Raw genomic sequence first — 144,179 nt, forward strand, 5'->3', positions numbered from 1 at the left:
CAAATCCCAACCCTCAGCAACCTGCAGTCACTATGTCCCCATTAGCTCCTGTTAACGCCGCAGCTCCAAACATTATCACACCTAGATGCTAATGTTATGACTATGATTATAATTATGTGTTCCTGGTTATTGAAACACTAACACACAGACCGAAGCTGGAGACCTCATTCCATTTCCCTCCCTGCCGTGAAACAAATCAAAAACTAGTTACGCCGACGTCTCTGAATGCCATCCCTGCTATCTCACCGCAACATTAATATCAACTATCAATAGGAATGGGCCGGGAAAGCCTCTACTGGGGCCCACTTCTAAGCTGGAGTCAATTAGTGGGGAGGACGACCTCTTCAGATCTACAATTATTATCCTCTCAGTAAAAACCCTCTGGTTGATGCTAGTCCGCTCTAATAGCATTGCTGCGCTGCTAAGTAGAACTAATTCACATCTGTAATGTGTGAATGTGTGTGCACATGTTGTAAAGCCCTTCCTTCAGTCGCTCGCCTGGGATTTGCATCAGAGAGCATACACTGAGATAAAACGCCGTGTTTTCACAGATTGTGTTTCACCTGTTGAAAGGATTTCTTGACATGTTTCAATATCGTAAATTGCAATTCTAATTGCGTTGCAATTTGCTCTGCTGCTGCGGCCTGAATAATAGCTTAGCGTTGACAAATAGATGTCAGCGATCGGTCATTTGCCGAACACCATTTTTTTGTTGTTTTTTTTATAATAGAGATGTAAAGAAAAACATGGGACCAGAATGTCAATAGAGTCTCTTGCCCTGGGAGAAATTCTGCTGCCGCTCTTATTGGCAGAATCGTGGACCTACAGAAGCTTTATTTACTGGTGTATTAACTGTATCCTTCATTTCCATATCTCAATATTGTTTTGTATTTTGGTCCTTGATCCTACGCACATTTGACCATTTGCTCAACTTTCCAAAACAAAAAAATACCAGAGCAAAAGTGAAAGTAATTGATTGAACAATGTGTTTTTATTCTGTTTCAACATAGGCTGCAATTATTAGCATGTCACACATCTGTCTACAGGTGTATATGTGGGGAATTAAGACTCTGCCCAGGTATTTTCCAGTTCAGTGTCAGACACCACGAGGAATGTGTCCAAGGTTTTCATTTCTGCTTCCACACAGATAGTGGAAACTCGATCAATACATAGACTTTGAAATGTGAGTCTGACAATGGTATCGGAGTGCAATGCTAAATTGGTGGAACATTTTTTAAAAGACCCCTTCAGCAAAGAGTCAGTCAGGAAAGTCAGAGAGTGAGCCGGAGACTTAATAACCTAGGTATCTTCAGCTGATAAAATCTACCCCAAGTTGCAGAATCAAACTGTGCTTTCTGCCTGCTTCTGTCTGACTGAGCTTAACAAAAGGTCAATAGAAAGTATCCAGATCACTGTTATTTTTCCCCATAACCACGTCCAGTCACTGTTAATTCCCTCTTTCAGTATCTCCTCTCACCTCCTCTGTCCATCCGTGACCTCACATCTTGTTCCTTTCCCTCTTTGATCTCACACCGACAGGTCTTCACTGCTGAGCTCTCCTTTATTTTGTTAACAGTAATTGGAGAGGCATGATGTCAGTAAAATGCAGCTGGAGTCCATTTGTAATAGAGATGCAAATCTGATTTCCTTTGGTACAGGGTGCTCTTGGCATCAAAGTTGTCTCTTTTTAATCTTTTCCAAATAGTCAATGACTACAAGCTTGACTGTGGGATTTCTTTTTAGAGAAGCAAAGATGGTTCAGTGGGCCAGAGTTCATCAGTTCAACCCAATGAACCATTACAGGTTAACGTGTCAAAGCTTCTTCTCTCAGTTTATTTGTTCTCAGATCATTCCTCCGTACTTTACGGGAGCAAAGTTGAGTTTTTATGCAGTTTAACTTTTAAATGTTAAGTGGTTGTGAAGGGAGGCTTCAATTTTTTCCTCATCTCATTAAATCCCCCCTCAGACTTCAGGCTTTGCTATGAAGCACAAATTGCAAGCTGTAGCATCTGACATGGAAAACAAACAATTAAAAAAAACATCTCCGAAACCTATCCCTCCCCCCTCCGCATTCTCAATCTTCTCTTCACCTTCAGCTTTCTAATAAACAGTCTTAAGTTGACATTCAGTTTTTTCCCCGGGGCAAAACACTTGTGCTGGGGCTGTCTGCTTCCTAATTGTAATAATAATTGTGGTTCCGCCTAATCTCAGCCGGGGCTGTGACCCCGGCCCGCTGTGAGCGGATTTGAGATAATGAAATAATTGCCCCAAATGCTTTTTTTTCCCAAGCAGCCGCTGAAACCTGAACCCTCAGAACGAAGAAGCATCAGCATTCATTCTGTCTCTATCGGCGGCATTTTCCACTTTAATTGAAATTTAGATTGTTGTTGACCCCCTGGGTGAGGTTTGGTGGACCTCTGAAGAGAGGCAGGATAGCATGCAACTCTAATGTGGTGGGCTGTCCAGAGAATGCCATCTATCCATCATTGTATGTGTGTGAGAGTGTGTGTTCATGCTTTCATAAAAAGATGTCAGATCATCTATCTTGCATTTCTGCATATATATGTTGCATGTGTTGGTTAACACACACAAACACACAGAGAACATGTATTTTATTTGTCTCAGTAGCCGGCTTGATGACACCATGCATGCATCATTTATCATGCAGGAGGCTGGTCCAGGCTCTGATGCGAGTACATCTGAAGATAATTTCTGACTCATTTGTAAATGTCCTACATGGCAGTGCAGCGCAGACTGTTCAGGACAATGCATGTTTATATAATAATAATTAAGCCTTTATTAGTCCCACAATGTGGAAATTACAATTTTCTTCATTTGACCCATCCCGGAGGAGCAGTGGGCTGCGCCCGGGGGGTTAGGTGTCTCGCTCAGGGACACCTCGGCTAGTTGGCTTATATGTGCTTCTCCACTCTTGCTCAACAGGACGTGAGGGATATCAGTGGAGCTGTATGAAAGAGCACCAACGGTTATCCTGCTATTTATACAATTACTCCAACAGCCTCCATTTCAGTTCAGCCTCGGCACTGTTTATCTGCCTCACTAAATAATGAGTGGAAAAGTGGAAAAAATGCCTCTGGCTATAAATGTATCAAATTATCTACAATTCACCATATCTCTCTTTTAGCAGCTAGTTTGAGCAGCTAAAGATTTCTAGTCAGTTATCACAGTATGTATGCATCATTTAATAGGAATGCTTAAAGGATATCAGCAGTAGGAAATAGACATTATAGGCTGTTAGCAAACAACACCCAGATCGTAGAAAGTGAATCCAAGTAATGGCTGATGGATAATAACATTACAATATCATATAAAGTAATGCTTTTTAGGAATTGTAGACTATATGTTTGTTATTCTGTGGTAAATTAAATGGTAAACTAAATCTTATTAAATCATCTACCATGGTTACATGTGTTATCATGTATTCACTTGATAGGCTCCTATTCGGCACATAATGGAGGTTTGCATGGGCAAAGTGGCATTTTTGGCGCAAACAGAATACTTCTCGCAGGATTCTGATAGTATTTTGGTGACTTGCCATAAACTTGACTGCACTGACAAAGGAGAAGAGATATTTCATCGAACATTCCAGTTTAATTTTGTTGAATAGTACTCTACTGAGGGGGTAAGGTGTATTGTAAGAAATGGTGAGTGTGTATTGATACTCTATTACAATATCTTTATTTAAGATTTATGGGCCTTATCTTTTATGGGCGTATTTGGTTACAGTTTTGTGCTGCATTACACAATGACATAGCCTAGAGTTACTATACAAAACTGCATCATTAACGGTAAGGTTGCTGAGATTTATCAGCCACCAATTGTCATCTGCCAATATTTGTTGTTTGATCGGGGTCTCTATAAAGACAGATAAAGAAAAAAGAAAAAACATGCAAGACAATTTCTCTATGTGGCGCTAAAATGACATTCCCAATCCGGCAGTTCTACTTGGTGTCTGAAAAAGACATCTCTCAATTTTGCGGCGTTCACTCCAAAGATATTTCTCGTGTCAAAAAAAAAGCAAATGATGTAGACACCTCAAACGTCAAGAAATGTTTTCAAAGCTTGCTAGCACTGAGGCAGAGAGGCAGAGAGGCAGAGAGACAGCGGGGACCGTTTAGCAACTCCATAGTCACTCAATCAGCTGTATGTAACAGAAACACTGCAACAACAACAAACCTACAGCAGAGACAGCAAGTAACCAAAAGAAATATCAACAAAAATGATGGAATTCATATGCCTTGATCACCAGCCGCTGTTCACTGAAAGAGACGAAAAGACGTTTCAGACAACTCCCGTCCTACTAGGATCCACGCTACACTCTGTCAGGGCGTAAATATTTCACTGTATGCCTGTCGCAGTTATACCAAACAGTGTATACACATATCCACAGCCTTATGAAGGACAACATCACATCGATCACAAGTGACATTTGGAGTTAAAGTGTCCATGTTGAGCTTAACTATTAATCAAAGCTTTAAACTACAAAACGTTCCCATTTATCTACTGGGAAACACCATGTTTACATCACGGTTGGTTACATTACATGGAAGCTCAGATTTCACTGTGGGAATCACTGAAACATGACGCCATAGGAGAGTTCCTCAGAATCTGACCCATTACGGAGGGACTTGTGTAATAAGGAAATGACTCCAATGGCTGGGTTTGGATCAATATTTCTAGAGAAACGAGTAAATGTATTTATCTTGTTCTCCCTCACTGAAACACACAAACAAACAAACATGCATTCAGTGCTCAGGCCCATTGTACTAGAATTGTATTTATTAAAGCCATGATACAACAGCATGAATAATTGTTGCGATAAGTCTACTGCAGGGCCACAGTGACCACAACCTCAGGACTCATTGAGTGTGAATTATTCAGGCCACAGAGAGATGGGACTGTGGGATTGAACATGCCGCTCAGGCATAATAGGTGTTAAGATAACGTACTCTAGGATTCATATATTCAATATGATTGTTTATATTAGATTTGATATCTTCATTACCTGACCAATGAGACAATCTGCCCTATTTCTTTTAATAGCAGTAGAGTTATTAAAGGCTATAGGGGAGCATATACTTAAAACTAGGAACATGACTTGAGTATTAATAGCAAGTCAGAAGGGTGAAAAAAAGGTCATGGGTTTATTTAAGTGTGTTTATTTTTGAGTAAGTCTTCATCCACAGTGCCTTAGCAAAGTATTACCAAATAGCCATTTGCGTTGTTTAAAAAAAGAGGACAAAGAGGAACCGTTTTTCTAAAACTTCACAAAACACACCCTGCCTTGGGAGTTCTGTGCTGAATGGCATTTACATCCTGGTTCTTACACTTTTCATCACACTAATTAAACTGACTGGGGAACAAAAGCCAACGTAGCCCATCCAGTTTCCTTAATTGCTTTTGACGCAATGCACAGATCATCATAGATAAGATCTACAGTCAGTGTTAGAATTAGTACAATTTTTAATTAGCCTCTATTATAGAAGTAATTTTCATGAAGGCAATAAGAGAGAGACAGGGACATTCTGTGACCACTGAAAGCACTCAAGTGAAGGAACGACCTGATAAAACGCAATTACTTTATTACCACGCTCAACAACATTGCAACAGTACAACAGTGAGGTTAAAGCGAATATCCTGTAGATGCTCCATTATTACAGTGACCAATCATGGTCATTGTGCAGGCTAAATTATATCAAATTACCATTTTAAAAGCCCTGGCCAACGTTCATGAACTCCAATCTAATCTAACAACTTGTTTCATTTGCGACTTAAATTTTTACTTTTAGCAAACACCCGCACTACATGTTATGTTTTAAGATTGAAAGTGCGTTGGTGGAAACAGCAGCTTGACAAAACATCTGAACACCGAATGAAAAACAGCCACAGCGTGGTCTGAGAAGGGGTCAAAGGTCAGCGACCAGGAGTCAATGAAGGGTCAGATATAAATCAAGGAGGCCATGCACACCAAAAAAGAGAGACCTTCCTTTTAGAGAAAGTAAGAATCGTTGTGGTTTCGTTACCTTAGGATGAGCCGGTTAGATTTACAAACACAGCGGATCCTCTTCTAGGATCCCTCCGCCATTTTTATACAGTAGCCCGGAAGGGACAAACCAAGCTATGGCTCCAGATAGGAGCATTCAAATTTTCGTGTCAGCCAGAGTAGTTTTCCTACACGCTTGGCACACGGAGAAGTTTCATGTTGTTGCAATCTTCACCTGTAGATGTTGCCGCATCCTACACACTGCACATTTAAGAGCCTTTTACCTATTTTCTGAGTTGTATAGACCAAACGGTTAGCTCTGATGCGGTACTGTAGCGTTAGCTGTTGTCAACTTCATTGCTCCAGTTATGGTTTACTTAATGTCAAGACTTAAAAAGTCAAACAGTGGGGCAATTTAAAAAAATTAGGTCAAGCTTAAGACGCTAGTTCGTTTAAAAAGAAAAAGAAACGTGACATTTTGGGGTCGAAGTGTTTTCATTTAACAACAATCATTTTTATTTCAATGTAAATGAAGGCGATCTTTTGTTAAACTACTGATGTCTGATTTATAATAAAAACCTGTTGCTTTGACAGTAAAGTCTCACTTAATAACTAACATAAATATCATCTGAACACATTTAGACCCATGTTCCAATACACTGTTTGTAATCCACTTTCTTGACATCACTGAGAGCTTAATACCAAACAGACGAGAAATAGGGAAATAAGTCGGCTGGATAATCATCTCATAAATTTGGGAGGTCAAAGTTCCTGTGTGCGGTGGGATTAGAAGAGAGATTATATCAGATCCGAATCTGAGATGCCTTCAGTCATCAAACAAGAAGTAAGGCCTGAGGCTTTCACTCGCAGTCCAAGATGAATTAATCTAGTTGAGTGTGTCCACTGAGAAATACATCTCACGTTGAGTGCAAATTTATGTTTCATATTTGGAATAAGCTTTGCCTGAGAATTTTAATCCAAAACGTTTCAGCGTGCGTTCCTGAGAGGTTTGGAAATGAGATTCTGCTGTCGTGTATAATCCACTTCTATAATGACTTCCCTGTAAAAGGGATAGATAGTCTGAGCCCACAGGGGTTTGCTAAGTAACTATGTCAGAGAGCCACAGCTACTCACCGCTAACACAGGCGCTTACTATAAATACACACTGTCGGCTGAGCAGCACATTTCCACAGCTCTGGTTCATACTGTAAATAAACATCTTTCTGTGTCCTCGCTGTACAGGTGACAACACTGAGGTGCAGCCATCTTACAGTGGAGCCTCTATGACGGTGCACTTTGTGGAAGTTTAATGTTTTCCCCCACAAAAGGGCCATCTGTGGTACACTGTCGCAGTTTTATCATGCCTGCCACTGAATCATTGATAATAAAAGTTCCATTATAAAGTCAGAAATCAATTCATAAAGCTGTGCCAAGAGGTGAACAAGTTGAGAGTTTGAAAGGGCAGGAGGGTAAATTTCTTTTGAAGCCAGTATATTAGCGTTGATATCGTCATGTCGAGTCCCTTTTTAACAAGCTTTATCAAGTGAAGTTAACGAGAGCCATCAGAGCGAAGATCCTCATTAATGTCCTCTTCATATTTCATCCAGAGCAAAGCACCAGGTGATTTGTCATAAAAACAGCACATTCTACAGCCCACATGTCAAATCAGGAATACAAAGCAACAATGTGACTGGATGCAAGCTACCTATACTTGAAAAAACTAGAAAACTACCATCTATAAAAGAAGAAAATGTATAAACAAAATATTCCTTATATCTAAATATCAGATTCAAGATTCCAAAAAGATGAACAATCTGTCTGTTTTTTTTTTTACTTAATTTACATTTTATGAAACTGAAATATTGTTTTATATATTACTTTATTTGTTCTGAAACCACAGCAAAACCAGACAGTGGTTTGTACTATTTCTGCCAAAAACTAAAATTACTATTTTCAAAACATGTCTGTCTTTAGATTCTACAAAATCATGGAGGGAGGCATCCAAAAGCAAAATGATGAGCACTGGCATCAATACAGCTATCAGTAATTTCCTAAGGAAATATGCATCCCCACCAGCTGGGCATCTAACAATATGAGGGAAAATACAATCCACTTTTTCCCTCTCCTTTAGTGTGTTATATATATTTTTGTACATGTAAAGGGTCCATAGAGTGTAAAACCTGAAGTCCAGGCCTAAAAGGAGTTACCTTCCCCCTCAGAAGCTCCTGAAACGGCTCCATTGAATTCTCTCCTTCACTTCCGTAACTTTATGAGGTCATAATGTTACGGAAGTGACGTAAAACTCCTTCCGGCTAGTTTGGCCCGCCCTCAAACAACAAAAGAGAGAGACGGAGCCGAAGCTCCGGAGGAAGAGTTTTTTGAAATGTGAAACGTTGACCAATCACAACAGAGCGGGCTAGCTGACCAATCAGAGCAGACTTTGCTTTCTGGAAGGAGGACAAGCGCTACAACAGAGCGTTTCAGAGAGAGGGTGAGAAGAGGTGCTGCAGGACAGCCAGGATGAGAAAAACAAAGCAGATTATGAGCATTAACGCATGTTAACATGTTGTAACTGTAACTTGATATAAAAATATGCACCCTGAAAATAGCATTATAGGGCCTGGTTAAACATGTAGATCATTTATTTACACTAGCTTCAACAAACGGCAATTAGTGTAGCAACAGTGTAGCAGTATACATTAAATATGAAGAATAGTAGAGAAAGCAGACACATGAACCCATGGGTTATAAATAATATCCAATGCTTATCTGTATATAAAGTATGAGGAGAAAATGTGGTTGTGACAATTAATCTTAAATGGAAAAAGACAACCTATGGATTTCACAATAAGGCCAATATTACAGGGAAACAAAATGTCTAATATGAGCAAGACATTCCTTTAGCCATATTGCCTCTGCTAATGCACAAATAATAACACACCAAACACAAAAAGTTTGGGAAGAAACAAACTGTAATGTCACATTGCAAAATCACATTTAGATAACCAAACATGCAAGCACCATACAGTAATGCGCATGTCAACAACGACCAAAACAAAATGAGCTCAGCCTCAGCAATAACATCTCACAGGTATGCAAATACCAATTAGTGAACAAAGATGGTCTGAATAGCCAGATAGCATTACTTAAAACCAGAATCTATCAGTAAAGTAACGCAATGTCACCGCATTCAACAGCAACATGAAAACAACATCAACGATCTCATATTGTAAAGCAAACAAGCCCCATAAACAGAGAAGAAACACACAAGCAACAAACACTTAGCTTGTTGAAGTGAAGCTTGAAGTTCGTATTTGTGACTAGCAGCTTATTGAATGACGTTAAGGACACCAGCAGCACGTTATCTTACCGTTAGAATGCAAAATAGCTCGTGAAGTTATGTTTCATATTAACAGCTCCGTTAAAGTGTTCAGCAGCAGCAGCAGGCCTGACAGTGTTCATAATACATACACAGGGCTACTGCAAGGGATGAGTTGGATTTGAGTATTCCCAAGTCCCTTGTGTCATGTGTCAGGGGGAGCCCACGTTGAGTAGTTAGAGCAGTGGGCAGGCTGGCTTCATCTTTATGTTTTTTGGGGTTTTTATCATTTCAATTATATATATTTGTTTGTATTTTTATTTGTATTTGCATGTATTTAATTTCAAGTACTCTACTTAAGTACAATTTTGAGATACTTGTAGGCTACTTTAGTAGTTTTGAGTATTTCCATTTTACATTTTATACTCCCACACCACTACATTTCAGAAGGAAGTATTATGCGTTGTACTCTATATATTATTATTATTAATATATATTAACAGTTACTTCTAATTACTAACACAAAACATAGGCAAATCAACAAATTAATTAGGGTGTATTATGTATTATTATTAAAGGTTAAGATAAGTCGTGATTAGCAAAAATGTATTAAAATTGTGCAATATGCATGAATGATAATAAATCCAATAATATGATATCAAATTTAAAATGGGACATTCTGCATAATAACTGCTTTTACTTTAGGTACTTTAGGTAACTTATGTACAATTTTGAATGCATGACTTTACTTTTAAAGTCCTACTTGTATTTCTACACTGTGGTATTACAGTTTTACTTCAGTAAAAGAGCCTAATACTTCTCCCACCGCTGGTGTTTATTTGTTTACTCAAAATTTTGAAAATAGCGTCCAGTTGCAAACAGCTGTCATAAATCTTCTTTCCCAGTTTCACACCCCACATAACCATTCAAGTGTTTGTTGACGTGATCTGCTGTCTGTAAGTTGACCTATTGGAGACTCAATAGACCGTATACCTTACATATATAGAGAGAGCCTAAAGGCCTTGAGTAAGCTGTGTGTGTGTGTGTGACCAGCGAACTGAAGCCGAACACAAACCCACATGCACAAACACACTATGACACCCATGAGTCATACTGACAGCACATCCATGCACATCACACAGAAATACTCACACACATACACGGGAACAAGTATGTTCAAGCCACTGACCATACATCCTGTAAGCACAACACCGTGCGGCTGTACCCTTCATTGCCCTAAGTCAGTTCCTTTGCAATCAGACAGAACAGCATACATAACATGCACTCTGCTTTACGAGGCCACAGCCCACATCTCCTCAGTAAAGAGCCATTTACATCCGGTTGACTGCTTCATGGAGCTCCCTGTCTTTCCCACAGTCATTTGTCTCATACTGCCTGCTGTCATCTTACTTTAACCTCCACGTCCTCGCTTTGGCATATTCCTTAGAGACATAATCCATGCTGGAGTCTACTTATGAGAGTAAAATGTTTATGTTTGACGTTAAAAATCTAGATGTCTAATAAAGGCCCTCAGATCTTATCTCTAATTGCCTGAGATTTGCGGACATTTCTGCTGAGTAAGGCAAAGAAAATTGTCTCTGGTAACAAATAAAGGATACATCATGGCTGTAGCACCAAAATAGAGTCCAGAGCAAGCCCCTCGTATTATCTTCACATCGATGCTTCAGACAAAGCAAAAGGCAAGCAAATGAGATGGAGTGCCAGCGGGTAGCCATGCAGCCGGCCTCTCTGGACTGTTTGAAATGCGTAACACTTCCTGAGCCTGAGTTTCCACTCACTAAAAATAATCACCAAAGAGGGAAAAAAGGGGAAAATGTCTGGGTGAGTGTTGATATAGCAGATTTGTTGCTGAGGTCTTCAGAAAATGGTAGTGTTCAACATGGGGAGATTGTGTCCCATGTCTCCTGCTGATAAAACTGTATCACTGTCAGGGGAAGCTGTGAAATCAGTGCAGGAAAAAATAAAGTCATATTTTTGCTCTTCTGATGTTCTCACGCTCACTTCTGTTAAGGTCAAAATGCAGACTCCTAGCAGTCAAAAGTTGCAGCGCAAGGGGTACTCCACCAACATGAAGTTCAGTCTACTCATCATGACTAGTGCTGATGACTCAGCAAAAACAGTTGTATATTGTCTTCCGTGGTTCTGGAGGGAGCTTTCCACAAGTCATGAGGGTGATCTTAGCCTAGGTTCAAACATTGGGAATAAGAGAAGAAACTGAAAAGAAGAACTGCTTGTGCACTTGTTTCACGGCTTCATGTTCAGTGGTGGCATATCAGTCAGGTGTGCAGAATTGTTATAAAGTACTTCCAGGTACTGAACTATGACTAAGCGATGAAAACGTGCAAAAACTCCCCACAATTTGAAAGTAAAATGTGTATCTAAAGAGGCATTTGAAGCCCTTAATTCCTGAATGACGGTATTCTATTTCAGAGGAAGTGATTTCTCGCTAATAATCTTTTGTTTCACCTTGTTTCACAAACAGAGTGTTGGCAATGAGGCAACAAACAGGACCAACTGTTTGGCTCCATTGCATTGCACCAGCTGTAAAATGAAACAGAGCTACATGTCTGCCATTGTATTTGGGCAGTAAAGAGGCAGCGTTCTTTTTATGGGTTTGAAAAATAACAATAGGGTTTCTTTTACTTTTACAGGTAATGGTTGGTTTATGCATAGTAATGGCCTCTCTAGCCTCTCCATTTTGAAATGTCATACATCTCTGGTGGATATCAGTCAAATATAAAGCTCTTTTGCTCCCGCTCTGGAATCTGGCCATTCAAAAAAATTGAAAACAGTTCATAATGTCTGGGTCAAGAAACTGGCAGAAAATCTATTGGATAGAGACAGGGGAGAGGACAAAGGTGGTGATGCAGAAAGTGAGATTTTGAAGTTTTCTGGCAAATAGCTGTTGAGTCTCACTTCTTTGAATTAGAACGGAATGGAGGAAGTTTTCAAGCCCAATTCTTCTTAATCTACAAGGAGACAGGTATCGACTGCTCCTCCATAGACTGAAAAACACAAACAGCGCGAGAAGAGAGCCTCCAGATAAACAAAGACGTCTCAGCAAAGATTATTCCTCCACAATCAGAACGTATTATTTATGGTTCGCCATGGATCCAGTCTCCAGAGCTCATAACTGCTTCTTGTGAAAGAGACAGCAAAGGGGCATTGCATTCTGCAGCTGACCAATCAATGCTGTGATTAATGGAGCTAATTTTACCTGGACACCACGGATCATTACTTCCTGCTCTCCATCTCCCCCTTCCTCCTGTCTATATGGAAGTCAGCGTGGATAATGTGTTTGCTTCATTAATGAGAGTCCCGCAGAGGGGCAGAGGACGGTGGAGGGTAAAGCCGCGGACGACAAGTCCTCTGGGACTAAAGCCTGGCACCAGAGATGCTATCTGTAGCAGCCGCTGAAGCAGCTCTCGCAGTCGTGACCTTCTCCAGAGCACCCGCCGCTGACAACGTGTTGACTTGAGATGGTATCCTGCATACCTGTCTCATAACAATATTTCATTAGAGGATGGAGAGTTTGAGCCTCTGAAAAAGTTGTTTTGATTATTTTTTTTACCATAACAAGAATGAAATTGAATGAGAAACGTTTAATCAAATGTAGATAATTAACAGCTTTATCTCAGAAAAGAACCACTGAGTGGTAACAATAGTTTGTAATTGATTGGTTGTTTTGGTTTCTATTTTTAACAAACAACAAAAAGATCCATTGTTGTAAAAATATACTTTTTCACAACAATGGATCTTTTTGGTCCTTGATTTCAGATAGAAGTAGAAAAAAGCAGGCTCCTCATTTCTTTCAAGTGGACTTGGATTTTTTAGTTAGCAGATTTTAGCGGCTGTAGCTAGCTAGATACCGTTAATGCCCCATACATGTGTGATATTGTAGGTAGTAAGCTAGTTAGCTTGACATGCTATCGTTTGGAAGCACATTGTTTAATCTATTCCTTAAATTTTTACTTGTGTTTTTGATTTAAGAAAGGCAAAAACAAAACAAAAAAGATCCTCCATTCCCTTTATAGACGGGGCCGGATCCCCATGCACACCACTTAAACCTGACAGGTTTGCTGGTTATGGTTGCTATAGAAAATAGCCTGATTGGGGCGTATTGGATGGCCATTTAGCAGTAAAATATGCATGACACTGCAAAGCACATACAGCAGCAGTCATGATACAACCTCAATGTGTGTGTTTTTTTATGTCTTTAAGTTATTTTATGTTTTTTTGCCTTGTGAAACCCTTAACACAAAATGCATTGTGGTTAAGATAAGGTCATGGATGTTTTTCCTGTGGCCTTGCAATGTTGACATTTTTGGACATTTTCATCCGACAGCAACAATAGGTAAAGCATCTCTTGTTGACCTTAACCTTGAGCTCAGTTTCAGGGTCGTATGTGTGATGCCCTTTTCTGTGAATTTAAGTTGCACAAAAGGCCACCTGAGACCATTGTTTGAAATACGACTGAAAACACGGAACCTCCTGAGGCTGCTTTCCTCAGGACGACCCCTACTAAATATGAACTTGTGACCCGTGTAGGAGAAGAGAGAAAAAAGAAGCCCACAGGGGCTTGTACAATAGATGTGTGAGGCTGACCACATGAGTCAGCTGCGCTCTGTGACTCCATTAACTGTTGAAGTACTAGTGTCCCTTCATGAGGAGTATAGTACTATATTTTTTTCCTTTGCCTTAAATCACTATTTAAAGTGTAAATTTTACAAAAACACATGCTTTTACTGTATCTGCAAATGTATAAAGCCATGCAGATAGTATTGTTGTTATTTGGTAATGTTGTGAGGTATCTATCTCTAAGATTTAAGTCCCCACTTCAATACAATAAAGGTAAAAGGACATTTCTTTAAGGTGAATTATAAAATTAACAAGTTTAAAACTGCAAAGCAAGATTTGCACTGTGTACGAAATGCACTTCAGGGAATGCATTCTTTAAAAAATATAACTGCCTGACTGATATGAGTGTCATGTCCTTCTTAAATGAAATGTCTCGTTATTGTAATATTTATCATAGTTGTGTTGGTAGTAAGCAGAAGTTAAGAGTAGTAGTGCAATCCTCAAAGTGGGGAAGCCTTTATAAGGGAAATCAGTATCAGTATGTAGTGCAGCAGATGGCCCTCGACTCTTAGCCTGAATCTATATTACCTTAATCTACATAGTAAGATAATGCCTGCAGCTCAAAGCTCATCAGCTTGATTGTAGGTCTGTGCCATATTGTGCCCTCGTTACCATTAAACCCAATGCTTACAGGGGGGGGATAGCAAATGGACGCTATGGGGAGCAAGTGAAGTACAGGAAATAACTATTTCTTTACTTCATTTATGTCTGTTCTTCGTTAAGTCCTCCTTTCCTTTGTGTCTCAATCCATCAGCCCCGTACCACTGAAGTTAATGATGTGAACATAGGACACAAAGCAGCAGTACCGGAGACAGCTGGAGAATCAGAAACTAGAAAGCTCTCAGTCAAAACATGATGGGAAATCTTAACAAAATGTCAGCAAATATAAAAAGAATAATCTAAGACTGCTAGAAACACTTTCAACAAAAGCCTAGTACGTCTCATTTGAGTGTCTGGAATGTACAATGTGCCCTGGCTATGTTTTCATTTGCATGCAGGTTTTATTCCAAGCAGATTTCAGGGAGAAGGTGCACAGCGGAAAAACCATTTGGAACCAATGATGGGAATGATAGAAATTGGAAACAGATTACGAGGCCGTCTGGTCCGAGCAGCTTGGTCAAAGCCAGCAGACACAGAAGTGGGTATTTCTTTGTAGATGCAGGGCCTGGTGTATTGCAGCAGAGAGGTGTCATTGATTCTTACATTCTGTGTTAGAAATCGTAGTTTTTCATCCTCCATCTGAATTCTCCCGTCCTTACAGAGGTGGTTTAATGCTGCGGAAATATGAAGATGGTCTATTCTGTTGTATGAGGGGGAAAGGCTCTCTGCATTTGAATGGACCTGAGGGAGATTGGAATATGCCTTTCATCTGTAACACTCCACATAGTGACAGTAACTATTCTATTTCTCTGCCAAAAAAAGAAAGAAAAAATCATGGCCAGACCAGTTCACCTCTTTGAAGGAATGATAGAGGATCTCCGAATAAAGGGGGGAGAAATGACATGATAGGCTGTCATATGATCAAGCTGTGAATATAAAAAATTGGAAAGATAAGTTGTCAAAAAATGTTGATCCCAGGTATGTCTTTTGAATATGCAAATAGATAAATTCAAGAAAAGTGTTAAAAGCCTGGCGTTTTTTGATTATCAGTAACTTTTTCATTGGGAGCTTGGCTGTATTCCTGCAGGAAATGGGATGACCATGTATGTGTGAACACGGGCATGAACAAGACAATGATGCATGGCAATATCTTTTCAAATGTATTTATTGATGAACAGACCTGAGCTTCCAAAGGTGGAAGCAGAAGGATGATACAGAGAGACATGGAAAGTCAGTGGAAAAAATGGTATAAAAATAATTGACGCCTCCCCAAGCATGATGACATGACTGGACAGATCAATTGACTGTGTGCTAAACCCTGTCCTCCATAGTTGTTGTGCCTGTCAAGCTTTTAGTTCTCGCCAACCCAAATACAATTCATAAAGATAACAGTGGCAGGTTTTCTTCTCAAAAATCATAGTAAATTTTGAATCAAGGATTGTTGTAGATTTCAGACGGCATTTCATTTCTGTCCAGCAGCTGTCCATTTTGCCCGCTGAAATGACAACTATCGCGAGCAGATTTGATCAGCTAGCTAGCTCAGCTCAGTTTAGCTCCATGAAATGGTTGAAAAAATTAATAATTGCTCTTGTATTGCAGTGTAAACCTAGTAAGTAGTATTCTAAGTATTATACAAAAATTGTAATGTCAGATTTATTTTATTCTAACACAACCGTGTTTAGCTACTTAGCTAACATATGAATGAATATGGATATGGAATATGGATGATTCACTGATTGCTGCTGCGAAAGACTGTAGCCTCCAAGTTACATATGTTGTAACCTTTTTTTATCTGGGCCAAAGCAGCAGCTTGACCCCTGCTGACCTTCAGAAAGCTCCTTTCAGCTGCTTCACTGTACTTCGCTTATAACCAGCACTAGGATATGTGTTCCTAAAGAGGGGCCATTAAGCAGTGCACCGTAAGGACCCGGGCTAAATGAAAATGTATTACTTCAGTTGCCGTTGTAATCACTCAAGTTTTGAGCCAATGACAGCAGGAACCTGAAGGAGGAGGAGGGCTGACAAAAATAGCACCGTAAAAAAACAGCCCTGGCCAGTGTCGGTCAGTTTAGCACCAATATTTTAGCCTTGCCGCCGCAAAAGAGGCTCCAGTTGTGAGGTCAACATGCTTGCAAAAAAACACACACACACACACACACACACACACACACACACACACACACACACACACACACACACACACACACACACACACACACACACACACACACACACACACACACACACACACACACACACACACACACACACACACACACAGGACAAAGATGCAGAAAGAGATTAACTCATGGAAGCCAGCCGGACAGAGACCGAGACATCAATACACAGAGGCTAGCAAAGCATTATGGGGGTTGTAGGCAAACTTCATACTTCTTTAACACCCACAACTGCACTTTGCTCAGGTCACACTAACACATGTAGACAAACAAAAGTAAAAGAAAGAGTGCTGAGTGACTTTTTAACACTAAACTGCTTGTATCACTGCTATAGGACTAGTACATACAGTCTACACACACCAATAGGCACATGGACACACACTCTGTATTTACAGGGATGGCGAGAGAATAGACAAAGAGTAAGAACCTCAGGAAAAAGCCCCAGTCTAAACATAGCTGGGCATATAATGCCTTTGTCCAAAAGCAAGGAGGCAATTTCACCACTGAACAGTCCAGTGATGAGAACCGATGACGTTTTATCCCTAAGAGTGTAATTTCATCACACACACACTCACACAAACACCCACACACACACAGATTTAGAAACCCCAGTCGGTAAACTGGCTTGACCTCACCTTCTTTGTTGTAACTAACTGTATTTCGAATGTGTCCCAGCAAAGCTAGAGTAAACGGTAGCAGGCCGTAGACGGCTCCTGTTTCACATTCAAACCGCCATAAATGCCAACGCTGCACCGTTGGGATCGTACATCTAAAGCATTGATTTATATCATGCCACCCAAAAATACAGCCGCACACAAAAGGACTGCTGAGCTCCCAGGCCCTGATCAACACACAGGTTTTTTTTCTGAATTAAATGCTACGTTTTAGTTTTCTTTCCTGTGCCTGACTGGGTTTATTTCTGGAGTTCAGAGTTCAATGTAGTTTGAGCCAATATCCTTGTGCACTGTAGGTGGGCCCTCAGTCTGCTTGCACAACACGGTTGCTTAAAACCCAACTGAAATCAGATTTATTCATCCCATTTTGTAATCAAAAACAGTATCAGCAAGTTTTTTGAAATATCAGCCTGCTGGAGAGGGGTGTCCTTGTCTGTTTGATTGACAGTAGCTGGCAGACTGAGCTCCTGCAGGGGACCGAAGACACCAAAGTTGCGCTGTAGCCTACATGTCATGGGCATACAGCAGTGTTGTTAGTGGTGTTGAAGAGTAAGGACCACACACACATTAATCTAGACCAGTGGTTCTCAACCTTTTTTCAGTGATGTACCCCCTGTGAAATACTTTTTTAGCCAAGTACCCCCTAACCAGCGCAAAGCATTTGTTGGTTGAAAAAAAGATGGAATACACAGCGCTGTGCCATCAGTGTCTGATTTATTAAACTGTCAACACTGACGATTGCATTGTTGCATTAAATTCAGTTTATGAACTTACACTTATATTTTATTGAATATTTATTAAATAACAATTTTTAAAGGATTTCTGAATGGATGCTAATTTTAAATATATATTTTTTTAAATCTCACGTACCCCCTGGAGTGCCTTCACATACCCCCAGGGGTACACGTACCCCCATTTGAGAACCACTGATCTAGACCATGGTGGCTGTTTACAGGTACGTTTACGTGCTGTTTAACATAATACAGCTAAAATGCTAATTAGCTATCTAGCCTACAAAATGAAGTAAGCAGTGGATTCCAGTGAATATTTTTTGATGGCTGATTCAACAAGCTACGGTGAAAGTTAGACTAGAAAAAGACTTTAGCAGGAAAGTTATGTGGTGGTTGTAAAAGAAACTACATTGTAAAGTGTATTGAGAAATGCTAGCGGCGTCCATAGGATGGCAACCTCGGTCTGTTGGTTGGTACCAGATTGGTACACTACTTTAGAGATTGAAATATCTCAACAACTATTGGATGATTGCCATCAAATTTTGTACAGCTGTAACCATGGTGACCAGACAATAAATCCAAATAACTTTGGTGATCAACTGACTTTAACTCTTGAGGCATCATCAGTTAAAATAAGTAGTCTCAGCTGTACTTTGTATTAAGTGCCAATTAGCAAATATTAGCAGGTTAACATGCTAAATAAAATGGTGAACATGGTAAACATTACACCTATTAAACATCGGTACGTCAGCATCGTCATTGTGAGCATGTTAGCATGCTGATGTTAGCATTTAGCTTAAAGCTCTGCTGCACCTTAGTACAGCATCACAGAGCTGCTATCAAGGCATTGCACTCACATAAGATATTTGCTTTTTTTCAGATTATTTTGTGGTGTCCACTTACATGGATCTTTAATAGATGTTTTTGGTATCTTCCAGCAAATCATCATCAGATTAACGGGTTGGTACTCATGAGTGCTTGACAGATCACTGGGTGTTCAAGTTCCCTCTTCTCTCAAAGTTTCAAACTAAACCAACAGAGCATCACTCTCAAATCAGATGTGGAGGAGAACACATATGTACAGTAAACAAAGACCCACACTGAACACACATACTCAACATACAAGTTAAAAGATGAGCAGAGAGGTTGAAGGCAGCTCTTAATCATATATTGATCAATTTATTCATTCTGTCAGGACACGTTTCCCCGTTGTCCCAAAGTCTTACACAAAGAAGTCATTGTGAGATGTCCAATTTGTTTTGACCAGAAAACAGGAAAGAAAGAAAAACCAGTATGTGATCATGAAAACAGACACACATTCAAAGACTGCTCGCCGTCACAGCGGAGACACTTCATGTTTGCTAACTCGTTTACTGAAGCCAATTTGATTTGCCAATTATCCATCAGATCTCTAGAAGATTTCCCAAATGTACCACTTGAATCTTTTAACGTTTTTTCTTATATTTAATTGTACCTGGAAGTAAGGGGACAGGGGGTTGGGGTACACTTAAAATGTACAAAAATAAATGCAGATAGTATTTTCAAGAGAAATCTTCCTCCTCAGCTTTTGAGGGGTTCCAAAGCCATGTTGAGCAGAACCGGTTGGATGTACAGTAAATGCTTGCATGCACGTTGACACAGGCACTGATTGACTTGGTGTCTCACTTTGTGGGTCCTCAGTCAGGAGACAAGAGCATTCTGGGAACTGTAAGCTCTCTCAAACAAGGCAGTCAACAGGATTCTTTTTAAGAAATGGTCTGTCCATTCACAAATAACCATTCAGAGTGACCATTTTGGATGCACACTTCTTCTAACTGAGGGGAATATGGGCCGAGGACAAAAAAAGAACATCAGCAAATCCAATAACAAGCTTTCAAGCTCATGATTAGACAGATTTCTGTTGTATGGAAATGATAAAAGTAACAGTACAAATATTTTAACACACAAAAATAGTGGCTTTACTCCAGAACCGTCCTACATCTTTTTTACGATATAATACATTACTCTCAATACAGGCTGACCCTACTGTATATTCTGTCCATTATGGCTCAGCAAGCCAGTGCTGAGAACTCTGGGTAACGTAATAAAAACCATGAAATACCAATAACAAACAACAAATAGAAACAAAAGCGGTATACCAATTAAAAAAAGAAAACAACAACTCCAAGAACAGCAAAACCAAGCACAAGTAGTATGATCTATAATTAAGGCGAGTTAAAATATTGCAGAATAATTTGGCCCCTGTGTCTCAAACAGACTGCCACAACAGTCAGTTGCTCCCCGACTCTTAATCGCTGCAAGGATCCAGAGAGGGGAAGAAAGGATTGAACTGAAATGACAAAAAAAAAAAAAAAAAAGAATGTAATCCTCTTTGGAGAGAAATTGATTTTATTTGGTTTCATTTGGTCTCTTCCTCAGGAGCGTGTTAAAGGGAACGGTGAGGATCTCCTTACTCAAAAAATGAAAAATAAAATAATTCAAATTTAAAAAAATTAAAAATGACAGAACAAGGATTGAAGATTGGTAATGTGATTAACTCATGTTTATCTGAGACTGTTCATCTTTTGAGCGCGGTATGAAGCGAGGGGGCACCGAGATCAGAAAATAGAAAACTATTGTTTTAATCAACAACCTGATATGACAGATGACAATGCAGTGCCCCGTGTAAGTCCTCCTTCTGATTAAGAGCAGTCTGGCGAAGAAATAAAAGCGGGATGGGGATGGGAAGTCAAGTTTCTGAGATACAAAGTGATACTGATCCTCCTGGTTTTTTTTTAACTGGGACTGACATATCAGGCAAAGACCCCCCACAAGGTGTCCCTCTGCTCCCCCCGTTTGTTAAAAAGGCTGAGGGTTAGCGGAGTCAACTTGAAGTCCTGGGGTCACCGACAGGCTGTCTGGTTGGTTCTGAGGGTCTGAACGAAGGTATCAGATCACCCAAGAGGAGGACACGTGGCTGTGTGTTTCCACTGAAGATGTCCAAAGTCCACTGTCCTCCTCTGTGAAAGGTGGGGGGCTGTCATCCTGTTCGCTCCCTCTCCCCACCTTCTCATCCTCTACCTCGACGTTTCAGACCCATTCCTGCATGGAGCGTTTGCAGTACAGTATGTGGCGCGGCGTGCCCTTCCTCTTGAACTGCACCACAGTGTAGACCAGCACCATCAGGCACAGCGCGAGCACGCACGGGATGACGATGGCGATGGCCTTCACCGTGTTCGCCTCGTTGTCCAGCTCGATCACCACGTCCGAGTTGCCGTCATCGACCGGCAGTCGGGCCGGGTCGATGGGCGTCAGGTCGCAGCCCATGAAGTCCTTGAGGATGGACCGCGGGTAGCCCGGCTCCACGCGCAGGAACTGGTTGTTGAACTTCCAGTACTCCTTACCCTTGTAGAAGTAGGTGAAACCTGAGGGGAAGGAAACAAAGACAAAACAGAAACCTGTGAGTACATTCTCAGATGGATTTAATTTAATTCCAGGCTGAGAAGCAGCAGGTCACACTTCTAAATCACTGCTGCAAGTTGGACCACAGGAGGTCAGCAAAACAAGACTTTCAGGAATTGTTTATAGCTGCTCTTTAAAAACTCAGTTAATATAATTAGAGTCAAAATGAGCCAAAGGGGTAATCGGACAACAAGCCATCACTCACTATTTAAAATAAACTGGTTAAAACAATTAAACTTCACTTCAAGTGATTGTAAGGTCACCAGCTGCAAGTGTCTTATTTGGAGAATACATAAATATCTAAGCGATCCAGTTTATATTTGTCAGTACAAGTGTTAGATTTACAGTTTAATAGCAATCTATTACAAGTTAATGTCCTGCTTACTGTACAAAACCACACTAAAGCAAGAGTGCACTAGCCTTGTTGGCAAAAATGTACTTTATGTATCAAAAGTAAATGTACCAGTAGCAAATTGGCCCTTTTAAGACTGTGACGTTATAATATTCTACAATAATTACTGATCCAGCAAAATCTAATATATCTAATCGTATCTACTGTATATTAAGTTGGCCAGTGTAATCTATGACAATGCATCCTATTGTATGAGACAATCATGTGTTTTCTGTGTAAAATCCTCATGTGTAAATGTAGTGAATACAATACTTCCTTGTGAAATGTAGTATAAAGTATTAGACAATAGAACCTCAAAATTGTAAATGTACTTCAAATTACATTTCACCACTCATCTTAGTGTCAGTGCCATTTTGGTTTGTTTGAATGCCAAAATACAATTTAATTATTTCTAATGAACACCTTAAAACATATTAAAAATAACTTGCACTGACAAGCAGTGTTTGTGTGTTAAAGGTTGTTAATACGTTATGTCTGCCAAGTATAGCATAGTTCAGCTCAATGTCAATTTAGAGAGAGAGCGCTTACTGTCTAATTAAGATACGGAACAAACTCTGCCTTTTTTATCATCAGAAAAACAAAACTGATTGAACTGAAACAAAGTGACAATAACCTGCCAGTGCGGTAAAACAAGCGCTCATCAAACAATTGAGTCTACTGCTCTGCTGATGAGCCATTGTTTCCGTTTCAGCTCTATTGTTCAGCTGAGATGTCTCAGACTGTCCCCTCAGGACTAATTATATCTGGTCATAAAAGAGTAAACACACCCAACCAGGAGCTCACAGCTAATATCACACAACAGCACAACAAATGTCATCTGTTGTGGCGCTTTTTCAAATCACAAGAGCGTCGTTTTTTTACGGGAATGTCACAATTCACAAGTCTACCTACACTGTGTTCATTTTTTTATGCCCTCCCCTTGAGGTGAAAAAAAAAAACCCCACTTTCATCCGGTTTGTGTGGAGAGCATTGAAAATGGTGACAGAAGCTAAAACATATTTTTCAAAACACATACCCGCAAACATTTTGACAAGAAATAAATTGTAATGTAACATTATTCAAGTTTGAAAAAAGGCATGAAAAGCAGTGAAATGACGTTTGAGAGGCTTGATATGACAACTTTTCCTGTGCCTTAATTTGAAACTGCTATATGTTTAAAAAAGTGTCTTTTTGGGTTGACACCAAACCTCCCTCGCACATGCAAGTCACTGTCCCTGAAGTGCTTGTTTGGGAAATATATTCTGTGTAAAACTGAGCGTGACAGCCTGGCTGATTTCTCAAGCTCTCCTCTTCCTTAACACTTTGTTTCTCGCAGTTTATTATTCATGCACACTCTTCTCTGGGAAAATAGGGGAGGAAATGCTCGGAATTAGAAGTCAGATGACGAGATGCTGGCTATCGGGTCATTGTGTGTCAAATCAGAGAGGTTTTTGTTTACATTTTGGATTTCCTTTAAACTTTATTCATATCCTTTAGAAATACAACCCCTGGAGCCATGGAAGTTGGTTGTGGCACAGGCAAAATGTTGTACAACTGACTTGTCCAAATGACTAAAAGGCCTCACATTTTATTCAAGTTAAAATGAAGGCAACATGGAAGGAACTTGTTACACACAAATTCCCCTCATATAGACTCTTTATTAAATAACTTTTCATGGTTATAAGATCGAGTCCACATTGCCTTTTTGGGCATTTACAAAAGGCAACAATATGCAATCTTGGTTTGTTATACTTGGTGCAATTTAAGCCCAAACTATGGACACATGCATATGCATATACACTGGGGGACTGATGTTTGGACGAACATGGCAACATTTTACAGGGGCAAAAGAACATGCAGTTATCTAAATTCAGCAAAATGTACAGAATGTTTTTCTTTTTTTTTTATATCAAATAGTACTAACTAATGTTTTTTGTTTAAAATAAAAGATTTTTGAGTGTTTATAGATTGTAACTATTAAAACCAAGTTCATCTGCAATTTTCATCAAATACATTTTTTGTATAAAAACAAAAGTTTCATAGCTGCAAACCCTGTTCAAATTCCTATCTCTGTAATATATATATTATATATATTGGTGACTAGCTGACCATGTGCTTATATAAAGGACATTTTACAATCAATTACAATCACAGTGTTCATTTTGGGAAAACCACTTTCTTGGCTTTCTTGCCAAGAGAATATCGAGTTTAGCTTAGCCAAATAATTAGCTTAGCATAATGATTTGGAACAGGGGGAAATCAGGTTTGTTGTTTACTGTTTACCCCTTCACCCAGTCTTTATGCTGAAGCACAATTCTACAATATGTCGTTTAACTCCTTTAAAAGAAACATACACTGGTCTTCCTTTTATACACTGGTCTTCCTTTTATACACTGGTCTTTCTTTTATACATTGGTCTTTCTTTTATACATTGGTCTTTCTTTTATACACTGGTCTTTCTTTTATGTTCCAAGTTCAAGCTTGGTTCTCAAAACTAGACCAGGTTCAGTCTGAGCAACATGTGGTTTTTGTAGTCAATGAAACACAAGCCAGTCTACACACACACACTTCACCATTTCTCCACCAAACTCTCATTTAGAGTTCAGCTGAAATTTCTGATTAGCTAAGATAAAAAATGTGATGGGATTTTTTCTTTCCAATGTGGCAGCAGCCTCTGCCACACTTCCCTCCTGCACTGAACACAAGTGAAGTGAAAAAGAACTCACTTAGCGACCGAGGGATCCAGATGAAGCAAGAGAGCTTGATTAGTAAGAGAGAGGAGGGAGGAGGAGAGGTGAGACAGCCTGAACTATTGTGGGTTAGAGCCAGGTCAGCATGGCCCCGGGGCCCCTACTCTGAAACGTGTTGCCCCACACACACTATCATCATCATCATCAGCAGCAGCAGACTCAATTATGCCTGGTTATATGGGTCAATGTTAGGAGCGTGCCACTTGACACAGTGTCTGCAAACCGCTAGCCCGCCAAATAAACCCGGGCCGACACATACACCAGCAGGAATACATGTAAAGCACGCAAACACCCATCATCCCCTTGGATATCAAACTACCCTTCATGCTCCAGTTGATGCTCGCTCCACCTTCCTTTGCAGGCGGACACGCCCGGCTACAGATCTGGCATCGGATTCGCGGAACAGATGGCCGCAGCGTTCAGCACCACCTGCCCTGCTTTTTCCAACCCAGGCCATGCCAAGACCAGGCCCAAACCCGCTCGGTAATATACGTCCAATGGGGAAAGCTGATTCCCCTCTTCACACCATCTGACTGGCCTATGGGTGAGCTCTTTGAGAGCTAAAAATCCCGCCCCACCCCTCCACCATTGGCGAGGGCCAACTGGCTTAAACCGGAATGAGCGCCCAGCGGTGGTCTTGTTCTCTCTGCTTTCCACAATCCTGCTCCAACTGGGTCTTGTGGCACACTGAGCAGGATGGACTGATTGTGGAACATTCTGCTGGTGAAACAATTCAAAACTGACCTCTTTTCATCTTCATTCGCCGCACACAAACGCTCTAACCGTCTGTTTCCCCCTGATATTGCATGTATGGAAGCGTGCCACCCACTGAGACTCGATATAATAACTGGGGCAAATTTCAATCAATGCAACCCTGGTTTACCTCCCACACAGTGTGTGCCAGTGACCGGCTAAAATCAATGCTGCCTGGCATAGAAGAGCGCTGTTGTTGCCAAATCAGAATATCGGGCAGGACAACGCGTACCGTTGGCTTTGTCGACGAAGGCCCCCTGTGGCGAATCAGGCACACCTCTCCACACTGTGACGGGCTTGGGATAGCCTGGGTCCATGGTTCTCATTTCCTCGTTGTAACGCCAGTACCTAAACAGGAACAAAGGATGAGCCGCGGGAAGACAAAGCAGGAACTGACAACTGATGGTATTTTGTCTCATATCTCTTTTCTTAACACAAGGACTGCACCAACCTGACTTTTTCAGTCCTGAACCGAGACCTGGCCTTTGGGTATTGTCTGATACTGAGTACATATCCCATACTGGTGCTTTATTACTGCGCTGTATGGAAGTGACTGGGATCGTTCTTTTATGTTTTAGGCAACATCAAGCTTCAATTAAACTTTGCTTTTCTAACTAAGTAATAACTAAATGTTATAAATAAATACATAGATAAACATTTATTGGATAGCTATTATTCCAAACATAAACAGGACTTAAAATTCCAGTATATTATGTATATAGCATGTACACATAGAATTGATTGAATAGATCTGCCCCAATCTAACCGATATCCGATCCAGCTGTTTCAGTATTGCCGTGATATCAGCTATCAGTATCGGTGCATCTTTGCCTTTATACCACGTCAGCCCAATCTTTTTTCAATCTGTCTCTTACAATTCCTCCACCATTGTGGAAGTGGAACACAAAAGTGTCAATCATATCCAGCGACCAGTCATATTAGACCTCCATTACCATCATTGAAACACCAAATGTGCGAATATCTCCACTAGAGTTGCTGTTTCTATGGACTTACAGCTGCTATATTTCTGAATTCTTGAAGATTTGTAAAGGTCCCTCATCATTTGTGAAAAACGGTGCTCTTCCTCCATTTGCACCCACCTGTCCCCTTTAAAGAAGTAGGTCTTGGCCACATCCTCCCACCACACGGCGGTCTCGATGCTCTGGGCCGGCATGCCGTGGCCGAACTGGGCGATGTCCTTGGGGTATCCAGCCTGCAACACGGTGTCCTTAAACACCCAGAACTGTTTCCCTGCACATCAAGAAAAGAGAGGGAGAAACAAATTAGAGGAGGAAGGACAAGTAGAAGCTGGGATTACCCTCCAGGAGCAGCAGACGAGAAGGGCAGATTCACAAGGACAGATACAAGCCTTGTAACGAATGGCAGGCGATAACCTGTTGTCCTGAATTACTGTATTTGATGTTGATGTTTCCCTAATTTAAAGTAGGACACAGACATGGTGACAAGTTCTCCTTGCCCTTGCTTAGAGGTACTCTGGAAACTTTTCAGGGCTGGCAAACGAACTTGGCTGAGATAAAAAGGAAACAGCAACTACTCTTGTGGGAAAATTGGCACCTTAAGAGTGACATTAAAACCTTTTTTTTTTTTTTTTTTTTTTTTTTTTAAAGTTTCCAAGCCCAAAGGAGCCAAACAAATACCTGAACTTTAGGATATTTTTGGAAGGACTGTAATAATGATGTAAAAAATAAAACATGTATTTTTGCATCATATAACATGAGTTGTGAGTTTTTTTCTGTTTGTCTGTCTTTCTCTTTAAACCCTTACTCCGTGCAGTAAGTAGGTTGAACAGCACGTTTTTGACACCGTTTGACCCCAGGAAGTTCTTTTCTACGTCACTGATGGAGTTGTGGGGCGTACCAGGAGGAAGTGAGCAGGGGTGGAAGTGGAAGAGCAGCGTGTTGCAAGAGAGAGAGAGAGAGAGAGAGAAAAAAAAAGGTGGAGTGACAAAGGCAGAAAGGGGAAAACTAAGTATATAAAATATTATGCTTATCATTATCATTCTTTGCCAAAACGTGTCAAACACTGTTTTTTTTATTCTTCTTTTATCATACCTCTTTCAGACAGTTACATTTTATGTACCATTAGAATGAGATCCACTGCTGTCAAAATTCAATGTTTTATTGGAGTTTGGATGGAAACCAAACAGAGAAAACATGATGAAGCTGAAAAGGGAAGGGATGGTGTGTACATCTATGTTTTTGTGTAACCAACTTTTTTCAGAATAACGTTTAATATTACATCTTACTCTGTTTGAACTGTCCATAAACCTGAAAGACTATGAGGGGACTTTTGCAAGGTCAGCTTTAAGACGACCTGGGCAATTTCCTTCAACAAATACAGGAAATGGGTGTGAAATAAAGCAGACATGATCCCTCAACTCAGTCTCTTGTTTCATAAAGGCTGCACATCTGACATTTGGCCTTCAAGAAGTGGTCACACTATGAGGCTGAGGTGAAGATTTATAGAGGGAGAGGTAGGACTGAGCGCTGGCTGAATCAGACCTGTAGTGGCCTCTTCTGTGGAAAGGAAATTCCTGTCATTTCACCTCTTTCTCTTACAGCGCTCCACTCATTGTGGGTCACACTTCCTCTGGCCCCGGACACACGCACACACACACACACACACACACACACACACACACACACACACACACACACACACACACACACACACACACACACACACACACACACACACACACACACACACACACACACACACACACAGACGACACCACACCCTGAGTCTCCCATTCCCAAAAAGAATGAGTTCAACTTGATTCACAAAAAAACTACAACAAAAATCGCTTCTCTGTCTATCCTACATTTAATGGGATTCTTCTTTCTTTTAGTTTTTTTTATTATTAAATTGGTGTCAACTTGCATATCCGTCCACATAGAAGTCTTGCTTCTTCTTCAGAGCAGTGAGGGCTGCTTTGATGTAGTGGCAGCTCCGGCATCTGCTTCAGTGTAATGACTAATCCCCCGCTTGCCCTCAACACTGTATGAAGAGTGTTATATAGGATGAAGATTTTTTTCCAAAAGAGACCCCTCCTCTTTATGCGGGCCACACACTAACACGTAACGTACAGCCAAATGATTCACACGTGTTAGTGTAAACTGAAATGATTATGCACAATTCATACGCACACACACCAGAAGGCCCGACGTGACACTGAGGAGAAATTGCCTGAGTTTTCTGTAATTTGGTGTATATGACCTAAATCTTTGTTCTACATTCAGAAATGTTTTCTTTTTAAATATTTTTTTTGAGCATCCTGTTTGAAACGGAACAGTTGGGCTTGAATGTATCAAACGCAAGCAATGTGTTTAAAAATGTGTAATAGTAAAGTCACCTAATCACGAGTTCCCTTCACATACTTGGACCTTCATGACACAGTTTATAAAAATTCCTGGCCTGACAAATTAAAAAAATGTTCTCCACACGCTATGGGGCTGGGAAGTTAATAAAGTCAGCTGCAGGCTGAGGTTTTCAAGCGTTAGCATTAGCTGACCCTTGCTAGCTCCAGCTGATCAAATTCTGCTCGCTTCCGTCAAAAGGATTCACAGTCCTCACCTAGAAGACGCCCATTGTTTTAAAAATGACTTTTTAAAATCAATCCAGTATTTTGAGTGGTGAATCAACGACTGTTATACTAAACTGAATGTGTGACTGGCCAAAATGAAAAGCTTGACAGATGACCCAACAGTGACCGTCACCATCACTGCCCTCTGGAGGTCAAATTAAGTAGCGGGGACGCAGTTTTCAAACTATATTCGGCTTTTCTGTGCTGAAACTTCCTTGTAATGTACATACACCAATACTGATGTGTATATAAAGCTAATATCGGCAGACGTATTGGCCTAGCTGATTTATCTGTCTAATTGCGATGCAAGCAGCTGTCTGTCCTCTGACACAAAAAGCACCAATCAAGCTCTAATTGGATCCTGCTTCCAGGGAGAAACATGCATATTGACATGTAGATCTTGCTGCATGCTTTTGTGTTACCCTGCTGCTGTCATCGTTATATTTGATGAATTCAATTTCTTATATATAATACAACCTCTTACCTTGTCAGTTAGGCTTATTATTATATTTTCACATATACAGCTTTTAAGAGTAATTCTTAAAAATCTGATTCGTAAAGCTGACAATATGCTTTATTCTGTTTCACATGACGAGCTGACCACACATTCTTGACTTGCAGATTCAGTGTCTCAGGAGAATGGAAAGAGGCAAACATGGACTCCAAATGAGGAACACATGCTGAATCTATTTCTAATGTATACAAGTCGTGTCTGCTTACTGACGGGCTCTGTGATGCCCTAACAGGACTGAGCTAATCAGTGTGTCAGCCAGGACTGCAGCGCAAACCCCACTCTAAAACCTCCATCTGTGCATTTATTCTAGGAGAACTCATCAGAGGGCGCTGGGTATTCTGAACGGCCGGTTAGACGAGGACCTAGAGTTCCACATTTTGTTTTTCTGACCAACTTTCTTCCTGATGTTTCGTTCCAAATGGGGACAGACAGAATAAGGCCCACGGGAAAATCAGCTGTGCATGTTCAAATGAGAAATTGCAAATTTGCTAAATCTGTGTGCAATCCTGTTGCTACACAGCCCGTAAAAAGAGCAGGGGTGGAGGATAAAGCACCCGAAATCAAACTTCCAGAGCTTGTGGCACACATGGGATCAGCAGTTTGCATTTCCAGGAAATGTTTGGTGTTGAAAATAGAAACAGGCTGGAGTGAAGAATTTTTTTTTCTTATCTCAGCAGCCTCTCATTGCTTACCTACGTCTCCTTTCATCAACACCCTCTCTGTGAGTGTCTGCCTCTCTGGAGTGCATGCAAACAGGAGTTTACAGGACTGCTATGCTCGTTTGCCGGTTCTTTTAAGTGGCTTTTCGGCTTTAGACATAATTAGCTTTGAATCTGCGTTTTGGAGGCTGGCTTACTCTAGATTTAAACATGTGGACAAATCTCCTCTGGAAGGTTACAAAAAAAAATCTAACTTATTACTGAAGTTCCTGGGCATATGCGGTGAAGTGATTTTCATCAGTTATGCATTCTAATCATGTTTAGTTACAGTTGGAGACCTAAAATATAACTCACAGCACAAGTGTTATTAAAAGGCAAAACTGGTGGATTAAAGTGGATTTTCCAACCAAGTGGGCAAATCATTGCCTTAATCTTCCACAGATTTACATTGAACTCCAACGCACAGATACGATCAAAGCTGTTTTTTTTGGCAGCTATTAAAGATAAAAACCCTGAGTTTGTTCCTGAAAACAGACACACACAAAAAAACATGCTGGATACCAAAGAGACATGTGCATGCAGTTTATACGAAAAGATGAGAAAAATTCTGTGGATGAATAATACAGACACAATATTTAAACTTCAAACCAGCTGGATGAAGATGATTGAAAGCCTTTCGGATATGCCTCTAATGGTAAAAAAGGGCTTCATACATTACATTACAGTCATTTAGCAGACGCTTTTATCCAAAGCGACTTACAATCAGTAGTATATTACATATCATTCACCATTCATGCAACATCCAGTCCACACCGATGGCAAGCCTTCGGGAGCAACTTGGGGTTAAGTGTCTTGCCCAAGGACACATCGACTGCCGAAGCCAGGTATCAAACCACCGACCCTCTGAGTGGAGAACTACCTTGCTCTCCACTACGCCACAGCCGCCCCTCATACAGCGGCGCGGTGACAACAGTGAGGTTGGTGGTGAAGCGTGTGAGCTTACCTTTGAAGAAGACAAACTTGCCCTCGCTGTTCTCGTAGACGGCATCTATCTTGGGCGGAAGGCCTCTCCAGAAAACACTGATGAGCATGGGGTACCCCGGCATGACGGAGTTATCTCTCACCCGCCAAAACCAGTGATCCTGAAAGAGAACGGAGAACACTGTTAGGAAAGAGAAAACAAGCACGATCAAGGTCACATAAAAGTTTATTGATGCCAAACAACAACCTGACCTGGAACAGGGGGAAAAAAAATATTAATTTCTGCATATTGTAACACAGTTGGTGGTAAATTAGAACATCTGATTGCAGTAAACTGAGGCCGCCTCCTTGGTTTCCCGCTCTTACATCAAAGCCCCTCTGGCGATGGCTGACTCACGCTGCTGCTGTGATAGCCCTGGCGGCCTTTAGGATCCACATGTACTTTCTCAGGTTGCCAGGAAAGCCCGTGAGGCCCGCCGCTACTCACGCTACAGACCTTGAAGAACATTCTGGAAAAAACATCAACCAACGGGGGCAAAGTGATAACCAGGAGCTTTTATGAGAAGCCAAGAGTCTCTGATTTCTAATGGGAATGTGGAGGGGGGGGGGATGTGAGCGCAGCCAAGTGGAAGGTGTGTCTTTTTGATGTTGGATGAAACTTGATGACGGAGGGAGCCGTGGGGGAGACCCAGCTGTGAAAGCTATTAGGACGCAGCGAGATGGTCCCACCCTTTGGCAGTGAACGGCCAATTGCCCCCCCCCCCGAAACGGAGCTGAGCGGCTCAGGCCAAAAAAGCCTGAACTCACAGTGAGGGACGCAAAGACAGAGAGAGAGAGAGAGAGAGGGGGAGACAACACATCATCCCGCCCGGCCTCATTCACAGTGAAAGCTAAATAAACAGCCCATTTATCAAACACTCTCCCTCCGCTCCTCTCTTTCTCTCTCTCTGTCTAATCCAATTGTTTCTGTGGGACTCCCCTCGCTCTCTGGACTCTTCCTCCTCTTTCTCTTCATTTCCCCCTTGTCCCTTCATTCTGATTTCCTGCTCTCCTCCTCTCCCTCGCTCGCTCGCTCGCTGTACGCCTACTGCCCCCATAGATTTCAATTGTTCAGCATTTTCTCCCGTACGCGGGCCCGGCCCAGTAATTGAAAACAGATCAAACTGTGAAATCGGACCCATTTGAATCCCTTTGACTTTATAAAAAGAGAAATGTTCTTTCTCCCCCGCTCTGCAAATAAAGCTCAGGCGAGCACGCTTTGCTTGTAGAAGGTTTCAACCGGCACTTTGCAATGACAGGAACATCTAGAATAATCACAAGTTTGGTTTTAGGAGAAGCTGGAAATGTCTGTGTCTCAAATTGTTTGTGTTCTCTGCTTTGAGAGAAAGGGCAGTGCATTCTTTGCCACGCATACTGTCTCATGATAATGTGTGCAGAGCAATAAGGTTGAATTACCATACGCTCTCTATTGGAGTATACATTCTGGACCTGCATTGATCGCTGAGTTTTTGTCAGCAAACTGCAGAGATTGGCCTGTGAGTTCTTGTTCTTGATGCACAACACATCACTTTACTGGTTTACAGACACGTAATAATTTCAAGATCTCTTTCTATCTTGAAAGGCGTTAATATTACATCTAATTACCTGAAATTCTACCAAGCAAATTTTTACTTGTTCCATTTGCAGATTTAAAAAAAACTTTTCTTCATTTTTGAAGTGGCCTTTTTTAGCACTGTTGACAACAAAGAGACACACACATTTTAAATGCACTTTGTATTATACAGTATGGCCTATAGGCTCTTTGACAATGAACGCCATTAATCTACTTCATGTGAGCTTTAGCATGTTTATCCACTGCACACAGATTTTCTGTCAAATGTACTCTCACATGCAGTTAATCTCATCAACTTTGATTTTAGAATTTTTTGTGAAGTAAAATGACCAAACAGTGGCTCTAACAAAGCCTGAACTCCTATTTATAGCTAAGAATTACGCTTCATAACGCCATGAGAGCCTACAGAGAAATGAAAAGGGTTTTCTGCTACTGGCAGAACCTTTAAGAGGGAGGACATAGAACCATAATGACAATTGGATACAATGAAGATGTGTTGAAATGATTCTAAGTGTGTCCTTAATAAAGAAATGAAGAAAAAAAAAACCTCTAACAATGAGGTTAAACCCTAAAGACTGTCATCACAGAGATCCAGGTCAACCCCGGGCGAGCATCTGTGTGTTTGTGCGAATGAAGAGGTGAGAATATGACTGACAGCTGTGTTAGGACAACAGGGTTGCTGATCTCCCACTCGGTTAATGTGACGCAGACTTTTTCTTGGCTTGACTGAAAGCAGAATGGAGGTGTAAATAATTCAGAGGGTTCAAGGATTAGGGTTGAAGCCTGACAGCACAGCATCCATCAAGATGTCTTTCTAAAATCCAACCTTCAATGAGCAAAATAGCTGCAGGAGAGCTGCTGTTTTGTATGTGTGTGTGTTTGCTCATCTGAAAGCTACTTCTGTACATACAGTGGACTGACACAAAACGTCTCCAAACCGCATTACCAGACCTGCAACTGTTGTAAATAATGAAGTACGACCTTCAAATGCAGACACACTGGTTCAACTTTGCAACCTCCAGCTGATTGTCTCCATTACTGTTCATGCTAATATGGCAGCTTCACAGTTTATACATGTGGCAAGATGTAATAATCCAATGAATGTCAACAAAGCAGACAGTTCAATATTTATGCTAAGCTAGGCTAACTTTCTCCTGGTGGTTTAGCGTGCAAGGTAACTAAATTCTCTCTTTGTTTTTTGATTTCTGTGTGTGTTTAAGAATCTTATAACATCTGAAAAAAACAATGGACTTCATACTGTAAATAGCCTATGTCTTAGCTATATTTTACTTTCTATCTTCAACTTCAGAGTCTTAGAAAATGCCATTTGTAGCATTAAAAAGCCATTCACATCTTCTTCTGAGACCACTTAGACATCCCTCTAATGCAGGACTCTCCATCTTTTTCCTCCCAGTTACAGAAAAGAGGAAGATACAGACAAGAGTGGACAGTTCACTGCTCCACTTGGCCACAGTGTTCTCATTAATGGATGTCGGACTCAAAGCTAGTCTCCAACATCAGCGCTCAAGTGGCCAATCCGCAAGGCAACCTCCGACATCCCAGAATCCCCTGCTCTAAATCTGTCCACATTAAGGAAGGACGGGCTCTCACTGACCGGCAAGACCCTTTTTGATTGAGCATAGGACCAGTGGCGAGGAGGAGGGTTTTCTCCATCACAGCTGACTGTAGGCCGGCAGATTTGCATCTACGCAATGTCTCTGCAAGGTGAACCATGTGGCTGAATTAGACACTATTAAAAGAGGAAAAGGTTCCTGAGAAAAGCAGATCTATGAACACATGCATATACATGTTTGAGTGACTCTCTGTCCCCGGTGGGATGCCATATGGTTTGAGGGTTCACAGAAGGTTGAACCTGGAGTGCCCTGCAGCCATAAAAAAGGTAGCTGTGTAATTTCACAGAGGCATTTACTGGTGACACTGGATCTACACGGAGAAACGGACGACCGTGTGAACCCTGAACGACCCTCTGTCACCCTAGTGGAGAGAGAAAAATGATCGGCCGTAAAACTACCACCTTAACAGGCGTGACTCCTAACCCTGCCTTTGTAGATTAACGTGCCTCGAATAAATCAAGCAAGTCTCAGAGTTGATGGGAACAATACGTATTACTCCTACTGTTCAGCTGCAGTAGTTGCAGTTGTTCCTTTCAGGAAATGTTGATCCCCGAGCTTAGAAAGCAAGTCTGATGTTCTCGTTATTCTATTTCTTGACGTAATCAAAGTAATCTTAAAGACAACTACCTTTTGCAAAGCTTGCTTATTCAACTTGTTAAGTGCAACATTATCAGTGAAGTTAAAGGGACACTTAACAGATTTTACGGGGATTTTATTAAAGACTATTGGGTTGCATTATGGGAAGTGTAGTGATCCAGCGTTTTCGAAGCTTGACCCATTCTAATGACTAAAGGTCAGGATATCTCTGCATCAACCAAACACAAATAATTTTTTTTAATAGAATCAGCGTCTTGTTTGTCTGCAAACTTTATAAAAGTTACTAAATTTTTTATTTGCTCCACTACTTATTGTTTTACCTGACACTGATAGAAACAAACTTCTAAGTCCTGCTGTAATATGGAAAACATTGCCCTCATGACTGCATATATTTGCATATGGAACAGTTTTTCTGAGCAGTTCTTGATTATCCACACTACTTTGTGATTCTGAAAGTGGAACATTTAAATATTTTTTATAAAACAATAACCTTTGTCACTGTAGGGCAAAGTGGGATGCCTGCTCTCACCATTGTGGGTTGTCATAAAAGGACTGTGGATGCAGGCGCCTGTCATAGTGCATGTCATTATCATGACTAACTATCTATCTAAGAAAGGGGAAAACTTTTGTTAAAACTTCCTGGCATCCCATATATTTAAAAATCTGATATACTTTTCAATATACTAAGTCAGAAAACAACCTTTTTCGTTTGCCTTGTTTTAAGGTGCCACTATGAATTGTACTAAAATACTGACAATGTGGATCTAAATATTTGGTTCTTGTATTCCAGAAGCCTAAAACAGGTCATAATTTTTGTCAGTGAGACCAAAGAAAAGCACATGATGGATCACTTTCAGTCATAGTAATGAAAAAAAAAAAGAATGAAAGTAGCTTGTGCTTCATAGAAAACCTCAGTGCTCTCAGTGTATTGCGCCAGATAAACTCTGGTAAAGTCTCCTCTCTAAACCCGCCCTACTTCACATTGCTGGACCACCTGTGGACCTCGGGAGCTGTGAGACTGCTGGGATCTCCGCTATAATGACTTGGCATCGACTTGACTTTGCTCTTCCAAAACAATCAAGTGGGGACGGTGAGAATAGCCAAGCTGTTCAAGCCAAAATGGACCTACACCATGAAGAAACCAAGAGCACAATCAATCGCTTAAATCAAAAAAGGAGAGAAGAAATCATCCTTATAAACGGCAGAAACAAGAAGACAAATGAACTGAAACCAGAAGTATGCACGAGCTGTATATCATTCCCTTTCCTGTCAACCATCATTTTAACCTGCCTTTAGTCTAAAACATAAGCCTTGGCATCCTCTAAAGGGAATAAATCAAGCTCTGGAGTAACGCAAACATCCGCAATTAGGATTCCAGATCAACCGTTTTACAGTTGGGCAGCTTCATCTACCAGGAGGCTAGAAGGCATTAACGTGATACCTTAGTCTTCTTGGAAGAAGAATTGGCAAAATACTCACAGAGAACCAAGAAATATTAGGACCAACTGCTCCTCCCGTGAAACTACACTTAACAGAGTGGATCCAAGTCAGACTTGTGAGCCCTTATGGATTTCACATTTGATTCGCTGGCTGATGTGTGGATTATGCAAAAAAGGGCGAGCAAAGCATTTATGAGACATTATATCACTGGTGGTCCTAATGATGTGAACGCAGTGGATTTACAACTGCACTTACATGTGTCCTGTAACAAATCATCCCTCTCTGTCGATCTTTCCCCTCCATTCATCTACACTTTGGAAAAGTGTGAGCTGGTAGTACTTCTGAAGGCCAACAGAGAGAAACATTCATCAAAGCCTTCAAAACGGTGGAGCCAAAAGCCTTATTCACGTCAGTGGTGATGCCCACTTTAGTGTTTTCATTTTTATTATCATATAATTCTAAAATACAACTTAAAATATGGATTAAAGGATAAATGTCTGTTCATTTCCTTTCGACATTGGTTGTTTTTTGAGCTCCACCAGTGCAATACTCCAATAGTCCTTACAGAACATACAGTATACTGCACTACTAAAGATACATACTGCCACACCTCATTGCCCCTGTGCTCATGAGTTAATCATGTACATTTCATTTACAGTATTAATTGGATAGCTGGCTGCAATAAGCAGATGGTTTAAACAAAAGAGGGGGAGCCGTGCTGTTTATGCTGAACAGCAATTTACACGGGTGGCCCCTGTGGATCGGCCTCCAAGGAGACTCATTTGGCACACAAGACTAAGGACTGTGGGAGTTTTCACTATGAACTAAGCTACACTTGTATCTTGTATGAAAATTCATACACAATGTGTCTATGACCTTTTATTAGATGTTGCAAATGTACAAGAGCATAAGTGCAAACAATTGAAACAATAGCAATAACATAGACAAATCCAGGAATCCGAAATTTTTTGTTGTCACATTAAAGTGTGAACCATTTCAAAGCATTTCATTAGTTACGACATATTAAAGTAGAGGGCACTTTAAAAATGCTATTATAAAAGCTACAAAAACTAAAAAAGTTTAGAAAGTTTCAGATTTGTCCTAAAACTGTCACAAATACACAGAAGTAGTGTGAACAGTAGAATCACTTCAGACTTTGCTCTCAGATTAGATAAGGAAACAAAGGAGAAAGGCTCATTTTCCCTGCGATGGGACTGCAAAAAAACAAAGAGATGCCTGTCTGATAAACGATTCCAGCACATCAGGTAAGCAAGCAAACTTGGGGAAATTGCCTGGATTACAAAAAGAAAATAAGACAAAAAATACGAGAAGTGCTGATGCTCTTTGTGTAAGAAAGCCTTGGAAAAAGTATTTGATTTTAGTCAATGAGAACAGGTTAAAGGTAAACAACGTCGAAGCATTTGATTAGTTACGGCCCATTAAAGAAGAGGGACTGACATTTTTTCAAACTACAGGAGTTATTCTTCAAATGTCAAACCCACAGATACACTAGAGGTTTATTTAGAGCCCAACTTGCCTTGTATCCTTCACTTCCTAAACTCAGAAAAAGTTTGGCTGATTGCTGAACGTCCTTTTTGTCTCCCAGGCATCTCTGAGCTCTGCAGAAATCCCATGATCCTCATCACTTCATTAGGCCAGGCTGCTGCCCCAGGAGTAATGAGGGATGACAACAGACTGCAGGCACCATGTGAAAGAGATGGGAGCTGTATTTAGACTATTGTAAAAAGCGGATAGTATTTAAAAAAGAAATACAGATACAGTAGGGGCTTTGAGTCTAATTTTGGTTAAATACCTTCACAGGTAGCAGCTCTGGTTCCAAGCTGGATTTACTTTTTTTGACTTTAAAGAACAGGCTCGGAGAGAGGGGGCAGAGAGGAGAGAAAGGGTTTTTCCCCTAGCTCCACAAGCCTCTTATTTAACCGTTGAATACCATCTATTTATATCCCCAGAAAAATACAGTCACACTCACAAAACATCGGAGGCACTCTTTCTCCTTTCTGTGGAGAACACAGGACATCTTTGTGTTGCCCCAAGGTTTTTCTCTGTTCGTCAGCACATGTTGCCAAGGTCTAGTATTCACAAGCTAAGACCAAGGATAAAGATGCATTAAGGGACATGTGGACCTTTTTCTGTGAAGCAGGAATCAAAACCAAGCTGAGATTGTTGGGAGAAGAAAAATGTCCATTTTGTCTGGAAAAAGCTTATTTTTAGACATAAAAGCTGTCTTGATTATATTTCTAGAAGACATATCCATTGCGTCAACCTTTGTACTAACATGTCGAAAACAAAAAAACCAATATATATTTAATCCATGTGGGCCATTTCCGCATTATGCACACTATGCACATACAGAACATGAAGCAGATTAGCAGAGAAGCTCCCACCCTCAGTTTATTTAGGTAATCCCTGCAGCCCTCTAGCAAGCTCGCTCTTTCCACAGGGTGTTTGAAACCTGCAGGCCATTTCCATTGGTCTGAATCAAAGGATGAGTCCTTCTTTTGTCGCATTTATCACCAGTTATGTTATATGTAACAGCCAGAAACCTCATGCAGCCAAGGTCTCTCTTCAGGCATATATTGTTGGTTTGGGAAATATGAAATTTCCCTTCCAACAAGATCCCAAAAGGTTGTTCGGCTTGTAAAGACTGATTGCTCAGTTTTGGGTAAAACTGCTCCGGGGTTAAAAATGACTCTTCAAAACAAACAAAATGTGGAACTGCCTCGGGTTTGTTTTGATATCACAGACTCCTCACTAACCTTAAAGACGAACATCTCTCTCCTCAATATGGCAAGGGTGTTGTAGCCTCCATCGCAGATGTTGGGTTTAGCGTTGGGGTGGGACGGCCTGTCTCCGGGGGGCAGCCTCGGAGGTCGTGTCTGCCTGTCCGGCTTACGGGGGTCTGATGGAGGATTGGAGCGGGGAGGGGGCGCCGTCGGCAAAGGCTTGGTGGGCTGGGGAAGCTTATCAGGAGGACCTGGAGGAAGACGGAGAAAAATATCTCACTTGTTTTGCTACATAGAACTGCAGCAGGTACAGACCAGACATTTAAAAATCCACCCTGTTATTTGACAAAATGTCTGCGGTCAAGTGGTTTAATGTGGACCACACCTTGTCATTCCCTATAGAACAACAATATACTTTAAACACATGGCAAGGAATACAGATTAATGCATGCGAAAGGTATTACGTTTAAAGTTTCCTTTAGTAACTGTAAACGAAATGTAACAAATCTCTTAAAAGGAATACTTATACATGTTGAGAAATACATTATTTTTCTTTCTTGCTGAGATATATGAGATGATTGATACCACCCTCAAGTCTGTACATTAAATATGAAGCTAAAGCTAGCAGTTGGAAGGACAGAGCCATGCTAGCTGTTTCATCCTGTTCCCAGTCTTTATGCTAAGCTAAGCTAACGAGCTGCTGCCACTAGCTTCATATTCACTTCACAGATAAGAAAGTGTAATAGATATTTTCCTTTCTAACAATTCATTCAAATGAAGCAAGAGAATATTGGGAAAAGCAGAAAACTTAATACCTAACATATTAATTTCGGGCTCTCTTAATTAGGGATGTGCCTTACGACGAATTTCTCGACCTTTAAATGGAAGTTAAAATTAGTCTTAAAAGTAAGAAAAGACTCACAGTTTAATATAGAAGGTAAAACAAGCTGCAGTAGAAGCGGCTTCTCGCCAGAGAAACAGCATATATCTACATGTAATTTAAACGAGTAATTAATGAAATCCCAAGTTTAACTGACTTGCGAGGGTAGCAACGTTTAACTGACTAGTCGACTAGTGGTGCACATCCCTATTCCTAATTAAAGTAGGGTGAGCAGGAAAACTTGTTTATACGTACGAGTTATTAGATATTAAAGTATGTAAACATGCATGAAAATTAGGAGAGAACCACTTTCATTATTGTTGTGCCATTGACAGTCAACCAGCCACCTGAGCTTGCAGGGGAGCCAAATGTTCTAGCCAAGTTCCATTTTTTCCACCTGTAGCTTAAACCACAATGCCAAAGGACAAGGTAAGGTGTGAAGAGGAAATTTGGCTAAAAGGATATGAGACAAAAAGACAAGAACACATTAGAGATGGAGGAGAAGATGGAAAAACAACATGTGCTCATCACTGGGTGGAGTTTAACACTTCCAAGTTCAAGTGAATCAGCTCACCGAAGCATAATATGATATGTTAAGATGAATAAAACAGAAATAAAAAGCATACGGAATACAAATATATCGTTTGAGATAAAAATAAGAGTTCCTCACAAATGGGAGGCCCGGGCGTGCTCAGCGTCATCTCACATTCATGATTTACATGAGAGAGAGAGAGCGGGCGAGTGACATACAGGGGGAAAACAGAACGAGGAGAGATGCAGAGGGAGGCCAAGCAAGTGGGTTGTGTGTATGAATAATCGAGCACATGACGACGAACGAATAACACACTGTGTAACTGCGAAAAACCAGGATATTAGTTGCCATGTGTTGATTGGGGCCAACAGATGCAGGAATAGATGACTGTAATATGAAAGATGCAAATGCAACAAGCAACCCCCCCTCCCCGGTCATGAAAGGTATCAATAAGTGATGGTGGCATGTATAAATAATGGCCTTGAAAGCAACTGTAAACATTCAGGAGTTATGAATGAATGATTTAATGGCTTCACAAATTATTTAAGAGACGGCGAACGGAAAGAGGATAAAAAAAGAAGTGAACGAGCAACTGATCGTTTAACTGAAGGAGTCAATCTATAGCGGGAAATAACACAAAGAAATCAAGACAAACCATCAAACTAGTTGACACACAAGCTAAGAGGGAATGCTGCGCTGCTACCCATCCGCCGGTCCACACAACTGATCAGCGAGTCCACACGAGAGATTCCATTCACTGACTGAGTTAAATCCCCTGAAAAAGATCCCAGATTAGTGGAGCCAAAGCACTCCGCTGTTATTAGGGTTGGGAGATATTTTCTATTTTCATATAGACTAATTGCGGTTACTCAAGATAGCCGATAGACAATCTGATTGCCAAGGGGTCGTGGCGTGGCTAAGGGGTCAGATGAAATAATGGAACCTTTTAAGGTTTTTGCAAGCAATACAGTTAAAGCTTTGTGAATAAACATTTATAAAACAGTGTGAACGTTTTATAAAAAATAAGCCATTTATAGCGATGTCTCCTGTTTTCGAACAAAGGCTCCCTTTTAGAAGTCTGTGCTTGGTGCAAAAATATCACAGTATCGTGTTTCGCTGAACAACTATTATTTTATCTCCCCATAACATCAAAATCCAAATCATATCCAACAATAACTTGGGCTGCTCTGAATAGTTTGAGGCTTCATTCACAATGTTGACATTTTACATCCAGTGATGTTCAGGCTTCTAATTATCCGTAAGAAATGATTATGGGTTTATAAAATAGAATCTGAAGGATAAATGCAACCAGCAGGCTTTTATTTTCAACAATGACCTTAGTGCTAAGGTGAGGAACAGAAAGAGTGCAGCTAGATGTCCAAAAAAGTGTGAGAGTTAATCGATCCTCCACATCAAGCTCAACCTACCCCTGTCAGAACTTTTCTTCCCACAATTCATTGTGTGATCCTGCCTGGCTCCCACTGACTGTCAATCAAAAGTCCTAAATTCAACCTCTCCTTCTTATTTACACTACTATCACTTTAATAAGTCAATCTCTTACTATTCAGCTTCTTCACCTCTGAAATAGTTATCTTTACATCCCTCACTATACCTATATATGTATATAAAATACAATATATAACACTCATTTACACTTTTTTTATTCAACTTTGAAGTCAAGGTCATTTAATTCAACTAAACTGTGCAGCTCTCCCACCATTGTCCATGTTAAGCCTCCACACCACACTGTTGCCACGAGGTAGAAAAGGAGGCCAACGGCTGCTGGAAAAAGAAAAAGAGACTGAGAGAAGAGCTGCCATCACTTGTCCTGCCCTTCAACTCTTGGTACAACAGAGCGGCCAAGGGAGGGGCAGCAGTGGAGAGGAGTTAAACGCGAGTAGAGATGAGGAGAGATTTGATCGCTTGCCCAGGTCTGTCACTCCCAGAGGGATGTGCCCTGACCATGTAAGCAGATGGCAGGTTCTTTGGTGTGTGTCTGTCTGTGTGTGTGTGTGTGTGTGTGTGTGTGTGTGTGTGTGTGTGTGTGTGTGTGTGTGTGTGTGTGTGTTTGTGTGTGTGTGTGTGTGTGTGCATGTGCAGCCATTCATGTGACAGACCGGAGTCATCTCAGCGGAGTGTGACTGGTTTACAGCCCCGACAGCTGTACGGGACAATACTGTCACTTCCCACCGAGTTGTTTTTGAACTTTGATGTCAAACTGAGGTTGAGACGACAACATGTACAACGTAGAAAAAAACTCCTGAATATCTAAATATTGTGGGTTCCTCCACAACAAATCACATAAAAAAAGAGCACGTCACTAGATTGAGGTCTTGGCAACATCCACCCTGATGTACCACTAATTCAACTCTAAGAGTGTAAAAATGAAGATCGCACTGATGCTTACATAAATCTATTACAGTCAAATTCAATTTCACACTTCTGATACACCCGCCCCGGAGCTACATCAGCTTTATGAGTAGACAAAGCACTGCAATCAGCATCTGCCAACTCCAAATGTGTGTCAATGCGAAATGTGTAGGTGCTCCGACGATGAAGCGCTCGCCTACTGTGATTTTAAATTTAGGTCTTAATCTCAGATTTGTGCTTTATCTGGTATTGATTTCAAATTTGGGGAATTGAAATTTGCGTTGTTGCTATCAATTAGAAATTAGAGTGGACTGATAGTTATTCTGTACATCAATATGAAGCTTTGGAGGCCTTACCATAAATCTTCTGGATGCCCAGCAGGTCGTCCATGGGCAGCTTGAAGTTGTCGGTGTCCATGTACTGGTAGAAAGGAGCCATGATGGCCGTGGGGTCGTTGGAGTGTTCGAGGCCGAGTGCGTGGCCGAGCTCGTGGACCGCCACCAAGAACAAATCGTTACCTAGAAACAGAAAGAGAGAGCAGTCTTTGATGAGTGCTGTGCATAACAGTAAATATGTTTTTTAGTATTTAAAATCTCTCACAAGCTGCACCTGTTCTGGTTGGCATTGGCAGTGTGTTTCCTTCAAAATAAAGCCAAGTTTTGAACTGGCTGATTTCAATAAACAGCATTCAAGAGAAAAGCTTAGGGTTAGTTCACAGTTAAACAGTGAAGTAGTCAACGTACAGTCCTCGCAACAATACGTATCCACACATCTGCCCATATGTGTGTGTATGAGCATAGATAATCCACTACTAATGAACCTCATGAGTGGATTATGTAGCGAGCCACAGCCACTGATGGGACATATTACACAGGCCTGTACACATGTACATATTTATACACACACACACACACACACACACACACACACACACACACACACACACACACACACACACACACACACACACACACACACACACACACACACACACACACACACACACACCCCCTCACATAGCACAGTAAACCCTGCACTCTGTAATTAGTCTCCAGCTGTGGTAAGCCGATGACTACGCTGGGTTGACCTTTTGACTCAGAAGCCCTCCGTGGCCGACAGCCAAGCCCCAACCCAATCCCAACTATATTAGGTTTTGGATGATGTCTGGGATAAAAGCCCCCCCCCCCCCCCCCCGGTCCCATTTCAAATTATTTAACTTACGTCACAGGCGACCAAAACAACAACAACAAAAACCACTCCTCCTCTCTGATGTTTTCGCCAACATGTCGAATCCAACCCGTGAAGAAACTCATCAGCATTGCTGAGAAACTCATGGGTATACAATTAGGGTTAGACTGCTATGCCTTGTGTATAATTTATAAAAGGACACTGGCTGTCATTGAGAAGCTATTAATGTGATTCCAAGGAGACATATAATGACCCTCTTCCACTCTTGAAGACTGACTTGGCAAACGTCGATATACTGGGACTAAAACCACACCTTTAAAGACAAAAGACTCCGATAAAATAATGAGCTTTTTCAATTGGACTATGGATTTGGACTCTTTTTTAGGGTCTATTGTCTGATGCTCTCCCCGCTGCCATCTCCCCTCAGTTTTACCTTTCTCTCTCTTTCTTATCACACTAAGAGATTTGACAGGAATGAAAAAGAGCATCACTTATTCACTGCATCTCCTACTAAAGTGAGGCACTTATCTGCTGCAAATCTGTCACATGAATAACTGATTCAGATCACTTCTTACCGAGTACAGTACAATGCTTAGGGACGTACGAACCAGACGACCAAAGAGAAATGGTCATATTGGACCCTCGCGGAGGATATTCGACTGTATAAATGTCAGTGTCTCTTAATAAACTTGATGTAAAGGCCTCTGTTGCACGGGTGTGAAAGGACAGACAGATTGCATTGATATCCAGGGTTTTGATGAAAAGGCTCCACTCCTCAGCCAAATTCTTCCAATTGAAAATATGGCTCGTAAAAGTGCACAATCTACGCAAGTGTGCAATATTGTGTCTGGAGATAAGCGTTTATAGCAAATAAAGAGAGGCACAGAAGAGAAGGGAGATAAAGAGAGGAGAGAAACGGCCCAGTGAATTAGAAATCGCTTGTGGAGGAAACAGGGTCACTTCTCTGCAGCCGAAAACACGTCGCTTTCCTATGATGGCAGTGGGAGCAGGGGAGTTAAGTGCTCGGTGAAGCAGTTATAGACATCAAAATATCATCGTCAAAACTCATTGGGTTCAGAGGCTAATGCAATTATTGTACCCAAATGTGACCGTAGTCTGTGGCAACTGCTGGGTAAATGTATTGATGGTGCAACAAATTGGTAACACATTCAACGACAGAAAGGTTTCCTGTAAGAAATGTGGGCGAGTGGTGCGTGCACTGAAGCTGAATCATTTTCAAATGACTTTTTTTCATACAAAAACTCATTGACACAGGTTAAGTTAGATGTAATTGAAGTGAATGGAGCCTTTAAAACTCTTCTGCATTAGGCTTCAATACCTGGTAGCATAAACGTCATAAACTACACATCAATGTGCAAGATTGAGTATTTTGAGATTTAAATTTAAATTTGTGTTTCTACTGGAGCCAGGTGCTGAGTAATACATACAAACAGACTACACAGGCTTCCATAGACCTTTATGTACTGAACTTATAACTGTACATAGCATCATAGTGAGCTTACGCACAGTTCATCTATGAATAGAGTTCTTGCCCCTGTGTTATACTGTTATTGAATTGAATGCATTAATGCTAAAAAATGATAACTGCAAAAAATGTTATCAAGAAAAATCATAGCCCCCATCTACAAAGAAATACAGATATATGAATTGATGGAGTTTTGGTATCATTAAAACTTTAGAAGACAAATATTTCTGAAGAAAGCATGTTTTTAAAGAAATAACTCTGCAAATGAGCACATTTTGTACAAAAAAGCATGAAACTGTAAAGAATGATAATGCTTATAACAATTATAAGATATATATATATATATATATTATATCATTATTAAAGTTTGTTAATTTAAAGACAAATGGAGTACAAGCACAGGAGAGTTGTGCCAGTGCAAGTCTGATACAGCAGATGCTCTGGTCACATCGGCTTTACCAGTGTAGGGAAGAAATGTCTGTCTTTTTTCATCTCCGTCTTGTTCTATCCCTCAATCTTGAGTCAGCCTTTCTTCCTCCTGGGGACATCTGAGGTCACGGTCGTCACTTTGTTTTGGTTGCTTATGTAAGTCACGCTGTGGTAGACGGGGACATCCTGTTGCCCTCGGGGCCACAAACAAAGCCGAGGAGGTTCTGTACTGCCTGGCTAATTATCAGCTGGACGGTATATACAGAGCCTACGCAGGGGATGGGAGAGAGAGGAGAGAGACGGGAGAGAGGGGGTGACGCAGACAGCGAATGATGAGAGAGACAAAGAGGTAATGCGAGTGGGATAGTGTACAAGAGGAGAAAAAGTTGCGTTGAGTGGGAGACAAAGAGTAGATAAATATAGAGATTAAAAGGGTGAGGTAAACTGAGGAGAAAGGGTGTTTGGATTGATAACTGGAGGAGGAAAAGTGGGAGAGAAAAAAAACAGGATGATAAATAGAAGGGGAAAAACTGAGGCTAGGAAAACGATAAGGCTCCGGACTATTTGTTATGTTGCGATATGTCCTAATGTTCCTGCTATCACAAAAGACGGTGATGATGAATTATAGGACTGTGAACTTCGACCTCGGCATTTGTAACATCAGCCTTCTGTCAGCGGCCATATCTCAGCCCCCCCCCCAAAAAATTAACGCTGGAAATAGAGCGAGCAGCCTTCAACAGCAGGATACAGTTGTAGAAGACAATAGCAGGAGATGAAATACATGACAAAGCTGTGCAGGGCTGGTGTGATGACCCACTGAGGGCAAATGTGTATTTTTGTTTGTGGGGGAAAAAAATTTATCATACTGTGATTCATCATTCTCATCCGTGCCCTTCACTGGTTTGGGCAAGAATTTAGCATAAAAAGAACGCATCCAAAGCAACTATTTTAAATCATGAAAGCTACATTTGATGTAAAATTGCAGTGTTCTTTCACATTAAGTGGGCAGTGACCATAGTGGCAGCCCGCGGCAGCAGCTCTCGCCGACTCTCTCCTCAGGCTAGGTCAAGGTTGTTGCTAATGAGATAGTGTAGCCAAGAAAAAAAGAAAAAAAGACAGCAAAATAAAGAAGGGAAGATGAAGTTGAAGAGGTGGAGAAGGAGAGTCACTGGAGATTTACGATCAGACGTACCTCTCTCCGTGTCTTTCCCCTACAGGGTTGCAGTAAAGTAAACAGGGGGTTGTGATTAGAAACCGCGAACCTCTACCTGCTCTTTCTCCATAATTTACCGGCTCCCTGCACATGGCACTGCTGCTGCAGCCCATCTGCTGGCCGGGGGGCACGTGTGACATGGGGATACAGATATAAACACACAGAGACAAACACACACTGGCCCACAATTCAGATATGTGGCCCTGGACACCGCTGCTCAATTGCAATAATAGCTCAGGTTGTCAGCGTAGGCCTCTGGGGGCCCGTAACCCTCCATGCTTCTTACTGTTTAACTAAGCGGCTGTGGTTTCGCTCAATATCTGACGTCAGCTACAAGAATGGGTGACCGTTAGGCAGTCCGCTTGTTGGATTCTCTCTTCTTCAAACCCTTCCCTCAGCTTTCGGACTGCCACGCTGACACCATGTCAACATCTTCAACTAGCAAACGCCCGCAAACAAAGCTAATGACCTCTAATTGTGCAGACCAGAATGCCAAGCAAGAGTCTAACCGTTTCTAACTCCTCCACCCTTTCTTTGGAAAACAAAGCTGCGACTGTTATCTCACTGTTGTTGTATTGCCGTCCAAGTCTAAGCAAGCATAAGCACACTCTTTGTCCCCGAGGACCTCAAATGTTTCCCCATTGTTCAGCTCCCACAACTCCCCTGGGTGGCTGACGCTGCACTTTCAGTAATGGTCTTGGAAAAACTTGCACTGCAAAGGTAAAGTAAATGCAAAAAGGGGTTAATTGAAACCTTTTTTGGGCAGTAGGGCAGTGGTTACAAACCATTTTTTACTTGTGTCCCCCCAAAGACCTGTGAGACGAATTCAACACCACCATCTTGTTCAGAATGTGTTTACTGGATTTAACTGGATGGCATTAAACACTATTAATTATATAACTTTTTCTTTACAATTAAACTGTCATTGTTAAGTCAGTTAGATCAAGTTTGCGTTTCTTCTATTGCCACTTGGAGTGGCAGAAGCAGGAAGTTTCATCCATTCATCCATTGTTTTTAGCTAACTGCTAGCTAGTTATCATGCCCTGACTAGTGTTGTACCTCTGGTTGGAAATCACTGATGTAGGTTAAAATATCTCAGTAGCCGCCGTGCTGCACACATGTCATGAATCTGTGTTGTACAGAGAGGAAACAACCATTATCAACATTGACTTATTAAAAAACGCTGAAATGCGAGGTTAGCTTGTGACACTGCTGTTAGCTATTCTACTGGCCCTGACACTGACTGAGGGTTCAACGGTGGAGTGCAGGAAAAAGGAAGGAAATCAGCTGTTATCCACTAGCGGAGGTAAAGCTCACAATGCTGTGACACTGGATGTTGTTTCTCTGAGCCGGTACGCCATCAGACAGTCAGAACGACCTTCACTCCGAAGGAAGCTGAAGATATGTGAAATGGGAGGGAGAAGCTAAACCCAGAGAGGCAGCATTGAGAGCATTGGCTGTTCAGGAGTGCCGTGCAGTAGTGACAAGCTGCCAGTGAATCTCAGCCCAAGTGGAGCAGTCAGTGCCTGGCTCAGAGGGCCCTGGGCACACTGAGCTCTGCTGGCTGTCACAACAGAGCTGTGTGCCTGACTTGACAGAGTGACCATTGTGAAGAGAGCAGCCAAAGTACAATGGCTGAGTTCTGCTCGCTTCACATTCACACTCTCTCTGCTTCCAACATACAATCACAGGACAAAACACAGTGGGCCATTTGATTCATTTCACCAAATCAACTTACAAACAGGACCACAAATGTAAACACCAACGTTTTCACATGTGAAATTCCAGGAATTCATTTGGAGTTAGGTTTGCTGCGACAATTTGTGATTAAAACGTTGTTGGTAGACAATGTATTTGCAACGAATAAGAAGGTGGGATTAGATGTGGCACCTTACCACCAATATTCAGTCAGCTATGACATGTCCTCAGCTGGGGCTGAGAAATATATCTCTATCATATTGAAAAATCAGACTAGATATTGTAATGTGCCATAGGTGTTGTCTTTTCCTGGTTTGAAAGGTTGCATTACAGTGAAGTGATGTCATTTTCTAAACTTACAATACTGTTCTGGCAGTTATATTATTTACATTTACCAACTCAGTCATTACATCCACTTTACTGATGACTATCAAAAATCTCATTGTGTTAATATTTTTAAAAAACACTTGTGTACCCTACAATATCATTGCAATATCGATATAGAGGTATTAGTTTTGAACTATAGTGATATTTGATATGCTCCATATCTCCCACCCCTACTCTGAAGCGTGAGAGTCCAGTTTCCACTCCAAATGGAAATGGAAAGCATCATCTAATGTGGTAAAAAATAAAAGTGTGATTAATTTGTAAAGTTGCCTCACTTCATACCAAAGGTATCTCATTGTTTGACTTCTTTTTGGAATATGTTTGAAACAATACTTGATAAGTGATGACCAGTGGAGACTTTGATGAACTCCCTGCTAGCTAGTTAACCCCAGTGCTAATCAACATCCTAACCCTGGCAGTGTTAATGTCAGAACCATGCACTATCCATTCAGTAACCCTATCCTACAGGGAAAAGTCTGCAGCTCCTTGCTCCCCTCCCTCCCCTCTCCTCCCCTCTCTTCACTATTTGCCTGCCCTCTCTCTCTCTCTCTCTCTCTCTCTCTCTCTCTCTCTCTCCCTGTTCTATCGGCTATTGACATTGGTTGAGCAACACTTGTGCTGTTGAATCTATTTCACTTAATTCTCACAAGCTTGTCAGAGAACAAAGCCCTGGCTGATGGGAGCAACATATGTAAACTTCAGTAATTATTTATTTACAGAGACAGCTAGAGACTCAAATCCGTGTGTGGAACGTTGCCAGGGATCCAAATATTGGCTGTTTCTGTGGACTCGAGGAAAATAAACTAGCAGAAAAAGCGGGGGAGAAAATGTTGCCAAGGAAAGGACATCTTTTATTCTTGTCATGTTTATCTCTGTGCAGCACCTGTGAGCAAGACGGCGATGTGTGTACACTTTCATTGTGATCATTAATCATTAATAATGCATTCGCAAGCAACGGTTTCGCAAACACTTCTGCAGCTGTGTCTATGGACAAAGCAAACAGCAATGTTACTTCACCACAAAAATGCTGGAGAAAACTTTCTAAACTCAGCGTGTACGAGGAAACTGGTCAAAGTGGTAATGGTGAAATAAAGTAATGATCTGATAAACGTCTTCGACAGTGCTCCTCTTTTAACGCGGTCTAGGTAATTATACATGGTAGTGTCGACTTGCATTTCAACTCCTTTCATCTCTTACTCTTCTTCTGATGATTCAAATACTTCCATTGGTTATTCATCAATGGACAGTTTAAGTGCATTTGTCTCTTTGTCTGTTTGACCTACAACAACAAAACTACTCCCAAAATATTCACAGTTCAGACACAATTTACTCCAACTGCTTTCAGGGCTTACGCTTTAGTTGAAGCTATTATCTTTGAGTTTCTGCCCTTGAACTGGCAGCAATTTCCTTCATGACTTCCACTTCCAGCTGAGCTTGTCACCGACACTTCGGGTGAGATTTGAACTGCTCAGAGTGCTCGAACTTTAACAGAATATTCAACTGCTTTCGGCACTTTAACCTCAAGTGATACTTCCACTTCACTCAGTGCTTACACTTTAACTAAACCTGCTGTAAGCACTCTCATTTTAGCTGACTTTTCAACTTCTTTCAGTATTTGTATTTCAAGCGTCATTTCAACAAAAGCATCAACTTCCGTCATTTCAATAGTTCAACTGTTCCAACTGCAACATTTCAGCAGTGAACACACACGTTTTCTTTAGAAAATGAAACCTTTTCAAGTTTTTCGAGGAGTAAAAGGAAATGTTCACTGCTTTTAAACTGTTGCCAAAACCTCTCCCTGCGTTTATGACTGAATCAAAAGAAGCATTGTCAGGTGAGACTTTCTTCCATGATGCAGAACTACAAATCTGATATTTACAGAGATATGTTGCCTTTGTGGATGTGTCACAGAGTCTCTAGCCAGAAGTCTTAATTTACATAGATAATAAGTGACACATTTTCCTTAAAGATTGAAATAGTAACAAAGAGAGAGATGTTTGTGGAAGTATGAGCTGCTGAGTGCCATAGCATCCATTTTTTTCTAAAAATGTTCCCATGGATACGTACAGCATTGATAATAACATGGCTTATTCGTCCTTTCAATAAGAAAAACACATCACCGAAGACACGAGTGACATTCTTTAAAGAGTGATAAATTGAGTGCCCACAGATTGATGCAGAGCTGTTTACACTTTTTGTTTGCTAAGGATTATGGGTATGAGGTTATGAAAGCATCTGACTGACTAGTGGGAGGGCAAGCCTCCCCAGGTGCCCAAATTGTGTGCGTGTGAGCGCTTCCGAGAGTGTGAGTGTGTTCATGTGAGGAGGCGGAAGAGAGTACTGCTGCCCACGTGGAAGTTGATGCTGCTGTCAGTAGGCGGCCGTCTATTTCTAGTGGTGGCCTGGTGGGCAGAAACGCATGGTGATATCTCTGCTTTCCTTCTCCACTTAATTTTCTTTGTGAAAGCAATTATTTAAATCCCTCTCAAAAGTGGAAAACATGGTTAGAAATTCAACCATCATTGTTTGTAACCACCAAAGATATGTACGACACAATGAAGGACTGCTGCTCCTTGACAATACTGATCTCTATATTATCATATCTCACAGATATACAATGTGCTGTATGTTGTAAAACATATATCTATCTATGGCGGTATATAATATTGCATCAAGTATATTCATCATGTTGGTGGACTGGATGATGTAGTGTCATATGCTGATCTATTATATTGCATTGTATCATATCATAGTGTTACATCATGTAATGTCAACTGTCAGACGGCCTCCCTTGAGATAAACTGCTAGCAAGGGAGTAAGTTCTTCCAGCAACCTTGGAATGTGTGTGTGTGTGTGTGTGTGTGTGTGTGTGTGTGTGTGTGTGTGTGTGTGTGTGTGTGTGTGTGTGTGTGTGTGTGTGTAGCTTTGTGTCTGTTTTAATGCCTGTGTCTTCCCACAAACTCTTAAACTTACAGTAACCCAACCATCAATACTGTTCCTACTGCCTGCCCAAATGTAGCCATGCTGGATGTCCTTAGGACTCACACACACACACACGCTTCCAGTAAAAGATAAAGATCTGCTCCTGTGGTAAGAAAAAAGCTTCTGATTCTTCCCATTTATTTTCTCTCAGAGATAGAGCGAGGCAGCGACAGAGTAGGGGAGATACAGGGACAAAGATAGAGACAGAAGGACAAAGGAAAGATTTAAGATCTTTAAAGAACGTGCAAGACGAAGGAAGGTTTTCTGAAAAGCTGAACAACCTTGAAAGAAGGGGGAATACTGTTAACTTTTCTGGGTTACTCTTTAATTGAGCAAGAGCGAGTAGACTGAAACAAAAAGATCGTTGTCCATATTTTAGTCAGTGGGTTTCTGACATTATGAAAACAATTACTTATACCTCATCTAATTTAAAAGACAAAGAAGGCAAATCCTGCTTTATGCAGATGATACACTTGTTTTTCACTATGGCCACGACCTTCTCGGTTATCACTGTCAGACTTGCACCCTGACAAAGTTAAGTTGACTAACTTTCTAAAAATATCTAGTCCAAAGGGAAATTACGTATAATTTCATATAGCTGGGATTTTTTTAACACACTTTAATTGTTTCTAGTTTTACACATATATATTCTTTCTAGTTTTTCATTTTATACTATAACAGGATTCAATGAAACTCAAATTCTACATAAATTGTCAATGGGTTTTGTATTATTACAACTTTTGAGCAATTAACAGTTGTTTCCTAATTATTTCAGAGCTTTGTCTGTACTAGGACCGATGTGCTGCAGAATACTACACTTAAATAATACTTTTAAAAGTTACAATGAGGAATGTTTACCTTGTTATAATTTGATACCGATGCCTCTAAATGACCCACATAAGTAAATGAGACCATCAGCGAGGAAGTTTGTTATTTCTATATAGTTATTATCAATAATTGTCATTGGTTCCATAGGGTCCGATTCCGACATAATCAGGCTAACTTATGCAGGTTCACCAAAACAATCGTTCAGCACAGCGTTACCACCAAAATGACTTCGTAGTAAATACTTTGTAGTGACTTTAATAATGCATTGCAGAGCATCAGAAAAGGTTGAGTTAATGGGTATTTAGTCTCTTCAACAAAGTTATTCTGTTAACATTAACTCTGCATACAAAGTTCTTTCTGCAAACACATTTGTAAGGTCTAGAGTAAGGCATTTGAAAGCCTAATCAAAAATAGTGACTTTGGATAAATATTAACAATCCCTCTCCTGCTAAGAAGTGAAAGCAGACATTAGTGCCCAGTTTGCATCAAGAACCTCAGCCAAACACAAGACACTAAGGTGACTATCACTCAGAACATTAGACACTTGCGGAAACGGAACAACGTGCAGCAACCCAGCTAACTCTTAACTGATAAGAAACCTAAAAAATGACTACGTAAAGACTTAATGATCGTAGTCTGACAGCAGACAGATGGACCTTGCTCTCAAGGAAAAACTTAACTTCTGAAAACTTTGTCCAGCCAACATAAAGAGTCATGCTTTCCAACATTTGAGAAAATATACACTGCAATTTCAATGTCTGGACAACAAGGAGATATTAATCTTCATTCTGGAGAAGTGCTTGACATCAAATATGTTACTGCCTCAAAAAATGGACAGCAAGCAGGAAATATCATCAAGTGAATCAAGCAAATAAAGTGGGTTTTTCCATTACTTTCTCTTGTTTTTTAGTAGATAAACAGTCACCAGCATATTTGAATCGGTTTTGTTATTATTCCAGTTTTTGTCAGTTTCTTTTGTAGTCATTATTATTTCAACAGCTTTAACAGCGCTTTGGAAACACATCAAGCGACATGCCAACTAAGCCCACTGAACTTAACGTAGAGTGTGAGTGCGAGGGTGACCAAAAGAAAAAGAAAAACAGGGTGGAAAAAGTGTCCACTGCTTCTTCCTCATCACCCAGTAGGAGTAGCAACCTAAAAATAAAACCCGCAAGGACACCACATGCTCCTCAACTATTTTCTCCTCTCTCTTACTCTGTTTGACTTTTTTACTTCCCTCACAGTACCCCGACTCGCCAGAGGCTTCTCCACGTAACAACGCCAGACTGTCCGCTGCTAGGAAGCTGAAGATTGATCTCTTTTCATTGTCTGCTGGTAAAAACACCCAAAATGATGGCCGCTCAGAATGTTAAATCAAGTTACAGGATTGGACGTCAATGATAAACCGTTCTGCCAATCGATTGGCAGGGAGCCAAGCTTTCTCCCGCAACCATCAATCAATCAGCTGATCAATGACGAGCCTGTCCCGACATCCCCTCCCTCAGCCAATTGTACTCTGTTATTGAGTGCCCCACAAATTCGGCCCTGGTTTTCTAATCCCAATACCTTGGTGTATTTTTCCTCCTGGTGACCGTGTGTTTTTCTAACCTCTTTGGCTGTTTTTGGGGGCAAGGGTGAGAAAACAATAAAACCAAGGAATCTCTCATTTCCTGTGTGTGGGTCTAGCTTGCATGCTGTGTTATGTTACATAGTTTTCACTGATATAACTGGAGGTCCTTGAAGGCATTCCAGGCCTTATAAGTCACCCTTTGGGTGAGACTGGGTGTTTGCGTACAGTCATGGTATGCAGTGGCAGTGATGATTGTTTTTTTCTGGTGCCAGATTCTTTTTTCTTTTTCTTTTTAATCCAATCAGGCTCAGTGTGACTGGAAGTCAAAATGGAATCTGTCTTATCTATACCGGCGTGCATCGCTTTGATTTTGTCACAAAGAGAAACACAGCAGCCTCAGCCCACAAAGATGACCTTGTGATAAAGCAGGGATGAGCGTCTGCTTGTTCGCCTTTTTTTTTATTTTATTCAGAAACGGAAAACTGTTAAATAAAAAATGCCTCCTGTCAATGCGCTCCCTTTCAAAAGTGGTCGTGGCACGTTGAGCTCTGTTGAAAAGACGATCTAATCATCTCAATCTCCAGTTCCCGTTTTATTCCCTCTTATCCTGTGTTTGCACTAAATCCCCCCACAATCCTCTCCTTTCTGCTCTCAAGCGATCTGAATCCCAATTTTACCTTTGTTAAAACATATTCCAGGATGTTTCATCCAATCGTATCTCATCTTCATCTACCATTCCTGCATCATTTGCAGGAATGGTATCCAACCCCTGCCCTCCCCGTTCGCAAACCTATTATGTCTTTAGTTTATTCTCCGATGCATTTATCTATCCCTCCATCTATTGATCCATCCCAGCTATTCATCAATCAGTCTCTAAAGCCAGGCAGTCCAGGAATGTGAGGCAGCCATAGCAGCTCCAGGACCGATTCGCTCTGTTTCGCCGCCGGGGATGTTTCACTCTCAATGGGGATATTGGCTTATCACCCACCCCCGCACACTCCTTCCCTGTTGTCTTTCACTTTGCATCATCCTGGTTAAAATAGGCAAGCAGCTCTCATTGTGCAATAATATGTGAAATCTCAAAGTGTGAAATAAAATGATATAGACAAGAGAGACAGAGGGATGTACAAACACATCCAAGGACAGCCCCCCATCAGTCAATGTGTTTCTTGTTAGTATTTGACTTTGTCCGTCTTAGACAGCTCAGAGAGAAAAAGGGAATACGGAGATGGAAAGACATGGAACTGATCAGTTTAAGGTTCCAACAGGTTTGAGATTATATAACTGTGTTTTTATCTACCGCCAGCATGGATACACAAACCAAACACTCCACAAATCATCCGGGACGTTGCTCAATGGTGTAAAATCTTTCTTGTGTACAGTATGAATCTATGAACGTGTCAGGTCCATCTTCACATTTGCCAACTTCCCGGATGTAGATATCCAATTTACTTATTTTGTCAATTAGAGACGTGTTCCAAGACCGATCCGAGTTTGATTACGATGGAATAAAACCCACAAACGATTTTCCTCAAGCCAAAAGTGCTTCTCTAATCCACTGTTGGAAATGTTTGTTCATTTAAATATTGCTTAAACAAATCCTTTCCCCTCTGACTGCAAGCTCCATTGTTAAAGCAGCAGCAAAGGCTGACACGCACTTTGTAGAGTATAAGAGAGAGAGGAGGGAGGGTGGAAACGGGTAAATCCGTCAGTTAGTCTTCATAGAAAAGGATTTTCTCCAAACCTCTGTGTCCAACACGCTTCACTCTCTGGTGCTCTGAACTCTTCTTCTCAAGGCATGATATGCTGCACACAAAATGTTTGGGCGTTCGGGTTTGGCTCTGCTTGGTGTGATCACGGAGTCCCACGTTGGCCAGAGCACTTGTTTATTGTAAAATAGAGGCGGTAAGACAGGCCTAAAGATCATTCACAGCCATGATGGAAAGATTACTCTGCTGCTGTTGCATTTAGGGATGGTCTCTGATTCACTGTTAAAGCACTTTGCAGGTGGAAAAAACTAGTTGGGCCACATTGCCTTTTTGTTACGTGATCAGACAGTGATTTATGCAGTTTGCTGCAATGAGTTAGTTGGTTGCCTTGCATCCGCACAATGTCTGATCAAAGCCTTACTTGTTTCCAGTAGGAATCAACATTTTGCTAAAACAAAACTTCAGATCAGTACCACTGTCCTAATGCTATTGCAGTTATCTGCCTTTTTTGTCTGTTTGATTTTGCTGACTTCACACGACTTTCTCCTCTCTATGATTAAAGCATCACACATATAGAAAGCAGCCACTGTGTACGGAGTATCCAAGTCTCTCTTAAAATGCCATTAGCTAATCCTAATAAGAACCTCATTCTGCTGTGTGTGCTAAAAAATCCCTCTGAATTTAACTTTTGAGTAATCCCCTATCCCCAGATGCCTGAGTTGCAGCACGAGGGAAGGTGCAGACAGAACAGTGTATGTGAGTGTGTGAGTATGTGTGTGTGTGTGTGTGTGTGTGTGTGTGTGTGTGTGTGTGTGTGTGTGTGTGTGTTTGAGAGAGACAGAAAGTGTATGTGTGTGCACATAAACACGTGTTTGAGAGTATTTGTTGCCATGCAGAGAGGGAATAATCTCTCCAGTGTGCATCAGTGACGTCGTCATCCAAAACAACAACAATAACATCTACGGTGCGATGCTGTCAACGGTCGCCGGGGTGACTGATCCGTCTCGCCAACGGCACAGGGGGATTAGGCAATGACAGCTTACTGGACAGGAGCTCATCCCCAGTGTGTGTCAGCATGTGTGTAGCTGTAACTTAAAAAAAAAACACAAATAAAAAGGAGGGAGAGGAGACTAAAAGAAAGAGAGATGAGAAAGAGGAATAAAAAAGCCAGACAGACAGACATCATGTGCTGCGCTGAGCTAAAATTACATCGTTCCCAGCTGTTCGCTACGTAGAACAGGAGGAGAGAGGAGATGGATGAGAGATGGATTACAAATCTTTGAAGCTGGTTGCATTGGAAATATATGGAATTATCTACCTCTGCTAGCAAAGATTTTGAGACAATATCTAGATTAAATGAACTTATGATCTACGTGCTCGTTTTTATTAAAACAATGTATTTTGAAGATGTAAGCTTTTATCTGACACAAAAATACATATAATCGTTTGTTTTGACGAAATTCAGATAAAATGGTGGATAGCCAGAGTTGTAAAATTCTGTCCCATGGTATCATCAACGTCAGTGCAGTGTTGGATCTGTTACAAAACTGGACCACCATAATTGTATCTCATGTCTCAGCAGTATAATACATAACACGCCCATGCAAAGAAGCCCTTGCATTTCTTAAACGCAGGTCTGTTTTCGGCCTGAATTCCCTCCAATGCTTTCCAATCTACTCGCTGTAGCAGGTAATCTTTTGGTTAGGCTGATATATGGTGTCGTAAAAGATTTTTAAAATTGGCCAGTCAGTGACCCCTCTGATGAAATTGCTGCAGTTTATTTCATTTAATTACAGTGATGATGACATATTGTATGCAAAAAGAAATTGCCGAGCAGTAAACTGAAGCAATTATGTTTTATTGGCTGCCTTTTATGAATGTTTGACTAAATTATCTCTTACGTGTCTTTTTATCTACAAATATTATTCAGAATTATATAATTAGATTCCGTCCAAATACGATTCCATTTATCATTTAAATCATTTCTGATTCTGCTTTTTGTTTAGATGTAAATTAGTTTATTCTCATCCACTGATTGTTTGTTTGTTTGTTATATGTTTATGTAAAACTTTAATATTTCCCCAACATATAGTTAGATTTTAATAATAATCAAGATCCAGTATTTGCTGGGCTTTTAGAAAGCAGGAATAAAACCTGTAATGTACTTTTTATTGCATGATGACAAGCTTTCAGTTTTACAGGCCGCTAAGATTAAACCTTATGTACCAAAATGCATCTCACATACACACTGACACACACACACACACACACACACACACACACACACACACACACACACACACACACACACACACACACACACACACACACACACACACACACACACACACACACACACACACACGTCGATGTCAAAGAGCTATGAAGGCATTTCAGAGTTTAAATGTGTTCACTTAAAGAAAAGGAAGCACTGCTGACTCAGATATACTGCAGCCAGATGATCGATATCATATCACAAGAGATTGAGTCACAATGTACAACGCTGATAAATGCTACACTGGTTGCATACACACTGTCACAGATGTTCAATGATAGCAGTAACCCTTGCTCCAAGGCAAAAAAACAACAGCAGTACCTGTTATTTGTAGTATTTTCTGGTAAAGGAATTGTAAAAATACTGTCTATGGGCATCTTCAGGCTGTATGGGCATTCAAAAAAGCATCTCAGTGTAACACTAGTCATCACGCTGGAATAAGAGCACCCCCACTCCCCTGCCATAAAGAGCAGGCAGAATTCTGGCAGTGCATGTTCATATTTTTGCAAGAAAGCCAGCTGTGCGTTCGTAACAGAACTGCATGCATTATGGGATGCTTTCAGAGAAGTGTGGGCCGCAGCAGGGCTGTATTAATATTGCACTGAGGGGTAGATAGAGATAGAGAGAGAGAGAGAGAGAGAGAGAGAGAGAGAGAGTGTGTCTGTATGTGAGTGTTGAAGGGGGTGAATCATGGCCCTCAATGACAGCTGCTTCTCCTTCCTCCGAGGCGCGACAGCAGGGACGGCAACTCACACTTTCTTTCTATGAGCAGATCATGTGACCAATGAAACAGCAGGCGCGTCAATAGTTTACTTGAGGTTATCACTATCGGTTGCGGGAGTGATTCTTGTCAGTTCGATCAAGCCACGCGTCCTCAGAAGCCTTAAATATAGCCGTTCACAAAACATTATCTGAGCCTACAAAAGCCCCCTCCTCCGCTACTTTAAATTCAGTCTTCGACAGCAAGTTCCTCACTTCTATTTCTGACGCATAGTGCTCAACAGCTCCCACTCATCTCCTCTGCTCTCCCATCTCCTCTTCAAATGTTTTCTTTACTTCTCGCTAACGTTGCTCTCTCGGTCCTCCCTCTCCGTCTGTCTCTCTTGTGAGCTCTTGAACCTCCAATATTTGTCTAGAGATACTCTGCCATTCTCTCTCATCCTCTCTTTCACTCCTTGTTATCTCTGCTGCCTTCCTGATACTACGCTCGCCTTTTTTTCCCTCCCTTTTATATGTGTCCTTATTTCTTGAGAGCGTCTCCTTGTCTTCTCTGTCATTGTTTTTGATTCATGACTCAGGTAAAAGTCTTGATTCCTCAGTTTTCTCAGTGGATCACGGGGCAGGTTTGCCCCTTGGATTTAATAAGGAATAAATATAAAGAAAGATAAAAACACATTTTAGAATCTGAGACACACATTTGAAAGATGTTTCCCTGCTTTGAAACGAATATTAACCAAGAATCTGTTTAACTTTCACTTCTCGCTTGGATTTACTTTGCTTCATTTGCTTCTTTTAACTCTACTTGTATGTCTCTTTTACAGTATTGTCTTTCCTTCTTCCATTCTCTCCTCCATGTAGATCTCCATCAACTCTCTTGCAAAGCCTCTTTCATCACTACACAAGAGGCTGCACAGGGGTCAGAGGTCATCCTGGGAGCTTAGTCGACTGGCTGCCACACACACACACACATGCACCAGTAGAGATCTGCTGGACCTCGCCACAACGGCAAAACAGTTACACAGCTGCTCAACATGCAACCCACACAACAGAGTGACTTAGGGACCCCGCTAAAGGCTTACATGCAGCCTGACAAGCTGTAAGACGCCGAGTGCAAGTGCACTGCGAGGGCACAAGCTCGAGGTCGCAGTGGAGTGAGAGGTGGTGCGATTGCTGAAGTTCACCAGGGGAGATTTATCTGCCAGCAGGCTCGGATGATTTCAAAGAGAGAGGACTGGGAAAGCATCAACTGATCAGACTTAAATCGCACCAGATCCGGGTGGAAATCTGCGGCACTGACCAGCAACACCAACATCCAGCAGGCATGACACTTCAATAAGTCAGACCTGCTAGTGGAGCATCAATATCTGTGGTGTACTTAAGCAGCCAGCCGATGCCTGCTGCCACACTGCTCACATGGAAGCTCTACTGTCACTTGTTGCTGCTGTTGTTGTTGTTGTTGTTCATATAGCATTTGAAAAGCTCCATCTCAGCATCCAGCTGTAGGCTTTGAGTCGATGCTCCCTTAGAGGATACGTGTTTTTACCTTCACTCTTCACTCCCTGCAGTGATGAGCTTTGGGTTTCTTTTTGGGGAGAGACAAGGTCAGAGCCTAGACCCCAAAAATATCAACCCTATACATATTCTTCATTCACATATATTCATTCCAAACACTTTTTTCAATATCTTATCCGACACCATCTCGTGTAAAGTCATAAGGTCTCCCTTTAATCATCACTTACCGTCATGGTTGGGGTTGCCCAGTGTCCACGGTTCGTCTGAGTCAAAGTGTGTGTCGCCTCCTATTCCCGGCCCTGGAAAGTAGGCGTGGGCCAGGAAGCCACCCTCGCCGTCGAAGGGCGAGCTATCGCCGTGGAAACCTGAAGCGAAGATGATGGTGATGTCCACGTCTTTCTTGGTCCTCTCCAGCTCGCTGTAGGGCACGGCCTCGAAGCGCAGCGGCGTCACATTCTGCCAGACGTCGAAGGCTCGTCGGATGGCGTCGTGGGTCTCCTCTGCACCCACTTTGGGTGTCACGTTCTTTATGCTGCAGAGAGACGGGATATGGGACGGAAAAGTTAGGCTGAGCAAACACCAGAACATTTCACACAACCAGATTACTTTTTTTATTTTATCTTCATGACCCAGGAAGCCTCAAATTTTGATTTCTCCTTCAGCTGTCAGGATGAGCAAATCTATTGTAAACTGGTCTGATAAGACTCTTGGGTTCTCTGAGCGTTTGGTAGAACAAACACCCGATAGAGTGGCTTATTCTGCTGGATGTCCACTCAAAGCATGAGATATGGTGGGATAGAAAACAATACATTCAGTTTAGTGCAACTGTTACCAACACAAAGGCTGAAAAAGAAAATACCACTGCTTGTCAATCTACATGATCACAGCGTGCCAAAAAATTAAAAAAATAAAATCCATCACGATCACCATCATTTCACACTCATTGTGGTCGCCAACAGAAAGCTAGATGGAGCGATTTGAGAGAGAAAACGGCTGAGTCCTCCCCTGCTGGCTTTGAGTTGCTGCAGGTGTGGAGAGGACGGGACAATTCCGTGCAGCTGGAATTTATTTTCTAATTACGGATTATCAACAGCCCACTGCCTGCTGAGAGCCCCAGTCTGGTTTGGGCAATCAGGAAAACCTGACTCCACTTTATTCACTCTGAATATAACTAGGTGTCACGCTCTATTAAAAACGTGGTTTCTCTCGGGATAGACAAATATGTACAGTTTACATCATCCAACTTACTTAAACGGTTGTAAACACACACACACAATACTTTATTTCTCCTTATGCCTGTAGCTGTGTCTGAGTTGGGATCAGAATATAAGTGCAGTGTGTAAATAAAATGCTGATTTCAAATTCTATAGTTTTCTATAGTTTCAAGAATGCCCCTTTTCTCCACCCATCCAGCCTGTTTCCTCTGTGTATTCCCCGTCACATCCTTTTTTTGTTCTCTTTTTAATTGTAGATCTTCACAGCGTCTGTGTTTGTCTGCCATCTCCCATTATAGGAATAAATATTACCAGAACGTCTTTTACTCATCTTCTTCTGCTTGGTGGGTAGACTGCTGCAAGGCACATTTATACACTGCATATTAATATTGTATGTAAGCTAGGATTAATTATTGAATCAAACTCAGTGGAAAGGGAAGCGTAAAGGCTGGTTATGAAATATAAATAGAGTGCCACTGAATAGCCGGCAATTTCATTTAAAATGTTCTAACTGCTTAAAGCAAACAATAAACTGTTTCTATTTCTCTGTCTGCTCTTTCAAGACATACTTGCTGATAGCTGACTACCACTTTAGCAAAGATGTGTTTGCTTTAATTACTTTCTAGCAAGCTTAGGCAAATATGTCACTTCAGCTAATGATATTCCGTTTTGACAGACGAAATGGAATTCATGTAATTGTAGAGAACTTTACAAATGATCACCTTGTATAGCTGATTTGACGAACTTGTTAGCAAACAGTGACTCATTAACACTTTGAGAAGACACATAGCAACGTTAGCATTCATTTGGAGTCACGTTTGTGTCCACCTGATGAAAGTGAGTCCACCATTCACTCCTCTTTTAGCTCTAGTTTTGGTCTCCACCAACCCTTGAGGGTCATATTTGTCTCCTTAACTGCTAAATGTTAAAAATATGTTCACCAACTTCTTGCTAACTTTGTCTGTCGGCCAATTGTACAACCTGTTTCGGGAGTTCTTTTATCAAAAATCTGTCTGCTGTGTCAGAAAACAACCAAGATGACAGTGGTGAGAGTGAACCAAAACAGGGAAGTTTTGGTTCACAAGTGGAAAAAACGTGAAAAGGGTCTCTAGATGAAAGCGACAACTATCCTGTTGTGATGGCTTGTTTTTGATTGTATTGAAGATTTGTCGTAAGTGATATAAATTGTGATGAATAATGGCATGGAAATCTGTGTGTGTCCTCAATTGTCCTCAGACAAGAGTGAATAATAAATGCTCGCATCTCAAGATTTGCCAGTACTCTTGAATTACAGGAACATCAGGTGGAGTGTTGTTAGTGCGATGGTGTGCTTTTGAGTAAGCAAACAGTCTCTGTCTGATTGGGGCCCACTTATGGAGGCAACACAAAATGGCTCTTTTGTCATTTGAAGTGCTTATGTAGAGCAGATAGAAGTACAAGACAGTCGTGCTTACAAATCAATATCAGCTGACCCAGAGAGGGTCTGCAAAGGCACTAGTGTTTTCTCTGAGATTAAAATGAAGAAAAACTGTCGTAGCACCTGAGGCGTTCTCCATGAATCCTGTAAAATTTCCTTGCTCTGTCTGAGGTTACAATGAACGGCCTAAGCAGCAACTGTGGCCCCTTGAGGAATACAAAGATGGTTTCACCGGATTCTATTACCCATCTCGCCGTATGTGTGTATTCTATTTTAAGGCCAAGAGAGAAACACGTTCAGACAGAGGCTGCAAGACAGCAAATGAAAGAATCCCCAACCTGCTCTGAGGCCATGTAAAATATTCAACTCCATGTTGTGAGGTGATAATGATTCTGGATGCAACTCATGTGCTATAATAGTAGGGAGAACTGTAGGCATTCAAAAGCTAATTAGTGCCCCCCCCACAGCAAGTACCGTATTTTCCGCACTATAGGGCGCACTGGATTATAAGGCGCACTGTCAATGAATGGTCTATTTTCGATCTTTTTTCATATATAAGGCGCACCGGACTATAAGGCGCATTAAGCGAAACAAAACAGTCAGTCAGTCAAACTTCCTCCACTTCCTACCATTGATTCATTAACGTTGAATTCTCTCGCAGCTGCTCTATTCCCATGTTCTCCTGCGTGACTGACAGCCTTGAGTCTGAAGTCCGCGTCGTCAGCGTGTCTCTTGACAGGAGCCATGTTGGGTCCTTATCCACACACACTGTAATATGATGGTGAAGCACAGTATGTATTACTCCGCGACGCTCCTGACTACGGTGGCCGTGATGCTGCTGCGGTGCGGCTTTGTAGTTTACCAAAGTCGTACTGAAACATGTTGACAGAGCGCCGTGTACCACACAAAACCGCTTCGAGGTCAGTAAACACAACCAGAATTAATCCATATATAAGGCGCTCCGGATTATAAGGCGCACTGTCGTTTTTTGAGAAAATTAAAGGCTTTTAAGTGCGCCTTATAGTGCGGAAAATACGGTACTGTATGTGGCTACATGGAAACTAGCACACAGCTGGGGCCGCCATACATTTGTGATACTTCCCAAATGCCAGATTTGTGTATTTTTTAACAATTGTTTGAATGATGAAGAAGGTTTTTAGCGAAGAAAGAGTGACAAAGACCTTATGCTGGATTCAAATCCACAACAATGCAGTTTTACAGTTTACCTTACTAAACCTAGCCACCAGGAGACAAATGACAGATTAAATTATGAAAAATGTGACAGACTTTACATAAAGGGAAGCATCGTGTTCAACTTCCAGCTTCAACTTATTAGGACACTGCAAAATATTATTACCAAAAAGAGAAATTGTCGTGGGGTCATCAAACGGCCAACACAACACACTACTTTTATAACCAGTTAGCTAAAAAAGTGCTTACGTAGCATTCATAACTCTGTGCATCTGTGCAAGCTCATGCCGAGCGACTCAAGGTGGAGATTAACGACATGTCTGATTGTCTGACTGCTCAGGTTTTTTGCTTTGTTTGTTGTAGCGATGTCACCATTCATAGATCTTAGAAACTTCAATTGGTTAGTACAACATTATCTTAACTGTTGGCAAAAACAAAACAAAAGTATTTTTGACATTTTGATACCAATGTCTCTAAATGGTAAAGATGAATATGGACGTGCGACACATAGAACCGTCACCGGTTACTGTTTATGGATGTTTTTAGAGCATCCTAAATGTGCTACATTCTCAAAACTTTTTCTATTGCACCAATTTGAGTTCAAATGAGCAGCTGCAGGCACATCCGACTTCTGACTGAGGGCCAGGCACACATCCATGTACAACACACGCATACGCATATACACACACTGTCAGAATGCTTCCATCCGATTACATAACCCTAATCTGTCAGAGAGCACCCTCTGCTTTCCACTGGGGTTTCCTCCTCTCAACTCATTTCTTTCTCTGTGCAGCTGCTTCTCCTCCAACACCACCCCTCCTCAATTCCACCTATCTACTCCTCCACTCTTCATCAAGCCGGCTCATTTTCTCCTTTTCAAATCTGTGCCGTCACAGAGAAACAATGCACTCATGAGGCGAACTCCAAAACCAATCCCAGTGTGATTTTTTTAAGAAGAAAAAAATAGACAGGCATGAATCTGGGCTGTTCTGCCATCAGTGATATACAGCCCTACTTCAGCTGTAGGTCGCTGATGCAAAAAGATTATATTCAGCATGTAATACTGCTTATAAATTTATCCTCAGGACAGAGAGAAAAAAAATACAAAACAAGCCCACTACTTGAGGATTATCCCATGAAACATGGAGCTGGGGGCAAGCATCGGTATGGTATGTATAAAATATGACATAGTCTGGGCTACTGACCTCACTACATCAACTGGGAAATGTTATATAACCCGTTGTACTATACATCATATATACATCTGCTTGCCAGAAAATGTGCTTGTGAATATGAAATCGGCGATGAGATCTCTGGTGCATGTATGGCTCTTGCATGTACACTGTTTTCCCATTTGTGTTACATGTTCTGAGGATAAAGCTGTTTTTTGTCCAGTCTGAGCTTTGAAGAAACATCTTCTGTGTAGTGTGTAATGGTTGTAGTTTGGATACAAGCAACCTTGGTTTAACCCTTGGAAATGCAGCTTTCTGTCCATTATATAAATCCAAATAATGTATTCACAAGTTGCTCCTTTGCAGCACAAGGGGAAATGGGGAAATGTTTAAGCACAAGAGCCTTCTTGCAGGGACCTATACAGTGAAAAGTACTACCAGGATTTGACAGTTTTAAATGGGCTACCACTGATAGATTAGAGGCAGGATAAAAAAAAAAGAGCAAGAACTGCATGAAAATAAATGATAGCAGACCGTTTCTTTTTCTGCCTCTCTCAAAGGAATGTGCATCTAAATGAAAAGGTCAACGACACCGGTTAAGCCCTGAGGCCCTGTTTGTGTCCACATGCCTCTGTGTGTGCTGATGTAAGTCTTTTTCTTTGGGGCTGTAGGAACAATCTTGTTCATAGGATGTCTTCACAACTTGACAAAACCCTGTTGAAGGATCGAGTCAGTGCGTGGGATGTATGCATGTCGGGGTAGTTATTAGGATTGGAGGAAAACTGGGTCATTTTGAAGCAGCCTCTATTTTAAACTTAGGAACTTGACCGTCGAAATCTTGATACATTTTAAACCACCCACCTGTATGTGATATGTTTGTGTTGCCACTTCTGTCCTGTAAGGGCGTACCGCCGTTTCCTGACACTGAATTTGGATGCGCCTCCTATCTGGTCAGGAACCCCACATCTGGGCTTCTTCATCCACCTGCAGGAAAAACATTATTTTTATTATTTCCTTTTTTTTTTTTTTTTTTTTTTTTATTCTGATCCAATGCAGCTTCTTGCATTTAGGAAGAGATATACTTTGTTGAGGGGTGTGCAATGATTCATATCAAGCCCTCTGTGCATTTTTAAGTATAATCAATTGTAACAGGACAAAGTGATGGCACTAGATGGATGAGATACATGCAATACACATACATGATAATACGTGAATGCACTACACATAAAAGTTATTTCAAACTCTAAACAAAACACATGCAATTCTTCGTTATTCTCTGTACTGTACAAATGAAGCACATGTTCACTCACATATTACCCACAAAAGACGCCTCACCTTATCGTGTTATCGCTGCTTCACCAAAGAGAAGCAGAGGAGGAGAGAGAAACACAGGCACACTGTTAGCTTCTCACATTTCACTCTGTTTCAGCCCAGCGGTTGGACAGCTGTTAATCTGCATTCACACCGCTGGCCACCACATCGCCGCGTTACAGTTCAGCGGCATTTCGGTGTGTTGGTGGGGACAAATGTCAGTGAGCACTGCTTTTTTGTTGTTGTTGTGATTTGCAGGTGAAATGATGATGGCCAGAGGGTTAAAACTGGGTATAACCAGAGCTACAGCGGGTTTAAAAACAAGATCATATAAGTGTAAGTACATATACTGAACAGCATCTGTTTTATTTCAAGTATCCTCACATAAGTAATATCATTTTGATTCTTAATCCGAAGTATATTTTGATAAAAACCTCTTATACAGGCCTCTCGGGCAGGAAACTTCACAGACTCTCCTCGTCTTCGTAGTTACAACAAAGTGAGTTCTTCCTCCTCTTAACTCTGTCATCCTCGTCTGCTGCGTTAAGGTCGCACCGATCGTGCGAGGAGCAACCAAGCGATGTCCCCGCTCTTCCCTTTCTTCCACTGAGTATTAATACTTTGTCATTTTGAAGCCTTTGATCTGACAACAGAGGTGTACTCTCTGTGAAAGGCCCCTTTGATCAAATTAAGACGGCCCACTTAATCCATGTTAGGGTAATTTAGTGTCTTGGCAAAACCACTCTGGTTGCCTTCAGCATACAAAACAGGATGAACGAGAGACTCATCTACCATTTGTCCCCCAGTTTGAAAATGTCTTTTTGAGTCTCAACAATCTCTAACCACTGCTTGTTTGTTTACTGCAGGTTTCACCTCCTGGATGTTGTTCACTCCTGTTGTAAAATATCCATTTATGTAACAGCAACTTCAAATGTCAGCTTGTAGTGTTAAATCAAATCGTGAAAACTCAAGCAGGAATAATATCTGAGAGAGCGTGTCTGTCTTCTGGCTCTTTTAGTATTTCAATAATTAATCAAATATGAAACAGAGACATTTTATTAGCCAGTCATTTGTTTGGAAATCTATCAATTTCCAAGGTAACATGAACGCAACAAGTGTATACAAGAAAGAGTAATTACACAACTAAATTAAACATTGCTGATTCTTTGTTCTTACATTAACCTCAGAAGTCTTCATTTCTGTTAAATTTCTTATGACTTCCACCCACGTTTCCTTATGTTTTGAGGCTACTAACTATGAAGAAAGCTCAGAACTCCCATGATTTAAAGTGTGACTCACCCTATAGTGCTGCTGTCCAGAGACCCTGTGACATTGAGGCCGTAGCGGCGCTGCATGGCAGCAATAGCGGACTGCATGACTCGAGCAGAACGCAGCACCGACATCCTGGGGTCTGCAGGAGGGAGGTAGCCGTACCTCTGGAGCCATGACTGCAGACAAAAGAGAGAGAGGAAAGGGTGAGAACATACAATATAAAAAGGTTTCCAGCTGAGACACTAATGTCTATGCAAAAAAAGAATCAAGAAGAGTGATTGTAGAATGATGTTTAAAGGAATTGCCTTATTCCCTGTTCTATATAACCTAGAACACCATTAAAATACCATCAAGATACACCTCAACATAAGTAAAATATCAGCAAACAGATGTAAAGGCACTTTTTTTTAAGACATCCAGTAAGGAAAAGGGCAGTAGAAAGAGAGGAACCTCAATACTAAGGTTGTAGAGCAAAATGTCATCTGTTACCGTGTCATTTGGCTTGTCAGGGACAGGCTTTGGTGTAATAGAGCTTTCAGTGTCTATAAAATCCTGCTGTAGGGAATCACAGCTCAGATCTTTGGACCAGGGAGAAGATGAGGGATTGGCTAGGCTCCCCCCAGAAGAGGCTTTGGGGATTTGGAAAGTCCCAGCCTCTCTGTATTCTCTCAGTCTTCATCATAAAGCTGGTAAACTGTTTCAGCCAACTGCTGCATTTAGCAACACAAAGCCAACGGACCAATAAAAAAGAAAATTCAACCAATAAAAAAAAGTTAATATGGTGTATTGTGTAGAGAGACAACACAAAAACAGAATCTTAAAAGACGCTATGAGCTGTCGGGCTGCGTATTTGCCTTCAACCTTTTTTAATTTAGCAACTCCGCGCTGTGAAACCTGAGCGCTGTTTTCTTACACAATGTCATCGAGCTGCTTCAGTCGCTCCGGAGGCCTGCTGCTCAGGAAAGCATACACACCGAGAAAGAAATTCACTAAACACCAGGAGAAAGTAGAAAGGCAATAAAAGGCAAACCGCTATTCTACGATGGTCCAAATGTGAGTATAGAGCTTCTGTTGCAGTGAGCGAGCCTCGTGTCAGGCTCCGAGCAGCAACAATGAGACTCATTGGAAGGGCTGTTTGTATCTATTCATAGAGTGCTGGGACAGAAAACAGACGCCTGTTTCTGTAAAAGATGGAAGTCTCTGTGATTCTTTGTTGTGGTTGCCTGAAAGTTAAATAGAGCTTTGGGATGTTGCTAAGCTAACTGGCAGTGTCAACACATAGTAGAGGAATGCCAAGATGCCTGAACACTAGAGCTGTGCAAAATATCGCTATAGCATACTATAGCGATATTTTTTAAACGATAAGTGTATTGATATGTCCGCAGCTACTATAGATACATTTGGTCAGTTTTAAATGGAACTGTGAATTTTAAAAGCTCAATGCTGAGAAACACCACGTGAGTAGAGTAGGGCAGTGTCATTCCACATTTTGTGTATTGATTACGCTAATATTTTAAATGTTTTAAAACAAATACCATAACTTTAATATATAACGGAATGTCGGGATTACTGTTGGTAGTGAGTAAAGCAATACTTTGGCATTTTGGGAGAAAATGCTTTCTTGCCAAGAGTAAGATAAAAGGATCGATGCTTAGCTTAGCATAGTTTAGCATACGGACTGGGAGTAGGGGAAAAATTGGCTGTGGGCAAAGATAAATAACATTTATTTAAAAAAAACGGCCCAACAACACTTCTAAAGCATATATATTAACTTTATATCTTGTTTGTTTGATCTGGACAAAAACGGAAGTGTAAAAACAACAGGTTGGGTTCTGTTCTTTCAGTTGTGCTAGAACACTTAAATAGTCTCAGGAAATTCAGTGACTTAATTGTAACACCTCTTTAGAGATCTGGAAATGACTAAACTTCAAACACCTCTTATTATAGGTCCCACAGTTTCCTATAACAATCCTGGAAAGGAACTAACATGTAACTGTGAAATTATAAAGAATTGAGACAGCGTCTTTTAGTCAGTTTAACCAGAGCAGATCAGCTGAACATACAAAAATGTCAAATTAGTTTCTAAGTAGTAGATGACTCATGAGTGAATACCTCAACAAAATAACATTTTCCCCCAGAAAACTTAAGAACTGATGCCGATACCTTAAACTACACCATCTTGACTCTTGTACTACAACAGATATAACTGAAAGAACCCAGGATGCACTAAAACACAAAACAATCGTCCATGCTTGCATTGAACGGGATGAGCAGAGAGGAAACTACATTATCTACGCCAGGCTTTCATCTTTGTAGTTTATCCGTGCTGTGATGGCACACTGGCAAATCCCTACTTCCTGTCCCCTGAGGCCTGCAGGTAGGCACGGGCACATATTCAGCCTCTGCAGTGATGAACTTTCCGTGCCCAGCTCTCGTCAGCACTGCAGTTGTCAAAATGTTGTGTCACAGTTCACATTTCTTTGCACCTTCCTGCACACCCAGGGTCCCCATTGATATGTCATTCTTTGTCTTTTCACTCCTTTACTTTTTTAAATTTTTCATCTTTCTCTGCTGGATGATTTTGTCTAATTCACTGATTTCCCGCTGCTTCTCTTTTTCTGTTTACGCTTTCTCTACCCCCCCCTCCAGTGTGTTTTACGGCAGTGAAACACACTTCAGTTTCACTGCTGTAGCAACCCGTTTTTTTTTTTCTTTGTAGAGCCACAATGTATGAGGTAAAATTCATAAAACTGACGGGGGTTTTGAAAGCATAAACTATGATTCGTTTTTGTTTTTTTTAAAGCTCAAATGATTGATTGAACCTCTTTTCACCCTGCCAAGGCTGGTTTGTTTTGAGCTCCGTTTTCTCACAGCTTTTCAGATCTTTTTCCCCCTGTTAAAATAGTATCACAGATACCAGCGTGCAAAGCTGAAAGGGCACATTTTAATCTCTGAGGAAGAAGTGAGTCGGATGGCGGAGAAGGCAAGCACACAAACTGAAATTAAATCTTTTTAACACCGCAAACATTACAAGTACAGAGAGAGAGTTATTGCCGACATTCAAATCTTACTTTTAATTCCTTCATATCTTATTTTTAACTTCCCAAATCAGAGTTTCAGAACGTGTGTTTATCACAAATCTTCTGATTCTACGTCAAGGAACATTTACATTTTGTATTCTTTATAGGCCTATAATGAAGCTTAATTCATTTGAATCTCTTAAACCAGCTGGCATCAAACACACTTTACAATCTTGACTTTTTATCTCTCGCTCTTTGCAACACATCTTCCCTCTGTCACGCCTCTGTCTGTACCGCCATTCCTTTTCTTCCTAATGTCTACTTTCCCGTCTCTTGTCCTGTAATCATCCCTGTCCCTCACATCTCCTCTCTGACATCTGAGGGTTTGTCATTGTAACCACGTCTGGCTTTGTCCTAAAATCTCTGCCCCAGTGAAATCACAGCTACTTTTTCTGGTGAAAGGGAAGAAAAGAAGATATTGATTCACTCTTAGAGTGCTGTACATCTGGTGGATTGTGCCAGTGGAGAAGCATTGTACTTCAGTTAATCAGATGGGTTTTGAAAGAATCTGACTGGTTTTTTTGGGGGGGGTTTTCTGTCACAAAGTGTCTTTTAATTCAAAATGAATTTGCATTCACGACCATAACATTGCTATGTGGACACAAATGTTATCTATGTTTACATATCTTTTTTTTTTTTTTTTTTTTACATATTTTGAAACCCTGCTCAGAACATTCAAAAAAGTGTGTCTGAAAAGCATTTGCAGTACGAGCTACAGGGCTTTCATGTAAATGAGGAGCAACAGTGCAGTATGTATTCAGACAATGTATCCATTATCAGATACAGAGGTGTATTAAAAAAGAGGTGACAGAGATAGAGAGAGCCGAGAGCTGTTAGATATGTCTGTCACTCACCTGACAGGATATTGGATGGCGTGGTGTGTGTGTGTGTGTGTGTGTGTGTGTGTGTGTGTGTGTGTGTGTGTGTGTGTGTGTGTGTGTGTGTGTCTGCGTACGCAGTATTACAGATAAATGTCATACATACTGTACTAGGGCTTCTTGAATGCTTATGGTTATATGCTTAAAGGACTATTCCAACTTTTTAGAATCATTTAGATATCATTTTAGATTTTTTTGACCTGACTTTTAGTCCCTTTTATCGGTTAAGCTGCAAAAACTCAATATCCTACATTTCCCATAATACAACAAATAGCATGTTTTTGGTATACCTTTCCTGCCTGGTAAGCTTTTTACATCTTTCAAACTCCACACTTCCAATTTCCAATGCAGGCTTTCTGTCATAAATTTGTATTCTCCAAGGCCGAGCTTAAAAAACCCCAAATGACATCACTGTGACATCACCACATTGGTCACGTAGGAAACCTTAAACTTCCATGATCAAACAGACAAAAAAGTTGCCACAGTTGAATCAAAATACAAAACCCTTAAGATTCAGAGAGAGGCATGAGGCTCAAAAATATTAATACTGCATCAACTTTCAAAGATGGAATCCAAGCCTTTGATTGCATCGTAATGCTGAAGGTTATAGATTATGCCTCGACTCACACGTTATTAGTATTTTGTGACTACTTTTGTGAAGAGGCAAAAAATAGAAGGAGTTTGAGTTATTACACTACTGTAGGAAATATTGGGGAATAGCTAAAAAGAACAGTACAGCAGGTATTTACTGCTGCCAACAATACAGCTCACAGCTGACCGTTAAAGCATGTCTCCCAGTGTGTTACTACTTCCAGGATATTCCCCCCATCTTCTTCTTCTAATCCTACAGAGAGTAGAGTAGATCCGTGAAATGTATTTGGCTGAATCATTACCGAGCTCTTTGCTTTTTTTTTTTCTACCTTTCACTCTCCTATCTGTCCTAATTTGTCAGGTTTTTCTTTCTTTATCCTCCCTCTCTGCTGCCCCTCTTCTTTTTTCCCCTCATTGATCCACTCTTTGTCTTCATGATCTATTGTTCCCGGTGTTCTGCCAATGTAAGGATTCCTGAGAGCGGGAGGCTCCGGCTCAACAGCCCTCCTTCATTCAATAAGACAGAATTTCCTCCCTGTCGTCTCTCCGCAAATAGATAACGAGGGAGCTTGTAAGCATAGACGGTGGTGTTCAATAGAGCAGCATTTTTGACTGCTTGTTGATGTAAAAAATAATGATATAGGACGGTTACCGTACTGCTTCTTGTGCTGCCCACGCTCTTGTCATTTTAGAGCTGACAAACTCAACAACTGTCAACCAAATGGATCTCTTTATCGGCATCCAAAGCTAAGAAAGCTGAGCTATAGGAGCATTAAAAGGAATACGGTTATTTACTTTCAAGAGTTAGTTCAAATACATGTAGCTTTCTTGACATTTGATATAAATGTTTGAGGTTTAAAAATAAAACTGTAATCATTTTTGGTTTGTTTGATCCCCTCACCCCAACTCTCGCCCACATCATGATGCAACTCTCATCCAAGCAGCCAAGTGTGCACACGTCATGAAACAAAAATAAGCCTCTCGTGTGTAATGTAATAATTATGCCGTTAGAAACTTAGTGAGTCTTCCGGAAAGAGCCGGGGATGGTATAATGAGGTTAAAAAAAAAAAAAAACGTCTCCAGAAATCGAGGCACTCTTGAAGTGGAAAGATAAGGAGTCCACCAGCCGTGCCCTGATGACGGCTAAAATGTCTGAAACGCATTGGTGCCTATTTTTGGGTCCGCCACACTTGATTTCCCCTCCACTTTGAAGTAGATTTCTCTCCTGCTTCTGAAGGGCAGGGGAGCTCGGCCTCACCTCGCTCCTTCACACAGCGCATTTCATTTTCACCTTTGTCACACAGCTTGTGGTTTATAATCTTGGCCCTCATAGCTTCCCGAAAAAAGGACACTTCAGTGCAGTTATACAACCATCTCTATAGAAAACGCAATATGCTGGATCTCTGAGGAACTTATGAAGCCACATGCGACCTCTCAGGCACAGAAAAGTCTCCTACAGAGAGAACAAAAAACAAAATCAGACTTGGCAAAGTCATCTCAGGTAAACTCCGTACGCTACCAACACACAGACCTCGTGCACCAGCACAGAGGTGGCAGAGAAGTGGAGTGACTCAGACGCCTTGTCCTCACCCAGATGCCTTACACGAGCACTGAGCTGAGGTGAACGTGGAGCGTTGGTGTCCCCGGACCACCTCTACACCAGCCGGCGTGGCCCACTACCTGGCCAGCAGAAGGCAGGGCCAATTAGCCGATGGGTGCTATCAAAAGGCCAACCTGCGAGCCTCGATGGGATCACTCTATTATAGATGAGACGTGCCTCAGGAAGGCCCCGGTCGGCATGGCAACGCGCTGATGGCGTGCGGTGTTTGGCGCTGATCAGCTGATAGGGGCTCGGTCCCCTCAGGTTACGGGGACAGCTCGCGACTTGTGAACATGTGCATGAATTTTTTATGGCGAGTTGTGGACGCGGAGGCTCAGCTTTAGTTAGACCTTTGACATTTAAAGTGACATTAAAAAATGGATGACCATTTAAAGCCATATACAGTATGAAAAAGTGACTTTAAGGGAGAGATGATGTGATTAGGGTTTAGAAAATGACCACCGCTTTAATAGGTTGGTATCAGGCTCATTTTTGTGACAGTCGGACATTATTTCATGAGATTTTCCCAGAGTCCTGTGATACACACTGCAATACTGGAGGTAATTAGGCTCAGGCTGTTCTATGAAATCACAGAATTATGCTTGCCATCAGAGCGGGTTTGTCACGGACCCTCAATGAACTGCTCAGAGAGTGGAGTGTTTACAAGCCCGAGCTGCTCAGAGCAGGTTTATGGGCAGAATGGGACGGAGGAGATGAACTGTACCTCGTATATTCAAACAGCATCACTCACTTTAGGTGCACACACTGCTCCTGCATGTTTATTAAGAGTGTATACACATACTGTATATGCACATACAGTATGCATCAGCAACATTTAGAGTAACCCCCGGCTTAGAGTTTAGCCGTTTCAGCCTCTTTTGTCTCCGTATATGTTGAACACAAAGCTACCATAGTACTTGTAAGTTTCGTAATGATTGTATAACTATCTTTGAATACCTTATATGGTATAATCAGACAACCAATAAGTGCACATTATTTTGGATCTGGTTCTCTTTATACATTCTTTCATAATTCAGTCGATCCAACTATCAGAACTAACAATGGTAACTCCACACTCCACTATATGTTTCTCATCAATTTAGCAGGTATGGCAGTCAAATAATAAGCCATATGCCACTTGGTACAATTTCACAAACATCAAGGTGTGTCACCTGATGTGACAGGTAAAAGGGGTTTGCAGCACAGAATTGCTGCCTTAAAATATCAATAAGTTCCTCTGCTGTGGCCGAGTTGCCTCAGTACTTGCCTCAGAGCCCTCCTGGTTTTCAGTCTACTCATCTAATCAGTGAATGATTTACACACAGGGATGCTGAGTGAATACAATAAGCTCCCTGCTAGGACAGTGAAAAAAATAAATAAAAAATCAGCAGGAGACGACCTTGCCCCAAGTTCTTTTTCATTTCAATATCAGGCCTAAGAAAAATTAGCAAGTTAAAATAGTTGAAGAAGAAATCACATTTTGGAATCATTCCAGTCTGACACTTATGGGAATCATAGGAATTGTTTTTGGGTGTGTGGTACGCAGATACATCTTTAGGGTTTACAGTGGTCACAACTAACTTCTCCTTTTCTTTACTTTTTCTTAAAATGAAATGACCTCTTTTCTAATTATTTATCAGAGCAGATATATTATATTAGGACATCCAGTGAGTGTGCCAAGCACTGACCTCTCTGATTGTATGACAAAAAGTATGTCCAGTAACAGAGTCGGGACGGAGCAGCCGGGAGTGATGGGAGCTCTGGGCACAGGTGACTCGTGGGAACACGATGCCCGTCCTCCTGTGAAAAAGCCTGCCGCCTCTGACCGCCCTGAATTATTCATCGGTTACACGCAGAACCACTGGCGAGTGTGCCAGGGTCGTCAAGGCAACCACAGCCCTGCTGCCCACACCGGTAACCACAAACCCACACACACACACACACACACAATTTAACTGCAGCACTTGAATTCATACTGTAAAATTTGCATTTGTTATAAAGACTCAACGTGACTTTTAATGACGCTATCATCTGCACCTCGTGACCCCAAAGCAATGTGATTATTGCAGAGGTTAAACGGGGCATTGCTTCATATCTAGCCTCCGGCTCTTGCACACATACACACGCTCTAAAAATACTTAATGCGCGCCATGTTCACCATCGCCGTGGCCCCATTAGGACAAAATGTCACAAAAATGTCACCCTAAAATGTCACAGTCTGATCATACATACTGATCAGAACAGCGCCTTTTCTAGTGGCTAGTATTTGTGTTTTTTTTTTGGGGGGTTTCCAAAGCATTTTGATGACTTAAGATGTTGGAAAATGACAAAAAAAAAAAATTGGATTATGACATCCGACACCAGCTGATGCCTCATAAACTCACTCTGCAGAAAGATCATGAATCAACCCTCCATACGGCTGATTGATATTCAACTTATGTTCATTTGGGGATGAACTGTTACCGCATACTCAAACATGCTGGTATAAGATTATGTCACAGCCCGCAGAAAACAGATTGTAACAGTTGCCGCAACTCACAAAATTGCGCAGCGTAACAGAAATACACTCACACGTTCTCCGAGTGTTTCTGTCAACAGCTTAATTGACAGCCTCACATGCGATGCCCCATTGGCATCATCTAATGTTGCAGTTGTCAGTCACATTAAAGATTTAACAGCTCAGTAAGCTGTGACCAAAGATACATCTCTGAGAGAGAAAGACTGTGTTGACATGCGGGGAGAAAGATTGGGAATAACACACAACAATAGCATGTGGCTGCTGAAGGGAATCGGGCGTGTGTGTGTGTGTGTGTGTGTGTTGGCGTCTGTGCGTGTGTGTCATTATGAATCATTTAGGTCAGTGCAGGTGTTGTGTATTCTCTAGAATTGGGTGAACAGACTGACACAGACACCCCAGTGGCTCCGAAATCTGCTCCCTTACCGAAGCCAAATGACGTCAAGAATGCAGTGTGTGTGTGTGTGTGTGTGTGTGTGTGTGTGTGTCTGTGTGTGTGTGTGGGTGTGGGTACTCGCGATCCATATGATTGCTCAGTAAGAAACGAGGGCGAAGCACAGAAGTATAAATACACTCATAAGTATCCCTGCATGCGCTCAGACACAGAAGGTAAGCCCATACACACAAAGTGGACTAGATGTAGGAGGAATAAACATGGCTGCAAAGGATGCAAACTGATAAGAAAACAAAGGAGTTTATGACTATGTTTTCATGCAAATAAAAGCCTAAAGACTATGACTGATCGCTTGTAACAGTAGTTTTTACTATTGCCGCTATAAACAGCAGAGTTTCAAAAGTGATGCATTTTAAACTTGAGGATATTTTGGACTATTGTGTAGAGTAGCTACGTGGCTAATAAGTAGTGACATCTTCCATGATGCAGGAAAGTAAAAAAGGAACATTCAAGCTTCGTTAGGAGAAATTTCAAGTAAAAACATACCAAAGTACTTTGCATACTGTGATTTCTGGGAAATGCAGTGCAAAACACCCCATGCCAGTGAATGTTTCGCCATTGTTTTCGAGTTGTATTAAGTTATATTTAAGCCTCTGTTTAGCACAAAAACAATCATTTTCTCATCTATTTCCTTTGGTCTGGTCATCAACAGCAACTCTGAGGGCAATGAAGCCACTGGCTCATGCAAATATGGCTGGGAGGACCACACACACACACACACACACACACACACACACACACACACACACACACAAGACACCACACGTCTACAAATGAACACATGCACAAACAGCGAGGAGTGAGAGCAAAAATCCACGGAAGCGAGAGAAGCCACAACTGTTAACACACACACATTCACACCAGTTGCTTTCCATTATTCCGATGCCACTCTGAGGCCGACTGGTAACATGAGCTGTGATGGGAATGGAGCTCCGCGCTCCCCGCATAGCGACAACAGCACTAAGCAGTTTGCAAAGGACCTGACTGTGCTTGGCATTAGCAAAGTGCTGGAAACAGCATCAGTACTTACAATGTCAGTGGTATGTGACTCATAATTTATGCAGAGGAGCTGGGCGATATGGCTGAAATAAACATCATTATATAAACAAGAATAGTTTGTTGTGTCAATAGACATGATATTATGATATAATAGTGTAACATACTGAAAAAAAAAAAAAAAAATTGATGTAAACTCTGTTCCTCTGTTAAACATTACACAAGATAAAACTAAATTGTTTTTAACAGAATTTTGTTATAATCGAAGTAATCATATCACAATACCATATAAATTAATATTGGATTACACCCAAACACATATTCCTATATTTACCGTTATAAAGATGTTGGCATCTTTCATATTTTGCAATAATAAGTCTTTGTTTGTGTATGTCTCATAACAATGGCTACAAGTAAGTAAGTGACTCATGTCGGGATCCCAAAATCGAATCAACTAGTTCTTTAGTTATGTCCACCACATTTGATGTGATCAAATCGCTGACAGTCAGACGGACAGACAGAGGAATCAGATAAAATCCTTGGTGGATTTAGTTAATACAACTGACAGTCAGCGGAGGCTTTCCAAACCATCTTTTATTAATTCATTCATCCATCTGAGACAGGATGTTAACAGATGGGAGAACACCGGAGCAACTTTGCGCTCTCTTTGTTGTACAGCTTTGCTTTGTCTCTGGCAACCATAGCGGCGTTCAAACGCTTAATGTGAGTCAGAGCGAAGCGCCGCACCTGATGCCTCTCTGTGAAATACTGAGTTTAACCAAGGCAATGCGGTGCAGAAAAAATAATCATCCAATATCACAAATCCCAACAGGATAAAGAGAGGGTAGACTATAGAGCCCAGAAATAGCTGTGACTGGTACAATGAGGATTTTATGTAACTGGACAAATTTGTTTGGCACAGATGGAAACAAAAGCATTTAAAATGAATATAATCCAGTTTTGTTGCAATGTTAACAAAAAACTTATCATTCAAATGGCTGATAAACCTGCTAAATGTGATGTTGTATCTTATGGTGAAAGCCTTAAAGCACCAGAAAGAGTTCGTAACGATCACTTCAAACAAAAGGGGAGGAAAGTTAAAAACAGTTTGAGGGCGGCTGTGTGTTTGTGTCACTCAGCAACAACAACTCTTATGCAATATTCAATGATATTTCATCCCAACTGTGAGACAGTGTTAACCACAGACAGGAAAAAGAGATTAAAAACCCATTATCTCTCTTTTAATTACTCTGTTATGTAAAAGCTAATGATAAAAATAACCAAAGATAGCTCGACTGCTTGCAGAGCCTTCCTACTGTATGTGGCCTTGAAGATAAATAATAAAAGAAATGACTTCACTGGCGTTAGTGTTCCATATAAAATCAATATGGATTGAAAGAGAAAATAAAACTCACAAGGAGATGAAGGAAATTAACTCGTGGCTGTGCCATTGTTAATGACATTGTCTAATTTGCAGAGAAAATTACTTCTTGAGGGAACACAGTCGGATAAACAAAAGCTGAAGGAGCTTTCGAGACAATTTCAGCAGTTAAGCACAGACTGGCAGATCCGTAGAGTTAGGCTGAATTGAGATGTTACAAGTCAGTATTAATTACCGTTTTATCACCCAGAGACAGGCTGTACTTTCTGTAAAAATGTAATCCAGAGCAGAGAAAATTGCAAGAAGGGAGAAAATTGGCAATACAGTAAACTCAGCCGTGAAGTCAAATCCAAGAAGTCAGCAATAAAGCGGCCATTCAAAAAGTTTTCTAAAAAGACCGCAATCCGAGCAGCAGTTACGGGAAGGGTTTAGGTGACCTCCCACCTCTCAGACCCACCTGTTATTTAGAGGGAAATACTTTCTCCTCACCCTCATCTCCCTCTATAACCTGTGGTGAGAGCAGTACACACCAAGCCCAGAGGAAGAGCAACAAGGTTCTGAAGCCAATTTGACATAGTGGCCAAACCGTGGAATCACAACATCCAGGTCCGTCAAGTGATGCCATGGGGCCCCAAAAAAGACAGACTCCCATTACATTAGGAAAGAGATGTCTGTAAATACACAGATTCATTTTTTGCAATTAATCTTCTTACCAGTAAAATCCCTTAAATAGCCCTTATTTAAATCATTACAATGGTCGAATCCAAGGTTGATTTCCTTCCTCTGTTCATGTTCACGTTTTTGGCTTCGTGCACCAATAGGAACATTTCATTGCAACGACCGGGCTCTGCCTCCAAAGCTGTCTCCATTTCTCTTTATACATCCATGGTACACCTATAAATCCATGGTAGACACACAGTCATAACAAGTCCACTTCATGACTCCAATTAAACCAGTTGCACAACGCCAAAAACAGAGACATACAGAGGGGCGTTAGTCATCCGGACACTGGCTCTATAATTCCGTCTAACTGCAGCATAGCACTGCTGGATTTGGGCTCTTGAAGCCAGACATGGCAACATTGTTTACAGAGCACTTACAGTGAGACACATTTTAGGCTGTAGCTTTGCCCTGCTTGAACTACCTCTGCATTGTGTTGCAGTCAGTTTATAGCCCACTGCGGGTGCATTTTCATCTCCACTGACTGCCTACTGGACATCCAGTGACTGCCCAGCACAGTCTCACTCAAGATACATTTGGGAACTTCATGCTCAAACCCTCAAAGTTTGCTTAAGGGCATCTCAAACGTTGTGTGTAAAATGTTTTTGATACTTCAGCAGGCTAAAGAGTTCTCTCACCTCTGGGATACCCGAGACAATAATAACGGTTAAATTAGGGGCCATAAATGTCTCACATTACAGTGAAAAGCCCACTCTATAGTAACTTGGAAGCTTTGAATTCCTGCAACACATACTTTCATGTCAGGAAGCTGAAAACAGTGATCACAGATATGAAACTACTGCACGCTCTTGGCAGGACACGACAGGCACAGCTGCCATAGACATAAATTCAGAACTCATTTCATAATGCTTTTACTCTTATACATGAAAAATATATGTATTTGACTGTTATTCTTACATTTTGTCCTTTGAAAGCGTATTCATGAAGGCAGAGCTTTGGTGTTTCTCATTTTCCCATAAGGCTAAGCACACATTTAAAAAGGCAAAGGACTTACAGTTTATATTTTTTGCTTAAAAATCACCACCACAGACTGACTTTTTCTAAAGTACATGTAGCCAATATAAAAGAGGAAAGATCACAGTACACACTGCAGTTACAGTACATTCAAATGCAAGTATGACAAAGAAACTCTTGGAAAAGAAAGGGCAAGACGCAAGGGCTGGAGGAGGATAATAACATGCAAGTCAAGGGAGAGGACGTGGGAGAAGGGAACGGGAAGCCGAATAAATGATAAAATATGACGAAGATAACAACACTATCCGCCATTGTGTCTTGCAACAAAGAACAAGGCTGGATCTTATTGAAAAGCATAGCAGTTTTTGACATCTGATTGGCACAGAGCAAAGGTTATTTTGGTCATTTTAAAGGGCACAATTGTACACAAACTTAGCACAGAATCAGATTTAACAACCAATTTCAAAAGAACAAACCTTTTTTTTTTTTAAACATCTCTCTAACTTTCTACCCCAGCCTGTCACATGAGCTCGGACATTTTAACTGAATAACCTGTAGCATCTGGACTAAATCTGCTCCCTGCCTCTCCAAAAAGGGAGCAGCGTGGCGTGCCAAGCTTTTAAATCATGTGGATATGTGGATGTAGAACTTGAATGGCTGTCAGTGGACATGCCAGGATGTTCCTGTGTGGTGTCTCTGCGTTTGTGTGCGCAGCCAAGTGTGAGGGAAAGCGATGGGTTGCCGTGTTAACACTTCATGATGGCACATGAATCCAACTTTAGCTAAACGGGGGTAATTTGCTCTGGAAACACAAGCGGATGTAAAATAGACAGATGTGCCCTTCATGAAACCAAAATGTCTCTCTTCACCCACGGAGAAGAAAAGCTTGGGTTAGTTCTGCAGAGTCTCGAAAGAAAGAAAGACAAAAGACACATTGATTCTTTTTTTAAGGCTGGTTGAGTGTTAAAAGTTTATTGGCGTAACACTTGAGGCCCGAAGGCTTTTAACAATCCATTAAGTCGGGATATGAGATCAGAATAGAAGCGCCCTTTGAAAAGACACCATTCCCTCTCAGTTAAAATCTCCTCTAGCTGCCCACATTGTTGCCTGTGAACTCATAAGATCTCTTTCTGCAGAACTGAGCCTCAGAGCATGTACTGCTTTGGTCATAATATCACAAGTGATACTATCTGAATGCTCTAAAGTGGAGATTCTCAAGTGCTGTAAAAAGAAAAAGAAAAGAAATGTTCAAGTCACAAGACACTAAAAACACAAAGATTTGGCCATGAACCCACTAGAAATATTTGCCCTGCAGACTTCTTTGGGAAGATTTTTGCAGTTATTTGACTTAAAATTGAATTACATGGGTATGCTAGCTTTATATGGAGATAACAGTTTTAGAGTTGACTCATTTTAAACCAATCCTGTGGTCTATAATCTCTACCGGGGACATCATCTTTCTAATTATATCATCATGAAATTAAACTACTTCTTATTTTGCTTTTGTGACACTGCTTCTGTAATGTTTGCCCACTTTGAGAAGCTGAACAAGCCCAAAGAAGGAAACAAATAAGGGTATTATGCTGAGATGGATATTTAAAGCTGAAATATAAGAAATCCTTCACACAAAAAAAAAAAAACCCAAATTCAGAAGTGGAGAGCAGGACGGGATGGACCTCCAGGCCAGCTGGACACCTCACAAAGCCCCTGTTGTTGAGACATCAGCAGACTAAACATGGGCAACAATGTGCCCCGGCATGCTTTATCATTCTGAAATAGGAGCTGAACTAATGCACACTTATAGGAGAAAAGTACATTTCTTTAACTGAAAAATGTTGCCAAGTGAGCAGACACCGGTCCCGGTCCTTACCTCTACATTGAACGGCTGCTCCTCGCCGTTCACGGCACATAAAATCCACAGCAACAACTGCAAGCATAGCGTCCCCACACAGCAGCCGCTCAGACACCTCCGACTGCGGAGCGCCGGCGACACCATAGTGAACACGCTGCTGCTGCTCGCTGCTCCCTGCTCACTTCTATTTACAGTCGGTACAAACAAAGCGACAACGGGGGGTAAATCCTACACGTTTAGCAGCAACATGTCTGATGGTGTTTCTCTTGTGGAGGAGAGGAGGAGGAGGAGAGAGAGGGAACCGGGAGAAGAGACGGATTCGTCGACCGCTGCCTTCGCCGCGGTGTCGGGAGGAGGTTACCCCCGGGGAAAGTCTCGCTGTTAACGCCTCTCAGTAGCCTCCCGGTCTTGCAGTCCCCGGGTGAGTCCTCCGGTACACCGGTTGTTCCAAGCGGACGCGTCCAGCCCGTTTTCTGCACCGCGCGGCATAGCTGCCCGTTTTCAATCGTGTTTCCCACCGAGTGCGCATGCGCGAACTGGTACGAGCGCCCCCATCCCACTGCTCAGCCAAATGGTCATAAAAACAATCCCAAACTCAACAAACTCAACAAATGTCTTTCACAAGATTAAGTGTCACTGTTCCCTCTGTCAGTACATTGAAACTCACTTGTTCATGCAAATTAACACTAAAGTAACTTTCCAAAATGTGGATTTCCCGGTTATTGTTGAGGTATACCCCAGGACAGGAGTGTCAGTTTAGGAGAATACAAAGACTATCTGGTCGTTATTTCCGAAATAAAAGCAAAATGCAGCAAATGCTAACATTGTTTTCACATTTTACATCTTCTAACGTCAGGCTACTGATAAGTGGTTTCATCAAAGAGCTTCCTTTCATAGCAATGTTACAACCATGACATATATCAGGACAAACGTGGTTGAAGCATTGGTTTAATTAAGCCTTATTAACATATATGTATGTATTACCTACATATTTGTTTCTGCGAGATACCTAAAAACACTGTCTGTTACGTGAGTCCTCAAGGGTAAGAAAATGCTGTTTAATGTTACAGAGTTTCTTTAAATTGGTGTTTTTGCCTTGTCATTAAATGATTAAGATAAATGAAATATTCTTTTAAACATAGTTTTCATATCCCAGTACAAAACTGAATGTTGCATCACTGTATTTCTGTTTGTGTGTGTGGGGGGGGGTTTACTGTAATCATTTTGAAAAAAATCCATCATGGCCACTAGAGGGCGATGATGGGCTCAATGCTCATTTTAATAACCACAACCCTCAGTGAATTAACCTGCTGTGGTACCCAGAAGTCCCTTGTTTCCAGAATTGTTTCCAGTAAGTGATGATGATGATGATGATGGTGATGTTGCCATCGACCGTCATGCAGTGACTGTAGAGTAAGTGATGCGATCAAGGTCCTGCTTTTACAGGCAAACCTTTTATCAGGGTCTCGTCATCTTTACATCTATAAAGCAAACTGATGTGATTTTATATCACATATTTTCAAAGTAAAAATATGTTTTCTAAGTGCTGTTGTCTGGTGAAAGAACTATACTTTGACTTGCAGCTCTCCCATAATCCACAAGCAAAACTGGATCTAATGAAAAAGCCTTTTCTTCTAATCTCCTCGGATAATAGAGAAGGGTCAGATCTAATGAGCCGGATCAATGATTTTCCACTTAGACTAACACCTGGGGATGAGGAACAAGTCAGTGTGTTTCAGTGTGTGTATGTGCCACAGAAAAGTTAGGTGAGCCGCACCATTAGCCCATTGATGGGGTTTCAATTTGCACACACACACACACACACTCACACACACACACACACACACAACCACACACACATACGTACCACCCTCCTCTGATCACACTAAATGGAAAACTCCATCTAAAGTTTGGAAAGACGTCAGCAACAACACAGTCAGGAATACAACTGTTTGACCCCTGTGTGCCCCATGACTCTTGAGTTTCTAAGAGGCACACTGTCATACTACAATGGTAAAAAAAAATGGGCGGCTGTGGCGTAGTGGAGAGCAAGGTAGTTCTCCAATCAGAGGGTCGGTGGTTCGATACCCGGCTTCAGCAGTCGATGTGTCCTTGGGCAAGACACTTAACCCCAAGTTGCTCCTGAAGGCTTGGACTGGATGTTGCATGAATGTTAGTTAGAGTCTGATGGTGGCACCTTGCATGGTAGCCTGTCATCAGTGTGTGAATGGGTGAATGATATGTAATATACTACTGATTGTAAGTCGCTTTGGATAAAAGCGTCTGCTAAATGACTGTAATGTAATGTAATGTAAAAACGTCTAAATATAAATCATAATGGGACTATAAATAGCACAGTATACACAAGCAAATTAAATGTATATCTAGATACAGTGAGTGAGTAACACTGTCTGATACTCTGGAGTTGACATGTGACACAGTTCATCACGGGTTGGATAAAGGATAAAGGATGCGCTGTGCTCTGAGGTCTGCTGACTCCACACAGCCATTAGTTCCCACTGCGTGTAACAAAGCGGATCGCATTCTCTTGAATTTCTAATTTATCTTTTACACAGCTGAGCCCCCATTTAGATTTGTAGAGATTTATGAAAGAAGCAGAGAGATGGATGATTTACCGGTGTGTGATGATGAGCACATAGACACTAAAAATCACACTAGGATTCCCGAGTAGATCAATGATTCACCTTAAACTGACAAGTTCTCATTTCTCCTCACTGTTGAGGTCATGCTAATGCCCTCCTCTCACGCAAAATAGTGCGTGTTGCTGGAAACCAGTACAATTTCTGTTTACAGGTATAAAAAACAAATAAAAAAATAATAATCTTTGTATTTCTTTATCCAAAATGTAATCATCTTTTCTTCCTGTAAAACTAAATATGAAATGTGCTTACATAGACTGGTACCAACTAATTTCAACCAATAATACTGTGTTGCAGGGATGATTTATTTTGTAGGCCAACCCAGAATTTAGCATCACACTGGTTCCCCTTACAAGAAGCCAATGGGTTTTTCCATGTGATTTTGAATTATTGCATAACCTTCACAACTGTACACAGATTTTATGATTTGCGAAGCCTGAACGCAATCCGCAGAAGTGAAAAGCTAACGTTAGGCTACAAACAAACTACACCATGGTCACATAACTTCACATCACCACAGTCAATGTGATGAGGTTTTGTAGTCTCATTTAGCCAGACACGCAAAAGCTTCCAAATCTGAGATTTGGGTATCTACTGTATTTATTTATTTTATAGCTTAGAACATCTCTTTTCTTTTTTAGTTTTTTCCCCTGAAAAAATCATGACGCATTTTCCTTCCAAAGCCATCTGTCTGCCACCTCTATCAGCTAGTGAGTCACAACTGGAAAGCAAGTCAAACTTGTCACCAGAGCATATTACAGAGCCTGACATTTAACAGCCATAAACACGTAGCAACAGTGTGAGCTGATTTACCCTAAAAACAGGTGTTTCCTCCGAACCGGTTCCTGAGCAACGTTATCCATCACCTTATTAAAATCCAGGGTTCTGACCAGATTTCTAGATGCTAAAGTTACTGTCGGTTACGTTTTTGGGAAATTACACACATTACTATTTCCATTTGTGCAGTTTAAGTTGATCTCCCCTTTAAATTCTCTGTCATTCTTATTTGTTTTTCTACACCCATATGCACGGGAATCTTCTGATGATGTCACATGGAAACCGGTCTATTAGCACCGAGCTACAGAGCAAGCAATTGCTTTCAAGTTGACACATTTGCTCTATGACTGAAAACTTCTCTGTGCTTCTTTAACATTAGCAAAGATGATGGCTAATTTGCATTGCATTTGGTTAAATAGTCGTTGCTGAATAAACTGCACGGGCACGGGTGAAAGGAGGAAGTGGTATAGTGACACAGACGTTTTGTCCCTTCTCTTTATCCCTTGGATTTAATTCATTCCACCACACAAAGTTTACAATAATTTTGCCGGTGTGAAAGTTTGACTTCCTTTCTTTGTTCTCCTTGTTCTCATTTAGAAGTTTGTTGGCTGGTTAAATCGTTTTCTCTTCCTGACTTCCTCTCTCCCTTCCTGATTCCCTCACTCTCACCGTCTCTCTCTTCCTCTCCACTTCTTAATGATTTCCTCTCTCACTCGATAATCCTGAATACCCTTTTCTGAAAGGTTCTGGCCCTTTCCAACTGGCCCTCCCACCACCAGCGCAGAGCTTTGCCAGGATCCTCAAAGCCTCCCTTTCCAAACATGACTCCGTCTCATAACTGCTGCATCTGCTCCCAGTCAGACCTCCTGGATCTCCTGGCAGCATGAAACCAAAGCCTCCCGTCTGTCTCCCTTTCTCTTGGAGCAGAGGTATTAAAAAAGAGTATGAAGGGAAGATGAAAAGAAGCAAGCGATCTGCAACGAAGCACTGACTTTACCCCAAGTGATTGTATTATTTAAGGTATTTTAAAACCTATAGCTCATTTGTTCTAGGAATGAGAAATTCCTGCGTACTTCTGCTTCTGTACTGTAATACAATTTCAAATGTACCTCAATTTATCAACAAAAGGAAATTGGCAGCAGACATTTACCCTTGTTTATTTAGGAGTGAAACTGTTCAACTCCTAATGTGCTTCCTGAGTTTGGGTGGGATCACCATCAGATCACGTTCTCGCTCCAGATGAAGCTTCGGGTTGGTTAGGAGGCACAGTGAGAAGCCGCCCCTCTCAACACGGTTTCAGGTTGATTGCTGTGTTATCGTACGGACAGCTGAAGCCAAACTGTAAAGGAAAAACTACTCCAGTAAGAAATAACTGCTCTGTTCCAACAAGAGCCTTTTTCAAGTTAGACCATTTTACTTGGGTTTGAACCCAAAATCATTCCACACAGAGTTGCTTTCTTTCACATGGAAAGTCCTCATTACCTCGACTACTTTGCGGTTGTCAGCATGACTTTTTGATTATTTGGTGACACTATTTAAATCTGCAAATCTGTAAAAAAAAAAATATCAAGTACTCACAATATTATATATAAAGAAATTGAATAAAGAAGGTTTCTTGATTCTCATGTTTTCTCGGAATACACTGAAACCCTCATTTTAACATTTTAAGTCATGTCAAGTTATAGTTTCTGCTTGTCACTGCTTTTATTCACGTTATCAATTGTTTTCAAGTCTGCCAATGCAGATTTAGTCATTCAGTTCAATAAAAGCTGGAATGTTTTGACTCCCAACTCAAATCCTTCCACATGTCAAAGAGATACTTTTCGCAAGTTCTGTAGCTTAAAAAATGGAATTAACGCCACTCTGTTGTATGCCTCCACCAACCAGTTAAGTTTTATATCCATGTTGGTGCAAAATATCATCACTTTATCATTTTATCCTATTGGACATTTTTGTGAATTTGTCATGATTATTTATGGCCAAAAACAGGTTGGGTGAGGTCACATTGACCTTTGACCACCAAAGTCCAATCAGTTCATTCTTGAGTCTAATTGTCCGAGAATGGAATAGAGGCGAGGTCACAGTGACGTTGACCTTTGACATTTTACCTCCAAAATATAAACAGTTCATCTTTGAGTCCAGCTGAACGTTTGTGCAAATTTTGAAGAAATTTTGCTCAAGGCGTTTCTGAGCTACCTCAAGAGTGGCGTCAAATTGACGTCACAGTGACCTTGACGTTTGACCTCCAAAATCTAATCAATCCAGGTCCAGGTGGACATTCCCAAATTTGTCGTACCGAGATATGGCGTACATGAGCATGGACCTGACTGACGACCAACATGAAAACACAATGCCTATAGCCTCAGCTGTTGCCAGCACAGAGACATAAAAATCCCACTACATTTGCAAATGCATTCTTACATATGAAGTCATAAAACCAACCAGACTATGGCCCTGAACGTGCACTGATGAAAAAAAAATGTAGTTTAGCCATTTTGAATCATAGCTTGGCTGATCTCTCAGGGTCAGATGACATAGGAAATTATCATATCTGTGTCTCTGGCTCTCAGCGCAGCACATCAGTGATGTGATTGCACTTTTTTGAAGGAAGTTTTGAATCGAGGCAAATATGATCTCTATTAAACCAACCGTGATGTCCGAGTCCCCGCCATGTGGCTCCATCCGAGCTGGGCACTTACTTATTCAAACTATGGACACACAGACGTACAGATAAACAACAGAAACGGGTCGGCTCGGTGTAAAAATAACCTGATTACAGCGCGCATGTTGCCAGCGCCGAGAACAGATTGGATATTTACATAATAAGCTTAGTCATGCATCAGTTTCACACAAGTAAGAAATCAGATTCACTTTGCAGAAGCATCGGGGTCCCTGTTATCTGTACAGTGAAGAGTCCAATGTGGATAACAAATGTGTGGCGTGCTTCACACACTTGTATGGACGGAAGAACCACAACTTAATGTAGTTGGAGTTGGTTTAAAGAGATCAGAAAGAAGATGTATGAATGAGATGAAGCTGTTCAGATTGGAGGGTTGTCAGCTGATTTGGCAGTAGATTAGTTAAAGACAGCGGATTTTCATGCTTTTAGAGTTCTGCTGGTATCTTTGCTGATGAAAGCAAAATACCAAGAGGGGCGAAAGAGAGAAAGAAAGGAGATGTGTGTGGAAAACATCATCGGAGGCTGGGAGGAGTTAGCTGTTGTTGTGAAGTTTCCAAAATAAGGATGATCGATGGTCACAATGGCCACTATAAAACACAGGTTGAAAAAAACTGTAACGTGGTTTGGGAAAGAACATGGTTGCTGTTAAAACAACGACACACTATCGTCACTCTGTAATAATAGGCCTTATGTACTGTAGGACACATTACTTCCTTCACTGGCACTGAGCGTTGGCATTAGATGTAAAATTAGCAACATTGTACATTATGAACAAAAATCCTATGGGGATTCTGGGCTGATACATAAAATAAAGGTGCAATAAACCAAAACTTTCATTCAGATGTTTGAACACAAAACCTCAGAACATGCTTACTCTTAGTTCACACATTGTTTTTAGTAAAGAATAAGGGGATCAGCACGACCAATCAATGCCCTTAGTGAATTCGTATAGATACCTATCCATCAAATTGCTATTAACATATATTGATAGTTTCAAGTCAACATACATTATTATGCTAACTTTACCTCCCACTGCAATGTCAAAAATACTTGAGCAGTACTTCCCTGTAGATCTGATAAGACTAGAAACTGTAAGCTTCAAAGTCGGGGCATGGAAACTAATTCACCTCACATACACAAACAGAAATGGCTTTGGGGATATTTTCCCCAGTGATTGGTTGTGGTTACAGCGGCTCTCAAACCCAGAGTCTCTGCTTGGCACCGAAAATGTTTCCACCCTTCCTGTACGGGGTAAACATTGGTACCATGAAGCCGCCCATTGGCCAAAAAAAACCTGAAACTGATCCGCACCGCAAAATCGGAAGTAGGTCGATAGGCGCTCTTGGCAAACTATGTCTCTCTCCAACTCTCTCTCTCTCTCTCTCTGGCTCAGTGTGGCCACCAGTTTCTTTTTCAAACTTGTGCTTGTGGGAATAAGGCAGACTGATGCCATAACAAAGCTGTTAATAACTTCAGTGGGAGAAACTTGGAGGGGAAGCTCAACACTAAAGAAGGCAATAGCACTTCCCAGCTTCTGCACTTTATGACAAGAGATAAAAGAATATATATAGCTCATGTGGAGGAATGGAGTCTATCTTTTTACAGTGAGTGTTTATTTCTGAAATGATGGACTTACTGAAAGTTTCAAGCAATAGTTTGACATTTTGGGAAATATTTGCGTTTTCAGCCAAGACAATGTAATAGGCAAAACAAATTTTCAAAACATTTCAAATTAACCTTCAGTGCAGTAATGACTCAGGGGGAAAATGTGCAAAATATGGCTTTTAGTCTCTTTTCCTATTCTGACAGTTATAATTAATGTTTCTACAACACTAAATGATCCAGTTATATTAGAAGCAGCAACAGTGCATGTGTTCTGTATAGGGGCAGAAATAAAAATAAAAAATAAATAAATAGGGGTATGAATTACTGCGACTCATACATTATTCATAGTTAGTGTAATGTTTGATGAAAATGTTGTGGTGAAGAGGCACAAAATGCTCTAGCACAGTGAGAGAGTGTGCTGTGTTTGCCAACTGATCTATAATTTACCAGTCAGGGTCTTTTGAAATCTGGACCATCGTTTTAAAACATCTATGTGTGTGTGTGTGTGTGTGTGTGTGTGTGTGTGTGTGTGTGTGTGTGTGTGTGTGTGTGTGTTATATGAAGAAATAGGGACTCATAGGAAACACACAGGCTTTGTGTGAGTAATATGACATAGGACATGGCCAATACGCTTTAATACAGCTGATATTAAGGTGGGAATACTCTCAGTGATGGATCAACCACCTCCAGCATCGTGGCTGCCTTTTTCCCGCCTGTCGTCCACCTCAACATACTGCTGAATAACAGCTGAATGGTGCGTGTTCAGCAGTGAGGGGAATGCCACAGCAGAAAAGATGAGCAATGCACTTACCACCCTCACTTTGAGAAATTATGATTGATTATGGCTCCCTGCAGCGTTTCTCACGACGCTCCTCTCCATGCGCTGAATTGGATCTCGGCTCTGGGGAAAAGCACCATTCCACACAGGGACATTTTAAAGCCGACTGTAGCCTGCAGAGGTGGTTAGCCTAGTCCCGTCACAGTTAGCATATGAATGAATGCTACGCTACGCTAGATGAGTTTTATTCTCATTCCGAGTGCGACCGCGGAAGCCCAGCTGTCGGCACAGATTAGCCCGTAGTCTGAATGGGGTGAGGAGTGGGTACCAAGACCCTCCTGGCTGCAGCCGCGGCCCCATGATTTTTAAAATGTGTCTGGATTGTTGGCCCAAACCGGCTAGGTTCACATAGTGTGAAGCAGTGCAAGACTTAGAAGACAGACAGTTTTTGTCAGTTTAGCTCAAGGGAGGGATGAAGAAAATGTACATCAACTACAGGCTCTTTCAACAACAATGCTTACTTTCACTGACAGTTTGCATCAGGTCATATTCCCAAGTCCAGCTGCTCCACTATTGATGCACTGCAGTGAGCAAATGTTAAAATCCTTCAAATAGATCAAAAAACATTATTATTTCGAATCAAATCATGAATCTTAAAGCTGCATTAATTTGATAAATACCTCTTCTTTAGGCTTTGGTTTGGTCTCCACCAATTCCTGATGTATTTATCTCTTACCTATCTTTGGCTGCTTAATGTCTGTCTGCCATTTGTTGCTGCTGCAGGTAGTGCACAGTTGGTTCGTCAGAGCTTTTCCCCAAAAACGTGCTCTACACAAACAACACTGATGAAAGCAGTTAGAGTTAACCAAAACACTTAAGTTGTGGGCCGAAATACCAAAACAAAAAGCAGAAAGACACCAAAACACTCAAGAGAGTGTCATCTTTCACATTACACATAGTCATCTTATCTATTTTTAATATACAAATATTAAATTAAAACAGCTTTACATTTAATATCTTTAATTTGCTCCATTTCTGTTTTGTTCAGTACTGAACTCGGGCAGCAACGTTCATTAATAATGTGGGTTAGATCCCACCTCTTACAAGAAGTGCTCTCTATACGATTTTCTCACAATTTTCAAACAATGCATTTTCTCCAGGTAATGTTGGTGATCTTGAAATTTAAGCTTACTCCAGTTCTCAGTGTTAGCAGCCCGAGATACAAGTGTAAGCTACACATCTAAAATGTAAATGTAAAAAATGTAATGGGCTTAATTTGCCCTGGGCCAAGAATAATGGTGAGCTCATGGGAAAACCATTATCCTGCAGATGCTTCCCAGATGAATGATCACATTAAAGCAAAGGTGTTATGACATGCAAGGCCTTTAAAAATGTTAATTGTAAGCAAAAAGCCCTGGGCTTTCAAAGACAAAATTGCTCCAACTGTTAGGAAACACTTAATGAGGAGGCGACTGTACAGATGTGCATTTGATATGAAGAGAAAGACTCTCAGACTGTAATCATTAAGATAAATGTGCCTTGCTAATGAGCTGGGTGAATTGGGAACACTGGTGAGGAGTCAGAGGGAGTAAAAAGGGTTTAGCATTGTGTTTCACTGTGACACAGATAAAAGAGCATCCTCCTGACTGAAATGACTGCCAACCTTCAGATGGATGAAAGTGGAAGCACTACTGGGAGCAGTGAGAGGAAAGGAGTGTGGGCTTGCTGCGCTTGTTAACACCAAATAATGCAATCCGGAAATTATTTATTTTAAAGAGCACACCTGCAGCTCAAACATTAAACCGACATACAACTGCCAAAAGGAAATGGATGTCAGGCAATCCACTACTGCTGGACTACACAGGGTGTAGTACTCTTTAAAAGAAATGATAACTAAAGATGTTTTTAGTCACACTAGCTGGTGACTACTGAGGTCCTTTCTAAAATATCTCAACTACTGGATGGATTGCTATAAAATGGTTTACAGACATTCCTGGTGGATGTTGAACACCTACGGCTTTGGCGATCCCCCAAAAGCACCACCAGAAGGTCAAAATCTAAATTTGTCCAGTAATGTGGTTGATGACCTGCACAACAGATGACATTCCCATCAGCCTCAGCTGTCCTTTTCAATTTGTAAATGTTTTATAATGTGCTAGACTGAGCTGGCACACATGTTAATTACACTTGCTAAAAATAGGCATGTTAGCATTGTCATTGTGAGCATTTTGGCAAGCTGACATTAGCATTTAGCTCAAAGCTAAGCTAAAACAGCCAGAGCTGCTAGTGTTTTTGCACAATTAGTCTTTGATTGTTGTTTATAAAAGGTCATGAATATTTAAAGGCAGGTTTAGCAAACCATCCAATCACTGTGCGTATTCTGCCCTGCGCTCATTGCTCGATACTGGAATCTTCCGCTAGCCTTACAGCTGCGAGTACTAACAATAGCCATGTTCATTGTTTACGTTAAATAATATGATATTTTGACGTTCATAATGATAAATTATGAACGTCAAATGGAGCTAGTGCTGCTAGCTAACGTTACCTTTATTGGAAAAGAGTTGGCAACACTGGGCTGGGTGTTTCGGTAGGATGATTTTCTTTATGTAGCATACTTTTGCTATTATCTCAAGATTACCCATCCTGTCTTAAATGCTACAGCAATATTAAGTTATATTTTCAGGGCCTATGGGTAGGTTTATGTCTCTCCACCATGTTTATTTCCACAACTTGGTCCTATGATCAACCATGGACACTAAAGCTCTGTATTACATTTTAAAGATGCTTGCAGCCCCAATGATATTCACAACATTGCCCTGCACCACCAACAGCCACATGAGATCATGTGGTCCATATGGAGAGGACATGAATTAAATGACATCAAGCATCATGTCCTTGGGGATAGAGACTGTGGTAAGAAACATATGGGAGCCTCACAGACAGACACACAGTGAAATGGACAAAGCGTATGTGCTTGTTGTCAGAGAGTAACCTGGCAGCATCGCCTACTAGACAACATGTCATTTCCTGGCAGCCCCCCCTGCACGCACATGTGACGGCATCAAAGGATGTCTCCCCGCTGCGCTTGACCCTGACTCATAAACTAAACTGCCAACTGGGGTGAGAACAATGTGCAATGCGTTTATGTGTGTGTTGCATCCGCGTTGAATCCTCGCATGGAGGATGTAACAGGTCACATCCTCTGATGTTTACTGTACGTTGGAAGTTATCAAACAGCGCACTTACATCCATGCATTAGAAAGTTAGTTTTTTTCGTTTTTTTCTTGAAATATCACATAAGAGACATAAATCAATTAAACTAGGTGACAGTTGTCCATATACAGGTCTAAAAGGGATTAAAGGCACTTTACACACAGTAGCGTAACAGACTATTGATGCATATTTATGTTAAAAAGGATAAGCATACAATTCTAGGAGAAAGACACACCAGCAAACACACACTGTACATGTTGAATATGAACTAATGGCAGTTTGGTACAGGCGCATCCATCTTATGTAACTGGGATGTTGGGAATATTGAGAAAGTGAGCACCATGACAGCAGCTGATGGTGTCAGACTGATGGTGTCAGACTGAGCCATGTGACCGGTACACTGACCAACAGTAAATTTCACAGTGTACATTTTTCATTACTCCATGAACATCAAAATTCCACAGCAAATAAACGCGGCCCAAGGGAGCGCTGTTGTTTGTATGCAGCTCGGAAGCGGCACAGGTTCAAACAAATCTATCAAAAGTGTTTTCATGATATATGATGATATATTCATTTGAAAGGTCAGGCTTGTCTGGAACAGACAGCTGAAGATATTTGCGAGTATTACATTATCTATGTATTAAATCTTTTAATACAAGGGTGTCCAGGAGACGAGCAAACATACATAAGTTTAGCCGATCAACGAATAGGCGTCTCTATGCAGATGAGGCTCAAAGTTTGCTTTGTTGCTTTTCTTTATTTTCTTACAGAAAGCTTAAGAGAGATGAGAGAATATATTCTGGAGTGTAAAATCTGATTTTCTTCAATGTGCAGCACTCGATGGACTTGCAACGCTGGCTGACTTCCTCCTCCTCATTAATCCCCATTGTAAAAGCAAACAATGATATTTGACAGCAATAATGCTCAATTGCTCCCATTCTGTGGTGTAATGGATCCACTGTATGTTGTCCTCCACTGGTGGCCTGATGCTGAGCCAAACAGCTGTAGCCGCTGTCGTACCCAAGTTTGCCGCTCATTGCCTTCTGCATTATTATCCATTTAACACACATGGCTGTGCGGCACATGGGTGCTTGAAGCTTTATCTAAAGCTATGATAGGCAATCTGTGAGTGCTGTAATCAATGGCTAATAACCATCCAGGCAGCTCAGCCGGTCGTTTGGACAGCCAGGTGGAACTGGATTATCTGATTGGGACGTTTACGATGTGCCTAGGTGGGTATTGACTGTTGTGGCCAGCTGCAGGGTAGATGTTCCAAGTGGGAACGGAATAATTACTCTGCTGGCACACGGTACCATTGTGGTGGGTCACTGGGAGGTTAGAGAGGCTCAGAAAATGCTTGATCTGGAGACAGTTGCTTGGATTTTGGCTTGAACCTGCTATTAATGAATCATGTATCTCTTATATATGATGTAACGAGCTATTGAACTGAATAGTTGATTTGCAAAGACTTGCCAAGTAGATAAATCCTTGAAAAATAGTGTCAGATTTGGTTTGACCTACTTAAAAAAACACAATACTTAGTTTTGTGTGTGCACGGGGTTACATTAAACTCTTTGGCTCTGTGTCTCTCCGTCCATCCCTGCATCCCCAGCAGCTTCTTTCATTGAGATCACGCTGTCATCTGCTTTCAGTGTTACTCACACTCAGAAATGGGACATGTCCCTCCCACCGCAATCTGTCTCTGTTACAGAGCTGACATTGGGGAGGGACTCCGGTCGCTTTGCACACTTCTTCTTCTCTCTCTCTCTCTCTGTCTCTCTCTTTCTCCACCCACAAGTCATTTGGTACCCAGATGGAGCCGTTGCAGGCTAAGGAAGCTTTAGCTGTGCAGCCTACTTTTTTGCACAAAAACTAGCTGCAGGCAAAAGAGAGGAAACAAAATATCAATGAACACCTTCGGCTGTCATCTGTGTCCAGCAGAGTAGGCAGATGGGCACACAACAATAAAGAGTTAAGCACAAAGTTAAACCAAAGAAGTTCCTGCAGCAATACTTACTGAGAAACATGTATGCATGTTTACTTATTATGGAACACCATTATATCAAAATGTTTCCAATATTTAGTTTTATAACCAAATACTTGCAAAACTTAGAATATCCCCATCAGTCTAAGCTGTCCTTTGTGTGTAGGGCTAATAAGCAAATGTTAGCATGTTAACACGCTAAACTAAGATGATTAAAAAAGGTAAATATACTGTTAGCATTGTCACTGTTAGCATGCTAGCATGCTTTAACATTTTGCTACACAGAGACATTATTATGGCTGTAGATTATTAGTCTTATTAAATAATTTCCATGGCATGTAATCATTTGTTAACTAAAAAAAAGCAAATACTTCGCATTGTGTTTTTTTAAAGCTTATACAGCATATTGAGATCCCTTTCATATATTATAGTTTTTCATATACATTACTCATGCAGAGGAGTAAATGTCATGGTTGCAATGCATGTCTTTGCATTAATTTGTGATTCAATTAAATTTGAAAAAAAGTATGAATGCATGACTTATTTTTGCAACTTTCTGGTGGGATTTGCGGGGATGACTGTCACTGATTGGTCAAGCACACACAGCTGAACTGCGTTAACTCATGTACCCCTTCATTCATAAAACAAGGAAGTACTTCAGGCCATTTCTCTGCATTTCTCTTTGTTTTATAATGTATAACTCAGAGGCTTACCTACTGCCACTTTTCTCTCATTCAGAACCTTATTAAATAAAAGTTTGTAGTTCAGTCCATTTTTTGATTTGGTGTGAAAGTCTAAACACAGTCATGCAGTATAATCAGAGTACCCAGCTATGAGCACTCTGGTCCTGCTCAGCCCAGTTGGTAGAGCTTGTTATTGTGAAAGCCTGTGGTTCGCTCACTGCAGGAGACAACCATGCTGAAAATGTGTTCTCCTTTGAACGAGGACACCTGGCCTCAGCAACACCAGCGAAACTAGTTCTGGATGATCCTGCAGAGGAGGTCGCTCACTGCAGAGCTGAAATGTGCTGCAGCGTGTTGTCGAAAATGAAAACAACAGAGGCTGGCCAGGGAGTCCCATCAGGGAGGAACTGTGGGGCTTGGATTGGATTACAGGTCATTTCCAAAACACATCCTCCCTCACATTCTGTACAGACATCAGCTGCCCTTCCCAGGTTCTCGGAGAAAACTAGTGTTGTACAGTTTATTATTCTCAATCAACAACATGCAATACTAAACCAAGGCCAAACATGTGCTCTCTGAACTCTTGGGTGGTTTAAAAAAAGTTGCATCAGGATTTACTGAATATTTATCATGTATTTCTTCAACAGAAAGAAATACTTGTTTTACTTAAGTTTAGTTTAATTAAGTTACTTTTGCGCATAAATACTCTATGCACAATATGATAGCAGTACGATCATAAGGTAATTTAGATGCACACAATTGCACATACTTTTAACAGCGTGTGTAGACATACAGCTTGGTTTTAAAACAAGAACGCTGTAAGAGGGTCCTAAATATGCACTTGACGACTTCATACATATCATGCTAAATGATTTAGGCTAAAGCTGCATGATCCATGTTACAAACATGGAAATAAAGAAACAGCATTGTTCTTGTATTGCAGTGAAGAGCTAGTTAGTCCATGTAAGTATAAGGACAAAGTAAGATCAGACTTTTTTTTATTGGACAAGCAAGTAATAAGGTAGTAAGCTAGCTGGACATGCTAACGTTTGCAGCCTACAATAGAGCAGACAAACACTAGTTAATCCATTCCTTTCTTTTGCAAGACAGCCCCATAAACACCGCCTCAACTAACTACAGTTGCTAAGCTATGATTGGAGAATTGCTGTTTAGGCTAGGGGTTTAGCTAACGTTCACGTAATGCTCTTGAATACTTAATATCTGAACAGGTATTTATTTTTCTAGAAAAAACACCTCAGACTTGACTGCACAGAGCGTGCCAAAAAATGCTACTAATTTGGAAGCAGGCCCAGTTGACCACAAATCATCCGGAAACAGAAGACAATAAAAGGTCTGAGAACTATTACTTAGACAATGCTCCCCTGGTCATTAATAGCACATTTCATGGTTTTTATAAATCCCTCTTCACCTCTAAGTGAAGTAAAGGCTCAAGAGCAGATTTAATGACATACTTAGCTCTTAGCTCTCAGCCTGCTGAACACCGGCTCCACCAAATGTTCATTTTACCAGGGAGAAATTTGGGAGGCATTCAGTTAATGCCCTCTGGCAATGCACCTGGTTTAAAAAGGTTCCCATTAAAATGTTATAAAAGTCTAGGCTTGAATTATTTCCTGTTTCAATGACTGTAATGAACAGAAATGTCCTCTATGCAACAATCCTCAACATGGCAGCTCTTACTGACCATTTAGTATTTTATACAGCCCAGTATCGTGGATGTTTGTGAAATAGGTATGAAATCGAATCTATTGGTTCGTATCATGGGACAGGAATTGTCTGGGTTTTTTTCACTTTTTTGTCACTCAGCATGAACATAAAGCCAATGGAGAGTCAATTAGGAGCGTTATTTGTGTTGGAGACACGAATAAAATGCATCCACGTGACTAAAAGTCGGAGCAAGTGACATACTTAATAATTTCCCCAAAACACCACTAAAGGCGGCTGGGAGGGAAGATGGATGGGTCCAACAACCAAGACCGTTGTTCCACACCTTGTTGTTGCCCTAACCTAAGAGTTGGTTTAGTTGCCTAAACTTAACCGTTCGTAGATTTGTTGACTAAACCTAAGCCCAACCATGATGTTTTTCCTTATCTTAAAAAAGTGGTAATTCGTGTTCCTGAACACAAAACCAATACATTTCATTTCGTGACTATTTCGCACATTGATGTGAGACTGTGTTGTATTATATGTATAACCTATAGGGGCAGTGGCCAAAACACGAAAACATTTATTTATTTTCCGCTGCGAATATACTTGCAAAGACGGTAATTTGTCAAGAAATAAGAGCTCAATCAACGGTGGTCTTTTGCAAGTTTCTCTGAATTATAAGAGTGAAGGCAGATTAAACAATATTGCAAAACATTTTAGTTGCAGGCCAAGTGTCAAACAATATATTGAATGGAGTACAGAAATACTGCAGTCTGAAGTTTCATTTATTGTTCATTCCGAGAGGTGTTCTTTCTGAAGTACCTTGCAGACCAGTTACGAAGGAATGACCTTTGTCAGCTCTCTAAAAATAAGCGAAGCAATACTGTATCTGAGTTAGACATTATGGTAACTTTTGAAAAAGCAGAAGGATCTGAGAGATTTTTTTATAATTTTTTTCAAGTTAGTCCATCCGTTTCAATTTATTTAGTTTTTTAAAGACATTACCAAACTTTCTCAAAAGTGCATTTTCAAGACGATGATTATAAATTAGCTTTATCTTTTCAGAAGTCAGAGGAGCTCTTCCAAGATTATCACGAGTCAGATCGTTAGATCCAATGAACCAGCAAACTGCTTGCCAGTAGCCAGCAATAGTTGTTTTGTTCAGTGGGGGAAAAAAAATATTATTTGTAAGAGCTGAATGTCTTCCAAAGTTTATTTTTCTGACAAATATGAAAAGGACCATAAAACAACAGGTTGCTCTTCCATTATTTTTTATCTCTCCTTTAGGGCAAACACAACTTGCTGAAACCCTGCATTGTGGCTATCACCGCTGCTAGTGCATCATTGAATTGGGGAAACTTTTGCGATGACAGTGCACCTTTGAGAGCAATAATAATAAACCTAATATTAATACGCAGAAAGGACTTATGAAGGCACCACTAAAAAAACATTAACCCCCTTGTTGTTTGTGTCGCTTGCTGCAGGCAGCGGCCATGAAAGTGGCTGGAGGGAGAGATACACCTAATCATGATCAATAAAAACCTAATACACTGCTGCTTGTGAAGCGATGCCAGTGCTGAGAGTACATGATTATATAGTCAGGGTAAACTGTGGCATAAAAATCAAGCCAGTATGATTGCCTTGGGGGAGTGTTTTTTTAAGTCCAGACCCTGTGAAACCTTGAAAATTGGACACATCGGTGTGTTATGGGCGTTATCAATCTGACACTCTGCTGGAGATCACCAGAATGAGTCCCCTCCACTACTGCAAGTCATCCAGTACTGTATATTTCCACCGGGGTCATGGTGCACTTATAGGAGAAAGTAATTGACTAGAATTTTGATTCAACGTCACGGCACTCACCGGTGCAGGAAATGCTACGGTGTGTCTCCGAAGGGAGGTCAACGGAGACAGTTTGCAATTTAGCTCAAGATGTGCAGTTAACTGTGAATCGGCTGAAAGTTGAAGTTCCCAGAATTGCGCTCTATAGCCGCGACGATGTTCCAGTGCTGCACAAACTCAGCTCCTAACCGTCCTCCGTGCCTCAAGGGCTGGTTTGTCAAGGGCAAGGAGGCCGTAAATCTATGAGTGGGAGGGGTTGAACGGCAGTGTGTGGCACTCAGTCCTGTCATCGGCTGTGGCCTGCCTTTGACTTATAGCTGACATACCTCTGATGGGGTTTCCATTGACCTGTCGTCACCGTCCCATCTCACTCTACATGAGCTCTTACCTTTTCTGTTCTCCCGCCTTCCTTCCTTTCACATTAACTTGGGGTGAAAGCAGCATTTCAAATGTCCAGCCGCCACATACCATCAAACTCATCATAAACACATTTAGAATCACAGAGTAAGGTCATTAGGCCAAATAAAGGGTTGGTACTTCCATTTATGTATCCCTGCTTATCACTGCAGACTCGCTAGGTTAATTGCGCCCCTCAAGGGTAAAACGGCCCTCGAACAGACGTCGTGTGAGCGATTGGCTCAACGAGACACTGAAGAATGCCCTCTCTCATCAGAGGCCCCTTGGGGTGAACAGGAGGACATGTGAGGATATTAAGCTATAGATCCACTTAAAAGTCACACAGGAGAGCTGCTTTTGCTGCACCATGGTGATCGCTCTTTGTAGACGCAACCTTTAAAAAACTGGAGCGGCATGTTAACCAGGTGCACCGAGGTAATATGATGGTGTTTACCAGTTGAATAGCAATTCTGGCACCTTTGATTTGGATTTAGTTATGTTGGTTTATTAGTTAAAACTTGCACAGATGTTATGAAATGCTCATAAAGCTAATAGCAAGAGATAAACAGGACAATGTCTCATTATATACATCCTTATTATTTGACTAATATTATGGTAAAATGAATATATATTATGATCACTGAGGCTGGTTGTATAAGTAGCCATTTGGTAAAAAGTAGTTGGAAGTGTCAAAACATCCGGCCTCTTATCTCACCAGTTAGAAAATGTTCTTTTTCCTTTCGCAGTCTTAAAGGTTCGTGTTTTATCCATCTGGCGCTGCAGTCTGGGCCCAAATGGCCGATGACGAGATAGTGTGTGCACTCTGTGAAGGGGAAGTAAGAGATGAAGAGCCAAAGAATCATACATAAGACGAGGTGGGTGGGTGAACTGTGTCCTCTGCTGAGTGATCATCACGAGGCATCACAACCTGTCCACTGATCATCATTAAGAGACATCAAAAAAACATTATACAGTTATAGTTCTCTACTTGAGCACTGGCATGTTATGTATGAGAAACATGTGTGTTTGATTATATCAGCGACAAGCCTCTTTTCAGGAAATGTTCTTTTTTTCTTCTTGGCATGTACACTATGGAGCTCTTTAATGGGATTTGCATTTCAGCTGCTTTTCTATATGCTTTCACCACAAAAATGCATTTGTACTTTGGACCAGTAAGCACATTCTGAACACAGAGCTTCCACGGATCCTTTCAATCAGCATCTGCTTAGCTGAATATATTAATGCAACGTGTTCAGGTTTTTGAATTTCATATGTGCAGGGCCGTAGCCAGGATTTAAAAAACAAAACAAAACAGAGCTTGAGTCCTACATGTAGCTTTTTTTAGTTTTTTTTGTGAGATATGCGATTTTCCAGTGTAATTATACCATTTCATCATCTCCATACACATATCTTGAAGTTCCTTTTTTCAGTATATGTTCTTGGTAATGTTTTAACTTTTTGTAATATCTGTATTAGAGGTTACCATAAACTCTTCTAAATATTACAACAATTCCAACAGAATAATCAGCTTGGAGACGTTACTTGTTGCTTGTCTCACCTGTAATTTTAACATTACTAGAGCTTAATTTTACAGGATTTTCCACTGCTGTGAGTTTAGACAGGCTGGTCATTTGCCACCACCACAACTAGACTGATGAAACAGTGACAAGTAATGCCAGCCTGACTAACATGATACAGGACCAATGCAAAGTATTTGCAAGCTGCCATGACTCAGCAGGCATTCACATAACAAACTAAAATGAACGCCTTGTGGAATTCAGCACAAATATTAGCAAACAAGGCAAACAATCTTCTTCTTTCCTCGTGAAATGTAAACTTCATAAAACAAAAAGTCCTCCCAAATGATTCTTGTTGTAAAGGGACATATGTCTTAAATCACTAACAGTATGCCACTTATGACCATTTACCTTCAACCACACCAAAAAACAGCAACAACCCAAAAGCAGACAAACACAAACATTACAGGAAATACCCTACTAGACCTGAGCTCTACACTTTCCTAATAAAAGCTGATGTTGTCACTTAACATTCACATCCAATTTCCACCAGAATGGAAACTTACAAAAAGTAACAGGTTGCAAACACATCCACAACCACCAACATGCTAAGGACATGACTTCAGCGTCCGCAGAATTGTAACCTAAATTCATTTGAGAATGAATTCCTAAAAAAGACGTGTTTAGTCCATGTCTACTGGCTAGAGGTGTTCCTATACCAGTATCTGAAACGCCTCCGATACAGCCTAAAATAATGGGTCGGGTATTGTTTATGTGATGACCCAATTTACATTATATCATTTATCAGCCCAGATGTCAGTTGCTGCCCGATCTATACATTCTGCCTGACTGATACTGTGGATGTGCAACTCTCAACAGATATGAAAAAAGAAGCCAGATGAATCACTCTCGGTAGCTACTTCCATCATTAACTCCCCAAAAAACTTGTTGCGCACGTAATCGATGATTTGGTATCGCAACGTTACTGGATTATTGGATTATATTCTTTTTGACAAACGCATTCATTGAAACCAGGTCATTGCGTCTTAATGCAATCTGTTGAGTTTAGATTTTAAAGCCCTTTGTGTGCCGCAGTAGTAAGAATTGGCTCAGCAGTTGTGGATTATGCATGCCCACCTCTCTACATAGAGTTGTAAAAACAGAACAGAAGAGAAGCCTTGAAAAAGCAGTTTTATGTTCAAGATTCTGTCCGTAGCACATGTTTAATACAAGCAGATCCTTGTGATATTCTGCTGAAGCCGCCAGTGTGCTTTAGTCTGTGGAACATTTCTGCCTTCCTGAGCCCAACTAAATGCTAATGGCCCCGGCAGGTTAACCGGGGCCATTATAGGACAACTCTCTCCAGTCCAAATCTTTTTTGTATGGGAGACAAACTTCAATACCGAACACAGAAAAACTGGCTTTTCAGCTCGACAGGGCCTCTTTGAGCAGGTGTTTCAGCTTAAACTCTGCAGACATGAACAATGCCAATGATGTTTAACACGGTCGCAGAGGATCTCTCTCCCAGAATGGTATTTCCTCTTTTATTTTAAAGCTGGAAGCAATTTTAGCCCAGTGGGTTTGCCAACTCTCTCTTTTCTCCCAACACTCTGGTCATATCCTATATCAGCCTTTGTCCTGTGCAAACACGAAACACACACTGGGCGTATTTACAGCACAGAAACTTATTTTCTTTTCACACACAAAGTGGACACAAACATGCACTTACTCAGCGATTTTGTTGAAAGATTGTTGATATTTGAACTCAACACTAAAACAAATACCCCCCCTCCAGATTACAGTCCCTCTCGCTCCCACTGCCTTTCTCTTTATACATCCATGGCCTTTCCCCTGTCCTGTGCATGACCATGAACGCCCCCTGTTGCTGATTGGCTGGAATAGTGTTGTGTAGCTCGGTCCGAGCCACTTTGTTTATTTCCCATTTACAGAGCCAGGGCTGTGTTTGAACGCCAGATTTTTCTTTTTAAGGGGTTACACAAAACGGAGAGCTAGCGGATTTTGACAAAAAGTGTATTGGATTAGAATTACAGAGTCCACCTTTATTTTGCTTACATGCAAAGAAAAAAAAGGGCACACACAAACATTGCCTATGTTTACATACACAATTAATATTCCACTATTATTCCTAATAATGAGATATCAGTTGCTGCCCGATCTGTACATTATGCCTGTTTGATACTGTGGATGTGCAACTCACAACAGATATGAAAAAAGAAGCCAGATGGCTCACTCGGTAGCTTCTTCCATCAATAACTCCCCAAAAAGCTTGCTGTGCACGTAATCGATGATTTGGTATCGCACCGTTACTGGATTATTGGATTATATACTTTTTGACAAACGCATTAAATGAGTATTATGACTTTGATACAGGTCTTGTAAATTTCGTTTGGATATTTCCAATTTAGGATTTTTGTCTTTCCTGTTGCATTCTGTGCATGGGATTGTGTGAGTCTATTGTTGGGTATGGTCGTAAATATTATTTAAAAAAAAAGGATTGCTTGAGGAACGCAGTTTTGCACAACTTGCAGAATGGTGACAACGAGGCTACAAGTTATTTAAAGAGTGTACGTCATGGGGGCTTTTACAATAATCAGAGTATGCACGGCTGCATGTAAACAGGAATATATGTTGAATTTTCATTTAATTAGTAATGTAAACAGCTTAGTAGGAATAATGGCTTTTTTCAAATAAGGGCAAAAACTGGAATACTTTGTAGATCTAAACGAAACCGGCAACTGCTTTACATTCTCCCCTCTACTAGCATATTCCCGGAATCTCTCTTTCAACACACAAATGCACACGCACACACAGTCTCTACTCTCGGCCCGTTTATGGTCTCCGTATTGAGGGGCCCCTGTTTGATCTGCCTGACGTGATTCTGTTTCACAAACTCCTTTGGGGCTTTTTGAGAGAGAGAGGGAGGATAGAGGAGGATCAAGGATGAAAGGGAGTGAACTCAGAGGTTTAGAGATCAGTTCGTGGATCTGACATGATCTCCTGTCAGCTATAAGATGATCCATTTGTATCGTTTTCATTTCGATTATGTAAAGTCAAATGATACCACCCCTGCTTTGAAATGGCTGGTGCTTTGAATGGGGTACATAGAGATTGTTTAACAGTGCCCCATCTGATCTGACCCGATCTACCAGTACGAAAGCAGAGAATACTCAAACATATCTTGACATGAATATTCATGGGAATTCATGGTTCCCAGAGGATGGAGAAGATGAATTATTATGTGTTTAGCCATGCTGGCAAAATGCCCTAGGGGTCGCCATGTTGATTGGTTGGTCCACCACTTTGGTCCAGACTAAAAAATCTGAAAAACTATTGGATGAATTGCAGTGAAATTTGGAAAGGACATTCATGTTCCGCAGAGGGTGAATCTTTTTTAAAACTATGATGATCCCGACTTTTCCTCTAGCACGACCATTAGGTCAACATTTGTGGTTGTTAGTGAAATGTCTCAACAATGGGATGGATCACCATAAAAATGGTACACACATTCATGTCCTCCTCTTGATGTTTTGTAACACCATTGGTGATGCAGTAAGTTTCTGTCTTTTAGCTCCAGCATCAGGGAAAATTTTACTTTATCCAATCCTCTGGTTTATGGCTCAATAATTGCAAAACTAATGACCTCAGCCTCAGGTAAACTTTGTATTTATTGCTAGTTAGCAAATGTTAGCATGCTAACACATAAAACTAACATTCTGAAAATGGTAAACATTAAAGGCAACCTATACTTAACATCTGCATGTTAGCGTTGTTGTCATGTTAACGTGTTATTGCCTTGCTGGTTTTTAGCATTTAGATCAAAGCACTGCTTTGTCGACATACAGCCTCACAGAGCTGGACCCTTGTTGGTTTCTTTCTATTCTTTCCTCTAATCCCACCATCAGAAATCTCAAAACATAATGGGGAGATTCCTTGAGGTTGAGAACATGGATACCCCTTTAAAGATGAACCTTTTACCTTTTGGACATAAGCCTTAATGTTTTGTCTTAGATAGTGTTGTTATTGTTTAGTCATAGTCTCTATGACAAAGCATGAGTAGTTCCAAAAGAGCTTTCTCATTTAACGTAATGAATATATTGATAAAAAGCATATTCACATTACTTTGCCCAGGCGGAGTCTTTATATGTTGTGAATTAGCACCTATATCTGCTAAATTAGCACTTTCGTTGACTTTCGCGACTTCCTGTAAGTCGCTTTGGATAAAAGCGTCTGCTAAATGACTGTAATGTAATGTAATGTAATAAACATACAGCCTGCCAAATAGACCACCAGTTAATATCTACAAAATTAGCATTCAACATGGTCCAGTTTCCATGGGACCAGTCTGCTTCCTTTATCAGTCATCAGGCTGCTGTGAGTCAGTGCTGGCTGGGACTAAACCTGAATATTTCATAACTACATTTTGTTTTCATTGATTTCTGGCGAAATGCTGTTTACAGAGTTACTGCTGGAACTTGGGCCTCCACTCAGTGCACAGAGGAGGATTGTGTGTAAGAACTTGTCTGTCGGTTACACTAAATATCAAGACAGAGCATGCATTAGCTTAGCTTGGACTTAGCTTGGAAAAAAAATAAATAGAACATAATTTTTGAGCTTTTGAGGCTCTGACAGGTCGATTTTTTTAATTTAAACTAAGTCAGACTAGTATATTCCAGTCTAAATGCTAAGCTTAGCTAATCACCTACTGGCTTCAGTTACATATTTAGCAGACATACACGAGAGTGGTATCAATATTCTTATTTAAGTCTCTGCAAGACAGCAAATTAGTGTCTTTCTCAAAATGTCAAACCATTCAGTCATATGTGTGTCATTAAATGATGACGCATCACCTAAAGGAAGCACTGACTGGAGCGTGAAACATTAGCCTTCATGAAAGTAGCACAACATCCCTCCCACACAAACACAGGTTTATCAATCCCATGAAGGACACATGTTTGCACATGTATATTTACTAATGTTAGCAAATATGCACGCCCCCACATGCCTGCACTTGCACATACTCCCCATGTCAGTTTGAGAGTATAGCCATGTGTTGGTCCATCCTTAAAAACCTCCTCACGGTGCTGGGTAGCGGTTATGGGAGGAACTGGAGGGGCCACAGGGGTCCCCGTGTTTATTCAAGGTGAAACCGTCCCCCAGTTTACATTCCTGCCTTCAGTGGGACTGAATGGACAAGCAGGACTGATTTATTTGTAAAACCAGAGCTGAGTCTGGCTGTAGGATCTTTATGGATGTAGAGACTGAATCATTGTCATGTAGTGCGCTTTATTTGGTCTCAGTTGGATAAAATAACATCACAGTAGCTCACAGTAGAGCGATTCTTACTGGAGGTGGATGTGTGTTAGTTACTTACAGGCAGAATTGGTTATTTGCCCCCTAAGGATGCTGCAACCTAGAAAATCATGCAAACCTTGATTTAGGTACGGTCGATTAATCTCTTGGAGGCAGTTGCAAGGACAAGGAATGTAGGTGCAGTTGGGGGAAAAGAGAAAAAAAGTTCTCAGTAAGAGCTAAGCTTTGTCTAGTGTGGACTTTTTTTCAGTCCAGTGTGGGTTTTAAAGCAATATTCAACAGAGCACTACCACTGTGCTGCTGATTGAATGGTTGTATTGATAAAGAAAGTGACTGTGTGTGTGTGTGTGTGTGTGTGTGTGTGTGTGTGTGTGTGTGTGTGTGTGTGTGTGTTGGAGTCGATCACACTCCTGCTTGTGGGAATGCGTGGAGTCTGACCAGAAAATGGATTGCATTGAGAGCTTGGACTGGTAGTTTGCCCCCTCAGGGAATCTCTGGCTGCCTGAATGTCCCTTGATCAGACTTTAAATATTTATATGACATTTTGACACAGAGCCTGCATGTGTGTGTGTGTGTGTGTGTGTGTGTGTGTGTGTGTGTGTGTGTGTGTGTGCGTGTGCGTGTGTGTGTGTGTGTGTGTGATACAGACTTTGCCCTGAGCTGTATGGCACACTATAAGACAGAACTGGACTGCTCCCCATGCTTTGCTCTGAATCAGGACCCTGGGGTGTTTGCCATCTGCAGCCTGGCCTCACAGATTATGTCATGATGTGCCATCAGGTACATGGTCAGTGTTCCACTGAAGACATTTCCCACCATCATATGTTAGGTTTTACTGCTCTGCTTTTGACAGCAAATATCTGAACTTCCTGACATATTTAGTGACACTCATTAAAAACCTACACTAGTATGGGTACTGAACTGTCTATTGAAGCGTTTACCAACCATGGGTGGATGTCAGGGAATATGTAGAAAGATTGCGGTGTTGCTGAGTTTGACAAAATAGAATAATTAGCGTAATGGACAAATGTTTGAATAGTTCGTTAACAGTAATGGATAAACTAATCAAATAGCTACTAGCTAGATTTAAGGCAATAAATAATTGGAGAAATGGTTTTAGAATGGTGCCAAAGTATAGACCTAATAAATAAATACATTTTTAAAAAATCACTCCAAGTTGTAGTAGTATGAATATAAACTCCAAACTGACCTAAGCATTGACAGTTCATTTGGATGAAATATATATCGTAAAATTATCAATAGTCAATAGTGTTAAAATCAATAAAATTAACTTTTGGAACAAGATGGGTGTTATTGATGTGTTTAGTGTTTAGTTCATATTATAGTGGGTTCATCAGACAAAGAACCACTGGTCTACAGAATACATTATATCTGTCTCTGTCTAGCTTCCTGTTCTTCTGAATAGGGACTATTGGGACTTTTAAACACCTTAGTTTGTTTTCGCTAATGAAATCTTCAGCATTTTCGGGCAGTCGATTTCCTTAAACACTTCCTCGTCTAATTTTGAATTTACCTTTTAAGTTTGGCTCTTGGGCATTGGCAGGCGGTTTCCCTTGCTCATGATGTTGATCGGTGGTTTATAATGTGCATTATCCTCTGTAAGACGTATTAAGGGCTTATTTCGGTAAGACACTCCAGCTCTTTAAATCAGAACCCGGCCCGCTTGCAAGCTTTCTAGACCATCTTTATTCTATGAAGTGCACACCAAAGCCAAGAAGGTTTTGGCAGAGGCTGCAAGGTTCTTTTGCTCCATTATTCTAATTGCCTTCAACCTGTAATCAATATTTATGGCACAGACAACCCATAGGGTTGGAGGACTAAGCATTTCTCCCTCTCTACTCTTACATTTGATTTGATTAAGGACGACTGCAGCCAGACGGAAAGTGCGCTTCCTGGTTATAGCTCAGGAAAACTGGGTGATGTTTTTTTACTCTGCAGCATCACTATGAGATAACTCTTGACCTTTCACTATACATTTCCAGTCAAAAGGTGTCTTCAGAAAATGTTTGTCTCATTGTGAATTGAACAATCTGCTCAACACAATCGACCTCTGTCATGTACTGTTTGCAAAATGGAAAGGCAATCGGAGAACAGATAAAAAAAGGTCAGATAGAATGAAAAGAAAAAAGGGAAATGGAGGAGAGAGTGCAGAGGAACTGGGATAAGTGGGATGAGGAAGGAGAGGGGGAAAAACAAGGCCTGTGAAGGAGAAGAAACAGTGAGAAATCAAGTCTCCAGAGTGTGAAAGGCCAACAGCCCACGCTGTGATTCCATCTGGCCTCCTCGCTCAGCGTGTGTGTGTGTTTCAGCGAGTGGAATCGCGCCAGAGCGAGAAATGACCCCGTATATGTGTTTGTGTATGTAAGCGTCAGGCCGCATATGTGTGTTTTTGTGCGAATACATGCCTGCTCGTCTGTGTTTGCTCGCAAGCTCATGTGTCTACAGTCTGTGTGCGTGCGACGGGATGTTCATGTATAGCAGCGTGGTGTGAAAATGGAAGTGTCCATCAGCCCCCTCGTCGCTATGGTGTCATTGCCTGACCTGTATACAGGGACTGAGATAGGTCAACAGGGACACATCTGTGATACTGTCAGTACATGAGGCTGCCGAAGACATTTACAGATACTTGGGTGAAAAACTTAAAATATTTTAACTTTGTGGTTTCTTTATAAATTGTATTTTGCAGCCGCCATGTGGTTTTTGAAGCCGTACAGCAAAGGCCTGCACTGAATTCTCGTACTTTGCAGTTTTCATTGTAAAAGCCCAGGCAAGATAACACTCTTTTCTTTTCAAATGGGAACAATTAGTTTTTGAACAATTAGTTTTGGAATAATCTAAAGAGTAATCCAAATTTTAAGGTCTGTGTGCCTTCTTTCCATTGAATTTCCTATTCCGACACAAAAAAAACTATTTTAATAAGCAACATTCCCCTCTTACAGAAAATTGTGAAACAATTCCAGCCACTTTATATTAGCCTTCATTTTAATTTAAAGTCAATTTTTCCAATTGGATATAATTTCTCTAGGTGTACTGTACATATTTTACATGGCTGAATAACACTTTCTGTTGTCGCAATAATCCAATTTCCAAACCATATTGTTTTGATCTCATAAGAAACACTGCAAATGAGTGCTGGACACACGTCCCCTCCAGCTAGAAGCTTGTGATCCATGTAATTATTTATTTTGGATCACCTCCTCTGTATGCTTAACTCTTAGCACATGTGCAATTTATTGCGATCATCTCCCTTAATAAACCACTGCTCCGGAGAGGTCATGTTTGGAGAGGTCTGCTATCTAGTGCCAGAAATGTGCACAGACAAAGAGGAGTCAAAACCCGTCTCAGTATGGATTTATACTGTATACTGTTATACAGTATGTTAATGCTAGTACAGGACATATTTAGCCATGCACACAGCCTGTACAGTGCAGCCCCAGATTCCCTGAGAACACTAACTATCCAGGGAGTTCATTATATAAACAGCTGACAGTAAATATGCAACCTTAAAAGAATCTCTTGCGTGTTACAGTGTTTTGCCCTTTTGACCTAATTCAACTTGCTAAACATCAACAAGGAAAAAAAAGAGAAGCAAGTCCAGCAAACATAATCCTCTCTGCTTCAATAACAAATGGTGATGAAACAAACAGCTTTTCAAATCCCTCAGAATCCTTCGCTCTTCACTCCCCGAACACTGTCTTGTCCCTAAATATCCCCTGACCCATTTCAGGCTTTAGTTGAAGACGGTTTACCCTGTCTAGCATAAAAGGCATGTCTAATGTGATTTAAGGCTATAAGTCTTCCTTTCTAGGAGCAAATTAATGATTCACGACCAGTCAGCCATGCAATATAGAGCCACTGCTGTATGTATGTATGTATGTATGTATGTATGTATGTATGTATGTATGTATGTATGTATGTATGTATGTATGTATGTATGTATATACACTTTTTATACACAATCTTAGAAGTAGTAGTTTTTATCTACGTTTCAGTTCCCAGAGCAACCATCTCTCTCTCTCTATGTAACTCAAAGCACGAACATCCCTTAAACTTATTTTATGAAGTGATAAATTACACTTTTCAATGATCGTCACGATTATGATTTAGAAAATGACATAAAAAGAAAGAAATCAGCTTGTGAGAGTTTAATGTTTAATCTAACATGAGTAATGAGTCTTTAAGAACTTATTACCAAACATGACATAAAGATGCCAAAAAAGAAGGTTTAACACATTTTCACCAAGCAGCATGTAGCAACTATTTTTTTTCCTTGTGGTTTAAAAAAAGGGTAATTAAAAGTGCCAATTCCCACAGTTTGGCTCATTTGAGATGAAATCATTAGAAAACGCTGAAATAGGTTTCAAAGACGCTGCCAACGACATCTTGGCAGATGACATTGATGACAATTAAAAGCCAATGGTTTCATCACCCTTCTTCTAAAGGTCCTCCAAACCCCCAAGCTTGGCTCATGTTGACCTTTACCTATTTTAGTTATTGGCAATGAACGGATACAGCTGACCTTCCTGTGGAGAGTCATGGACAGTCACAGGAAGGGGACTACGTAAAGATTCAAAGAATGCGAATAAAGACATTCGATCTCCTCTCAGGTGGCCTTTTCAAATCTGTCATAGCAGCATAAATGATGACATGAGAGCAACTATCATACAACCATCTATGTTCATTGAAATCCAAAAGAGATTCAGCGTGCTGATTGGGGAGGTCCGACCAGATGCTGCTGGAAAGATTTTTCCTTCTTTTTTTTTCCCCTTTCTCTTTTTCCCCGGTGGATCCAGACAGGGTGGCCTTTTACTGGGTTGCAGTAAAGAACACCAGCCTCCTCCAGCTATTCATTATCTTAAGTGTGTCTGCAGCAGAAAGTGAGCGCGGTGCGTTCAGATGCACGATGGGAGAGACTGCTGAAATTAGCTTTTTCAAAAGGGAAGATCTACTGGAACACTGTTAATTAATGAGAGGATGTGATGAGTCTCATTAAAGCTGCTGACATGCCTGTCCCGTTCGCTTGCTGCTCTAACAATATTTGTCAATCTAAAAAAATACTTATTACTTGGTTCCAAAGTCTGATTATTGGTTCACAAATATACTCCTGGAATATTGCAACTCATTATCACTTTCCTGCTGATTTAAAATATTTGGTGGTTGTAGCCTCTTATTTTTAACGTTCAAAATAATGAATTGCTGGGAATTATAGGGAGACCGAATAGAGTAGATGTCTGTTGAGGTTTCTCATGTTGATCAGCTTCACCTGTTGATCAACCTTGATCACTGTAATGAGTCAGGAAGAGGAGCAGGGGAAGAGGCTGATTAAACTAATCTTGTAACTGACTTCCTGCATCTTTTACTGATTAAACACTGTAAATGTTAAATGGTTGCTGCCGCTTAAGGGAGACAGGAAGGGAAACTCTGCTCTGTCTGTGTGTTAGTGTGTGTGTGGTGAGGTGTACCTAGTCATCCGGAAAAGTGGAAGAGTTTTAAGGTCTTTCACTCAAAGGTATTAGGAGGAACTTTCATTGTGTGTTGATTTTGGCGGTCCCTGTTTACAAAAGCGGTAGTGTTTCCCAGCACCAGAGTCCCTTTAGAAAACCTCACATTTTACTGCAATAGGGTCTGACAGTCTGCCCCACTTAGTCCTGGTTCTCCAGTGCCTCCCTTCCCTCCAGCAGTCCCAAACATGTGGTCCGGCCCTCTGGACTCTGAGCTGAAGGAGTTTCTAGTGAATCTGCATGATTTCATCTGCATTCGTGAAGAATTGGACCTGGTAGCACCAATGAATAAATACATAAAGGTAGCCAATCTTCTCGCTGATTGTTTCTTTACTTATGTAGGTAGGTAGCAACATCATACTGTGAAAATACTCGACTACAAGTAAAAGTCCTCAAAACATTCAAACCATAAAATTATGTATCAGAAAAATTTGAATAGGAAGTAAAAGTACTCATTATGCAGGAAAATTGAAGAAAAAACGATTAATACCTGCTATTCATATAGATGCAGAATTGTGGTTATTTGCCCTTAGTTTGAGAAAGAAAGTTCTCTGACTATTTAATTACAGTGCAAGAGTTGAAAATACATTTGTCTATGTGGAGAAGATGAAAAAAACACTGTTCATTTGTGTAAGTGTGTGTATGGGAGAAGGTGGGTCCTTCAAAGCCAACACCTTTGCAGCATTAATGCAGCCAACCAACCAGACACGTTTTTGTTTATTTATATGCATCATCAAAATGAATTGTTATTCAGGCACAGGAGAGGAAAGCTAATCAGTTGTGTTTGTACAACACTAGGATGTTCCCCCAGTCAAGGTGATCTCTGTCTTTCTCAGAGTGATGTATGATCTCAAACAGACATCAACTCTGTTTGGACCCCAGCAGTCTAGACACGGTCTAGACTAAGTTGATACTCCTCCTTAAACTCAATGAAGTAACGATGTACAGACAGAGCTTCATTTTTTTATGTGTAGGTTTTTGGTAAAAAATCATAACTCATTCAAAAGGTCGAGCATGACCTCATTTAAATAGGTTTTTAAAAAGTGAAGTTTGTTGGCAGGGGGCAGATGCAGAATCAATTAAGTTTAGTTGCCTGGTAATTATCACAGTGAAAAAAAAAAGATTTCAATGGACATTGCAATAAAAGTGCAATAAAAGCAATCAGTGAATAATTACCTTCCAATCAAACCAAACTAGAGACTATTTGGGAAAACAATAGAAGTACGTAGATAAGAGTTGCTTTTTGGGCAGAAATGAAATTAGTATTTTCTCTGGAATGCCTGGTTTTTAATTTCCATAATGGTCCAAAAAGGTTAGTGAAATGAAATTACAATCGGAAATTAGAAAAGGCAATGTCTGCTTCATGTCGTATCTCTTTTTCGTTCTCCACTTTTAAAGTCGCTCCCGCTTTAAGCAGCGCAAAGCCGGGAAAATCCGCTCAGACAAAAAGAGCCCCTTATCTTTCTCTCTCCATAATAATAGAAATCCAACTCCTAGAAAATTCTAATTAATGTCGCGTTTATAAAATGAGACCAATCAGTCAGTATTATCTACAGTCAGAGCTGGATGCAGTCTTAGCTGTGGAGCAAAACGAGGACTCCGACATGACACAATGTAATATCTCATTTCTGAGTCAGAACAGCAGGGCCGGCGCTGCAGACACGCCAGATTTCTGTATTGGGAACAGCCTGACGCTGCATCTCAGGCCGTCTCTTTCTGCTTCACTTCACTCACTTTGCAGATGAGGTTGGCAGCGGCCGCCCGCTCCGTATTTCAGACTAATTTATGACCTCTGCAGAGGAGGGTGCATTAGGAAGATCAGCCTCGTCCACCTCTGCCATGCTGCAACAACTGGCCATGAGAAGGCAGAGGAACAAACCACTATACTGTGTGTGTGTGTGTGTGTGTGTGTGTGTGTGTGTGTGTGTGTGTGTGTGTGTGTGTGTGTGTGTGTGTGTGAGCATGTGCATTCAATTAAAGCTGAAGTATATCAAATTTGTCTTCTTACAACTGTGTATTCGTTTTTTTTGTCCTCCATCAAAGTCTCTTCCTGGTTGCATTTTTGCTCAAAAAACAATGAGAAAAATACAACAAAATTTGTGCCAGTAATTTAGCAGATGCTGCTATGATTTGTACAATGTATTCAACCTTCCCTTCTCCCTTGAACTTCCTGTTTAGTCATGGGTGCTGCTAATAATAATTTGTAATAATCCATCCTTTATTTCCAACAATTTATTTCTCCCTTGAACCATCCATGAGCAGTTACTGCATGTCGGGGTTTACAACTGAATGTAAACTTTTGTTATTTCAGTAAGCGACTATTGCTGCAATTTTTCAGAAGGTGATGGCCATTATTGGCATGACTGCAGGAGGATGCTTGACAGGAAAACCGAAAGATACATTTTAAGTATTTAACTAAAAGGCCGGGGTTGTCTTCTTTGTGCTGAGGACATGCTACAAACTTTGTTATGAAACCAAAGCAACATCACCATCTTCCTACATTTCCTTCACGGAAACGCTGATGTATTGAAAGTCAACACAATTCAAAATTGAGTTGTGCCGACTGTTGTTTCACCTGCTGGTGCGTTCATGGTTCGTTTTGTTTCCACTTAAAGGGTTATTCCAAGAATTTGGTGTTGCAAAGCTTGGGGACTCAACAGAGTATTAAACTGACCTGTATATGTGTTTAAAATGGTAGTGCCCTTCTGAGATAATAATAATAATAATAATACAGTAACTTCACGTTTTATTCATACTCACTCAGCAGCTTAAGTGTCTCATGCTCTTCTTTCAGTTCCTACAGTACTTTCCTCCCTCCCCCACTTCACCCAGTCAAAGGAGGGGAGGGCAGATGTATAGCCGACAGGACGCAGCCACAGCTTTGCCTCCAGCACTGAGGTCAGTCCTCCGATGACAACCATATGCTCCTATATGAAATATGTATGGATGTGGAAAGAATCCGACATGGGAAAAACAATACGGTCCAACATCCTAAAGGAGTGAGAGGTGAAGACGCCCATATGGTTTAATGTAAAGCTGACGTCAACTTGTCTCATATTTAGACATAATATAACACTAATCTTGTATTTATGACTTTTACTTTATTTTTTGCTCTACATCAATATAATTATAGCAATTAGTTTATTAGAGTCTATTATTCATTTTGTTTCGGGTGCGGTTTAGGCCTCTTTTCTCTTGATTAAATTCCTAAAAGGTCAAAGGAAGCAGACATTTGTTTGAGATTGAACCATCTGCAAAGTTTTCCTTACTAGTATAGATGTGAAGTGCTCAGTTTGTACCATAGACTGTAAATGGAGGCTGGAGCCACGGTATCCACTTCCCTATTGGGCAGGGGTCATATTGTCTATCTTTATATACAGTTTATAGTTTGAACCCACACATGAAAACATCAAGAGGTGGACCGACAAAATTTATCTTCATTCGCTCGAATATAATGTGCAATCATTTTAAGAATAATATCATCAGGGAAAGGATACACTATGTGTCTACATAATGTGACATGCATTACAACTGACTAGTAATGTGGTCCATGATCCTCTAACTTTTCATGTAGCGTAATCAACAGGAAAAGTTTTAATTTGTCCTTTGTTGTTTAAGTCAGATGATGTACCGACGATGAAATAATGAGTTGGTCAGCTGGTACTTTGATGCAGTTATGTTGTTTGCCAACTGAAAAGGTGACAGAAAAAAACAGATTTAGCGGTTTTCATGTTGTTTCCATTTTCCACTGTGGTCAAAGGTCCCTAAAAAAAGGATGGAAATGCTAATGTGCATCTCAGCTCAGGTAGGTTGGTTGCATATTGGGTGGGATCAAATTTAGCTTGGGTCCAAATTGTTGGACATATGAGGACATCTACGCAGAGGTCCAAATGGTTTACCATCTTGTGTGAATATTTTCACAGGCCAAAATCATACGTTTTTTGGTCAATAAAAGGGTTAGAAAGGGTTAAACCTCTCTACTCTCACAGTGACTACATGGTGTGTGATGTAATGCTGCTGGGATGCACCTGTAGGTTCTCATGTTACAATCATTTTCAGATCCGGTGTCAGCTCATTAACTCAGGGGACCAAAGAGGCACATCAGTGGTGGACTCATCCAATAGAAAATCGCTGGATGACATCACTCCACCACCTCTGAGTGTAGCATGAATCCATACAGCACCTACTCGCAGTAACATGATAGCACAGCCAGGAGAGCAGTTACAGAGACATACATGTGTCGCACTGGGTGATGAGAAACTTTAAATGTCAAGTGAGTCACGCCTCCTACAAGCTCCTTGTTTTTGCCATGTTATTTTTTTTCTATCTTGCACAATGAAGCAACAACAGATAACTGGCAACATATCATTATTGTGATGAATTATGTATTAGATCAGCAGATTTCCTGAACTAGTTTCTGGTCAGATTTTTCTTTAAATTTTTTATTTGAATTTCCTAAGTATTTCTGGTGATTTCTGCATCGTCTTAGCTCTCTGTGTTAATAATAAAGCTGTTAAAGGAAATGTTGCTCAGAAAAGAATGGAAATGAATAAGATACGTATAGGAAAAAACCCATGTTAACATTTGAGAAAGAAAGAACAAACAAAGAAGAGAACGTCAAAAAATGACAACTAAGATAAACATGTCACTTATACTCTTACTCGTGGAATCTCATGTCCCTGGAGGACTTCTCGGGGAGAAAAAAACACAGACACATTGACGTCAGTAGGAGCTGCATGTAGACAGGTGTGAAATCAGTGGCAAGTAAAGAATAGCAGAACACATGAAAGCAGAAACTGTAGGGGGAGAGCGTCTCTGTTCCAGAAAAAGCTGTGACAAACACCGCCTGAGAAGTGTAAGTGAAGACAAAAATGCGCCAAGACGGAGAGAAAGACAATTGGAAGATTCTGGCAGATATATGTTCAAAGACGCCAGCGAAGCCTTCTTGAAAATATTTCCATCAGGCAATCAATAAAAACACTTTCTATTGTACGCAAGCCTGTAATTCCCAAGATAGTTGTTCAGAAAATCAAAAACGTACTTATTTACTCCAGAGGCAGACAGGAAATACTCTGAAAATACACCCTGTACTTGTTGGAGTCACAAGTCCATGTGTCAGTGAGATACGGAGGAAAGTGGAGTCCTGAAGGTCATCGCTCTGCCACATATTAAAGCAGCGCTAGAATGAGTTTGACCTTTTGGCACGTCAACCTCCGTCAGAATACCAAAACACTTATGTTAACCACGGTGACACCTGGACCCTCGCTGCCTTTCATTTACCCTGATAAAATGCATTAAGAGCTGCACATGCAATCGCACACATCAGTGCGCACGGTGCACACACTGCATACCTAAACTCACATGTAGACAGCAAGCGCATACAAATTAGCCTAACTATATATGCCCCCTATAGTTAGCCTTTAAAGCGTTTCATTATTCTGGTACATCACCACTCACTGTTATCTAATATAATTAAATATAACTATCCGCACAGTGAGAAAATCTGCTTTTTAAGAATTGGAAACTTGATTTTTTATTACCTCAATTTATTCATTTTTTTGTACTGTATGTTCTGCATTTGTGAGTGTCAAGCACGTGCACAATTTCAACGTGACGCCACACATTGGTTTTGAAACCTCAAGTTCAGCATGTTGCATATTGCCATTGTTTGGGGGGGCTTTCGTCATCTTTGTTTATGACCGTCACCAGCTTTTTTTTGCAGTCAGAAGTGACACGAGAGGGTGGAGCCAAGCACAACCCAATGTTGACCTAAGGCATAAATAGGCTACCAAAATGTTACAATTAAGTTTCATCAAATGAAAAACTGTGAAAGGGTAAAAGTTCAATGGTCAAGATCAAAGATGGGCGTGGTCCAAGTAAGTGTGTAGCAAGTAGAGGGGTAGGAAGTGTGAAAGGGGCCATTGGCCTCCAATGACTAATAACAGCGTTGCTGTCGGAAATTGACCATAAATACATGAGCAGCATTCAAATATGAATCACAATAAACACATCTTCACAAATTCAAATAGTGCTCATTTATGACTGTTTCCCATTGTTGACTAATTGGAGCGTTGTCATCCCCGTTTTCAGCCATCTAGCTACATCCACGAAAATATTGACTGGAAAATTGTGTCAGGCATGGATGACGTCAATGCAGTGGAACGGATTGATGTAAATCGATTTACAAAAATAACAACTCTTGAATATGCATTTTTCTACATTTGTTCCTAGCCTTGACCAGCGTCCCAATCATCCAGGATGCAGTCAGGAAACTTCACAGTTGTCTAGACATAAAGACATAAGACAAGTTTGAAGACTGGTGTGGTCTGAGCAAGAGTGTTGGAAGTAGGGAAGGGGCTGTTGGACCCCCATTTTATTCCTCTGGTTCAATTTGACACTGAGGCTGGTGTGATCCCATCTTTAGATGGTCTCAAGTTTAAAAACAGACGCTGCTAAGTGTTAAGAGAAAATTAAGCACAAAGAACTCGTATAATTTACACACGTCAGTCTGAATGAAAGAAGTAAAAATAAATAGCAATTCAGTCTGATTATCAGACTATAAAACATGCAGGATCCCTGGTATGTTCCTTTACAGCTGCTCTGTTCAATATTTTTATATTAACAATTAATGAAATTCATAATGTGATAGGAGTCGCTTGTAGTGATGAACCCTGAGAGAATGTCAACTGTCATAACACATCTGCTCAATGAGTGGATAAGCAGCTGTTTGCTAATGTGCTAATGTCATATCAACTTTACATGGTGATAATATGTAAATGTTGTGTTTACAGCTTTTCCATAACAGATATGTCACTCCATCTGAATGTAGAGCACACTCTAACTGCTAGTCCTTCCTCTGTTTATTCATGCATGACTGCAGGCGAGATGACCCAGGGTTCACTACGCCTTTTTGAATTGCCAATATGTTGGATCACAATTTGATGATAGAAAACAGCTAAAAGGGCATTTAAATGCAGTATTAAGGATTTTACTTAACTAGTGCAGTGCCCGTTGAAAACATGCATGATCAGAATGGGCTGAATGCTTGGCCTGTGGTGTCACTGCTTGCAGCTTTCCAAAAAAAAAAAAAAAAAAAGCTCATACAAAGAACTCCACATTCGACACAGAACTTCTGGTGCAATACACCTGCCATAGATATGTAGAGTGAGTTGCAGCTACTCACGGTCCCAAACAGCTATAGATTTATTATGATGTCTAGATATGAAAAATATTGAATTTGGTTACAATTTAAAATGCCCCCAAAAGCACTTAAAAAACATGCAAATCAACTGTATACTACTAAATTAGTTATTCTACTTCAGAGGACGTATCTGATAGCAGAAATGTTATGTTGCAGATTCTGATTTGACTCATGAAATATAATTACTGAAATATGAACATAAAATTGAAAGCTCCACTTGAACAGAAGTCAATTTAAGTACTGAAAATGCCGCATTTTCACTCTTCACTTGAAGTTAACATTTGAATGCAGGACTTGTGCTGTACTTTTAGTTTTACTATTATTTATTGATAATAGAATCATTTTTGTTTGTTTATTAATATTGAACATGTCGCATGTCCAAATTGCACCAGATAATAAAAAAAAGCACTCCCCGGGGTCCCAAGAAATACACCCGCCATGTGATAAGTAGATAAGGTGAGCGGTCCTTGTGGTATGGGAAGGATGGACAGACAGAGAGAGATTCCTTGCTTTATAGGTAGATTCACACCAAAAACACAGCGTTCAGTCTGTAAGCTCACAGCTAAAAATGAACAACCTTCCTCCCGTATTAAACCCGATTTCCTCCCATCTTCCCCCGAACCCGGGCAAAACGTATGTTGCTGTGACAGGATGTGATATTTGGAGCGATCAGCGGTGATTGTCTGCTGACTCACCACAACAGGAGCTCGCAGAGAGGCCCGTGAGTCATCGGCAGAAAAAGGTCAGCTCAACTGGACATTTAGTTTCAAGATGGCATTCAGCAGAGAAGAAGTCAATTTTGCACTGCAGGATCTTCAATTTAAAAAACCTTGTCTGGCCCTCTATAAAAATGCCTTAAAGCTCCGGCGTGATGATTCACTCTGATGATGAAATGACTGTGTGGCTTTAAAAGAGATATAAAGCTACACGCTGGGAATGATGGATGATAAGCAGCATTCGCAATCGTTAATTCTGCTCTAATTAATATTGATTAGATTAGCTGGCAATAATCCATGCTTATCTGCGGAGGATAATGTCTGTTGGAGTGCGCATAAACAACTCCGGGGCCAAATTAAAATAACAATATTTTAATAATGAATAGAGGTGACTAACAGACAGAGTCATTCAGCTTCCTGTCAAGCAGAATTGGAACTTTAAAATCACACAATTGCTTGCTTTTATGATATTCCCCGCAGCAATTAGGTTAGTTATCTGCATTGCTCATTTGTTTTATGGCGTCATTTGTATTGCGGATGTTTATTTTATGATGCTGCTTACTTCAGTTAAGTGGACGTCCAACAGCTCACGACAAGCACCACTTCACTCCGTATGGGAAAACCCCTTTTCTTTCTCTCTTGCTCTTTTTTTTGTGTGAAAAACTTAATCCCCCCAGGCCACTCAAAGCAGGTTTGCTTCCCCATGGTCTGTCTGTTATGTTTATCTGCAGCGACACATCTCTTTGGTTTTTATAGTCTTTTGTTTCTCCTCAGGATTCTGTTTATGCCCGACTGGGCCCAGCACTTTTAAAAATGATGAAGGGGAACTGCAAAGTACTCGGGAAGGAGATCTTTTATTTGTATGATGTATTTATGGTTATTGTTTCCGTTTGTTATCAGCTCACAGCAGCCGGACAGAGAGATGTGAGGAGAGTGACAAGTTAACGCGAGTCCGACTGATCTGTTTTCCCCACGCAGCAACGTGCCTGAGTGATTGACAGCGAGCGTCTGCTGTATGGAGCCCTGATGTGTTCAATGTGAAATAGATAAATAAAAGCCCTGTGTGAAACCAAATGTAAGAAAACCACACTGACATTTGTGCGCAAATTACTAAAAACCCAGTTCAACAAAATAGCTCGGCAGTACTTCATGTGGTTTAATTTTAGTATTTTGTTGAGAAGAATCAACCATTGTTTGTCACATATTTCTGTTTTTAACTAACCCTAGCACAGGAAAATTGAGGGCCTGCGGCTGGTTTGGACATGTCTGTAATTACAGTAAAAAGAGGACTGAACACTGACGTTTTCAGACAGATCCCAGCTAAAAAGTTAAATAGATAACTTTAGGATAGAGTTTTGAAACAGTCACAAACTAGGAGGGAGTCCACGCAAGGTTATTCCTAAAACAAACAAGTTATTAAACTAGGGTTTATGCTGATGATCGTGTGGGTAAATCAGCAATGAAAGCAGCGCACAAATGTTTGGCAGATGGTGAATGGACTTGCATTTACAAAGCGCCTTTCTAATCTTTCAACCACTCAAAGCGCTGCACACTACATGTCAACATTCACCTTTTTACCCTTGGGGAACAATTTGGGTTTCAGTGTCTTCACGACATGTGGACTGGAGGAGCCGGGGATCGAACCACCGATCATCTGAATAGAGGATGACCCGCCGCATATGTGAAGCTGTGAAGGTGTGAATGCAAAAAATGATGATGCAATTGGATGTCAGGAGTATGGTCAGCAGGAACTGAGGCTCAACCCGTGATCCCTAAAATGCATCAAAACGTTGATCTCCAAATTTGCACCATCGCTCATCATAGGTGCCTGATAACACATTGTCTGCAGCAAGACAAAGCAAACTTACAATGCTCTGTCTTCAAAACGTCCTCCAACTACCAAGTAGACAAAGCTGGAATTACCAAATGAGTTAATAGCCATTATAGCATATCCAAAGGTCCAACCAAGGCGTCCAAAAACAGTGCACATATATAAAGAGGAAAACACACCAATATTTAAAGGTAACAACTTCCTCACTAACCAATATTCTAGTTCCTCACCTACCAAACTCTACCATAAACCTCAGCAACTTAAGACATACCAGACTCAAAGCAAGTTTATACAATACACCAGACCAAATATTTTACAAACTCAGCGATTGTACAGTATATTTAGGATGACAAACCCACAGAGACAAATATGTGTCACCAGAGCTTTACAATAAAAGCATGTGCGTAGCCTTGCTTAGCTGAATAAAAAGAGAGGTTAGCTAGTTACTGTGTTTATTTATTCATAGCAGCAACCTCTAATAATTGTAGGAGCTAATCGGCTAAATTTGCTTTCAGTAATTGAGCTTGCTTGCTCAAGAGAAGCAGGGGGGAGGAGATTGGTTTAAATTTGAAGTTGAGATGTTGCAATCAAACGTCTGACCTGAGTTCACCTCAGCATCTCATGCAAAAGACGAAAACACGACACATTTAGCCTTCTAATGCTATTTGTCTATCAAAACCTTGGACACTCCACCTTATTTGGCATTACTTTCTAATAGGTTATTAAAGGAAGAAATAAAATATGTATTTTCATCATTTCCACATATTTAGAGGGATTTTTTTTTTCTTTCATCAGCTTGATTGCTGATACTAAATCATAAGGTTTTTCTGTGGTGTTTTCTCCATCTCTCACAAAGGATTAGAAATCCCTGATCTGGTTTGCAGATCGGCAATAGGATAAGCTGATTTTGTTGTTTGTTTCCTACACGTCTCAGCGATCTGAGATTTACTCTCCAATCGGCTGATGTGATGTTGAGTTCACATGTCATGTTGACATGGTCGGCATTCACAAGGCTAGTAGCTGTGTCTGTGCAATGGGTTTATTTATTCACAGCAGCAACCTCTAACAATTGCAGGAGCTAACCGGCTAAATTTTGTAGCAGTTGTTTAGCAGGTGATTGGTTGAATGTTCTTAGGGGGCGGTGAAAAAAAGTAATTAAAAAAACACCTTAATGAAAAAAAATATTTTTAAAACAAGGAATATTATATTCACATATATAAATACAAATGAAAATATGATTTATAAAATATTTTTTCATAAAAGTTTGACTCTCTTTAATTCATTTCACAGTTTATTGGTTCTTATATGCATTATATTTTACACATTAAACTTACATGATTTGATCATCTTTTAAATTTATTTAACAGGTTCTGGTCAGTGCAGGCAATTTAAGCCTCAGAGCACACGTCTTACTTTAAGATTTATCAATTCTGAACATCAGCTACATATTCAAGGCAAACGAATATCTCGCAGTTGAATTCTGAATTTTTTATGAGCAATGACCAGTCATATCTTAACAAAATAAAGCTTCTACCGTCCTCTCTGCGCCGACCCGAGCTGTGCCGGAGTGAGGAGAATTTAATCAAATGATTCTCTGTAAATGAAACCCCTCATTAGGCTCGGAGAAATGTGGAGGAGCAGTCAGCTGCTACTCTGAAGTGCTGTGATAATTAAATTCACCTTTACTTCTTTTACCATCAGTTGTTGACACGTTGTCGACGCTCTCCACAGCCTTCCCTCAAGACACAGCCGCTAATAGTCACATCTCGGCAGCTGTGTGTAGTATTACTGGAATAGATAACCAATCAGATTTGCCTATTCGATGATGTAACGCGAGGCGAGAGATCCACTGATGTTCAAGACATGAGAGTAACTGCCCCTCAATGACAGAGGCATGTTTTATAAAAACTATAAACTATATAAAATAACTATTTTGCTGCTGGACATTAGTTTATGAATTGACAAAAATGTAGAAATAATATTCCTTTAAGCATAAAACTTTGTTCTCATGGAAAGATCTGACTCTGCTTGTTGTTTTTATGGCTTCCTGTTCATTCTCCCTCTTGAGGACTTTGCATCAATGAGTTATTGTGGTCCTGTTGTGTGTGAGCTTTCTGATGAATAAACTAACTAACATCTCTAATTATCATATCAACGCTGAAGCACAAAGGCACAGAGACAGGTGTATGTACCTTAACATGTGAGGATATGAATTTTCCATCAGTATCTCCAGGAACTACATTGATATTGGATGATTCAGGAGTGCACAATTAATAATTATGTCCAATGGCAATGCTATATGCCAGTGTAAGAGGAAGCCATTCTCTTCTGTGTAGTAAGAAGACATTTAGTGGTAGGACCTTCATTTAAAATATTTGATTTTGAAGGTCTAAAAACTTAAATTGTTCTACAGCAACCCAGTCAGCAGAAAAAAATGTTGGCATTGTACCTTTATGCAAACCACAGATAAGTTGAATTTCGACATCTCAGAACCAAAAATATACTTTGTTTCTACATTTCTGCATTGTATATCAACGTACTGCTCGAGGGGCTTTATGCAATTCCCAAACTGCATTCTTGTTTAGGTTTAGGCGACAAAACTACTTGGTTAGGTTAAATAAAAGGTTATGTTTTGGGATAAAAACAGTACGTCACTTTTGGTTTCACATGGACACATGTGAAATAGTATATCTGTATAGGGAGGAGACACCTCCTCCCTATACAGATTTTTGTGGACTTGGATTAAAGATATTTGTTATGTTTGTTTTGCTCCAGGTGAAAAAAATGTCCCTCCAATTGAATTGACAAGGCACTTTTGCTATCTGGGAACGTCATTTTCTGTCTACAGAAGAAAATGCTTACAGAGTTAGTTTTCTATAGAAAATGCTTCCCTACATTCCATCAAACAGAAACCATACATTTGTAACTATAACAGCAATTTCGTGATAAACTGCAAACATCTTTTGAGTAACAATTTAAATCCTTTGAAGGAACAACACAGCTCACCATATCTCATTATACACAAGAAAAAACGTTTTTGTTCTTGATTATACATGAAGAAACGGTTTTGAATATGCTGATAAAAATAATAGGCAGTCTACTGTATCTAAGCTTTCAAAAAGCCATACAAGTGTCCTGAAAAAACCCTCCCTTAGTGACAAACAGCGAGGCAGAGCTTTAGCGCATGGCTGCGACCACAAATGAACTCTCCAAACAAGAGAACTGAAGAATACGACAATTCTGCCAACGATGGATTATACTCTAATGTCTAAAGTCAAGCAAAGGTTTCCATGGACTTTAATCCCTGTCTCATTTGAAATCTATTTATAAGGAGATCCTTTTTTATTTTTCAAAGTTCTCCCAATTCAGAGCTGTTGTTGATGGTATTTGAAGAGTGTAGGACTTAAATCTTATCAAGACTCGTGGGGAAGATTAACAGTGACACTTTGGGGGTTGACAGCTGATCCCTGAACAGCCTGCGGTGCAGATGACAGAGCATCTGCAATCTGTGTCATCAGGGCAAACGCAATCAAACATCTGACCTGAGTTCAACTTAACATCTGATGCCAAAGACGAAAACACGACACATTTAGCCTTCTAACACCCTCAGTCTGACAAAAACTTGGATCTACTTATCCTTATTTGGCATTACGTTATAATGGGCCCTAAAAGGAAGCAATAAAACATGTATTTTAATCACTTCCACTTGTTTAGAGGGATTTTTTTGTGTCTGTGGTGAACCCACAATCAGAAGGTTTTCCTGTGGTGTGAGAAAAACTCTGGCTCACTCTCCATCACACACAAAGGATTAAAAATCCCTGATTTGGTATGCAGATAGGCAATAGGATAAGCATGTTTTGTTGTTTTTTTCATACACGTCAACCGTCTCTGAGATCTCAGATTTACCCTCTAATCGGCTGACGTGATGGTGAGTTCACACGTCATATTAAAAAGGTCGGCAAACACAAACAAATACACCAACAGCAGGCGAGGAGTTACAGCAGCTGTTAGCTGATGAACACAAAAAACTTTCAACACGCAGATGACTCCAACATACTTTGAGAAGGGGTTTTGTTCTAATTTCCCTCTCTCGTCCCTTCTCAACATACACCACTCACAGCCTGGGGAGGCATAGCTCAAAGCAGGAGTCTAAATGTGTCATGCTAAGTGAGGGAAAGACTCGTTCCAATCTTCTTGAGGAAGCTAACCTGCAGCTTTTTCCCCATTTAAAAACTGCTTCAAACAAATAAATAAAAAAAACACACAGAAATGGTAAAAAGGAAAGCTAACAGCCCAAAATAGGGCTGTGCCTCTGCCGCTCGGAAGAAAGAATGACATCTATTTGCAACATGCAGACAAGTGATGTGTCTTGTAATTGAATTCCTGTCAGATTTGCCTGATGTGCGCTGGCTGTCAGCTTGTCATCCGCACATCTTCCAAAACTTTCATTATGCCAGTAAGTGTGCCCACACAATTGTGCCCACATGGTGATAGACACAGTTATGCACACATGCATATGCACACCCACAATACCAATCAAAAAATCCTCCTTTCTTTCAGCTACAGTTCCAGCCCTACCCATCTGTCTTCTGCTACGGTGGTCTTTATTCGAAGTCGCATTTGACGTCTGCTAGTTATAGTGTCACCCAACGTCCTGCTGATACCCTCTAGGGCCGCAGACGGAAGCAGCCCTGGTTGGCTTCTCTTTTTTCTGATGCTTTCACATTTTGTTATCTCCCCACCATCAAGACGTTTAAGCCAGCTCTCCTTTATAAAAAGGTGAAAGAAAGGCTCTTCAGAGTAGTTGAGGGGGGAATAAAAGCAACAGGTTTTTATTTTGTTTGCGGTCAATCTGCCAGTAGAGCCTGTGCCAAGAAAAGAATGGACTGAGCACAGTTTGCATCTGCAGGTGCTGGCACTTTGGTGTACCAAGCAGGAAATACAGGGAGTAAAAAAAGAAGAAAAAAATCCACACGCCACACAAATTGATAATTTAGAGATGTTGTTAAAATAAGGCCTGCCATAGTGTTCATTTATGTTTTTTCACTTTTCCAAATGCCTGCTTTCACCCATGCCACAGGGGTATTGCTACATGAATTGATAGCATGTATAAATCATCTATGCTGTACACCACTTCAGGTGTCAGGAAAAAAAACTTTATGAGATCTCTTTTGTTCAGACAAACAACAGCTCAGAACGTGACACACACACACTCACGTTGTTAGCAAGCCGAGCATGGATAGCAAGCAGAGAGAATAATGAGAAGCCTGATGCAGCATTGCAGTCTCTCTGGCCGTAGACTGATGGGCCAGGGTACTCATTGCATTAGGGAGAGAGGGATGGAGGAGTAGAGCACTACACAGTGAAATAGTAACCACACACACACCAGCAGAAATGCATCCCACAAACACAAATTACCTGCCAGCATCAATTCCAGCTCCTGTGTGTCACATTTATGTGAAAGGTTAAACCGAAACAAATGGTTGATTTGGCCCGGCGATGGAGCTTGGCGGGGGACGGATTATTACGCCAGGGGGATCCCAGGACAGAGGGGACCACAGTGTTAAAGGGGGCACCCCCGTGTGGGCTTTAGTGCTGATTTAAGAGCCACGTTAGAAAAAGGCATAGCTGTGGTTGAGAAGAAGACAGATGTAGGAAAAATGGGGTTTTTTTTCAATAAGTTTGACATCTCGTCTCTCGGGGTTTGGGAAGCACCACAGTTAACCTCAACTGCTGCTGACAGCTTCAATTTTGTGACTTTTCACACCACCAACTATTTCTTTAAAATAGGAAACAATGTGAAACTTAAAGCACGAGCTGACAAACTGGTAAATGACATGCCTATGTGCTGTACTGTATTTACATATAAGTGGGCTCCCTGGTTGTCTAAGTTCTGATTGTTTCAACTAGGCAGCTCCTTTCATTAAAAGCAAGTAGCTAAAGCAAATAGATCCATTTATGATAAAAGTCTCTTTTGATTAAATTGCACATTTTAAGTCATTAGAAGACACTTGTCAGTTATATAGATGTTAGAAGATTCCTACCACTCTCATATCTGCCCAGTTAAGATGAAGTTTTAGCCAGGAAAGACAGTTAGCCTAGCCTAGCATAAACACTGGAGGCAAGCAAATGCATTTTGGTCTTTTTATGGCTTAAAAAAAACAAGATATAAGATAAGATAAGATAATCCTTTATTAGTCCCGCAGCGGGGAAATTTACAGGATTACAGCAGTATAGAGATAGTGCAAACAAGAGACATTGTAGAAAAAAAACTGTATTATAAATAAGTAATAAAAGTACTAAACAGGAAAGAATATTAAATAAGTAAAAAAAATATTGAATATACAGACAGAGTAATTATAGTATTGCACAGTGTATTTATACTGCACAGATGTTTTAGTGTTTTTAGTGTTTTGTGGTCACCCTGGATGGCAGACAGAGCTGGTTGTGTAGTCTGACAGCAGCAGGAAGGACCTGCGGTGCCTCTCCTTCACACACCGAGGCTGCACAGTGCTGCCAGAGTGTCCTGCATGGGGTGGGAGATGTTGTCTATCAGGGATGAGCTTAACCATCATCCTCCTGTCTCCCACCACTTCCACTGTATCCAGTGGACACCCCAGGACACTGCTGGCATCCTGACAAGTTTATTCAGTCTCTTCCTGTCGGCTGTCGAGATGTTGCTGCCCCAGCAGACCACTCCATAAAAGATGGCTGATGCCACCACAGAGTCAAAGAAGGTCCTCAGGAGTGCGCCCTGCACTCCAAAAGACCTCAGTCTCCTCAGCAGATAGAGTCTGCTCTGACCCTTTTTGTAAAGTGCATTTGTGTGATCAGTCCAGTCCAGTTTATTGTTCAAGTGAACACCCAGGCACTTATAAGATTTCACAATCCCAATGTCCATTCCCTGGATGTTCACTGGTTCCGAAGGAGAGTGTTTACCCCGGCGGAAGTCCACCACCAGCTCTTTGGTTTTACAGAGTTGATCTGGAGGCGGTTCCGCTAGCACCATCCTATGAAGTCCTGGTTCAGTTCTCTGTATTCCCTGTCATCACCGGCAGAAATGAGGCCGACGATTGCAGAGTCATCAGATAACTTTTGCAGGTGGCAGTTAGGAGAGTTGTATTTGAAGTCTGAGGTGTAAATGGTGAAGAGGTGTTCATTAGTGACCTTTGGCAGATTTGGTGACTTTAAGACAGAGCCAGCTTTTTCCCAGCTTTTGCTAAGCTAAGCTATCCGTCCTGTCTCCAGCTTCACATTTAGGAAATGAGACTGTTATTTATCTCCTCTTCTCGCTCGTCAAGTAAACAAGTAGATTTCCCAAAATGTCAAGCTACTCTTTTACACAAATATAAGGAAATATATTCATACATTTTGAAAGTCATAATGAATGTCAGACATGTTTGTCCAGCACTCAAGGGCCTTTTTCTTCACCAACTCTGTAATATATGAGCTGTAATGTGCAACATTAGATCATTTCCTTATTCAAAATAAATGCTATCATTGCAGGAAGCATGCAAAAGCCCCTTATGACTAAATTTGTAACTAATAATTATTTTGAAAAAGTAATACCATCTGTGTAAAAGCAGTGCTTGCAAACTGCTTATTTGAGTTAAATCATTCCTAGGTGTAGTATTTATCTAAAACTTTATTGGTGTTAATTGCAGATTAACAGTTGTGTAAAAAAAAATGTGAATCACAGTGACATGAGCTTCTTTCACAATGCTTGAGTTCCAAGTCTCATGCCTGCCTATAGACCTCCATGGCTCTATACCACTGAACCTTGAGGCCTTTAACTGAATACATTAATGCGATTAGAATGGCGACGCTCTTATATTAGCACCTTATTAACAAAATACATTGCTTGACTGAGTGTTTCTCTTCAAGGCAACATGTTTCCAGCACATACAAGTGAGTAGACATTTCTTACAAACATGTTAACAGTAAGCTCAGGATGACATTTGTTTTTAAACCTCACTCACTATCTAAACAGGAAGCTAGGGATGGACTTTGTTTTTCAAATTAAAAGTGCTCAGAGTTCCACTCTTGTCAGGGCATAGACCTCAGCCAATGTTGTATCCTTATTCCAAAAAAGACAATCAAAAGGAAACCTTAACTCCTTCTTAGTACACTCCCTTTAAGTCCTTGCTCTAACATTTTTTTAACGTCTTTTATTGCTTACTATACATTTTGCATCCTTCATTCCTTTCCCACTTTTCCAACTATCAGCACAACTCCTATCTATTGATTCATACTCCATTCAATCCTTCAAATATTTCACATCTTTCATATATTATTGGTAATACTCAACTTTTAAGCCAGTAATGCACTTCGCGTCATTTTGTCAGCATACCTTCAAATATTGCACACCTTTCATACATTATTGGTTTTAGTCAACTTTTCAGTGACATCCATAGTAGTTAAACCTATTCCTACTCTTCCCACTATTCCTACTACTTCACCTTCTTCTAACACATGTAAGCTAGTAATGCAGTGTACGACTGCTTTTCAGCACTCAGCATTCACACTGCAATTTCAGCAATTGCCTTTCTATAGCTCCTATCATTATTACTTCTAATAATTATTATTATTATTATTACATCAGTACTGCAGATGCTACTACTTTTACCACGGTTTCTGCTACTGTGGCCAATGATGCAAATACTTTGTCTACTATAACCACAGTTGCCATTTGAATCATAAATTATATTATAAATGAATTAAAGCAGGATTATCAGCTACAGCTGTAACCATGGTTTTAAATCTACTAATACAATACCCCTCCGGTGTATGGTGGCCTGACTATGCTGAGGGTGATTGATTTCTAAGTAAAACTCATGCTCAAAGAATTGCAATAATCAAATCAGCCCTGTAGTTAAACATTTTTGCCTCCGCAGATACAGGAACATGCTGGCATTTCCAGCGTGCTGGCTCATTCCTTTCCCCTTTTCATTTATACTCTCTATTCTCCAGCTCAACCAGATTAGATTAACTGATTTTATTTTTTGATTCAAAATGGTGTTATTGACGTCTTTGATGAGTTAATTACAGATTTGCATGAAAGGTCAGAGCAACAGCAGACGTGAATCACTAAAGTGTACAGTGGGGGGTCTATTTATCCTCCCTTACCCTTCCATGCGCACACCTCACTTCCTCAGCTCGCATGCTAGAGTTTATTTTCACATGTCACATCATCAGAAATGGTTGTTCCCTTAATAGATGTTGAGTGTGTCGTATGTGGCTGGTTGTTAAAAGGTGTCGCACACAGGATGAGTGACGCTCACGACAAAAAGGATGATGTCAACAAGCAAACCACTTATTAAACCAGTATTCTTGACGTTATATATTAATATTGTCATATATATATATATATATATATATATATATATATATATATATATATATATATATATATATATATATATATATTGCTGTATATATATTGCTGTCACTGAACGTTTTCCTGTTATTCACTGTGCCAAACTAGGTACAAGCATTATTTGATTTGTTTTCTTGTATAACACAAGATGGTTTATTTAGTTTTTCATTCCTGTTTCATCATATTTGGCATATGGATTTAGACTAATAGATATATTATATATATAGTCCATCAAAAACATTAAGAGAATTGACCCAAGCTGAGGTCCTCACATTGTGGGTTGGTGTAAAATTGGGTTAGGACGGTCTACAGAGCCTGGAGAGATGGTTGAGTTTTGGGGGGACTTCAGAGCAAGAATGTGATAAGAATAACAGCTCACCACCCACGGCTAGCCAAAGGGAGACAAACATAGAAACCGTACCTGTGAGGAGAGGAAGAGAAGAGAAAGACCTGAGAGGAAAGAGAGATCATTGTATGTTGGAGAAGCACAGGGTTACCAAAGGACGAAGAAACTGCATTGATTCAAAACAATGCAGGAGTGACAAATCATTAAACCCTAGCTGTGCATTTGCACTGTGAGAAATACGATCATCAATTCACAGGAAGTTCATTAATTTCCTACGGAGCCGAGGGACCGGGGGGGAATGGCAGTCGATGTCAACAAGCCTGTCTACATTGAAGCTCGCCTCAAATGAACCTTTCACTGCACTTGACTGTCAGATTTTGAACGATAAGTCAGCCTGGGTACCTCATGAGATTTTGTTAACAGCCTTTCAGATCTCACCAATATTTGGAGACTAAAGGAAAGGTGTTTTTGTCATCCGTGTTAAAGGTGGGGATTTAACAAGTAGTAGCACTATGGAGCATTGTTTTTAAGAGTGGGTCCCCATCATATTTTTTTGTATCTAGTAACACTGAATTTAAACAAAACCATGTTTAAAAGAAAACTCTGCAAGGCACCTTTAATTTGGCTCAAACAGCCATTAAACAAACTGTACAGATGTTAGCTGTAGCTGGCTAGCTAATATCCAAGTTTTAGTGTTGTGTAAAGTATGTGTTGTATGTCCTTAAGTACTACTGTCAAACATAACTGTAAGTCCATTTTAATAACACTCCATTTATTACAGTCTTGCATTCACCTCTGCCAACTATCTCCCCATCTCTGAGTTATATTCACACATACCAACAGCAATCAAGGAAATAGGGAAAGTGCTAATTTTAGAACTCTCTCTCTTTGCAGGCATATTAAAAGGAGCTGATGCTAATGTAATGCGTTATTCAGTCTATAGTTAGTGACTGGTCAATACACTCAGAGCTGAGCCGTTCACCAGAGCTGACAACATTTAAAAACCCACTACCGTCCAGAGCTTTCGGACAAACGTTGGCTCGTCGCCAGGCATCCATTACTGTTTGCTCTTTCAAAGAAGGCAAGGAAAATGTATATATATTGCACAATTCATACAAAATGTGGTTTCAAAGTGGTTTAAATACAAACTTAAAAAAAAAAAGAATACAATTGCCAAGTCCAATATTTCAAAGCTTTCAGTAAAATCAAAAGTTTCCCAGTTTGCAATCATGGTTGGATGTTGACCTGACGCTGTTAACATGTCTATACTTGCAATAGCCTAACTGTGATGTGACATAAACAGCATTATTCTGAAGCCATGCCTCCAGGTGAGTGCAGAAGAGTTATATAGTTTTTCTAGTTCCCACAGCAAAAAAAAATAAAAAAATCTACTGATTAAATTTACATTACAAATTTTCATAGAAAGATATTAACGAGAATCACTTTGTGTCCTCGTGTTTTTTCTAACAATCATTTTGCCAAACTGACAAGGAACATCTAAGATTCCTTCCTCCAGGGCAATTGTGATCTAATGTATCGACTGTGAGCAAAGCGCATTAGCTACTCTTACCAATATAATGCAGCTACGGTATGTGAGCAGGAATAATTGTAGGTAAAGGTGACTCATGTGATGAGTATACTGCAATCTTCTGGTAATCACATACTGATGAATCATCACTTGAGTTCACAGCGTGCAGTTCATACTAATTGTGGAGTGGGTTTATACCCATCTGTAAACACGGGGCAAGGCTGAGACACAAGGAACAGATACTGAAGAAAAGACGGTTGAATTCAATCTGCTGGCCAGTGGAAAATCCAATAATACAGTCACCATTATGTATGAGTGAATATGAGGAACTGTTTGATTTGAGGACAAGTCAGGAGTGCAATTGTCCTTGAAGATTAAATGTGTGAGACTAATGTGACATCCAGAGCTTTGCTTTCTTGTCTCTTATATTACATTTGTCAAATGAGGACAATAACAGGTTGAACTCATCGGATGCAATATAATATATTATATAATACAGCGTGTCACAGTCACGCCTGTTCACTCTTCCTCCACTCTGTCTATTTCTCTCAGCTCACAGCCCAGCCCCTGCTCTCTCACCACCCTCTCCCTCACTCACCTAATCAGCCTCATGCAGTGCACCTGTCTGCCACACCCACCTCGTCAGCACAATCCCTCTCACCTGCTCACTCTGCTGCACTACTCACCTCAGTATAAATACCCCAGTCTCACACACACTCACTGCCAGATTGTTCTCCGCATTATGCCAGACCTTCCAGCGTTATTCCCCGGACTGATTTCCCGTTGCTGACACCGCTTGTTTGGACTTCTCCGCCTTGCCTCTGCCCCGGTAACTGACTCAGCCTTCCGCCCCAGACCACGGTATTCCTACCTTGCCTCTGCCCCGGTTAACCGACTCAACCTTCTGTCCCCGACCACGAGATTTGCCTTTGCTCCTCTTGGTTTTTGTCTGCCTGCTCCGCTGACGGATCAGCGCTCTCTAGAGTGGAATATCCCCCATGAGTTATCTCCTGCCTGTCTACCTGCTGTTTGTTCCGCTTTGAATAAAGCTCCTGAACATTACCCTGTCTCCTCGTTTGCCTGAAACAAGCCGCCGCACCTCAGGTTCCTGCTCCAGTCAGCTCCAGTCAACTCCACACCTGAGCTCACAGGGGTTCCGGTCGAGTACCACGACTTCAAGGAGGCATTCAACAAGACCAAGGTCTTGTCTCTGCCTCCTCACCGTCCATATGACTGCGCCATCGGCCTCCGTCCGGGTACTTTTCCTCCCAAGGGTCGTCTATTCTCCCTGTCCGTGCCTGAAGGGGAGGCGATGGATAAATATATTAATGACTGCCTCGCTGCTGGACTCATACGCCCCTCGTCATCTCCTGCAGGAGCAGGGTTTTTCTTCGTGGGAAAGAAGGACAAGACCCTCCGACCCTGCATAGACTACCGGGGCTTGAATGAGATCACCGTCAAGAATCGCTACCCACTACCGCTCATCACTACTGCCTTCGAGCTACTCCAGGGAGCCACCATCTTTTCTAAACTTGACCTCCGCAACGCCTATCACCTGGTCCGAATCCGAGAGGGAGATGAGTGGAAGACAGCCTTCAACACACCGAAGGGGCATTACGAATATCTGGTGATGCCCTTCGGCTTGACTAATGCTCCCGCAGTCTTCCAGACCCTGGTTAATGACGTTCTCCGGGACATGTTGGACCGACATGTGTTTGTTTATCTAGACGACATCCTCATCTTCTCTGGTGAAGTTAGCCCTGGAGGAGTGGCGCCACTGGCTAGAGGGGACCAAACTTCCATTCTTGGAATGGATGCTTTTCATCGACAGCACCCGGACCAGCCCTCTAGGAGAAGGACCCCTGCCAGAAACACTCAAGAGGCTCCCGAGTCAGACAGTGAGGCCTCGTCGTCCGGCTCCGAGGAACCCTTCCTCCAGACCCCCTCCACCCATCCGACTGAAGATCCGGACTCTGCGGCCTCAGAGGAGTACTATTTGTTTGTTCCACTTTGAATAAAGCTCCTGAACATTACCCTGTCTCCTGGTCATACTGCACTTGGGTCCACACACCACCCGTTACACAGCGTCTCTCGAAATTCTAGGCAAAAATGGCTAAAACATCCATAGTCCTGAGAGTGAACCCATATTGTCATAATATCCTCTTCAGCAAAAGGTTGTGTCCAGCAACAAGCAATGAATCTCTGGGAAAAAAAGATCTAGAACATGAATTTGGGTTTTTAAATATATCAACCTAGACAGGAACTATATTTCCCTCTATGCTCCTACCTAACACATGAGATCGATTGCACTAATGGTGCTCTGCCGGGAGATTAAAAACACTTTTTTGAGGTATTTAGATTGTTATATTAACCAAGTTTTTGGTGTATTTGAATGTACATTCTGCAATTTAACACAGTGGTAGCAAGATGCCATTTTATAAGATTCAAGCACTTAGTTACCAAGAATAAGTTCAGGACAGTTCAGGGGTAAGAGAGCAATACAATTGTTTATATTGCTCTCAGGCTTCCTATATGACGACTTTATATTCATAGATGTATTATTCTCGTACATGTGTGATGGGCTGAGCTGTGGAGAATTAGAAAGGTTTTTGGGACTGTGTACACTAACTGTGACAAAAGTTCTTCCTTGCAAACAGACTTCATGGGGACCATTGTCCTCTCTGTCCTTCAAACTCTGTCAGGAGGACAGAAAGCAGAGGGGAGCATCTCCTGCTGCGATCATAAAAGTCTCACAGGAACTCACTATTACAGAAACACAGTTCAATGTTCAAGGTAACCCTCTTGGAAACAATATGCAATACACCACCCATTGCTTTAGCCTGATACACATTTATAGTACAATCTTGTTATTCAAAGATATTTAACAAAAAAGGCGTACGAGAAATTAAACAGCAGAGGCTGTGACATTCTTAGCGTCCTATTTGCGTGAACAATCAAACTCCTCAGAGTCATTACTGAATGAAATCCACACATACCGACTCTGCATCATTTTAATAGCACCAGGTTCCCAAAATGGGCTGTGTGTGTCGGGGTGCAGTTTTCAGACATTGAACCTGCATAACATATAAGAGGAAGTTTGTTTATTGTATAATGCTGTTAACAAGTACATTTTTTAAATTTTTATTAATGTTAAGAAGCAAAAAAAAAAAGGGGTTTGGTGTTAAAAAGGCCAAGTTCAAAGACTTTAAAATCCATAGCGCTCGGAATAAAGTTTCCTTGAATTTTAAAACTGTAACAACATTAGAATCTACAAAGGCTCCCGAGTGAACCATTAAACTTCCTCAGAATCGAACACATTCCCAACGAAACACCATAAATCAAAGACTGGTTATTTTTTTTTTTAACCTATGCAACAGCATTTGTTTCTCCACTCTGTGGTTCATTGCGAGTTGCTGAGCTGCATTTATGTGAAGAGGGTACCGAAAACAATCTTGTTCAAGAAAGTAGTTTCTCCAAACAAGTGCTGTGACCCAGAGGAATTCCACTTGTGTCCTTGAGAGGCATCATGGAGTGTGACTCCAAGCCTTTTTATTCCTCCTCCGCTCCTTCCTCCTCCTCCTCCTCCCCTCTTTGTGATTCTGCTTGCTCTCTCTCTCTCTCTCTCTCTCTCTCTCTCTCTCTCTCTCCGTCCCCCACCATCTCTCTGCCGCCGGAGGGGGGGCTCTCTCCACGCTCTGAATGGTTTTATTGGCGGTGGTTCAGTCATAGAGGATGCCGGCGTGGCTCTCGATGTCGCGCTTGATGAAGATGGATCAGCACATAACATTAGGCAAAGCAGTTCTCTTTTCTATCTCATTAAAAAAAAAACATTCGCTGAGAGCAGGAACATCGTCCAGTTGTCAGAGAGATTCATGTTGGGTTATTCATCTCGGTTTTATATGAAGGCCTGTAGTCTGGCGGCATGCTTTTAAAGAAGCACAGCAGTCGCAGCACTACTTCCTAAAATTAAATTCTGTGTTTATATTTTCTTTAAAAGGATACTTTTTCATTTGGCACACATTCACTTTTCTAGTGTCAACAAGAGAAGCAGAACAATATCTGTCAAGATAAACAGAGTGTATCAGGTGTGACATAGTTTTGTAGGCTTACCTTCCCTAAGAGCCAATGGGTTTTATCCCCTAGATTTTGGATTATTGCATAAAATAAGCTCTGTAGCAAACAAACGTATACAATACTTACAAGATTTTTTCAGCAAGATAATCTTCACATGAACACATGATTTCTTTGAAGCATGGACGCAATCGGCAGAATCAAAAGCAAATGTTGGGTTATAAATGAACTACACCAGGTCACATGAGAGCAACTGAGAGCACGGCATATTGACGTTTTGTCTCATTTAACCACTTTAAGACACTTAAACGCTTCAAAATTTACAAGAGGGATATTGATTGACGTATTTTATATTGTAAAACAAAATGGTAAATGGTCTCTTAAGCTTGTTTGTGTTAATCGCAGCGCTTATTTCAGTCATGTAACCAAAAGTCCTGCAGCATTTTATAAAAAAGCCTTTACAGCACGTCAGTCTACAAGCATTATTGAAAATGGTTTGCATGCTATACAATGTGACAGAGAAACTGTCACACTTAAGATGAAAACTTGTGAGATGCAGGGCTACTATTTCAGTCTTGTCTTAAAGGCTCAAAAACATTTGCTATTCTCTACATTTGGTCATTAGCTCATATAAATGATATACATATCTGTTTTGATCTGTCTAGTAACAGTATTTAATTAGTTTACATTTATATTGTTTAAAATATGCCATTTTAAAAGGTAGTCTTCCCTCACCCAGTCACATGAATTGAACTAGTTAAAACGTAAGATGGCAGTTAATGCTACCCTTCTAAGCTAGCTACATTTAGCAGACTTACATTTTTTTTTAAATCATGCGTTTGAATAAGCTACCAAAATCTAAGCGCATTAAAAATGGATTCTTTATATTTACAGATAACAGGAAAACTTATAATTAGCTTTAGCTAGGGCTAACTCAGCAGCTAACGTTAGCTTTCATTTGTGTAGCATCAGGCAGCTACTTTGTTGTGATGGCAGTTCATTTCTGTTTTAACATATCGTATGTGACAAAACAGGCTCCCAATTGTCAGCTAACCCTCTTGACTCCTTTAAAAGTGACCATATGTACTCAGCTCCTTGCAACAAGAAGCTTGTTCATCTTTTGATTCGACTTGGTCTTGACCCACTGTTGACCCGGTTTGCACCAAATGGGACCTCTCTGACTTGAACTGAAATTTGACTAGGTAAAGAAAGGGGCTTGTGAGAGACAAATAGCATGACATTTTGTCCATCTGCAAGATGTGGCCAAATCGGCAGACGGAAGCAGTGTGGCAGCCAAAGCGAGGTAGCGAGGGTGTCTGGCATTTGATGAAGGAGTGGGAGGGGGGGACTTTTACAAGGTATGTGACGCAGGTTCAAATTGTGTTACAGCAATGCGATTGATGGAGAAACGTCCAACACCCACTAAGAGGGGGAGATGAACAGAGAGAAGGAGGGAGAGTTTGAACTAACCCCAACAAATTGATGTTAGGCCGCGCATCATCACTCAAAATCCCATGAAAGGAAGACAGGAAGTTGTCCATTTTGATATGCCTTGAAACGTTCTCATTACCAAGCATTTTGCACCGTGACCTATGTTTCCTGCTTATAAACACTTTGATTTAAGAGTTTGCGAAATAGTCAACTCAGGCAGCTTTTTTTATCATCAAATTGCCCAAAAGAGTTTTTCTGTCAGTGGGTGATGCTGAGGCGCAGGTCGTCAATAACAAGGCTGAGAGAACGTGGAGAATAGCATCTACCACCCACTGAGGCGGCTATTCTAGTGCAACAATCAACAGCTATTTAAAGACTGGAACGTTCAGAGTGTGGGATCAAGTCCTTGTGCAACTAGACAGTTGAACCACACAGGGCAGAAGTTGCATGTCATGGTAAATAAATAGGAGAATGTGTGATTATTCTGCCTTAAAGGCACATTTGTTGGAGGGGAGGGGTATTGATGTGCTGTTGGGGAGAAAAAAAAGAGTGTTTACATTTGTGTGGCTGCGATAAGCGAAACGCATGCATGTTGGCTGATCATTAGCATTAATTGAGACTAAACTCATTCCCAGCAAGTTGAAGTGCATCTGTGGCCATGGCAACCCCTCTCCCAAACGGTGAGTGGCGGTGAGGCCCGCCGTCTCTCCACTTTCTTCCTCCGGCAGTCATTGTGATTTGTGGAGCAATTACCTCACGGCTAGAGGGGAAAGGAGCACTTCGGCAAGACAGGTCGGTGTCCCGCCTAATGCGTGACATCCTCACGGTGTCTGCTAGCACGCGCACTCACTCATGATGGCAAGGGCCCGAGTCTGGAGTGGAAAATGAAACCGCACGGTAAGTGTCAGCCGAAGCTGGGAGGAGGCCGAAGAGTTTGCCTTGGGTGAGGAGGTTTGGTTTCAAGAGGTCCGGCGAAAAGAAGGGCAAGAAGAGGTATGGAATGAAAGTTATGCTAAAGGAGAGTGCTGGTTTACTAACTGGGATTTCAAAAATAGCGCTGAAGCTCAGAGAACAGTGCCCTGGAACAATAGCTAAATCAGAAAGGCAGTGGGTGGAAAATCTCTCTCAACAAAAAGATATCCTCCAAACACCTAAGCAAGGTTTTAATCGAAATCACTCCTAATAGATGTAACATCAGAACATTGTGTCAACAGCCTTTCTTTATTTACATGATCCATCACAGCAGGGGTGTTATATAATAGGATGATGTGGACCAGTGCCCAGTGTCCAACCCGGGAAACTGACAAGTTAGTGGATGAATACTTAAAATCAATGTCTTGAGGTTATGCTATAGTCATATTCCGAAATAATTTTAACTATTGATGTTGTGGTTTCGGTCTAATTTATCTTTCTCACCTCACTATCTAATTATTTTAAATTCATTTTCTTATGGTCACACAGTGTCTCCTGTTTTGTATTGTACCTGAACACAACATGATTTCATCCCGACATATTTCGCTGCTTGGTCAGAGGCCTCCGCCCGCAGACCTTTTGTGTAGTATCTTCACGCTGAAGGTGTACGCGTGGGTGAAGTTGTTAAACAGTGGCGGTTATGTTTAGGCAACAAGCATCAGTTAAGGTTTGAAAAAACATGTTTTTTGTAACAGTACGTAAGCTACAGACGTGACGTCATGTGACTCAGCGGCATCGCCAGTAAGAATCACTCAACTTTTGGTTTCACCCCGGGACATGAATGCCACATCAAATGTCCAAATGACACTTCTCGCTCTAAAACACTACAACTGTTGCTCTGGTTTACTGAAATAGACGGGTTCACATTATAATTAGTTCAAAGCCCTGTGCGTCTAATCGGACACTTAAGGTAGTCCTCTGTGTCTGTATTTGAGGTCCTTGGAGTGAGACCAGGCTGCCAAACAAGAGCCATGCTAAAGGCTGTGTGAGGCCATACTTCGGCATCATGCCGAAACTAATGATGTGAACCGACCTGACAACATGGCCCCCCCTGTAGCCACGTGAGACTAAAAAGCCACTCAGGGATGCAGCAAATACGGTGCCGCATCTTCTACATAAAGTCTGAGCCACTGAAAAAAGATGTTTGTGTCGAACTCAATTTTGAAGGTGCAGCAGTGGCACAGAATCAAGTTCAACCACAGTTTCAGTGTTACATCCCAGCACTGAATAATTACAGGGTCTCTTGGGCACACTCCAAAGTGAGGTACGTTTGTACTCTGCTGACTGCACTGGTACACTAGAGCACTCTGCACTACTTTTGTTTATGACATAAGGATCTGATGTATTAATTCTTCCACTAGCAGTCAGGAACAGATGTGCTGGGAGGTTGGGTTTAGGTTTACGTGCACTCATACAGATTTTACCATTTCAAAAAGCTTTTCTGATTAATAAATACACGTTATAAATTCAGGATTTACATATTACTCACAATATTGAAGGTAAAATGGCTCTATAATCGTCCCTGTGAAGGTAGCTAGTATGCATTTCCTATTTTAATACATATATATGTAGAGAAGAATAAATGGATGGTGAAGATATTTGCATAAACTGCTGTGTCTGGATCACAAGTAATCAAATAGATACCGATTATTATAATGTCTTCATATGCTTAGTAAGAACCATCAACATGAGGAATCGCCTCAGTTGACTTCTCTCTTTTCAAACATCGCCCACGAGTTCGCAACTCTTTCTAATTACTCAAGAAGTCTGAAAACTGTAATCATTAACATAAAGCACCCTCAGTTTATAAAACATCCTGATGTTAATGACTTCTCAGCTTGAGGACTTTTATTTTGACGTGTTTCATAAGTATACAAAGCACTTTTTTTTGCATACGGTGTACTTTCAGGCATTGCATTGCAGTCGCATGCCGTATAATCAGGATTTGCTCTGTGACAGTACATGCAATGTTAGTGGACAGATCACATGCAAACAGAATCTAGTGTATTACAGTATGTATCATGGCTACCAGCTGCCATGAACCCACCAACGGGGAGTGTCATTTGTTGTCAAAGGCAGCATCATGAGCCTTTAACAGCCTCCGGGCTAAGCTGCTTTCCAGCCATGTATGAAGAGAGACAACAGGCTGTCGGCTGAGTCCCCTTAGGCACGGAGACAAAATGCACATAGCTGAGCCTTTACCCCCACAGGGCCTGTTTAACTAGTATGCCGGATCAGAAAGTGGGTTAGGAGCGAACCTGGAGGCCAATGTGAGCAGCTCAATGTGGATCAATATCGCCATCTTGTGGTTGAAGAGGGAACGTGAATTGAGGACGTTAATGATAACAATTCATACATGTTTTGGTCCG

At 40.9% G+C, this 144,179-nt stretch overlaps 1 protein-coding gene across 2 annotated transcripts; it reads right to left on the minus strand.

Moving 5' to 3' along the window:
• Nucleotides 1-19,323: 19,323 nt before the first annotated feature.
• Nucleotides 19,324-84,198, minus strand: LOC129110784 (matrix metalloproteinase-16-like). 2 transcript variants are annotated; one of them, XM_054622993.1, is made up of 11 exons: nt 83,704-84,198; nt 68,671-68,819; nt 67,396-67,410; nt 66,922-67,044; nt 61,294-61,598; nt 43,426-43,587; nt 39,321-39,538; nt 31,283-31,421; nt 26,600-26,750; nt 25,732-25,847; nt 19,324-21,568 (listed from the first exon to the last, which is right to left on the minus strand). In XM_054622993.1, the coding sequence occupies exons 1-11, from the start codon at nt 83,827-83,829 to the stop codon at nt 21,234-21,236; spliced, it is 1,839 nt and encodes a 612-aa protein (XP_054478968.1). In that variant the 5' UTR covers nt 83,830-84,198; the 3' UTR covers nt 19,324-21,233. The 2 variants fall into 2 exon arrangements, with proteins under 2 accessions (XP_054478968.1, XP_054478969.1); XM_054622994.1 differs by lacking the exon at nt 67,396-67,410.
• Nucleotides 84,199-144,179: the final 59,981 nt, after the last annotated feature.

This window comes from Anoplopoma fimbria, chromosome 21 (assembly GCF_027596085.1).
Source record: "Anoplopoma fimbria isolate UVic2021 breed Golden Eagle Sablefish chromosome 21, Afim_UVic_2022, whole genome shotgun sequence".
NCBI classification, from domain to species: domain Eukaryota; kingdom Metazoa; phylum Chordata; class Actinopteri; order Perciformes; family Anoplopomatidae; genus Anoplopoma; species Anoplopoma fimbria.

Bases quoted from the DNA above. Each gene is read 5' to 3' on its own strand.
- LOC129110784 (XM_054622993.1), bottom strand. From the start codon at position 83,829: ATGGTGTCGCCGGCGCTCCGCAGTCGGAGGTGTCTGAGCGGCTGCTGT. The intron at 68,820-83,703 runs GTAAGGACCGGG...TTTTGTCTGCAG, and splicing joins AGCAGCCGTTCAATGTAGAG to TCATGGCTCCAGAGGTACGG. The intron at 43,588-61,293 runs GTAAGTGATGAT...TTCTGTTTCTAG, and splicing joins GGGCAACCCCAACCATGACG to GTAACGATTTGTTCTTGGTG.